The following is a 144,179-nucleotide window of genomic DNA, read 5'->3' as shown; positions in this document are numbered from 1 at the left end:
GATGACATTAAACAAGGTAGCAAGAACAGCTAGGAAGAAGGGGGGGGCATTACTAGAGGTGGTGGTAGGTGGCACCATCATGACCAGGGGCAGTTTGTTTTTGGAGCAGCCTGTGAGTTTGATGTCATGGGTGGTAATGGGAGTGTCTATATGTCACTGGGGTAACTGATCCATGTAGTGGAAACTGAGGGTGAGTGGTGAGACAGATGTATTGGAGAATTCAAGGAATGTAGGGAAGAGGGAGTAATCAAATTGAGGACCATTGGGAATGGAGAGAGGTGAGAAGCAAAATGGTTAGCCTTGCTGAGGTTCTCAGGGAAGGGCAGTCATTATGGAGAAGGGATAAAGTGGGACAGGATGGCTACCAGTAAGGTGGCAGAAAGCAGACTAGTAATTGGAGGAGTTGACCGGGAGGGCAGAGTTGAATCATATACGTGTCTGGCACCAGTCCTCTCTTTTCTTTGCTATTTCAGATGTAGCGTTTTATTTGCTAGTGGTGGAGGAGTGTATCCTGGTCATGGGTCCAGAGGAAGGACCAGTAGAGCCTGCAGGATTCATAGAAAAGAAAGACAACCTGTGGAGAAAGAGTAGGGTGGTGCAGGTGGATAAGTTAGGTAGGAATACAGGCCTCCATGGCGTCAGTGATGGTCTTCTGGAGGAAGGACAAGGCATGGGTGATGTCAGCAGGATGGCGAAAGGTAAGTTGGTGGTTTTCGGTCTGTGACACAATGGACGCCTGGTAGGCATCCCAGTCAGTGCAGCAGTAGTCTTGGATGGACTTCAGAGGGGCAGCAGTGTGCGGTGCAGGAAGGGGTGAGGGGCTGAGGAGATGGTGAGAAGGGCTGGGAGATGGTCACTACCATTGAGGGCAGTTTGAGGGCAGTCTGCAGAAATACGACCAAGGAGGTTGGAGGAAGCTAGGATGACATCTGGGGTGGTGCTACTTTCAGGACAGATGTGCTGTGGGCGGGGAACAAGGTCACTGTTGAGAGTATCAAGGAACTTATGGCACTGCTGAAGGGTGGCAGGGTCGTGGCTGTGGGTGTTGAGGTCTGCAGCAATCACCTAGGTGGAAAAAGTATGGTTAACGAGGAAGATGAATTCATATGGGAGAGGAGCTGTGGAAGTGACATAGATAGTGGTACCGGTGACAGTGAGTGAGGGAAAAAGACACTGAGGATGAGGTGTTTGGTCAGGTCATTGAGCAGGGGTTGTGGCCAGACAGGGATATGCTTGAGGTGGCCAGTAGTGACCCCATCTCAAATGAGGGGAAGGGGACTTTCAGTGTGGTGACAGAAGTAGGGAGAGGAGTGGACAACATGGTGAGGTTGGAGGAAGTTCTGGTTAAGTATGAAGGAGTCGACCTGGTTCTGGGACAGGGTGTGCAAGAAGAGGTATTATTTGGCGGGGAAGGATCAAATGTTTAGGTGTAGGAGACAATACCGTTGGCTTGCCTGGGGGAGGGGGGAATGGAGTGGAGGGAGGAGGAGAGAAGCTTAAATGAGGGTGCCTACGTGGGTGAAGGTGAAGGGGCCTGGTTGTGGGAGTCTGTGCCGTAGTTGTTCAAAGGTGAGACTGATCAGGTGGCAAGGTAGGTCTCTTGGAGGGTGTGGGGGTGTTGGTGAATATTCTGGAGGACGATGGTCACAAACGTGACGTGTTTGGGCATAGGGAGAGACGGAGGGAATTGTTGGGGTGGATGGCTGATTGATGGGGCCATCAGGAATGGTTAGCTTGGGTTTTATGGGAGGTGATTTGGCCTTGACTTTGGAGGACTAGGTGGTTCAAAAATAGTTCAAATGGCTATGAGCACTCTGGGACTTAACATCTATGGTCGTCAGTCCCCTAGAACTTAGAACTACTTAAACCTAACTAACCTAAGGACATCACACAACACCCAGTCATCACGAGGCAGAGAAAATCCCTGTCCCCACTGGGAATCGAACCTGGGAACCCAGGCATGGGAAGCGGGAATGCTACCACACGACCAAGAGTAGGTGGTTAGGGGTTTACTGCAGATGTTGCAAGAAGGAGTAGTGGTGAGCTTAGGACCCTCTTTGAGGAAGTGGGAGGCTTTACAGTGAGGGCAGGTGTGTGAGTTGCAGTTTTGGGTGAGGTTGTCATTGCACATGAGACAGCATTGGCAGCAGTAGGATTAAGGAGGGGAACAGGAGGTGTCAATGGTGTGTCAACATTTGAAAATCATTTTTTTTTTTGTGGGGTTTAAGGGCACTCAACTGCTGAGGTCATTAGCGCCCAGTCACTGTTGTTAGAGCACATGGAATCTAGTAAAACTCAAGGGGAAGGGGGGGACACCAGAAGGACCTGACAAGGATGCAGATAAAATAAGTAAAAGGGTTAAATGTCTTTGGACAAGCCAGTTAAAGTTATAAAACGCAGAATACGAGCAGCTGCTCGAGCGTCATTAGCTAAAACATCTGGTAAAGTAGATGGCAGGGACAGGACAACACGAAATAGACTAAAACGGGGACACGACAATAAAACATGGCACACTGTTAATGCCTGACCACAAGGGCACTGCGGGGCTGGGTCACCGGAGAGCAGGTAGCGGTGGCTAAACCGGCAATGCCCAATCCGCAACCTGGTCAGAAGGACCTCCTCTCGCCGAGATGGTCGGGAGGAGGTTGTCCAAGCAGTTGGGAGCGGTTTGACTGCCCGGAGCTTGTTTCCTTGGAGGGATGACCAAGCATCCCACCACAACGACACAAGCCTCTGACACACATCCCCACGAACGTCAGATGATGGGACACAATGGGAGGCTGGCCGAGGCAGGAGGACTGCAGCCTTGGCTGCGGCATCCGCAGCCTCATTCCCAGGCACTCCTACATGTCCGGGAACCCACAGAAAGCTGACAGGAGAACCATTAGCAGCGAAAGAATGGAGGGACTGCTGTATCCGTTGAATCAAGGGATGGACCGGATAGGGAGCTCCAAGGCTCTGAAGAGCACTGAGTGAGTCAGAGCAGAGTACGTACGATGAATGGCGGTGGCGGCAGGCATACTGAACGGCCTGATGGAGAGCAAAAAGCTCGGCTGTAAAGCTCGAACATTCGTCGAGGAGCCGGTATTTAAAGGTGGCGGCCCCGACGACAAAGGCACAGCCGACACCATCGTCAGTTTTGGAACCATCGGTGTAAATAAAGGTGTGACCGGCAAGTCGAGCACGAAGTTCGACAAACCGTGAGCAATACACTGCAGCCGGAGTACCCTCCTTCGGGAGTGAGCTGAGGTCAAGATAAATATGAACCGGAGCCTGGAGCCAAGGTGGTGTCGGGCTCTCACCCTCTCTGAAGGTGGTAGGGAGGGCAAAATCCAATTGTCGAAGCAGGCGACGGAAGCGGACTCCGGGGGGCAGCAGGGCAGAGACATACAACCTGTACTGACGGTCGAGAGAATCGGCGAAGAAGGAATGGTAAGCGGGGTGGTCGGGCATAGAGAACAACCGGCAGGCATACAGACACAGCAGTACGTCGCGCCGGTAGGTCAATGGTAACTCGGCAGCTTCAGCATAAAGACTCTCGACAGGACTAGTGTAGAAGGCTCCAGTCGCAAGACGTATCCCCCGATGGTGGATGGAGTTGAGCCGGCGTAAGAGGGATGGCCGAGCGGACGAGTAGACGAAACTCCCATAATCCAGCTTCGATCGGACTATGGACCGATACAAGCAAAGCAGGACAGTGCAATCCGCTCCCCAAGATGAACCGCTAAGAACTCTGAGGACATTAAGGGAACGTGTACAACGGGCCGCCAAATAAGAGACATGTGGAGACCAACACAGTTTCCTGTCCAACGTGAACCCTAGAAACTTAGTTGTTTCCACGAATGGGAGAACAATGGGACCGAGATGTAAGGATGGCGGAAGGAACGCTTTATATCGCCAAAAGTTGATACAAACCGTCTTCTCTTCAGAGAACCGGAAGCCATTTGCCACGCTCCATGAGTAGAGGCTGTCTAGACAACGCTGAAGGCAGCGCTCCAGGAGGCATGTTCTCTGGGCACTGCAGTAGATCGCGAAGTCATCGACAAAGAGAGAGCCTGAGACATTAGGTGGAATGCAATCCATAATTGGATTGATCGCGATGGCAAAAAGGGCTACGCTCAAGACGGAGCCCTGAGGCACTCCGTTCTCCTGGAGGAAGACGTCGGACAATACGGAACACACACGTACCCTAAACTTTCGATCCGTTAAAAAGGAATCAATAAAAAGGGGCAGGCGACCGCGTAGGCCCCACCCGTGCAGAGCGCGGAGGATACCTCCTCTCCAACAGGTATCATAAGCCTTCTCCAAGTCGAAGAACACGGCCACCGTTTGGCGCCTTCGCAAAAAGTTGTTCATGATGAATGTCGACAAGGTCACAAGGTGGTCAACAGCGGAGCGGCGGCGACGAAAGCCGCATTGGACATTAGTAAGTAGCCGTCGAGATTCAAGAATCCATACTAACCGAGCATTAACCATGCACTCCATCACCTTACAGACACAGCTTGTAAGAGAAATGGGAGGGTAACTAGAAGGAAGGTTTGGGTATAGGAACAACGACGGGATCACGCCAACACATGGGGACCTGACCTTCGGTCCAGACGCGATTGTAGGTACGAAGAAGGAAGCTTTTGCCCGCCGGAGAAAGGTGTGCCAGCATCTGAACGTAAATGGCATCTGGCCCCGGAGCAGAGGACCGGGACAGTGCAAGCGCACGTTCGAGTTCCCGCATAGTAAAGGGGGCATTATAAGTTTCCAGATTCAGCGAGTGGAAGGAAGGTCGCCGAGCCTCTTCTGCCTCTTTCCTGGGAAGGAAGGCAGGGAGGTAATGGGCGGAGCTTGAAACCTCCACGAAAAAGCGGCCAAAGGCGTTGGAGACAGCCACAGAATCAACAAGGACCTCATTACCTGAGGTCAGGCCAGGTACCGAGGAGTGGGCCTTAATGCCCGACAGCCGGCGCAGGCCACCCCAAACGACGGAAGAGGGAGTAAAACTGCTAAAGGAGCTGGTAAAAGAGGCCCAACAAGCATTTTTGCGTTCTTTGATGACTCTACGGCATTGCGCTCGGAGTCTTTTGTATTCAATACAATTCGCCAATGTAGGATGGCGGCGAAAGGTGCGTAAAGCACATCGTCGAGCACGGATAGCGTCCCTACAAGCCTCGTTCCACCAGGGGACGGAAACGCGACGTGAAGAAGAGGTAGTACGAGGAATGGAACGTTCGGCAGCATTGATGATAACAGCCGTGCGGTATTCGACCTGACTGTCACAACTGGGAAAATCGTGGTCCAGAAAGGTCGCCAGGGAGGAGTAAAGTCCCCAGTCAGCTTTCGGTATGTTCCAGCTCGAAGGACGTGGGGATGGGGTGTGATGCAGGAGATGAACGACACAGGGGAAGTGGTCGCTCGAATAGGTGTCAGAAAGGACATACCACTCGAACCGATGGGCAAGAGTGGTAGAACAGGTCGAGAGGTCCAAGTGGGAGTAGGTATGAGTAGAGTCCGAGAGGAAAGTCGGGGCGCCGGTATTGAGGCAGACAAGATGGAGATGGTTGAAGACATCCGCCAAGAGTGAGCCTCTTTGACAGGATGCAGGAGAGCCCCAAAGGGGATGATGGGCATTGAAGTCGCCAAACAATAAAAACGGCGGGGGAAGCTGAACGATCAGGTGCATCATGTCAGCCCGACTAACAGCAGATGACGGTGGAGTGTAGATGGTACAAACTGAAAAAGTAAAAGCAGAAAGAGTAATACGGACAGCTATTGCTTGGAGTGGGGTGGTCAATGGGATGGGATGGTAATAGACATCGTCCCGAACGAGCAACATGACCCCACCATGAGCTGGGATACCATCCACAGTGGTGAGGTCATACTGCTCCGAGGTATAGTGGGTAAAGGCAATACCGTCAGTCGGGCGCAACTTGGTTTCCTGGAGACCAAGGACGAGCGGACAGTGCAGGCGGAGGAGCAGTTGTAATTCCTCCCGATTAGATCAAATACCTCTTATGTTCCAATGAAACAACGCCATCGCTAGTCAAAAAGTTGGGGGAACGAGACGGGGAAGAGCTGGTCACCTCGACGGCCGCGGAGGGCCAGGTTGCGAGGGAACAATGCTACAACCGACGGGAGGCGGATCCGGTTCCATCGACTCGTCGCCAGCTGCGGCCGCTGTCCCTGGTTGTGTAGGAGGGGCAGCATCATTTGCCGACGAGAGGCCAGCTGAGCGCCTGGCAGCAGAGCGTCCCGGCGAAACTGAGGATGGCCGGGAGCAGCGACTCACGGATGGAGCGTCAGACGAAACGCGCCGGGGTGCAGAGGGGGATAGAGACTTCTTCTTTGAGGCCTTCTTGGAAGGCCGAGGAGGCACAGGGGTGGTGGGCTGGACCCGAAGAAGGTCCTCACACGCGGGGTCCGTTTTGGAACGCCGGACCTCGGAAGCTGGGGTCCGGAACGTTTCCCGGATGGACGCCTGAGAAGAGGATCGCTTCTCAGGTGGCGGGGGGAGAGGAGGAGGAGGAAGGGTGGCCCCTGGGCAGGGGGGGCGGGGGCCACGGGGGAGTAGGATTTGGAAGGGAGGGATTTGGGAGGCGGAGGCAGAGCCCCCTGATAGGCGGAGGAGGTGGAGGGGGGACAGGATAGGGGTGAGGATACTGCGGAAGGAGTGGACACAACTGAGGCAAATGAAGTGGTCAACGGCATGGGATGGAGGCGGTCATACTTCTTCCTGGCCTCAGAATAAGAGAGCCGATCCAAAGTTTTGAGTTCCTGTATCTTCTTCTCCTTCTGATATGCTCGGCAGTCTGAGGATCTAGGCAAGTGGAGGCCAGGGCAATTAATGCACTGAGGTGGTGGGGTGCATGTATGTTCCTCACGAAGAGGACATCCACAATTGCCACAAAGGGGCTCAGCCTCACACCGTGACGACATGTGCCCAAAGCGCAAACACCGAAAGCAGCGCATAGGAGGCGCGACATAAGGTCGCACGTCGCACCAGTAGCACATCACCTTTACCTTCTCTGGGAGAATGTCCCCCTCAAAGGCGAGGATAAAGGCCCCGGTGTCGATGCAACGGTCTTTGGGGCCGCGCTGGACTCACCGGACGAAATGCACGCCTCGGCGCTCCAGGTTGGCCCTGAGCTCCTCATCAGATTGTAGCAGGAGGTCACGATGAAAAATAACCCCCTGCGTCCGATTTAGTGCCAGATGCGGGACAATGGACACTGGGATGTCCCCTAGGCGGTCGCACGCCTGGAGCGCTGCCGACTGTGTGGCGGAGGTGGTCTTGATAAGAACGGACCCTGAACGCATCTTGCTGAGAGCCTCAATTTCCCCGAAGATGTCCTCAATGTGCTGAACAAAGAACATGGGCTTGGAGGTGGCGAACGTCTCCCCATCGGTTCGAGAACAGACCAAATAGCGGGGGAAGTACTTCGCCCCAAGCCAGCGGGCCTGTCCCTCCTTCCAGGGAGTGGCCAAGGGGGAAAGGGCAGGAGAACCAGAACTAGAAACGGTACCTTTTCTTTTGAAAGACTCGGCCGCAGAGCGACCTGATACGTGTTGACGTTTCATCTGCGAAACGTCTGCCCCGATACCACCCACTCCGACCAAGGGCTCTCCCCACGGGCGCCACCCAGCCTCATCAAGGGCCACCTGGCAGGATGACTGTTGCCGGGAGTCCTGATGCCCCAAGGAGACGGGCATCCACTCCTTGGCCGACGTGGGGAGGGTGCAGCTCAGGTATCGGCAGTACGATCCCTGTGTTGTCAGGGGGCTACAACCTAGAGGGTACATGACGACCCCACCACAACGAGCTGGCTACCGTGCTGGATTTCTGGTGCCATGGAAAGTCCATCATGATCGCTGGTGCAGATGGGGACGCACTGTGGGCGTAACTTGTACAACCCATCAGGCGTTTAGGCTCAATTTGAGGAATAGCGGGCATGGTTACAACGCCGGTACAACGCTGAGTGCCAAGGTCTTAGTGCACTTAGGACCAGTGGTACACCACGTAAGGTGTCCTTCCCCAAAGGCTCGTACTTCTGTAGAATTTTGAAAAATGGAGGTCAAACCCCAAGGGAAGGCCGAAACGGTTGAAACTCCTTTTAGTCGCCTCTTACGACAGGCAGGAATACACTCGGGCCTATTCTTACCCCGGACCTGCAGGGGGTATTTGAAAATCAGGCTCCCTGAGTGAGAAGGTAGGACCAGAGTTGTTATAGATACATCAGGCTGAGATGATTTCCTGGGTTGGGTGGGCATTCAGTTCCGCCAACACCTCCAACTCTGAGATCAAAGGCCTGAGTTTTGTTATCACAGCAGTAAGGGTTGGCAGACCACAAGCTTGTTTGTTGAAGGGGAGAGGGGGAGATAAAGAAAGGTGTGAGCGACACATGTGGACCAAAGGTGATGTAGGGAAGTTTCCAGCAGACGTCAATATGGAAAAAGAGAGAGGGGGACTTGATAAGAATAAAGTCTGTATGGGAAATGAGTTGAGAAATAAGGACACTGGGGATATACTTGCAGATTTCGAGCGTGAGGGTGCAGACATCGAGGAATTTAGGATTGGGGTTAGAAAAGATGAATGTATGCAGGGTGAGGGCTTCGGAAGCAGGAGGAGAGGTGGTGTCCATGGGGATTTCAGAAAGGAGAGGGGCAGGCAGTGGTTTCTTGGAGGAGAGGGTGAAGAGCAGGTTGGCACACAGGCATTACAGGTTTTTTTGGCGGGGGTGGCCTGGGATGAGGGAGGTGGGGGGCGGCGCAGTCCCCTTGTGTGAGACAGAGGCACTTCGAAAGGAGTGCAGGTGCTTTGTAGCGGCGATTGAGGCGCGGTGAGCAGTGACATGGGCAGGGGAAGCAGGAACAGTCGTAGCTGGGTGAGTAGGGAGTGGGGAAAGTGATCCCGATAGGTGGTAGTGGTGGGAGAGGGGCTAGGAGCATGAGCGAGAGAAGGAGGAGCAGGAGCAGGAACAGGAACAGTATACAGGTGGGGATCAGGGGCAGGGACAAGATGGAAGGGGAGGATACTGTGAGGAGGGGAGGTGGAGCAGGTGGAGGAAGCCCAGAGGAGTCACTCCAGGAGGTAGCAGTGGGGGCAGGAGAAGGGGAGGTGTATATGATTCTAATGGTGAGGGTATCCATGGTGAACTGTTCAGTCTACTGTGTTATGGGGACAGGTCAGCGGCGGCAGTGAGCGATGGGCGGCGGCGGCGGTGGCTTCGAGCACCACCCGTGGATGAATGGCAGTAGAGGGCGACGGTCGACAGCAGACGGTGATGGACGGTGACAGGGAGGGAGGGGGGAGGCATCCAAAGCTTCGATTTCGCCCTTGAGGGTAGCCCTGGTAGCAGAAATCTTCCGATTTCTAAGTTGTGGGACTCCAGCCCACAGGATCTACAGAGACTGGTAGAGATAAACTCAATGTGGTCTTTTCTTATTCAACTTTCTGTTATGCTAGATTTGCGTATCTTTTGGTTAAGTCATAACAACAAAATGTACTCGTTGTGTAGCTTTTCCTCTCTTTGTTACGTTAGTGCACTACAGTAATTCCATATTTTATAATTCCACTACATCCTTGTAAGATCTGCTTCCTTTGACTCCTTCTCGGAATATCTACAGCTGCTGCTACAAGAAATTATCGGAGTCTCATAGATGGCAACGCAATGAGACTTTTTCTCACATAATTTTCATTTACATTAATTTTGCGTTTGTTTGGTTAATTTACACGAAAGTAAATGTACTATTGGTGTAGCTTTGCATCTTCTTGTTTCTTTATATATGCTCAGTATACTTATTGCACTGTTTTATTGTATAACGCCAGTATGTATTCGTAAATCTCAAATACTTGTGTTCCGGTTTCCCAAAGTCCATGTTTCACTACCATACAAAGCTATCCTACTGACATACATTAACAGAAAACTCTTTCTCAAATTAAGGACGATATTTGATACTAGTAGACTTCTCTTGGCCAGGAAAACTCTTTTTCCCATTGCCAGTCTGCTTTTGATGTTCTCCTTGTCCCGTCCATCATTGATTATTTTACTGCCAGAATTCCTTAACTTCATCTACATCGTGACCATCAATCCTGGTGTTAAGTTTCACGTGGTTCTCATTTCTACTACTTCTCATTACCTTCGTCTTTCTTTGATTTACTCTCAATCCATACTTCGTATTCATTAGACCGTTCATTCCGTTCAGCAGATCAAGTAATTCTTCTTCACTTTCTCTCAGGATAGCAATGTCATTAGTGAATCGTATCATAGATATCCTTTCACCTTGAATTTTAATTTCATTCCTGAACCTTTCTTTTATTTCCATTATTGCTTCCTCGATGTACAGATTGAACAGTAAGGGTGAAAGGCAACATCCCTGTCATACACCCTTTTTAATCTGAGCTCTTCGTTCTTGGTCATCAACTCTTATTATTCCCTTTTGGCTGTTGTACCTATTGTATATTACCCGTCTCTCCCTATAGCTTACCACCACTTTTTTCACAATTTCGAACATCTTGCACCATGTTACATTGACGAACGCTTTTTCCAGGTCGACAAATCCTATGAACGTTGCATGATTTTTCTTTAGTCTTGCTTCAATTACCAAGCGCAATGTGAGAATTGCCTGTCTCGTGCCTTAACTTTTCCTAAAGCCCCTGATCGTCATCTAGCGCATCCTCAATTTTCTTTTCCATTCCTCTGTGTATTATTCTTGTAACCAACTTGGATGCATGAGCTGTTAAGCTGAATGTGTGATAATTCTTGCACTTATCAGCTCTTGCCGTCTTCGGAATTTTGTGGATCATGCTTTTCCGACAGTCAGATGATACGTCGCCAGCCTCATACAATCTACACACTAACGAGAATAGTCGTTTTGTTGCCACTACTCCCAATGATTTTAGAAATTCTACTGGAATGTTATCTATCCTTTCCGCCTTATTTGATCTTAAGTCCTCCAAAGCTTTTTAAAATTCTGATTCTAATACTGGATCTCCTATCTCTTCTAAATTGACTCCTGCTTCTTCTTCTACCACATCAGACCCTTGATTTTAATGTTACCGAAGATTGTTTTGACTTTCCTGTATGCTGAGTCTGTCCTTCCGACAGTCATTTCTTCTTCGATGTCTTCACATTTTACCTGCAGCCATTTCGTCTTAGCTTCCCTGCAGTTCCTACTTATTTAATTCCTCGGCGACTTGTCTTTTTGTGTTGCTGAGTTTCCCAGAACATTTTAGTGCTTCTTCCTTTCACTGATCAACTGAAATATTTCTTCTGTTACCGATGGTTTCTTCGCAGTTACCTTCTTCATACCTATGCTTTCCTTCCAAACTTCCTATGCTTTCCCTTTTAGAGATGTCCATTCCTCTTCAACTGTACTGCCTACTGAGCTATTCCTTATTGCTGTATCTATAGCCTTAGAGAACTTCAACCTTATCTCGTCATTCCTTAGTACTTCCGTATCCTACTTCTTTACGTACTGATTTTTCCTGACTAATACCTTAAACTTCAGCCTGCTCTTCATCACTACTACGTTGTGATCTGAGTCTATATCTGCTCCTGGGTACGCCTTACAAACCAGTATCTGATTTCGGAATCTCTAATCTCTATCTGACCATGATGTAATCTAACTGAAATCTTCCCGTGTCACCCGGCCTTTTCCAAGTATATCTCCTCCTCTTGTCATTCCTGAACACAGTATTCGCTATTACTAACTGAAACTTGTTACATAATTCAGTTAGTCTTTCTCCTCTCTCATTCCTTGTCCTAAGCCCATATTCTCCTCTAACCTTTTCTTCTACTCCTTCCCCTACAACTGAGTTCCAGTCCCCCATGACTATTAGATTGCCATCTCCCTTTACGTATCTTATTACCCTTTCAATATCTTCATATACTTCCTCTATATCTTCATCTTCAGCTTGCGACATCGGCATGTATGCCTGAAATATCGTTGTCGGTATTGGTTTGCTGTCGATTCTGATAAGAACAGAACAACCCCATCACTGAACTGTTCACAGTAACATACTCTGTTCCCTACCTTCCTATTCATAACGAATCCTACTCCTGTTATAACGGAACAGAAATACTTGTCTTCTTTCCACTTCTGACCCCTACGATGTCTAGTTTGAGCTTTTTATTTCCCTTTTCGGATTTTCTAGTTTCCTACCACTTTCAAGCTTCGGACATTACACGCCCCGACTCGTAGGACGTTATCCTTTCGTTGATTATTCAATCTTTTTCTCATGGTAACCTCCCCCTTCACAGTCGCTTCCCGTAGATCCGAATGAGGGACTATTCTGGAATCTTTTTCCAATGGGGAGATCATCATGACATTTCTTCAATTACAGGCCACATGTCCTCTTGATACACGTTACGTGTCTTTAATGCAGCGGTTTCCACTGCCTTCTGCATCCTCATGCCGTTGATCATTGCTGGTTCTTCCGCATTTAGGGGTAGTTTCCCACCCCTAGGACAAGAGAGTGCCCTGAACCTCTATCCGCTCCTCCGCCCTCTTTGATAAGGCCGTTGTCAGAATGATAGGTGACTCCTTATGCCGGAAGTCTTCGGTCGCCAGTGCTGATCATTAATCAAAATTTAAGCAGCGGCGGGATTCGAACCCGGGACCAAAGACATTTTGATTATGAATGAACGACGATACCCCCCCTTCTCTCTCTCTCTCTCTCTCTCTCTCTCTCTCTCTCTCTGTGTGTGTTACCTTCCAGACAAGTATGTCATCAGCACATTGTCGCTATATCGCTTGCCTTTATCATTTGCCTTGGTTTCATGTACTGTTACCTCAGTTTTTATGTATTGCTGTTTCTATCACAAGCGGAATTTTGTCACACAAGACCGCTTGATATTTGTGGTGCGCTTACAGTTACTATAGCTCACAGTCTCTGAATAGGCTGCACTTTGCGTATAATAACAATTATTGCCGGATTCTAACTAATTATCTTTCAAAAATGGCTCTGAGCACTATGCGACTTAACTTCTGAGGTCATCAGTCGCCTAGAACTTAGAAGTAATTAAAACTAACTAACCTAAGGACATCACACACATCCATGCCCGAGGCAGGATTCGAACCTGCGACCGTAGCGGTCGCTCGGCTCCAGACTGTAGCGCCTAGAACCACACGGCCACCCCGGCCGGCTAATTATCTTTAAGTAAGTATACAGTCACCTGGTGTTTTCCTCAGAACTGTTCCATGCCAAGTATGCTTCCAGTCATTTTGTGAATAACTTTGTAAATTTCGTTTTATTGTATGAATCGAATACCAGATTACCGATGTTAACGTTTTTATGTCTGCTTAATTGATAGGAAATTACGCATTTCTTGTAATATATTATTTTAAAGAACAGCTAGATGTTCACTTATTTTTATTGCATTTGTTTACATTGACGCCATCTTGCAGTGATAATTTTCGCCAGTCCCCTTACACCAGATGGATATTTTTAGATAAGAAACTGGATGATGTAATAGGTACAACAGAATGATATTTATCATTTTAAACTATATTGTATCTATCAACTGTCTCAGTACTTCTGTGTTTCAAAACATTAATTTTCATTAACCCCATATAGTACTGCTATTTGGTGGCTTCTTCACCTAATACTTCGATGTGTACAGTGAGTTAGTTTGGCTTCAGAAGTCTTCAAGCAACATAGACCAGATACTTCGTACCCATGTTTGATAAATTCAGTTTCATTACACCTCAGTATGTGTTACAGATATTTTAGTGAGTCCCACCTCTCTTCTTTTCATGCGATGAGCATGTGTCTTGAAAGGAGGATATAAGATGGACATCAACAAAAGCAAAACGAGGATAATGGAATGGAGTCGAATTAAGTCTGGAGATGCTCAGGGTATTAGATTAGGAAATGAGACACTTAAGTAGTAAAGGAGTTTTTCTATTTGGGGAGCAAAATAACTGATGATGGTCGAAGTAGAGAGGATATAAAATGTAGACTGGCAATGGCAAGGAAAACGTTTCTGAAGAAGAGAAATTTGTTAACATCGAGTATTGATTTAAGTGTCAGGAAGTCATTTCTGAAAGTATTTGTATGGAGTGTAGCCATGTATGGAAGTGAAACGTGGACGATAAGTAGTTTGGACAAGAAGAGAATAGAAGCTTTTGAAATGTGGTGCTACAGAAGAATGCTGAAGATTAGATGGGTAGATCACATAACTAATGAGGAGGTATTGAATAGGATTGGGGAGAAGAGAAGTTTGTGGCACAACTTGACTAGAAGAAGGGATCGATTGGTAGGACATGTTCTAAGGCATCAAGGGATCACCAATTTAGCATTGGAGGGCAGCGTGGAGGGTAAAAATCGTAGAGGGAGGCCAAGAGATGAATACACTAAGCAGATTCAGAAGGATGTAGGTTGCAGTAGGTACTGGGAGATGAAGAAGCTTGCACAGGATAGAGTAGCATGGAGAGCTGCATCAAACCAGTCTCAGGACTGAAGACCACAACAACAACGAGCATTCCATGTCTTTTTCCAATGTTTTTGAGTACTTACTTCTTCCTTTTGTACAAAATAAGTTTTTTGTAGTTATACTAGTGTATGCTTCCTGTCATTTTGTGAATAACTCTGTAAATTTCGTTTTATTGTATGAATTGTACTCTTTCATACATTTCTCTTGCTCAGGCTTAATGACGTAAGGCTGAAAGACGTAAGGCAGCATAAAAGTCAGACAGTGGTCAAGACAAATATCAAATTTGAGTGGAGTTCTTCTTCGGATATTCTTTATTTCCTCTGTCAATCTGATCTGATACGGATCCCAGAAGGCCGATGAAAATTCAGTACTGATGGAACGAGTGTTTCGCAAGCTATTCTCTTTGTTGATGGACTACATTCCTAAGGATTCTTCAATGAATCTGCCTGGCATTTGCCTTACTCGCGATTAAGTTTATGTTGTTATTCCATTTAAACTCCCAGGTATTTCGTGCAAGTAACTGCTTCCAGCGATTGTTCTGCAATTATATAATTATATATCAAGGGGTATTTCTGTCTACGTATTCGCAATACCTTACATTTATTTATGTTGAGGGCAAATTGCCATTCCTTTCACAAAGCGTCGATTTTTTGCAGGTCTTCCTGAATTTCGCTACAGATTTCCAGCGTTGCGACTTCTCTGTATAGGACATCATCATCAGCGAGAAGCCTCACGGAAGTTCCGACTTTACTAACTGGGTAATTTATGTATATAGTGTGAGAAGTAATGATTCCGTAACACTCATCGGGGGCACGGTCGAGATTACTTTTACGTCTGAAGACTTTCCTCCTGTCAGAATGACGTGCCATGTTCCGTTTGCTATGTTAATTAGGCAGTAGTCCGGAACTGAAGCCGGCCGCGGTGGTCTAGCGGTTCAGGCGCTCAGTCCGGAACTGCGGGACTGCTACGGTCGCAGCTTCGAATCCTGCCTCGGGCTTGGATGTGTGTGATGTCCTTAGGTTAGTTAGGTTTAAGTAGTTCTAAGTTCTAGGGGACTGATGACCACAGATGTTAAGTCCCATAGTGCTCAGAGCCATTTGAACCATTTTTTGAACCGGAACTGTATCGAACGTCTTATGTGAGGCAAGGATCGCGGCACGAACCCCTTTGGCGTCTGTACCTACTGATTTCTGGGTCTCGTGAACGGACAGAGCGAACTGGGTTTCACACGATCGTCGTTTTCGGAATAGATATTGGTTCCTACAGAGTAGATTTTCGGCCTCCAGAAACTTCATATACGCGAGCATAAAACATGTTTCGAAAGAACTAACCGACGGCAGAAGTGTAAGTGTAGTTTTGTGCGTCTGTTCGACGGCCGTTCTCGAAAAGCCTTCAGTTCTTTGACAGAAAAATAAAGAGAAGCTTTCCTAGACGTTACTCGCCATCTCATAAATCATTACTTTTCACCACTATTATGTTGAAGGAACCAAAAAAGCCTCGTCGAACTGATATATCCATTAACGTATTTGTGCAGCTCACATTACATTTCAAATGACATTTTTGCCAACAGTGTACATAATCGAAAGTATCCGAGAATAGTAACAAGAGTATTCATGACACGTGCGTTATTTGATTCCGTAATGAATCGAGGTGCGCAGCGACCGTACACCCTCACTTATTTGCATTTGACTGTATCGATTGAAATGACATTTCCATTGTCAGTTGTATATTTGTGGATATAATTTTCCAGTTATCATTTGACGTTCGACCATGTGTACATTTACATATGATTAAGCATTTCGGACGTGCTGAATTAATTGTCAATCAATGTTGCGCGAGTGTTAATGTGTTGGTGTGGGCCCGATTCTGCACAGTTCGGTCGCCACTGCTTCCTCAACCGGACACGCAGTGCGTGTGCATCCTGAGGCACGCATGCATAGAAGAGTACCCGTGTACCATGATTCCGGCTGTCCCCTTAGCTTCCATAGAACCTGGCCAAAATCTATGAAGGAATTCTGTTATGAAACGCTTGTTGAATTTTCCTTTTACAGTGATGTTGAGTACGGGGTGAAAGACAGAAATATAGGAAACACCAAGAAGACAGCACGTTACCGTGACTAATATGGTGCAGGAGAACCGTTGGGATTTAGAACTGCTCCCAGTCGCTTTGGAATGGATAAAGGTCCTGTACGATTGTAACACCCCTACCTCTCCGGCTAATTAGGCTTTCCTATATGCCCGTGTACCTAAATTTCCTAATCTGTGGGAAAAAGGCATCTACTCCGAAGAATAATACAAAACCGAAAGAAGTAGACGAAGTTATAACCGAATCGCCTCTGCTCAGTAATTTAGCAATGACGATTAGAAACCAAGTTCGGTTAATTTCATGTATTTTTAGTTATGTAAACTAGACTTTAATTAACAGTAGTTAGTGGAAAATTTGGAAGAAAGGTTTTCGAAGTATGTCATTAATGAAATAACCAACGGTCGCCAGTTCCTTACCGGAACAAGGATGATAAAATTGAAACTGAACTTTATATTCGTAAGCAATCTTACATAAGAACAGTTATTGGCGTCATGACGTAGGAACAGTATCTAAGGTACACTTTAAAGTAATTCACACCACACATGTCACAGCAGTCAGATAATAATCAAGTAGCAAAGAGATACAATGTATCATATTAATTTTCAAATATCAATTAAAGTAAGATTGTTTACTGCCTGTGGACAGAAACATTGTGTTACGTTACTCACCGTAATACTGACTGTCGTAATTGTAGCAAGCAGAAAGATTGTTTGAATTTAGCAATTACTTTAATATTTCTTTGTAATAAAAGTTACAAATTATGCTACAGGCTGTTCATTAGAACTTTACTTTGACTGTGAAATTTAGTGTCCAAGATACGTAGGGTTTACTACCAATTTTTTATTATGAAAGTTACTCTATTTTTAGGAAATGAATTATACTGGCTTTTGCATCATCCTATTTCTGACATCATTCATACTACAACCAAAGATTTCATTATTACGTAATTGTCCAAAAGTTGGAATAATTCTGTTTTGATAATCTAATAAATTAATGTTCACTTCATTTTCAGATCATTTTCTGATTACCTCGGTTCATACAAAGGGATGTGATGGATACTACTTGGATAATGGCTTACGAAAATTATTTATGTGGCAATATGCACGAAAACGATATTCAAGAAATAAAATTCCAACTACGCTGGTCAGTCTATTACACTTCTAGTTATAAAAAATCTAGATCTTACTTCACTTCATGATGCTGTTGGTTTGTCGAGTGGCTTCATTTTGCGGTAAATAGGGCACAAAAAATGGTTCAAATGGCTCTGAGCACTATGGGACTTAACTTCTGATGTCATCAGTCCCCTAGAAATTAGAACAACTTAAACCTAACTAACCTAAGAACATCACACAAATCCATACCAGAGGCAGGATTCGAACCTGCGACCGTAGAGGTCACGCGGTTTCAGACTGTAGCGCCTAGAACCGCTAGGTCACTCCGGCCGGCAAATAGGGCACAGGTTGATCTTCTTACCATACCATAGCCAATAACAAGGGCCCACAGAACTCCTGATGTTACGTGAATTACTCTCGCTGCATTTGTACTGTGCCCAATAAATGCCATAGCCGGCCGGACGGAGTGGCCGTGCGGTTCTAGGCGCTACGGTCGCAGGTTCGAATCCTGCGTCGGGCATGGATGTGTGTGATGTCCTTAGGTTAGTTAGGTTTAATTAGTTCTAAGTTCTAGGCGACTGATGACCTCAGACGTTAAGTCGCTTAGTGCTCAGAGCCATTTGAACCATTTTGCCATAGCTTGCCCATATTAAACATCCGCGAAAACAACCAATTCAGTTTTCACTGCTCCGGATTTCGGAAACAGTCTTTTTGTCTCCGCACTTTGGCATAGCCACACCGGTGAATACACACAACCAACTTCGTAACTCCCAACTGCTACTTTTTTGGCAACTCACACGCCCAGCGATAATGCTTTTACAATTTATTGCACTTTTTGACAACAGCTTTTCCCTGACTAGGCCAGCGTGTCTATTTACAAAATGTTAACATTCCATGCGTATTCTCTTTCTTAAATAACAAATAGCATTTGTAACTTGACAACATATTTACAAGAATAATATTCAGCACATCTATTTAAGCAAACTTCGCAAAACACGTAGAAAATAAATGATCATCCACAGAGTTGTGGTGTTACATGGTTTTCAAGGGAATATTACGTCGTTCTTCCTGAAAAATAATGGAAGTGGAGGTAACGGTGACGAAGGCGCATAGCTATCGTGCACACTTCTTTCCAACGCAGACCACAATGGCTTGATAATATTGAGATATAGTGAGTATGTTGGCCAGGGGAGATACGACGATTCATCGTCGTTCGCACAAAACTAATCCTATACGATGCGAGCCGTGTCAAAGTGGGTCTGACGGCATGGAACACAGCATCATCATTGGCGAACAAATATTGCACCACGGGACGGACTTGATCAACCAAAATGGTCCCGTAAGTCTTGGCAGTAACCAGGGCGCCCATGGAATACCACCGATCACCTGCCCAAATCGTCACCGAACCCCACCACGTTTCACTCATGGGACATAAACGACCTTACTGTATTGCTCCACAGTACAGGCTTTATGACTTCGGCATAACGTTTTTCTATTACGGCTATTTGCATCACTGATAAGTGTTCTTGGAATTCTGGCTCGTACTACTATTCCGTCCGCGCTGTTTTTTGGTGCTGACAGTTCAGTTCTACAGTGACTTTCGCAACTGCCTCCCTCTTAAATTTCGTTACAGCCTTCTTCAACGACGGTCCGTCACAACTACTCAACACAACTTTTCGGCAGCGGATGAACATCTTTGCTTTTCCTGTATGCGAAGCTTCGATATGGCGGCTCTCGAAACATTAAAAACTTCGGCTACCTTGGTGACAGAAACACCCTACATACCCGCATGCCGCGCGTTGTAGCCGCGCGGTCTTGGGCACATTGCCACGGTTCGCGCGGCTCCCCGCGTCGGAGATTCGGGTGCTCCCTCGGGCATAGATGTGTGTTGTCCTTAGCGTAAGTTAGTTTAAGTTAGATTAAGTAGTGTGTAGGCCTAGGAACCGATGACCTCAGCAGTTTGGTCCCGTAGGAACTTACGACAAATTTCCATACCCGCACCAACAATTTGCCTGCGATGGAATTCTCCTATCTCTGATATAAATAATGCTCTCACAATCATACAGAACACTGTTCAGATTTCCACCGACACTTGCAACGTGTTTAGGACACTGGTGTCTGTCCTTAAGAACATGTCCAAAAGAACAGACACCATTGATGATCTGCAGCCGTCTAGAACGAAATTAGAATTATATATTAATGCTTCCGGAGTGGCCGTGCGGTTCTAGGCGTTAGTCTGGAGCCGAGCGACTGCTACGGTCGCAGGTTCGAATCCTGCCTCGGGCATGGATGTGTGGGATGTCTTTAGGTTTTTTTTTTGTTTTTGGTCATCAGTCTACTGACAGGTTTGATGCGGCCCGCCACGAATTCCTTTCCTGTGCTAACCTCTTCTTCTCAGAGTAGCACTTGCAACCTACGTCCTCAATTATTTGCTTGACGTATTCCAATCTCTGTCTTCCTCTACAGTTTTTGCCCTCTACAGCTCCCTCTAGTAACATGGAAGTCATTCCCTCATGTCTTAGCAGATGTCCTATCATCCTGTCCCTTCTCTTTATCAGTGTTTTCCACATATTCCTTTCCTCTCCGTTTCTGCGTAGAACCTCCTCATTCCTTACCTTATCAGTCCACCTAATTTTCAACATTCGTCTATAGCACCACCTCTCAAATGCTTCGATTCTCTTCTGTTCCGGTTTTCCCACAGTCCATGTTTCACCACCATACAATGCTGTACTCCAGACGAACATCCTCAGAAATTTCTTCCTCAAATTAAGGCCGGTATTTGATATTAGTAGACTTCTCTTGGCCACAAATGCCTTTTTTGCCATAGCGAGTCTGCTTTCGATGTCCTCCTTGCTCCGTCCGTCATTGGTTATTTTACTGCCTAGGTACCAGAATTCCTTAACTTCATTGACCGTGACCATCAATCCTTAGGTTAGTTAGGTTTAATTAGTTCTAAGTTCTAGGTGACTGATGACCTCAGAAGTTAAGTCGCATAGTGCTCAGAGCCATGTTTTAAATATATTAATACCTTCAGCTGCTGACGGGCGTTGATATATATCGACGGGGACAGATGAAAGTGTGTGTCCCGATCTGGACTCCATATAAGTATATAGTCCTGGCAATACCGTCCATGACCTTCTTCTTCTGTGCAGACGCACGCATATTACCTTACCCGAGCTCCTACGGACTTGGTAAGAATGTTTTCCACGAGTAATGGGTGTGTTGTGTAGGGACACTACGAATGTAGTGTGTGGACACATAAGGTGAGAATGTGGGTGTCGCGGGAGGTGTGCGCGAGGTAGTCCCTGCAGTCGCACTATCCTTTGTGCCCTCGGTGGCTCGGGTGGATAGAACGCCTGCCATGTAAGCGGGAGATCCCGGGTTCGAGTCCCGATCGGGACATACATTTTCATCTGTCCCCGTTAGTATATATCAACGCCCGTCAGCAGCTGAAGGTATTAATATATACCTCTTACTACTTCAGTTATCGTTAATTCAGTTCTTTAGTAGCGTGCAGAAATAACTTAAATATCTCTCGAAATACAAAGAGCGCCTGAGAGATGTAATAATATGTTAGGAGGAGGAGGAGATAGTGTTTAACGTCCCGTCGACAACGAGGTCTTTAGAGACGGAGCACAAGCTCGGGTGAGGGAAGGATGGGGAAACAAATCGGCCGTGCCCTGTCAAAGGAACCATCCCGGCATTTGCCTGAAGCGATTTAGGGAAATCACGGAAAACCTAAATCAGGATGGCTGGAGACGGGATTGAACCGTCGTCCTCCCGAATGCGAGTCCGTTGTGCTAACCACTGCGCCATCTCACTCGGTGTAATAATATGTTAGTAGATCATATTTGCGTACTAGTTGGATTTACTTTACGCTATGAATCTTGCACTGTGCAGTGAGTGTGCGCTGTCTTGAAATTTCCTGGCAGTTTAAAACTGTGTGTCGGACCGGGACTCGAACCAGGAACCTCCACTTTCGCGACTGAGTTATTCACGCATGACCTGCGACCCACTTGGCCAGTGCTTTCCTCCTACCTTATATATTTCACTGTAGTTTTCCTGCATACCTTGTGGGTTTGGTTACAGGTTCGAATGCTAATCAGGCACCCATTTCCAATCTCTGAGGTAATTCTTTGTTCTCTCAACAACTGTCACCTAACGACGAAATGCTAGAATTGTTGTGCTTCTGATAAAACAATAGATTGAATAGAAGGGAGACATAAAATAGAACCTAGACTAGGAGCGTCACAATATTGTAAAACAACCTTATATTTTTCCCTGAGGCCGTCACTGTCCCTACTACCACGTGAACTCAAGACTCGGAATACAAGACGCGAGTGCAACGCAGCGGATTTATGTTTCGCTAATTAGATTTCATGCAACGTGCGTTTGTGTAATGTTTCCCCGACTTTTTCTTCCTTTGAAATTTTCTATCGTCTTTTACAGTAATATATTTGGACGTAAATGTCCATGATGTACCTGCAAACGAGTTTCGGAAATAAGACGTTTTTGTGAAAGTCTTTTAGTGTACCGATAACTTAGTTCCTAAAGTGCTTTGAAAAAGAAAAAGAAATAAGATGTAACTGAGGAAACGTTAGACTTGGAACGGTAGTACACACTACGATAATTGCATTGGCTTCACTGTATCTCCACAGTGGATGTAGGTCTTCCAGTGACTGTCATTATTCATAGTGAAATCATTCTTCATGCTTATCATATACCTTCTGAGGATACAAATATCCTCACCAGATGAAGAAAATAAATTGTGACGGGGACAATATGTACTTATGTCACGAACTGGCAGGGTTCCCTTAGGAACGACCTAACTGAAGTTTTTAATCTAGCCCAGCACATTTGTTGTCTTAATTCCCAGATTTGATAGTCCAGATTAATAGTTCTGAAGGAATGCGACGTAAAATTGCGATTCAAGCTATATAGCAGACTTTACGATGGCGCCGGCTGATGTGGCCGTGCGGTTCTAGGCGCTTCAGTCTCGAACCGCTTGACCGCTACCGTCGCAGGTTCGAATCCTGCCTTGGGCATGGATGTGTGTGATGTCCTTAGGTTAGTTAGGTTTAAGTAGTTCTACGTTCTAGGGGACTGATGACCACAGCAGTTAAGTCCCATAGTGCTCAGAGCCATTTGAACCATTTGAACTTTAGGATGGTATCGACGGTTCCTGTTAATCCGGAAACTTGTAATAGCTAACAGGCATGTGACATTCTGTGCCAGCAAAGTCTTTGCCCTGAACTACACTCACATAGCAATAAACACCAATACATTTTACTTAATAAGCTCCCTGTCATTGTTGCTACATTCCATTACTGAGTTGAGATTTAGAATGAAGGACGTGTAACTTGGTGAAACGTGCTTTAAAGAAAAGATTTGCTTTCTGAGAAAGCGGTCTATCGCACCTGCTTAGTAGTTAGAACACATAAAGTGTTGTTAATTGAAACTTCTTCTCTGTAGCAGTTCAGAGTAAAGCTGATACATGAAATGCGGAGACGAGAGACGAAGTTTTTCGTTGCTGAAGCGGAATTAATAGAGGGAAACAAATGGCCAAAAATGTGATATTTATGAGGAATACAATGTTAATGCAGTTTTCGTTTTTAGTTTTATTTTCTTCTTTGTCAGATTCACAGAACAATCCATCAAAGAACATTTTATGATACTACATTGAAATGAAAGCCTTTCGACAAAACAGGCTGCTGGTTTTCACTCTGTAGCATTTTTCTAATACACGTGATTTCCACAATTACAGATGTTTCGAAATGCATTACCCATAGAAGAAAACCGACTTGAGCCGGAACAATGACTGAGCGAGAAGCCGCTGTCGACATCCTTGGTTCTAAGTTACGACTGTGAAGTTTTGTAGCACTTACGCACTCCACAGACAAGAACTGAAAATAATGGCGGAAAGAGTGTATCTGAAAAAATGGTTCAAATGGCTCTGAGCACTATGGGACTTAACGTCTGAGGTCATCAGTCCCCTAGAACTTAGAACTACTTAAACCTAACTAACCTAAGGACATCACACACATCCATGCCCGACGCAGGATTCGAACCTGCGACCGATGCGGTCGCGCGGTTCCAGACTGTAGCGCCTAGAACAGCTCGGCCACCCCGGCCGGTAGTATATCTGAAGCTTAGAACCTTTTCTTTCCACAGTGTTTCGACAAGAAAAGGGAAATCTGTAGAGCTACTAGTGTTGCCTGAAAAAGGAAATTTGTGTACGGAGTACAATCGTATTGGTGAATGAAATAATTTGACAACAGTCTTAGCGCATTAGAGAATCATTGCTCTGTTCTTAGAGAACGAATAGTTGTTTCCTGAGGTTGAAGAATCACTACAAAAATCCACATTCGTGGGATATATACTCATGCTCATGGACTTCGAATACGACTTCGAATACTTTGGCCATTCGTGTTGAAATTGTGAAGTCACGTCATGCAAACTGCTGCTATCTCGAAACTGTGAAGATGATGTCTACGCGTGAACCAAACATACAAGCCTCTTCCTTACTAACTTTTTTATAGTCGATTCATTACGGTTCAATAGTTTTTGTGTGATTCAGTAACAGAAAACATGGTTCAATTAAGAGCATGTAAATAATATGCGACATATTTATCATACCATCCAATGATGTAGCATGTAAGATCAATTAATAATAATTTCTGTGTGAATGGTTACAGATAACATGCTTGAACTACACATATGTAATTAATATGCGACATAGTTAACACAACATACAATGATGTAGTGTGTAAGAGCAATTAAAAATCTGTAAAGATAAAAAGAGTGTAATAGTTCTAACAAATATCAACGTTAACTATATCATCATTGTACGTACAAATAACTGAAGTTAAAAGGCTTACGGTTTCTCAACAGTGTCGAAAAGTATTTACTGTTTGGGTGCAGATAAAATTATGATTTGTATATAGACACAATTCGCCAAGTATTGGCAACACAAATACGAGAATTCTGTATTATGTTGCCGTTTGTTATTTTTATGAGAAAATTTGACAGAGTATTTGTTGAAACTAACCACAAAATGTAGAGCCCTAGCCGGCCGATGTGGCCGAGTGGTTCTAGGCGCTTCAGCCCAGAAACGCGCTGCTGCTACGACCGCAGGTTCGAATCCTGCTTCGGACATGGATGTGTGTTATGTCCTTAGGTTAGTTAGGTTTAACAAGTTCTAAGTCTAGGGGGATGATGACCTCCATGTCAAGTCCCATAGTGCTTAGAGCCATTTGAACCACTTGGAAAAAAGTTATAGAAGCATTCCTGGATGTTGCAGAGGACGTACTAGGAAGGAAATAAGAATACGACGTTTCCAATTCACTGTTATCTGTGCACAAATGGTATTCATTTAGGCACATTAACTGACGTCATATGAAGGCACTATAAAGGCACATTTGCATGCCGAGCGTGAGTTTCCGCGGAAACGCGAAATATTAATTAAATAAATAATCAGTGACAAATAAATAAAGCCTATGGCACACAACTGCAGCGCTGTGTCGCTGATAAAACAAAAGCACAATTACGTTACTCTTATGTTTGATTAAGAAAGTGAGAGCTCTGGTAGAAGTGGTGCGAGAAGCACGTATTTTATTTTATTGTCTGGCACACCGCCATATTTCATGTTATAGAAGAATACTGCGAGTTGCAACCACACTAGGCACTCGATTCTGTAGAGAATTTATATTTATAAAAGTAAGTAGGATTATGAACTGTAGGTTTATTCATTGAATATATCTGATTTAACTAACTGTGTAACTTTTTTATGTTTAGTAGACAATCACCTCTGTACGACGTATTGGCATGGCTGGCAAATTATTGTAATATTGAGATTTAGATCATGAGTCCGCACCTACCGCAGCAGTCTTTGGAAACGATTTAATTACGAAGTCCGATTATTTCAGTTTTATTTCACGGTCAACTATGAGTAACATTGCCTTTACGAAAAAGCCATTGTCAAGCGTCTGATACCGAATAATTAAACGTCCACGTTCCAGATAAGCAAATACAATTGCAATCACAATCACCATCATACAGATAGAATAATTAACATATTTAAAATAATAACAATATTTTTTTTTATTTATTTATTTTATTTATTTTATATTGGCGATTGCGTGTCGGACTTGTTATTTTGTCATTTGTTACATTGTTCTCTTTGTTTCATGTAAAAAATCAACTTTCTGGACCTGGACGTCAATGTATGAGAGATAACAAAATCTGAAGATATTTTCCAATTCTGAAATTTTGCGGGAAGACGCAATGAAACTTCCAGCAAAATAAGGTAAGACGCAGCATCTTTGCATTGGTAGGCTTGACCAGACGTATAATTCAGTGTATTAGCTTTTCAGTAAATTCTGTAGTGTTTCTTTTCTGCATAACAGTTTCAGTGATAAATTTCATTCTCAGTACTTTTCCCTAAACAATAACGTATGCAACAATACCAATACACGAGTGTACAATATGGCCGACTTCTGTACGATATCATGTAGCATGGCCAGCAGCCATTACCAATAATCTCAAATTCAGTTTATATTTTTAAATTAACAGACAGCCATTGTTGCTACGAGCGATTCATGCTCAACTACATTTTATTTTAAAATCAGTGTCAAAAATTTTCTTGAAACATATATCACGTGTGGCATGGTAATAACTAGAAAACAATACGCAAAAATGGAACAGCAAGGACGTACTATTCAGACGCAATCCGACTCGGACGTGAGACAAGTGTTAGAAAATGACTTTACGACAGCAACCGGTAGTGACGATTCATCAAACATTGACGCAAGTGTTGACGAAAATTTTGACGATAGGCCGTCCACTACAAAAATTTCAAAATCTCAATCAGAGCCCATGTTAATGCATGACGTCACGTCTAATGACGCGGCGGGGGCAGAGACCTTGCAAACGGTAAACATTGCCGACATGTTACAAATGCTAATGAAACAAAACGCAGAAAATATGGCAACCATAAGGAAACAGAACGCCGAAAACATGGCAACCTTAAAGGCACAATTAGAGACACAAAATGAACAGTTAAAAACACAAAATGACGAAATCAAATCTGATCTCATAGCAATCAAGATAGGTAATGACACTTTATGTAAGCGTGTGGAACTTATAGACGCCACACTGACCAAACAGATGACCGAACTCAGTACTAAATTTTCCCAGCTCAATACGAGACAAGAAAAGACTACAACTGACGTAGCACTTTTACAGACACAAGTAAAAAACCTTAATGTCACGTGTGAAGTTCTTACTGAACAAATTCAAACATATCCTTCAGTACATGACAACCTTGAAAAACGAATTACTGACGTACAGAACAAATTTGACAATGTCGAACAACACCTGACTGACATCTTACAATCAGATGCCACAGCTCATTTTCAAAATATTAATAAAGAATTTCATGATTGGGTTGAGAACAAAGACAAACATTTTGATAGATGCTTACGTGAAAATTTACCAACAATTGTGCACGACTCCGTAGCGCAATACATTACTAATAACAAACAGCTGATCAGTGACGCAGTACAATCCGTCACTGCACCCATGAGACAATTCACCGATCAACTACAGTCTGAATGTAACGAAAATATCAGTCAAAATGTACAGTTCAGAAACCAATATACATTCGAGTATGATACACACATTCCGCACACGACAAATACACAAGAACAAAACACACCACGACTACAACACATACCACGATGTGGAAACACAAACACAAGCTATTATCATGGTAAACCACAGCAACATTATCGTAATTACTCGCCAGCTGAACATACCAGTAATTACAGTGGAATAAATCCATATCACAATGCGAAGGAAGATGAAAGCTTAATGAAACACAGGCAATTTCAGATTTTTATCCCAGAAAAACGAACCATTCATCCGGTGATTTTTCTTAAATCTTTTAGTAACGCATTTCCACGCACTTGGAGTGACCGGAAAAAGATTTCATATATTGTCGGTTACATCCAAGGCGATGCAGCTGTCTGGGAATACAGTCAAGCTGACGTATGTACCACGTACAGTGAGTTTGAGCGTGCTTTTCTGAACAAATTCTGGTCGCAATCCGTCCAGGAGCGACTCAGAAGACAAATTTTAGAACCTGAAACTTTTAACAATAAAAATGGTAACTTACGCAGATATTTTGAAAAATACTTGAACATGGGACATTTTTTAGACGAACCAGTCGCAACGCGTGATATACTCCGTGCGTTGAAGGCCAAATTGCCTTTCAACATTAAGGAAAAACTTCTACATATCCCGGATGACGATTCAGATTATTTTTTAACAGCCTTAGATTTGGTTGACATGTTACTTGAAGATCAGCGCTTCGCGCGGCAAAACAGCAGCCACAATGTTTACACTAGTGGTATGCAAAACATGCAGGCTTGCCAACACAATTCTGGCGCGCCCACAGTTGGATACGCGGTACAACAAAAACAGCAAACTCACATGCCGTCTCAGTACGGAAATCAAAATCAACACGCGTATTCCAATACAAACAATAGTTACAACAGTAATAACATTTCATGCGGCAATCCATACAAAAGGCACCGCGGTAATGACTACAACGGTAACAACGGATACAAAGGTAATAACAAAAACACAAACAGAAATAGAAATAATAATAACTACGAGCCAAGACAGCATCAAGGTTGGACTCGTGACGATCAGTACTTTCATTCAAACTCTGCTTTACCACAGCAGCCACCAGGACAAAATTGGAGCATACCTTACGACCGACAGGTAAGTTATAATGCGCAACAGCAACAACAACCGCAAAAGTTTGGAGATCATAATAGGCAATATCCGAATGTGAATGTAATAGAAATGACACCTGATGCACAACCTCAATCTGTGTCAGTACCTAGTACAAATGCTAATCCAACAAACTAGAAACAGTCACTACTTTGCCCCAGGTCGTGGCTGAAGAATTCTTGGGGGGCGACTTCAATGTTAATCAGTTATTCGACACCACACTTGAACAACAGAATAATGATATGCCGAGTAATTCTAAACAAAAACTACCTGTTTTATTTATAAGATACAACCACAATAACAATATATCAGATGAACTTTTACAAGACAATACACAATGTCGTTTAAACACAAATGAAATTGTTTTAGCATCTACTACTGGTGTAGTAGGTGGGATTCCAACTACTATTATCCTAGATACAGGTGCAGCTGTGAGCGTTTTGTCTTTTAATTTCTATAAAAAGATGTGTGAATTGGAACCTGTGCCTGAGTTTCCTGCCCAAAACTGTAAAATAACTACTGCACTAGGTAATAAGTCATGTAGGGTTACGAAGCAAGTTTTTGTAAACGTTAAAATAGGTAATGGAACCGTACAATGGCCATTCCTGGTTGTACAAAACCTTGTGACAAATTGCATATTAGGAATAGATATTATGAGCGAGAAGGACTGCATTATAGACTTCTCCAAAGGTAAATGTATTTTAAATGATAAAAGCAGTGTAATTATTATTGATTTGGACAGGAGAACTCTAAAGCATGACAAACACTGTACAGGGTACAAGGTTCTGTTAGTACTTGACAATGACATTCAAGACATGCAAACACACTCATCTGACACAGAGCTAACGGACTTGAAAACATTGCTTGATCATAAGATAAGTGAAGCTACAGCTCTCAGTGTACATGAACGTATAAAACTACAGGAAGTGTTATCCAAATATTTACAAGTTTTTACCAAACGATTAGGTGTTATCAACACGTATGTGTACAAGATTGAAGTTAAGCCTCACGAGATCTTCTACCATAAGACATATAACGTACCGTTATCTCAACGACCTGCTGTGTGGCAAGAATTAAAACAAATGTTAGACTGGAAGGTCATTGAACCATCCACGTCACCTTATTGTAGTCCTCTACTTGTTGTCAAAAAATCAAATGGAAGCATTAGGTTAGTGTTAGACGCACGAGCTATTAATGAAATAATTTTACCGGTTCACACAAAACCTGAAAATTTAGAAGAGCAATTACAGAAATTTCTAGATGCAAAATATTTTTCCACAATAGATCTCGCTAATTCGTTTTGGCAGGTGGGTATCACTCCTGATTCTCGGAAATATACTGCATTTATGTTCGGGGGGCGAACCTATCAGTTTTGTGTTCTACCCTTCGGACTGAATGTCAGCTCGGGGGTATTCATTACAGCCCTGGATACCGTGCTTGGCGACGATTTAGTTGAGACAGTCACACACTATGTAGATGATATACTGATAGCTACACAATCTTGGAATGAACACGTTGACACACTTCAAAGAATTTTAGAAAAATTTGCACAAGCTGGAGTCACAGCCAACCTAAGAAAATCAAAATTTGGTTGCAGTGAGATAAAGTATTTAGGACATATCATTAATTCACAGGGCATACGTCCGGATCCCAGTAAATTAGATGCTATCAGAAACTTTCCTAGCCCTCGAACTAAAAAGCAGTTAAAATCATTCCTTGGGCTATGTACATTTTTCAGACGTTTTTTGCCACAACCACTTTTGAACAGTAAACATCTGCTAAATCTACTCAGAAAGAATCAAGTTTGGATCTGGTCGGAACAGTGCCAGAATGACTTTAATACAATTAAACATGCTTTAGTGAATGCTAACATATTGAGCCATCCAGATTTCAATTTAGATTTTTGTATGACTTGTGACGCTTCACGTACTGGCTTGGGCTGTTGCTTATTTCAAGTTGTAAAGAATAAAGAGGAGGAACAGGTAAGAATTATTTGGTTTGCGAGTCGCACTCTAACTGAATGTGAGCGTACATACTCCACTACTGAGTTAGAAACACTTTCCATAGTATGGGCATTCAAGAAATTCAATTATTATTTATTTGGAAAACATACAGTAATTTACACCGATCACCAGGCCCTGACATTTTTGTTAACTTGTAAACTTGTACATCCTAGCCTATCACGATGGGCAGTTGCACTTCAGAACTACTCTTTTGAAATGAAGTACATAAGAGGTAAGGACAACACCATTGCAGACACTTTGTCTAGACTTCCACAAGGTATGAATGATACCAACAGTGACTTAGAAAATATAAATGACTACAGGATTCTCTTAATGCAAGACAAGCAGTATCACCAATATTATATTGATATGTGCAGAAACATGGCTGAATTACAAAAATCAGATCCTCACTGGTATAAGATAATAACATTACTGGTAGAAAAACACAATCATCCTTTGACTAAGTATTACAAGTTACACAATGATGTGTTATTTTACCGCCGACATCCAAATGCTACTAACTGGTGTGTATGCATTCCCAAAGAGTCTGAACGTAATCTAATTTGGCACACACACTTAGTTTGGGGTCATTATGGGACGAAAAAGTGTTTGGCAAAGCTCAGTACATACTGTTATTTTAGCAATATGAGAAGAAAAATTTACAGGGAACTAAAAACATGTGTCATATGTCAAAAATCAAAACCTCAGAATTTATCCACAAAAACAGATTTACATTCTATTTTACCTAGTAAACCCCTGGAAATTCTGTGTACTGACATCAGTGGACCGCATCCAGCAAGCTCTGGAGGCGTCAAATATATCTTAGCTTTTTACAATATATTTTCTAAACATGTCAAACTTTATGCTTTAAAATCCGCCACTGCAAATGCTATAATACGAAGATTCTCAAGTGATTACCTGACGCACGTGGGAAAACCTAAAGCAATTCTATCAGATAATGCAGCATACTACTCTGGGTACAAATGGAGAAATTTCTTGAAGGACAATAACATCAAAAGTATATTTATTTCGAGGTTTAGTCCACAATGTAACGCGACTGAGAGACTTTTCCGAGAATTAAATCGATTCATGAGGACCTATATTTCATCAAAACGTACTAATTGGGTGTCCTACCTAGGTCTTTTCGAAGACGTACACAATAACTTAAATATTTACGATACGAATTACACACCTAACGAGATCATGTTCAATTGAAAACAGAACGATCAGTGGATAGAACCATTACCTAAGTTGTCAGACAAGGAAATCATACCTGAACAGAAAATAAAAGAAGTATTGACTACATTGACACATCACGCACAAATACGAAACAAACATCACAGAAACATAATAAAAAGAAAACAAAAATTCGAGGTAGGAATGCTTGTACTACTTCGTACTCATCATAAATCTGTAGCACTCAAACGACGCAACGCTAAGTGGCGTTTGCTATATGAAGGACCTTATATAATTGTTAACATACCGCATCCTGGTGCGTATCTGTTACAACATCCTAGAACTAACAAAATTATTGGGCTATACGCACACCGAGATCTTAGAGCATTTCATGCTGAATAATGTCAAAGTCATACCCATCAAAATATTGCTAAGCAACTCGAAAAACTCTGTTGTTACAACACAGATAATAAGTAGTATAGAAATTTTCATTTCAGCGGTTCCAGTGACGCAGTTGAAGACAGAAGAACTCTTCTTTCAGCGCGCGCCTCCACCTGAAAGACGGAATATTAAAGTAAAATTTATGATTACGTAGCAGTGGATGACATATTAATTTTTCACGGAACATTTGTTACTGAAGGTACCACTGACTTGGTGTGACACCTGACGAACTGACAGACGTCATCTGTGAAGCGATCTTTTACTTTGAGAAATAGATTAGACGCACATCTCTCAACACGAAAAGCATCTATCAGTAGTCAAGGCCACACAGACACTCTACACACACGCACAAAACGCGAGGAATCGAACATTTTCTCTCTCTTACTATTTTGAATATTTATTGAGTAGTGAAAACGCCTGGTCTTGCCTACTGATGTAATGAATGTTGTGTCTAACCTATCTTAATTTCAGATGACATCACAAAAAACATCGATAATACCCCAGCAAAACCGCTAAAGAGGATGTAAATATCTGCAATTCATGTAATCAAATGTGACACAATGTAATAACCTATAGCGATGTAATGATGATGTAAACATGTTTATGTGCAACTATATTATGTTTATGCTAAGAAAATATGTGACGTGTGTATGTATAATTACTTTTTTTTTTTAACTGATGTATAGTGCAACTGTTACTATGTAAAAATTTGAACAAAACGAGTGCCAAAAAGACATTGCATAGTGAACCACTGTTCACGGACATTAACGAACATTACTAACTCTGCAACTACGCGGAAACCTATGTGAAAGAAACTGTTAATGCCATTCATTATGCAGCGTATCTATGTAAACGCGATGAACGATTTCCTTGATTAACAACTACGAACATTTAGGTGAGCTATATTCAGCAAAAAACTGAAAATGTGAAGTGCATAATTTGTGCATCGTCTAGTGATATTACTACAGTACCCAACTTCAAGATGTTAACTGGATTAAATGGACACAAAGTGCCTGTCCAGAAAACAACACGACGGGTGGAAGAATTTTGGTTGGAACTTCAGGGAATGAAATGTTCTCGGAATGTGATGGACACTCTTACCTGGACTGTCCAAGGATCGACGCCAGCTATGTGCCGTCCGAGGTTCTGCAGCCAAGCTTCCACGGAATAAAAAAAAAAAAAAAAACGAACTGCACGTGGACCAATTACTCGACGGGTCACGTCTGATCTGTAATAAGCAATGCTTTTAGTCACAACGAACTGCATCACTACGACTATAATGGAAATGAGAAATGGACACGCTTATGTATTAATCACGTTGTTATACAACGATGTTACTGTGATCAAAAAACTTTACCACGACGATACTAACCTGTAAAAAATTATTGTGCAGCGGATGAATATGAACTGTAATAACGACACGATGTGTATAGGTCAACGCACCTGAAACATACGGACATTATTCTTTGAAGTATTTCAAAACAATACTATGTAACTAAGAACATTCAACAATCTAAGTTGTATTGTGTTATAACAAATATTGTAAATTTAAAACTAAGTTACCTGTCATAGAATGTAGTCTTCATATGTAATCTTGGTTGAATATTTTCTTTGTGCAACGACTGAAAAACGCGCGCACACGAACAATATGATCTGCAATACTGTGCCGCGTGATCTAACTGTACGATATAACGGCAGTGCCGCTGTTACACAGACGCTTCTGCGCATGCGCGCACTCTATCTGCCAACATTAGAACTTTTACAGCGCACCCGCGTCATTCAAATTTTGTATATAATTTGTATAATGTGTAATGTAAATCATGTAAATAGTTGTAGATAACTTAGATTTTCTTGTGCCTTTAGGTGAATTGCTCGCCTGCAGGTGTGTCCTTTCGCCTCGCAATTCAGGGGGCAATATAAAGGCACATTTGCATGCCGAGCGTGAGTTTCCGCGGAAACGCGAAATATTAATTAAATAAATAATCAGTGACAAATAAATAAAGCCTATGGCACACAACTGCAGCGCTGTGTCGCTGATAAAACAAAAGCACAATTACGTTACTCTTATGTTTGATTAAGAAAATGAGAGCTCTGGTAGAAGTGGTGCGAGAAGCACGTATTTTATTTTATTGTCTGGCACACCGCCATATTTCATGTTATAGAAGAATACTGCGAGTTGCAACCACACTAGGCACTCGATTCTGTAAAGAATTTATATTTATAAAAGTAAGTAGGATTATGAACTGTAGGTTTATTCATTGAATATATCTGATTTAACTAACTGTGTAACTTTTTTATGTTTAGTAGACAATCACCTCTGTACGACGTATTGGCATGGCTGGCAAATTATTGTAATATTGAGATTTAGATTATGAGTCCGCACCTACCGCAGCAGTCTTTGGAAACGATTTAATTACGAAGTCCGATTATTTCAGTTTTATTTCACGGTCAACTATGAGTAACATTGCCTTTACGAAAAAGCCACTGTCAAGCGTCTGATACCGAATAATTAAACGTCCACGTTCCAGATAAGCAAATACAATTGCAATCACAATCACCATCATACAGATAGAATAATTAACATATTTAAAATAATAACAATATTTTTTTTATTTATTTATTTTATTTATTTTATAGCACCCAACTTGTTTGTTTGACATGCATGATTAAAATGCTGAGCTGCATGCTCAGCATACATTCTGATGAAGGATGCATGCTTTATTTCGATTTTTTTCATACGCCCACTTAAATGACACAGCTGATAAATACTGTCAAAAACAATTTATGTACACACATACACCCACAAAAACATGTTCAAATACATTGAATACTAACAATGAGGTTATTGCAGTTTGATAACTGATGAATGGATTTCTTCATGTGTTTCTCGTGACTTGAGACGATGCAAGGTAGAAAATAGCGGCCACTCCTGGAACTTCAGGTCGTTGTTCTTGTCTTCGACGTCTTCGGCCAATGTACGAAATCGACTGCAAAAATAAAGGAAACGGGGCAGCACAAAACTGTGGTAAACATTGGAAAATACAGATCATGCATCTTAAAGCTACATCTACATCTACATCTTTACTCCGTAAGTCATTCTATGGTGGATGAGAGCTACTGTTAGCATATCAGTGTCAGTTTGTCCACTTCTTACTCAATTCGCGGGATTCACGACCCTCACCTGTCTCCATATACGCCCATAGGTCTCTGAATTTACAAATATGGTCTTTATGCGGGGTATAAATGTAAAGAAATGACAATTTTGTTCAATCGCATTCGCGGATATTGTCTCTGTATTTTAAAAATAAGCGTTTTTGTGATGCACAATCTCTTACGTCTAATGTCTCTAACTGCAGTTTGTTCACACCCTCATACTGTCGAGAACAACGGTCATCTTTGAATTTCCTCTGTCAGCTTAGTTCAACCACCTTGCTTTTCAGGCAAGTAAATTTTTGTAGTTCCATGCGTGACAGTTATGCCTAACAAAATAACTGCTTGGCTGTTGTGTATGGCAACATATTAGGCTTTAGCATCTGTTCACGAGTATGCCAAATACTTTAAAGAGTCAGTTGCAAGTAGTTTAAGCCAACTGTTGAGCCACTGCTAATTTTCCCGATATTTGAAACTTTTGCAACGAATTGTTTTAGATCTAGAAGGGTAACCAAAATTGTAAATACACTATGTGATCAAAGTATCCGGACACCTGGCTGAAAACGACTTACAAGTTCGTGGCGCCCTCCATAGGTAATGCTGGAATTCAGTATGGTGTTGCCCCACCTTAAGCCTTGGTGACAGCTTCCACTCTCGCAGGCATACTTTTAGTCCGGTGCTGGAGGGTTTCTTGGGGAATGGCAGCCCTTTCTTTACGGAGTGCTGCACTAAGGAGAGGTATCGATGTCGGTCGGTGAGGCCTGGCACGAAGTCGGCGTTCCAAAACATAACATCGCAAAGGTGTTCTGTAGGATTCAGGTCAGCATTCTGTGCAGACCAGACTATTACAGGGATGTTATTGTCGTGTAACCACTCTGCCACAGGCCGTGAATAATGAACAGGTGGTCGATAGTGTTGAAAGATGCAGTCGCCATCCCCGATTTGCTCTCCAACGGTGGGAAGCAAGAAGGGGCTTAAAACATCAATGGCCACGCGGGGTAGCTGTGCGGTCTTGGGCGTCTCGTCACGGTTCGTGCGGCTTCCCCCGTCGGAGGTTCGAGTACTCCCTCGGGCATGTGTGTGTGTAAGTGTGTGTGTGTGTGTGTGTGTGTGTGTGTGTGTGTGTGTGTGTGTGCGTTGTCCTTAGCGTACGTTAGTTGAAGTTAGATTAAGTAGTGCGTAAGCCTAGGGACCGATGACCTCAGCAGTTTGGTGTGTGTGAAATCCTATGGGACTTAACTGCTAGGGTCATCAGTCCCTAAGCTTACACACTACTTAACCTGAACTATCCTAAGGACAAACACACACACCCATGCCCGAAGGAGGACTCGAACTTCCACCGGGACCAGCCACACGATCCATGACTGCAGCGCCGTAGACCGCTCGGCTAATCCCGCGCGGCTCAGCAGTTTGGTCCCATAGTCCTTACCACAAATTTCTAAAACATCAATTCTGGCCTGTGTTGTGATAGTGTAATGTGAAACAACAAGGGGAGCAAGCCCCCTCCATGAAAAACACCACTACACCATAACACCACCGCCTCCGAATTTTACCGTAGGCACTACACACGCTGGCAGATGACGTTCACCGGGTATTCGCCATACCCAAACCCTGCAATCTGATCGCCACCTTGTGTGCTGTGATTCGTCACTCCACACAACGTTTTTCCACTGTTCAGCCGTCCATTGTTTACGCTTCTTACACCAACATTTACCAGCGTGATGTGTGGCTTATGAGCATGACCATGAAATCCAAGTTTCTCACCTCCCGCTTTAACTGTCATATTACTTGCAGTGGATCCTGATGCAGTTTGGAATTCCTGTGTGATGATCGGGATAGATGTCCACCTATTACACATTACGACCCTCTTCAACTGTCGGCGGTCTCTTGTCAGTCAACAGACGAGGTCGGCCTGTACGCTTTTGTGCTGTACGTGTCCCTTCAGGTTTCCACTTTGCTATCACATCGGAAACAATGGACTTAGGGATGTTTAGGAGTATGGACATCACGCGGATAGACGTATGACATAAGTGACACCCAATCACCTGACCAGGCTCGAAGTTCGTGAGTTCCGCGGAGCGCCCCATTCCGCTCTCTCACGAAGTCTAATGACTACAGAGGTCGCTAATATGGAGTACCTGGCAGTAGGTGGCAGCACAATTCACCTAATATGAAAAACCTGTGTTTTTGGGAAGTCCGGATACTTGTGATCAGATAGTGTATTTTTCACTCCAGACTACGGACTATATTTTAAATCAATAAAACGGAAAGCTTATGACGACACAAAGACATATATCTTAGTAGGTGAAATGGCAACCAAAGTTCCGCGTTTTGGCTCCAATGGGCTAATCACGACCTCCCGACCGCCGTGTCTGTGCGTTGTTGAGGGGGGTGGTGTCAGCAAGCGGTGCTCCCGGCTGCTGTCGACTTTCTTGACCTTGGGCTACTACTTTGCACTCAAGTAGCTCGTCAGGTGGCAATGCAAGGTGGTGTGCACCCCTTCCCTGTCCTCCTGACCAAGGAAAATCCGTAGCACTACCGGGAATCGAACGTGGTTTTCCGGACAGCAGACATACACGCTGACCACATAGTTACGAAGGCGGAAAGTAGATCCACAGATGGAATTTAAATCCCTTTAGTAACTTCAGAGCAATTAAGGACACTAAATACACCCAATTGAAGGCGTTTATTGATGTTTCCCATACAAAGCGATAGGAAAAATGGGCAATTTGAGCCTCCCTCTCTGTATCCTCAAACAAGTCCCCCCTCTTGGCTTATCTCTATCCTCCCACCATATCACGGCAAACTCTTCTGTGGAAGCAGAAAATATTGTTAAGAGAATATAAATTTACGAATTGTCAACATTAGGACAAAGAACTAAATTTACACACCCTTAAATAACCATACACACAGTTCCACAACACAGTTAATGAATTTCTTTGAAATTTGCCAGAGTTTCTTTGGAAGGCCGCAATAAATTGCAAATGAAATGATACAGCTCGTATTCAGCTGTCTCTACCTATAAGTTTTATGCCACCTGCAGCGCCTTCAAATACCATGTGCAATACTTCAATACTCTCACACTCGCTGTGTATAAATAAGTACTCTTACAGAGAAGTTGAACGGGACCTTTTTGTATGATATTTGATGAAGTTAAAGTTTTGCTGGGATTCATTTTAGATGGAAGCTGTAGTTTTCGAATTGTTCAAGAATAACGAACAAAAGTGATCATCAAACGAGGTTTTCTTGAACAACATCAAACCCACGGCCTCCAGCGGAAATGAATCCTAATACGAAATTTCACTACTTAAATTTCCTACAAAAGAAATTGTTCATTTCGTACTGTAGGGCTAATATACTTGAAGCTCCAAAGAAACTGATATAGGCATGCTTATTCAAATACCGAGACACGTGCGTGGTGTTATTTATAGTCGGCGCGCGAGCGATAGGACACAGCATTACCGAGGTAAGGATAAAGTGGGGATTTTCCCTTTCTACAATTTCATGAGTGTACCGAGAATATCAGGAATCCGCTAAAATATCAAATCTCCGACATCGTTGCAGCCGGAGAAAGATCCTGCAAAAACAGGACCAACGACGACTGCAGAGAATCGTTCAACGAGACAGAAGCCCAACCCTTTCACAAAATTTCTGCAGATTTCAATGCTGTACCATCAACAAGTGTCAGCGTGCGAACCATTCAACGAAACATCATCGATATGGGCTTTCGAAGCCGGAGGCCCACTTACGTACACTCGATGACTGCACGACACAAAGCTTTACGCCGCGCCTGGGCCCGTCAACACTGACATTGGACTGTTGATGACTGGAACATGTTGCCAGGTCGGACAAGCCTCGTTTCAAATTATATCGAGCGGATGAACGCGTATGGGTATGGAGACAACCTAATGAATCCATGGACCCCGCATGTCACCAGGGGATTGTTCAAGCTGGTGGACGCTCTGTAATTGTGTGGGGTGTGTGCAGTTGGAGCGATATGGGACCCCTGATGCGTCTAGACACGACTCTGACAGGTGATTCGCACGTAAGCCTCCTGTCCGATCATCTGCATTCATTCATGTCCATAGTACAATGCGACGGACTTGGGCAATCCCAGCAGGACAATTCGACACTCCAAACTTCCAGAATTGCTACAGAGTGGCTCCAGGAACAATCTTCTGAGTATAACTTCCACTGTCCACTAAACTCCCAAGACATGAACATTATTGTGCATATTTGCTATGCCACACAACGTACTCTTACGGATTCGTGGACAGACCTGCAGGAGTCATGGTGTCAGTCGACTCCAGCATTATCTTAGACATCAGTCAGTTCCATGCCACGTCGTGTTGAGGCACTTCTACGTGTTCGCTGGTGCCTTATACGATATTAGGGAAATGTACCAGTTTGTTTGGCGATTCAGCGTAGTTTGCGTGTAGTGAGCGAAAGAGTACGGAAGTCTTGTGTGTGATATTTGATGGAATTGCGGGTTGCATGAAACACATTGGTACTGACAGCTGAATCAGCCTGTGTGAATACTGAGAGGTGACTAATATAGGCCACCTCAAAAATATCCGTACTGAATAAATATGTCGAGGTGGAATTTTTCCACAATATGGCAAATTTTCTGACTTTGTAAAGTAACTTTTATTGCTTATTGTCCGGGAATTACGAATCGACTTTTTTCCCTAATGAAACTAATACTCTCTTCTTTGAAATCTGTAATGAACTTCAGAGAACATCAACGACATAACATGTGTGGGACTTTATCAAATACTATCAGGGTAACAGCAGTGCAGTTTACTGTCCTTCCGTCAGTAAAAGAGTTTCCAGAAACGTCTGCCCTATTATTCCAGCCGGCCGAAGTGGCCGTGCGGTTAAAGGCGCTGCAGTCTGGAACCGCAAGACCGCTACGGCCGCAGGTTCGAATCCTGCCTCGGGCATGGATGTTTGTGATGTCCTTAGGTTAGTTAGGTTTAACTAGTTCTAAGTTCTAGGGGACTAATGACCTCAGCAGTTGAGTCCCATAGTGCTCAGAGCCATTTGAACCTATTATTCCAAATGTAAGGAAACATGTAACTCTGGTGTGGTTCGTGTGTTTATTATCACGGCTATCACACCAAGTGCTCAAAATATTGACGCTGAGTATTGATACATGCTATAAAGTGATTCTGAAGAAGCATCACTGCACACTGAGTTCCATCTGGAGTTCGTGGCAGCACAGGCCCAAATTATAAGGCACTTCATGCCTCAGGAGTTGCCGGTGTTTCCTAATAGACTTCTTGGTTTACTTTTCGCCACAAAACAGGTGAGTTAAGTTCCGTGAGTGTGTAGATCATTTTCTGTTTTCAGAATGACCGTTCCAATGCTCTCCAAATGTTTCTTGAGAGGACGTCACTAAGCATGCGAAATGGGAGGGACATCCGTCATATTGCTACCACACTGCTTATTATCGAGTGGAGTGTTCTCCAGTAACTGCGACAGCAACATATCTTAGGAACTCGAAGTACTTGTGTATACTTATGATTCCTATCAATAAAACCGGGACCAATGATGCGGGTCTCAAAAAACACTCACCAAATGTTGGTACACCAAGATCTTAGTTTCTATCCACTTCTTTAAGTAAGCGCGAATTTTCATCTACCGATTAGTGCATATTGCAATATTGTGAGGACTGACTTGCCTTTGATTTGTGAACAATGCTTCTTCCCATACAAAAATTATGTATAGATATGGAACATCAATTTGCTATTTTCGTAGATAACATTCGGAGAGCTGTATCCAATTTTGGAAGTCATTTCCATGAAGCTGTAGATGCACTGAAATTTTAAGATGAAATCTGATGGAATGTGGAGTTTGCAGGACGCCAGTTTAGTTGATCCCTCTCGCACTCCCGGGATGCCTATTGGTGATATTTACTTGGTATGTTCCTGTTGCGAGTAAGTTAGTTTCATTTCCTTCATCAGTTGTTGTTCTTTTCGCAAGACGTATTTTATTCTCCACATTTACAGTCTCTAGAGCTTTTTTATTTTTGTTATTTTTCTTAATATGTATAGTGTTTGCGAAGACAGATCGTGAGTGCTTGGCACGATCTGGATATCCCTTCAGCATACGTGTGCACCGATGCTATAATAGTTTGGCGACATTCGTCATAAATGATACTCACTTTTTCGACTGTCGTGTACACTGTGAACGTCTCAGTAGCTTTAAGAGCATGTTATCTGATTGCTACAACAGCAGAACATAGACTGATGGGCTTCAAGCCCACAGGTAAATACCTTATTGAGTCCCGTACATTCTATGTTGTTCAAATTCTCTTAGAAACTTCTTTAAAATGCCATAGAAAAAGTGTATAGTTCGATTAAAGGAAGAAAAACATAGTCGTTGTCGTAATTCAGCAACTATAAACGATAAAAATTACTTGCTAACATTAGGAAAATCACAATATTGTCCGCTGTAGCTTGGTGAAAACCACAAACTCAATATATCTATTCATTCTGAATACATTTGAAGTGCCCTGTTACCAGGATGTACAGAATGTGTTTACTAAATCACAAACAAGATAAGGAAGCAACATCGCTTCAAGTTACATGGATTACAAGACGCGTCTAAAGAATGCCAGTAGCCAGAAAGGCGAACCTAGAAACTGAATAGAGAGGTCCGTGTAACATACCGACTGTAGAGCTCGTCTCACACAGAGGAACTGCTGATATACTGCGTCACATGTTGCATTGGTTCCTTTAACATAAAAAGCAAGTATTTCTCAGCATGACTACTAGCTACAGAAAGTTCGTATTCTCTGCTATGTAAAAAAAAAAAAAAAAAATTGCTCTTTAGAGATCGACTATTCCAGCACGAACCTAGAGTGAAACAGTTTTGTCGCAGGGCATTGAAGGTGGTGCCGTCAACGATGACGCCCATCTGCCTCATAAGCGCCGTCTGGCGGTCGAAGTAGGCTATAGTGGCGCTCATCGAGAGGTTGCCGTTCGATACCTGAAATGAAGGGCGACATATGCACGTGGCGGCAGGTAACTTATGCTCGCTGACGGGACGTTGACCCAATTGGGGAACTCACCAGACCTTCACTCTGTGCGATGCAGTTGATGAAGCACTGAAAAATAACAATAAAAACGTTGAAAATACGCATTGAAAGTTATTATCACGAAACAAACGAAGAAAATTCTTTCAAAATAATTCATTTTGCATTGCAAACAGAAGCAAAAACACAAGACCAACAGGAAACAATCTATGCAGACGCTGCTTTAGTCATTACTCAGGGAATACCTTAAAACAAGCAATGGGAACTACATGTAGGCTTTCATGGAGAAACAAAAAGTGTGAAGCGATACGTATTGTGCGTGAGCTTTTAATATTTTTTACAAGATCGAATAGTATGGTGGACGGAAGCCCGCCCGGCTAGCCGCGCGGTCTAACGCGATGCTTCCCTAGCGGGAAGGCGTGCCAGTCTCTGGCACGAATCCGCCTGGCAGATTAGTTCAAAAATGGCTCTGAGCACTATGGGACTTAAAATCCCCCCACAGGGGGGATTTTGCGTTGATGTCAGCAGTTGTGACTACCTTCCGTCCCTGCAACGCCGCGGTAACTCTTGCCAGATGTTCTAGATGTTGTTCAATGTCATCTCCATATTGGAAATACATGTTTATAAGAATGATTACTCCCACTGGAGATTGAAGCTCCACGACGTTGCAGTGACTAGTCGTGAACTGCGAGAGTGTAGTGACCCTCAGAAGTTTATTTGTGATAACTATCGCCGCTCTTGGTTCATCTCCTCTGCTGACGATTTGCCATGTTGCGGCAGCAAAAGCTATTTTCCCAACTTGGGAGTACGGCTCCTGTAGGCAGAGCACATCCAGTCTCCTCTCTTCCACCTCCCTACGGAGCTCCTGCATCACAAGTCGGCTATTGTGAGCGTTTAACTGTCCAATAGTTATTTCAGTCATCAGGGAAAGAATGTGTGCATATGATCGTCTGGCCAGGTCTTGCTCCAGTCGAATGCAATTCGTCCATTTGCCGGTACAGCCTGTTCCTAGATGTCCTTGAGGTCAAACTTCTCACCTTGTCTCTCAAAGACTTTCTTTAGCAGGTCCCGCAGGGCTCCGAAGTCAGTGGGGAGATCACTGACTATAGCTGTGTTCTGTCCACAGCCTCCATTACCGAGAAGGTGACGCTCCTACCCTCTTCGTGTCCTACTCGGACCACATGTCGTAAGGCAGTGGCCAGGGTAATCGGCTCTTCCAGCCCAGCCAGTTGCATCATGTACTCAATATTGGGGTACTCCCTCACCGGGTCAACAGGTGGCAATCTGTCTACTGGAGTGCTCTGTGTGGTGGAATTTGGACTTGTGCTGGTATTTCTCGTCGCGATTGATTAATGGATTGCTTCTGGGTGTTCTACCCAGTTGTTTCCATTTTGTCCACACTATTTCAGTGATCGACCTATCTATCGTCTTTAGGTGCTGCTAGTTTTGCTGTTACACGCGCTCGCTGCCTCGACTCCAACCAGAATGAACTATTGTTGGTGTGGCGCTGCAATTTGCAGCCAAGTTCGACTCCCGACGCCCACTACGTCTTTTGATGCTCTTTTGGGTTTCAGAGCTCGCATTAATATCAGTGAAACGCAAATTTTCTCAATGTTTCCTAGCTCTTCTGGATGTGAAGGCCGGCGAGATCTTAATAAACTAAGTGCCCGAACCCAAGTCTCGTTTAAATTGAAAAGTATGTCCTTATGAGTTGGGTTTTACATCTTTTTTTCGATAGACTCCATAATTTTGCAGTTATCAATATCAATGAAATTCTCCAATATCACTGTAACTAAATGTTATTTTATTTTATTTCGACAACCAATTTCGGCATCCCACTATGCCACCAAATCCGGCATACCACTATGACATCTTCACGTCCTATGGCGTAGAGGAATGCCGAAACTGGTTGTCGTCAAAATGAAATTAAAAAACATCTTAGTTACACGGTTGTTGGAAAAATTCATTGATATTGACAGTTACTTAACCAGATGATGTCCTCTGTCCGCTGTCCGTGATGGACCAACAGAAGCCTTAATTAAGCTGTCCCAGAAACTTTGCGTTCGCTTCACGATAGTGATTTCATCACGTTTCATTTCATGATTATATTGGAGGCAGTGTCTGACCGACAGCTGATTTGATTGGTTGTTTTAGTCGGATTGTCACTGATGTTCCTTGCATCTTTCGTCGACTGTTTTCATAGTCTTTCCCATGTAAGACACGACACATGCCATCTGTTTCTACATTGATAACTGTTCTGATGTGTCTAGAACACCTTTTGGTATGGTCTGCAAACTAATACTATGTACTGTCCAATCGTAACTTAAAAAAGACAAGAATACGTTGTCGTACACCACAGATAATTTGACTTTGTAGAATCTGGTTCCACTACATTTTAGTTTTCGTCTTTTTCTATTTCAAGGAGTTGGTGTCAGTACATTAAAAAACTAAAAACCCGCGTCGATTGCGAAAAAAAGCACCTAGTGTTAAGTGTTAACCCAGGTTTCGGCGTAGATAACTACACCTTCTTCAGAACGACAATAAAACCCTATGAAGACCTTTGTCAATGATTAAAAGAACACCACAGCTATACATTTATAAACGAAAAACAAAAGAAAAATGCAAACAGTACGTATGTACAAAGTCAAAACCACTACTTAACTTAATGGCGTACGCTCCACCTCACACCGGCCTATGTTCGATGGGCCATGACCCGCCATAAACTGCAGCTACAAACGGTCGCTCACTTACAATATTGCTATGTATGCACAAGCGCAAGACAAGGGAAGTTACTCGAATGCGCATGCGCATACGAATACGAGAAAGTTTATACATGGGTCGAGGCTAAATAGCCCATGTATTCCCAACCGTGGATCAACGTATATCAAAAAATGAAATGGATAGAACAAGAGACCTCCTCCCCCCCATGAACCATGGACCTTGCCGTTGGTGGGGAGGCTTGCGTGCCTCAACGATACAGATAGCCGTACCGTAGGTACAACCACAACGGAGGGGTATCTGTTGAGAGTCCAGACAAACGTGTGGTTCCTGAAGAGGGGCAGCAGCCTTCTCAGTAGTTGCAGGGGCAACAGTCTGGATGATTGACTGATCTGGCCTTGTAACACTAACCAAAACGGCCTTGCTGTTGTGGTACTGCGAACGGCTGAAAGCAAGGGGATACTACAGCCGTAATTTTTCCCGAGGGCATGCAGCTTTACTGTATGGTTAAATGGTGATGGCGTCCTCTTGGGTAAAATATTCCGGAGGTAAAATAGTCCCCCATTCGGATCTCCGGGCGGGGACTACTCAGGAGGATGTCGTTATCAGGAGAAAGAAAACTGGCATTCTACGGATCGGAGCGTGCAATGTCAGATTCCTTAATCGGGCAGGCAGGTTAGAAAGTTTAAAAAGGGAAATGGATAGGTTAAAGTTAGATATAGTGGGAATTAGTGAAGTTCGGTGGCAGGAGGAACGAGACTTCTGGTCAGGTGAATACAGGGTTATAAATACAAAATCAAATAGGGGTAATGCAGGAGTAGGTTTAATAATGAATAAAAAATAGGAGTGCGGGTAAGCTACTACAAACAGCATAGTGAACGTATTATAATGGCCAAGATAGACACGACGCCCATGCCTACTACAGTAGTACAAGTTTATATGCCAACTAGCTCTGCAGATGACGAAGAAAGTGAAGAAATGTATGATGAGATAAAAGAAATTACTCAGGTAGTGAAGGGAGACGAAAATTTAATAGTCATGGGTGACTGGAATTCGACAGTAGGAAAAGGGAGAGAAGGAAACATAGTAGGTGAATATGGATTGGGGCTAAGAAATGAAAGAGGAAGCCGTCTGGTAGAATTTTGCACAGAGCATAACTTAATCATAGCTAACACTTGGTTCAAGAATCATAAAAGAAGGTTGTATACATGGAAGAATCCTGGAGATACTAAAAGGTATCAGATAGATTATATAATGGTAAGACAGAGATTTAAGAACCCGATTTTAAATTGTAGGACATTTCCAGGGGCAGATGTGGACTCTGACCACAATCTATTGGTTATGAACTGTAGATTAAAACTGAAGAAACTGCAAAAAGGTGGGAATTTAAGGAGATGGGACCTGGATAAACTGAAAGAGCCAGAGGTTGTACAGAGTTTCAGGGAGAGCATAAGGGAACAATTGACAGGAATGGGGGAAAGAAATACAGTAGAAGACGAATGGGTAACTAAGGGATGAAGTAGTGAAGGCAGCACACCTGAATTAATTTTGTACATTGGTATCTCTGTCCCGCGATGATTTAACAAATTTACTTCACCTATTATCTTATTATCTATTACTACTTTTTCTCTTCTTATGTGTTAACTTTCCATTGCCATTACTTTTGTTTCATTTACATACATGAACATTCAACATGTTTGTAAAATGTTATTCAATTTAAAGACATTTTCTTGTATAACGATTTCACTGCCTGCTCGGAGAAACTGGTCGTCTGCAAATAATGCCAATAAATTTGTTCCTATCCAAGTCCATCTTCTTCTAAAACTTTATTTGGTGAGTGACCACACCCTTGTTTTAGCCACTGGTTTACAGTCAATAACTTTTCATTTATTTTAACTGTGTTACTATCATATAGTGGTTTAGAGACACTGAAACTTCGGGTAAGACCTCAGCGATCGCTTCTCGGCCCTACCAACAAATACTACTCCCACGTGCACGAACGTGGAAATTGTGTAGCCCCTGGGTACTGAACACTCTCATTAGGACAAGACGGAGGAGTGGGAAGGGATGAAAGGCGAGCTCCCGGCTTATTAACTGGGACGTTCTGGCTAACGTTTTATCGAAATAAGGAGGGTCAGGAGATCTTAAAGTGGTAGCTCCAACTCCTGACTACTCTAGCAAGAGACGGGTGTCCCTTTAAGTGGAAAAACCAACTTATCCAGAAAACCAAAGGAAAAAGCCGCACGCACATATCTGGTGACTGCATGGTAATGGACAGTGGACGAGCCAACTACATTTTAATCCTAAGAGTAATGCACAACTGAGCAATACAAATCAAGCATTGCTATCACCTGTATCAGCAGCTGTCTGTAGCATTTTTATCTATCATTAAAATAATGAAGAAGTTGGCTTTGGTCAAAATTTCCCTAATTGAGTCAGTGTAGGCAGGAAACTGTTTACAGGATGGGAACCCATTTTTATAGGAATAAGGCTCAGACTGTGCGCTGCAGGATTTCCGTCGTTAGTAGTGTCTGTGTCATGACTTGGCGTAAGGCGCCGGTACTGGTGTGGCGACGTTGGGCTGAAACACAAGCGAGTCTGCATTACAGTTTCAGATACCCAACATGGGCCTGGAGAAGTTGAGCCCCGTTTTTTTCGTAAATCTGTTTTATCAAAACAACAGCGATAGTGCTGATGCTCTTCGAGGGAATCGATGCATTAAAAGAACATGGAGAGGTCGTCTTTACTCACCGGCCTTGAAGAATTTGATTTGGAATTTCGAATTAACTAGCGATTTGGGAATTGATCCTGGGAGAGGCCGACGGCCAATTGCGCCGTAAATTGTTGAGGAACTTATTGTTGCTAAGACTGAGAATGCTGGACGCAGTCTGCGTTCCTCAACCAGTACACAAGCTGCGTCACGACATCTGACTACTCCATCATTTACCCGTATTTATGGCGGCAGTAGAGCAATATCTAGTGCCTTTCCAGGCTGCCGTTTGTGTAAACTGTCGTCACATTGAATAACGTTTGTAATCTCTGACGCAAACGAGATAAGCAATTAGCAAATATTACCCTCTCAAGCGGAAATTAGCATGTGTTTCCTTAATAGTTTATTCGTTTTTCGCTTCCGCCTGTCCTTACAAACGTTTCCACAAAGTTTCATTGACCTATGATCAATCGTTTCTCATGGGGGCCCTCTTAAGCAGCGAACGGTTCATTAGAACTATCCTGTAATTCCTGTTGTCTATTTTACGTTCTACATCCTGTACATGATTCCGCTAGTGAGTGATGCAAATATTAAGTTACATTAAGGAAGCGGAGTTGTTCTATTGGAAAAATGATTGTTATTAACGCAGATGATCCACATATGAATTTTGAACAGCTGTTTTAACTTGTTGCTTATACGGGATGTTCAAAAAAGTGTCGGATAAGTTGAGAGATCTATTACTCATCGAAAGAAGAAAATTAAGCCCAATAAACACAGGTCCGGAAACACATACTTTCCCCCCCTGCAGGTCCGGGGTAAGAATAGGCCCATGGTATTCCTGCCTGTCGTAAGAGGCGACTAAAAGGAGTTTCAACCGTTTCGGCCATCCATGTGATGGTCCCCCTTGGGGTTTGACCTCCATTTTTCAAAATTCCACAGAAGTACGAGCCTTTTGGGGAAGGACACCTTACGTGGTGTACCACTGGACCTAAGTGCACTAAGACCTTGGCACTCAGCATTGTACTGGCGTTGTAACCATACCCACTATTCCTCAAATTGGGCCTAAACGCCTGATGGGTTGTCCAAGTTACGCCCATAGTACGTCTCCATCTGCACCAGCGATCATGATGGACTTTCCATGGCACCAGAAATTCAGCACGGTAGCCAGCCCGTTGTGGTGGGGTCGTCATGTACCCTCTAGGTTGTAGCCCCCTGACAACACAGGGACCGTACTGCCAATACCTGAGCTGCATCCTCCCCACGTTGGCCGAGGATTAGATGCCCGTCTCCTTGGGGCATAAGGACTCCCGGCAATGGTCATCCTGCCAGGTGGCCCTTGCTGCGGCTGGGTGGCGCCCGTGGGGAGAGCCCCTGGTTGGAGTAGGTGGTATCGGGGCGGACGTTTCGCAGATGAAACGTCAACACGTATCAGGTCGCTCTGCGGCCGAGTCTTTCAAAAGAAAAGGTACCGTTTCTAGTTCTGGTTCTCCTGCCCTTTCTCCCTTGGCCACTCCCTGGGAGGAGGGGCAGGCCCGCCGGCTTGGGGCGAAGTACTTCCCCCGCTATTTGGTCTGTTCTCGAACCGATGGGGGGACGTTCGCCGCCTCCAAGCCCATGTTCTTTGTTCAGCACATTGAGGACATCTTCGGGGAAATCGAGGCTCTCAGCAAGATGCGTTCAGGGTCCGTTCTTATCAAGACCACCTCCGCCACACAGTCGGCGGCGCTCCAGGCGTGCGACCGCCTAGGGGACATCCCTGTATCCATTGTCCCACATCTGGCACTAAATAGGACCGGGGGTAATTTTTCATCGTGACCTCCTGCTACAATCTGATGAGGAGTTCAGGGCCAACCTGGAGCGCCGAGGCGCGCATTTCGTCCGGCGAGTCCAGCGCGGCCCCAAAGACCGTCGCATCGACACCGGGGCCTTTATCCTCGCCTTCGAGGGGGACGTTCTCCCAGTGAAGGTAAAGGTGATGTGCTACCGGTGCGACGTGCGACCTTACGTCCCGCCTCCTATGCGCTGTTTTCGGTGTTTGCGCTTTGGGCACATGTCGTCACACTGTGAGGCTGAGCCCCTTTGTGGCGATTGTGGACGTCCTCTTCATGAGGAACATACATGCACCCCACCACCTCGGTGCATTAATTGTCCTGGTGTCCACTCGCCTAGATCCTCAGACTGCCGAGCATATCAGAAGGAGAAGAAGATACTAGAACTCAAAACTTTGGATCGGCTCTCTTATTCTGAGGTCAGGAAGAAGTATGACCGCCTCCATCCCGTGCCGTTGACCACTTCGTTTGCCTCAGTTGTGTCCACTCCTTCCGCGGTATCCTCACCCCTATCCTGTCCCCCCTCCGCCTCCTCCGCCCATCAGGGGGCTCTGCCTCCACCTCCCAAATCCCTCCCTTCCAAATCCTCCTCCCCCGTGGCCACTGTCCCCTCTGCCCCAGGGGCCACCCTTCCTCCTCCTCCTCTCCCCCAGCCACCTGAGAAGCGATCCTCTTCTCGGGTGTCCATCGGGGAAACGTTCCGGACCCCAGCTTCTGAGGTCCGGCGTTCCAAAACGCACCCCGCGCGTGAGGACCTTCTTCGGGTCCAGCCCACCATCCCTGTGCCTCCTCGGCCTTCCAAGAAGGCCTCAGAGAAGAAGTCTCTATCCCCCTCTCCACCCCGGCGCGTTTTGTCTGACGCTCCATCTGTGAGTCGCTGCTCCCGGCCGTCCTCAGTTTCGCTGGGACGCTCTGCTGCCAGGCACTCAGCTGCCCTCTCGTCAGCAAATGATGCTGCCCCTCCTACACAACCAGTGACAGCGGCCGCAGCTGGCGACGACTCGATGGAACCGGATCCGCCTCCCGCCGGTTGTAGCGTTGTTCCCTCGCAACCTGGCCGTCCGCGGCCTTCGAGGTGACCAGCTCTTCCCCCATCTCGTTCCCCTAACTTTTTGACTAGCGATGGCCTTGTTACATTGGAACATAAGAGGTATTCGATCTAATCGGGAGGAATTACAACTGCTCCTCCGCCTGCACTGTCCGCTCGTCCTTGGTCTCCAGGAAACCAAGTTCGCCTGACTGACCGTATTGCCTTTAGCCACAATACCTCAGAGTGGTATGACTTCACCCCTGTGGACGGTATCCCAGCTCATGGTGGGGTCATGTTGCTCGTTCGGGACGATGTCTATTACCATCCCATCCCATTGACCACCCCACTCCAAGCAATTTCTGTCCGTATTACTCTTTCTGCTTTTACTTTTTCAGTTTGTACCATCTACACTCCACCGTAATCTGCTGTTAGTCGGGCTGACATGATGCACCTGATCGTTCAGCTTCCCCCACCGTTTTTATTGTTTGGCGACTTCAATGCCCATCACCCCCTTTGGGGCTCTCCTGCATTCTGTCAAAGAGGCTCACTCTTGGAGGATGTCTTCAACCATCTCAATCTTGTCTGCCTCAATACCGGCGCCCCGACATTCCTCTCGGACTCTACTCATACCTATTCCCACTTGGACCTCTCGATCTGTTCTACCACTCTTGGCCGTTGGTTCGAGTGGTATGTCCTTTCTGACACCTATTCGAGCGACCATTTCCCCTGTGTCGTTCGTCTCCTGCACCACACCCCATCCCCACGTCCTTCGCGCTGGAACATACTGAAAGCTGACTGGGGACTTTACTCCTCCCTGGCGGCCTTTCCGGACCACGATTTTCTCAGTTGTGACAGTCAGGTCGAATACCTCACGGCTGTTATCATCAATGCTGCCGAACGTTCCATTCCTTGTACTACCTCTTCTTCACGTCGCGTTTCCGTCCCCTGGTGGAACGAGGCTTGTAGGGACGCTATCCGTGCTCGACGACGTGCTTTACGCACCTTTCGCCGCCATCCTACGTTGGCGAATTGTATTGCATACAAACGACTCCGAGCGCAATGCCGTAGAGTCATCAAAGACAGCAAAAGAGCTTGTTGGGCCTCTTTCACCAGCTCCTTTAACAGTTTTACTCCCTCTTCCGTCGTTTGGGGTGGCCTGCGCCGGTTGTCGGGCATTAAGGCCCACTCCTCGGTACCTGGCCTGACCTCAGATAATGAGGTCCTTGTTGATCCTGTGGCTGTCTCCAACGCCTTTGGCCGCTTTTTCGCGGAGGTTTCAAGCTCGGCCCATTACCACCCTGCCTTCCTTCCCAGGAAAGAGGCAGAAGAGGCTCAGCGGCCTTCCTTCCACTCGCTGAATCTGGAAACTTATAATGCCCCCTTTACTCTGCGGGAACTCGAACGTGCGCTTGCACTGTCCCGATCCTCTGCTCCGGGGCCAGATGCCATTCACGTTCAGATGCTGGCACACCATTCTCCGGCGGGCAAAAGCTTCCTTCTTCGTACCTACAATCGCGTCTGGACCGAAGGTCAGGTCCCCATGCGTTGGCGTGACGCTGTCGCTGTTCCTATATCCAAACCCAGGAAGGATAGACACCTTCCTTCTAGTTACCGCCCCATTTCTCTTACAAGCTGTGTCTGTAAGGTGATGGAGCGCATGGTTAATGCTCGGTTAGTCTGGATTCTTGAATCTCGACGACTACTTACTAATGTCCAATGCGGCTTTCGTCGCCGCCGCTCCGCTGTTGACCACCTTGTGACCTTGTTGACATTCATCATGAACAACTTTTTGCGAAGGCGCCAAACGGCAGCCGTGTTCTTCGACTTGGAGAAGGCTTATGATACCTGTTGGAGAGGAGGTATCCTCCGCACTATGCGCAGGTGGGGCCTACGCGGTCGCCTGCCCCTTTTTATTGATTCCTTTTTAACGGATCGAAAGTTTAGGGTACGTGTGGGTTCCGTATTGTCCAACGTCTTCCTCCAGGAGAACAGAGTGCCTCAGGGCTCCGTCTTGAGCGTAGCCCTTTTTGCCATCGCGATCAATCGAATTATGGATTGTATTCCACCTAATGTCTCAGGCTCTCTCTTTGTCGATGACTTCGCGATCTACTGCAGTGCCCAGAGAACACGCCTCCTGGAGCGCTGCCTTCAGCGTTGTCTAGACAGTCTCTACTCATGGAGCATGGCAAATGGCTTCCGGTTCTCTGAAGAGAAGACGGTTTGTATCAACTTTTGGCGATATAAAGCGTTCCTTCCGCCATCCTTACCTCTCGGTCTCGTTGTTCTCCCATTCGTGGAAACAACAAAGTTTCTAGGGCTCACGTTGGACAGGAAACTGTGTTGGTCTCCACATGTCTCTTATTTGGCGGCCCGTTGTACTCGTTTCCTTAATGTCCTCAGTGTTCTTAGCGGTTCATCTTGGGGAGGGGATCGCACTGTCCTGCTTCGCTTGTATCGGTCCATTGTCCGATCAAAGCTGGATTATGGGAGCTTCGTCTACTCGTCCGCTCGGCCATCCCTATTACGCCGGCTCAACTCCATCCACCATCGGGGGATACGTCTTGCGACCGGAGCATTCTACACTAGTCCTGTCGAGAGTCTTTATGCTGAAGCTGCCGAATTACCATTGACCTACCGGCGCGATGTACTGCTGTGTCGGTATGCCTGCCGGCTGTTGTCTATGCCCGACCACCCCTCTCACCAGTCCTTCTTCGCCGATTCTCTCGACCGTCAGTACGGGTTGTATGTGTCTGCCCTGCTGTCCCCCGGAGTCCGCTTCCGTCGCCTGCTTCGACAATTGGATTTTGCCCTCCCTACCACCATCAGAGAGAGTGAGAGCCCGACACCACCTTGGCTCCAGGCACCGGTTCATATTTATCTCGACCTCAGCTCACTCCCGAAGGAGGGTACTCCGGCTGCAGTGTATTGCTCACGGTTTGTCGAACTTCGTGCTCGACTTGCCGGTCACACCTTTATTTACACCGATGGCTCCAAAACTGACGATGGTGTTGGCTGTGCCTTTGTCGTCGGGGCCGCCACCTTTAAATACCGACTCCTCGACCAATGTTCGAGCTTTACAGCCGATCTTCTTGCTCTCCATCAGGCCGTTCAGTATGCCCGCCGCCACCGCCATTCATCGTATGTACTTTGCTCTGACTCACTCAGTGCTCTTCAGAGCGTTGGAGCTCCCTATCCGGTCCATCCCTTGATTCAACGGATACAGCAGTCTCTCCATTCTTTCGCTGATATTGGTGGTTCTGTCAGCTTTGTGTGGGTTCCCGGACATGTAGGAGTGCCTGGGAATGAGGCTGCGGATGCTGCAGCCAAGGCTGCAGTCCTCCTGCCTCGGCCAGCCTCCCATTGTGTCCCGTCATCTGACGTTCGTGGGGATGTATGTAAGAGGCTTGTGTCGTTGTGGTGGGATGCTTGGTCGTCCCTCCAAGGAAACAAGCTCCGGGCAGTAAAACCGCTCCCAACTGCTTGGACAACCTCCTCCCGACCATCTCGGCGAGAGGAGGTCCTTCTGACCAGGTTGCGGATTGGGCATTGCCGGTTTAGCCACCGCTACCTGCTCTCCGGTGACCCAGCCCCGCAGTGCCCTTGTGGTCAGGCATTAACAGTGCGCCATGTTTTATTGTCGTGTCCCCGTTTTAGTCAATTTCGTGTTGTCCTGTCCCTGCCATCTACTTTACCAGATGTTTTAGCTGATGACGCTCGAGCAGCTGCTCGTATTCTGCGTTTTATAACTTTAACTGGTTTGTCCAAAGACATCTAACCTTTTTACTTATTTTATCTGCATCTTTGTCAGGTTCTTCTGTGTCCCCCCCCCCCCCCCCCCCATCCCCTAGAGTTTTACTAGATTCCATGTGCTCTAACAACAGTGACTGGGAGCTAATGACCTCAGCAGTTGAGCGCCCTTAAACCCCATCAAAAAAAAAAAAAAAAAAAAAAGCATGCGTTCCAAGATAAACCCGTGTTTATAAGAAGGGTTGCGCGACGGTTGGTTGCGGATGTTAGCACAGTCGTTGCATTGACGCTCCGTCAAATGTCTCGGCAGGGTGTTAACGTTGTCTTACTCACAGTACTTTACCAACCATTAGGTGGTCTACAGTCAGTTGTGTGGTTCGAGTCTTGTTGTAGGCTACGTTAGTTTCCACAGTGTTTGAATGCCTTATTGTTCAGTGCTGTCAAGCTTGGGTACGTCTCATGGTGTTTTACCTTCTTCCAGACACGGATTGACTTGTGTGTTAACTGTTATTGCTCTGTTTGTACGTAAAAATGGTGTAGTACATGTACGTCTTCTCTCTTCCACCGGTTGTTAGTAACGTAAGCCTACCACTACACAAGTGAAATGGCAGATATGATATTCTGCTATGTTTTACCGATTCGACGCAGCCTGCAAGCCCCAGCCCACTACGCTGAAAAATATCCACAGCGCAGACTGCCCTCTGATCAGCTGCTCGGCTGACTTTTCCAGCGGCTGAGGGACACATGTAGCCTAGCATGTCGGAAGACTGACAGTAGAAGGTTACGCACACTCCACGTGCGATTTCACTTGTGTGTTAACTGTTATTGCGCTGTTTGTCTGTAAAAATGGTGTAGTATATTTACATTTTCTCTCTTCCACCGCTTGTTAGGAACGTAGGTCTACTACTGGACAAGTGAAATGGCAGACATAATATTCTGTCAAAGGCTGTTGCAGAAGTGTGCCGCAGATCCACTGCTCACTTCCAAGATTTTATTTTCCTATGAGACAGGATTCACAAGTGATAGTGTTTTTAATTTCCATAACTAGAATGTACGAGCAGATGTAAATCTGCAAGCAGTTCAGGAGGGCATCAGCACCGAATCTCAATGAACGTATCGGCAGGTGTACTTGGCGATAGATTGATAGGGCCATACGTGCTACCACAAAGGTCAACTGGGGCACATTATCTGGACTTCTCATCAATGTACTGCCTACCTTGCTGGAGGCTGTGCCATTGCAACAAATGTGGTTCACGCATGATGGCGTCCCATCACACTTTCGTCACAGTGTGCGCGAACGTCTGATGCCGATATTTCAGGACTTCTGGATTGGTAGGGAGAGGGGGCACACCTTGGCCTTCTCGTTCACCAGACCGCATTTCCTTAGGCATTTGTGGACTCTTGAAAGAAATGGTCTACGCCACGCCAATCAACGATGTGCGGATACAACAGGGTCGCATCTTCATTGCGTGCCAGCTAGTACAACAACAAGTTTGCGTTATTCCTTACGCTGGAGGGCAGAGGGAATCATTGTCGTGAAAGGACGCCACATTGTTTACTACTGGACTTATGTGTCTGGTTTCGATGAGTACTACCACCTCACAAAATATTCGATACTTTTCTTTTTACCACCTAGTATATTAGTTGCATTGTTTGAAAACCTAGTACATAGGATTATTCATTGTTTCCAGATCATACTGAAAACTGCAACTAAACCACGGACGTTTGTGAGCTATGTGGAGTCCCGCAGTTATCTTATCAGACACTCTTGTGTACGAATGGACAGTGCGACGCAAACGGACTTGCAGTGTTCTCTATTAGATGTCGCTGAATAATCGAAACATATAACTGACGTCATTAAGCCAAGCAACATTAATAAAAATTTGTCATAACTATTTTCTTTAGTTGTAATTTTGTATTAGACAGCCAATAAGAGACATAGTACATCTTTGTACATCAAATACGTCTTTGGACTTGTTTACAGCGACAGCCAACTTTGCCGGCCGGAGTGGCCGTGCAGTTCTAGGCGCTACAGTCTGGAATCGAGCGACCGCTACGGTCGCAGGTTCGAATCCTGCCTCGGGCATGGATGTGTGTGATGTCCTTAGGTTAGTTAGGTTTAATTAGTTCTAAGTTCTAGGCGACTGATGACCTCAGAAGTTAAGTCGCGTAGTGCTCAGGGCCATTTGAACCATTTGAACAGCCAACTTTATTCCGTGTGCTCGGAATTAATCTTGCCAACTCTTTTTCGTCCTACCTCTCTATGTCGTCGTCACTCCCTTCCCTTCTCATCTCTCTACGTGTGTGGATGTATTTCCGAAAGATGTAAACTACTGTCTGTAGCCTCTGCCTCTTGCGCGACGAATAAAAAAACTGTTTCAGACTGTCTATAAGGTGTGCATGGTTGAATTTTCAGTTTCAAAACACTGTATAAAGAGAGCCAATGCTCAAAATGACCTCAAATTTAAACAGCAAATTATTGATGCAAGGGGAAATCGTCATGGGAAAATAGTAAATAAAATCGACCAATAGATGACGCTGTAAATATTAGAATATGCACACCAATAGGCGCGAAGCACGCGGCTGTTCTTCAGTTTGAACCCGAGACGCTCAACATGACTTTCTCGATGAAGGATCGTGCGTTGCTGGTGACGTTCTTTCACAAGAACTTCCGGGCACACAAGGATGTGTGTCCGATGTCTGCCTAGGGTCTAGAGAAAATGATTGCAAAATTCGAAGAGACAGATTCTTTTGAAAAGTAGCCTGACAGGGGAGGACGTCTGTCGAAGATGTGGCCGTAGCATTGCAGGAGCCGAGCGGTGGCGTGAAAGCGTGCAGTGCACGGGTAATTGCCCGAACGTTGGACATGCCTCCGAGCACGATGCCGAAATCCTACGAAACATTCTGTATTGCTACATAACAAAATCACCCACGTTCCGGATTTAGAGCGAACGTTCGCTACGGAATTTCTTGCTCACATTGAAGTGGACAACAAATCACGATCTGTGTACAGACGAAGCCAATTTCCCTCTGCAAGGACACGTCAATATACCGGACTGCGTATTATGGGCAACGGAGAATCCGCATGCAGAGCAACCGGCACCACTTCATTCTGGAAAGGTGACTTTGTGGCGCGGATTGATGGCACAGTTTATCGTAGGACCCTATTTTTTCGAGGAGATGAGTCCTACGGGTCATGTTACCTGCACCGGCATTAGTATGTTCTATGAGAGTCTCTTGCATACCAGTGTCTTTCCTGCCCTTCAAGAGCGTGGATGTGTAGGTCAAAGCAAGATGGCGCTCCTCTGCAAAAAAAAAAAAAAAAAAAAAAAAAATGGCTCTGAGCACTATGGGACTTAACTTCTGAGTTCATCAGTCCCCTAGAACTTAGAACTACTTAAACCTAACTAACCTAAGGATATCACACACATCCATGCCCGAGGCAGGATTCGAACCTGCGACCGTAGCGGTCGCGCAGTTCCACACTGTAGCGCGTAGAACCGCTCGGCCACTCCGGCCGGCCGCTCCTCTGCAGGTCACACGCCAATGAAGCGGTTGCTTCAGAGGCATTTCAAAAATGTAAGAACTGGCAACCGTCGTTTCCCTACGGCCTGGCCGTCCAGAACAACTGATCTTAATCTGTTTGATTTCTGGCTGTGAGGCTGACTGAAAAATGTGGTGTTCAGTGCTCAAATTACGAACGTAACATAATTTAAGGCACACATTGCACAACACATTCTGCACGTGACCCGCGATACATTCCGATCTATTGTGGCTGTCCTGTTTCTCGATTTTGATGTGTGGCAGAAAAAAGTGGACAGCATATTGAACATGTCTTACGGTAGTCTCAGGACAATTACAAATCGATATAATTTTGCTTTTTAGGCGATTTTTGGCCCCCGGAAAATTAAAAACCCATGTATTTATACTTTTTACGCGGATACTGGCATCGACACAATTAAAAAAACAGATTTTTCCGATTCAAAGTGGTACGACCTTGCCGCAGTGGATGGGCTTACTTAACTAACAGTGCCAAAATTGTTGACTGCCAAAGAGTGCAGTTATGCACATTGAACAGTATGGATGGTGTAACGTGCCACTCATATCACAGGGGTCGTATTGCGATTCATCAGCCATCTGCCGGCCCCGTTTACCTTAAGACGCTTACAGCGTCAATAATGTGCTGTTCAAATCTGACGTCATTGTGAGTAGTGGTTCTCTTTTTACAGTATTTTGAAACTGGAACTTTAATTATGGGTATCCTTTACCTGCCAGGTGTCAGGCATGAAAAATGTGAAGAATATGGCAACTTAAAGTTGCGTCGACGTTGAGATCATTAGAGCTCACTCGATTTACCAAGAACGAGAGCCGAAAGCGGCCGTGGTACTATCGAAAAAAGGTAGGTGGCGTTCGACCGAAGGGATTCGAGTGAGCTACAGGGAATCTAAATTTGAATGGGTGGGTGAGAGTTAGGAACCTGCTACTTTTGACTCTCACTCCCTTGTTGCACAATCAGTGTAGCAGTAGAAGATGCTTATATGGAGAATGGTTTGATTGAGCTTCCAGTAAGTTGTATACATCTAGTAAAAAGGAAGAATGTTTTCAGGGCTTCCAGAGTTTGTCATGTATGTACTACAGGAGACGGTTACAGCCTCCTCCAGTTTTACATGTGTGTGCTGAAGGAGGGTGTCACAAAACTCTCTAGGAAATGCTTGTTGTACTACACTTAAAAGCGTTGACTCTTCGTTAGCCTTCACAGATTGTTTATTTATTTTATTTTCCGTGTCCATAACACCATATATTAAAATCTGATATACGTCAATTGTAACAAAATGTAAAGTCTTACTATGTTCTTCCCAGCAGTCAGGTACTCAAATGGTCTTATCATTACCTAGCTGAAAACTAAGCGGTGTACAGCTTGTGCTGAGGTTTGACACATCAGTAGGAGGTTGTCAGCTTGGGCATTCCACCAATCACACTTACATATGTGACACCACGAGAAACATAAGAAACTGTGTCTTAAGCTGTACTAAACAATAATGGTAATAAAGTGACAGCAAATAAATGCCTCTGTACCAGATAAGATGCTGTTGTGCTTCAGCAAATTAGAATTTGTCAGACAACTAAAAACGTTTAACTGGTTATGACATCGACGTGAAACGTAAGAGCAATCGACGGAGATATGTTTCAGAAGTAGGATTTAACGTTACATAACAATGTACGAGGTGTCACGGCGTCGATTTAATTTTCGAAGTGTTCCAGAAAAAGACAAAACAAGATTCCTGACAAGTGCGTTGTTCGATATACAGCAAGCCGTTCTCCGAAATGCGCACTCTGGAATCCAATTTCACGTCATGATTGACATAAAATGGATATAAAAAGATTATATTTGTTTCTGGAACCGTTGGAATAACAATTTTTGGTAGTCTGCGTCTGTTTTAAGAACTTGCTATAAATAAATACAGTTTGCTGCATGAACCCGGTAGTCATAATTGTTTCTTTTACAACACAATTTAACCAAAAAATTCGTGTGGATATTGATTTTGTAAGGTTGGAAACAGTATTTATGGACTGAATCGTGTTAATATAACTTGTGGGCAGCTGACAGAATCTTCAAACTGCCAGTTTCTCCTAGGAAGCAGTGAAATCGTTTTACAAGAAATTTTCTTTAAATTGGAAGACATTTTACATAAGGATTTTATTGTGCTGAAGCCATTTAAAGCTATAAGATTATTTCCTAAGTTGATTGTTTTTGATGTCTGATGATGGGCAGTTAAACCGAAGATCACTTAGCTTATTAAACCAATACTGTAGAAATCCACATTTTGTGGTTTTCTTTTACAGGTAATTTCTCCATTTGGAAATTTATGTTTTTTATATTAGTGCTAGACTCCAGGCGGTGCGAGACACACTTCAGACTATTTGAAATAGACGGTAAGTCAATTCCCAATGCCTGCACTTGTGCCAACTGTTGAATACAACATCTTGCTCAAGAAACATGAATTAGCCTTTAGCATCGCACTTAATGTTGGTACTTGTTCGTTACTACATAAAACTGCTAGAAAAACATTAGGGACGAAGCTAATGATTCTAATCACTAGAAAGAAATATTGCGAGCCTCATGAACTTCGTCATTCTAAGAATCAGTCCTGTCGAGTATTCAGGATACCAAAATGTGCCGCGGAATTATTTAAAGCTTTCGTGTGATGAGTTTATGTTCCATTTTGGCCATTGGATATCATAAATACAGCGTACAGTTCTTTCTAGAGACAACTGAAAGCTCAAAGTTGAAACCGATTTCAGAGACGGAGATAGTATACAATGTATAAAGCGCAATCATTGTGTATAACCTTCAACGTATCTTACGTTTCTATAAATGGCAGGAGCCGAAACTATTTATCCTACGTAGACAGATGTTGGTATTTACAAAAGGAAGAGCGTAGCTTTGATAAAGCTATAATTTAAAAATTATTGCTCCAAGAATCTGACGTTTTAGGGGAAGCTCATGTCAGACGCATCCATCAGATTTCGGCTTACTATACGGAAATACAATCCTTGAGTTCGCTGTTATAGATGTTCGTTACAATTTTTTTTAAAATCTTATAGGACTTAACTGCCAAGGTCATCAGTCCCTAGGCTTACACACTACTTAACCTAAATTGTCCTAAGGACAAACAAACACACCCATGCCCGAGGGAAGACTCGAACATCCGCCGGGACCAGCCGCACAGTCCATGACTGCAGCGCTCCCCAGACCGCTCGGCTAATCCCGCGCGGCTGTTACAAATATTAACCTGGAAACATGCTTCTTGTGAAAGAAAAAGTCTGTGTTTTAAAATTTAAAACCGGAAGTAGGGAGCACATGTTAAACGTACGTAGGAGAACCGAAAATGTATTGTCTAGTGGTTGCGGTCAGCAGCATTTTTTGTAGTCATGTCAGTGAAATAGAGCAGGAGAGAATCAGATTCCTTCACAAAGAAATCTCAATTGAAAAATCTCACATTACCGTCTTGAGCTGCTAGTAAAATACTTTACTTACGCAACCTCTATCCGTCCTTTGACCATCATCAAGTTCATAAAAGTATTCACAGCATCACATTAGGCGAAATATAACAATCATTGTCGTCAGGCGATAAAACTATGAATTATACCCTGTTATCACACAGTAATAGGGATATAATCCGACGTAATGATTTTAATATGTCGCCCAACATAATGTTGTGAATACTTTTAAGAACCTGATGATGGTCAGACGACGGAAATTGGTTGTAGAAATAAACACTATACCACTTGCTCAGCGAGATAATATGACTTTTTCAAATATTTAAGAGTTGTGCGGAACCACCTCCTGAAAATATACTGAAATTCCAATTGATTTTCTTCTTTCACAAAGTCTCCTAGTAGTTTCGTAATAACAATTGTTTTTACACTGGTACAGATACGTGCAAATGACAACTTTCGTTGAATAGTAGCCTTTGAAAATGTCTTTTCCGCTATAGTACGAAACACATTCGTATTTTTAATATGTAGAACCTACTTTTCTCCTACAAAATTAGGGGAGCGTGTTGTACCTGGAGGATAGTGTGCCTAAGATTACGTGACAGATTGGTGTTTCAATCTAATGAGTGATTTTAGAATCACATGAACGGATGTCGACTTTTACAGAATTCGTCAAAAACAACCACTTATATTTTCTGCTGTTTTTGTTCTTGTGAGACATGCGGTTGCGTTTGTGCAGCGTTCGTAAATATTAGGATTTCAACGTATTTAAGTGAATTGCAATATATTACTAGCCCCCACCTCCCTGCCCACGAACCAATGCTTTGCCGACGGTGGGGTGACTTGCATGCCTCAGCGATATACGAGAGTTGGAACTTTAATAGTGTCAAATATTTATTTACAGCTCGTACAAAATAGAAACTGCTTCCAAAGTTTTACTGACCTTCAAATTAGTCACCAACATTGTGTATAAACTTACCAGCGATGTGGAAGCCGTTGGACAATCTCATCAGTGCCAGTTGTGTTGACAGTTCGAGCAGCGCGGTCTACTGCCCTACGAATTTGTAGCAGTTCTGAAGCGAATACCGTGAAGTGTTTCCTTCAGTTTATAAATCGAGTTGAACTTACGAGAGCTTAAATCAGGGGAGTGCAATAGGTGGTACAGCATTTAGCACAGTAGGTGGTACAGCACTTAGCAGCCCCACCAAACAAATTAGTAACACTGTACGTGCTTGAACATTGTCCTGCAATATGACGGTCAGGTCCTGAAGAAAGTGTCATCAGTTCCGTCTCTATGGTGTTCGTTTTTGGAACACAACCTACGACCAGCTTAGAGGCAGAAGTGATGAGACTTTCCGCAGGACCTGAGCATCATTTTGCAGGGCACTGCTCAAGCGCGTACAGTGCAAGCTGTTACTGATTTGTTTCACTGATGGGGCTGCTAAGTGCTATACCATCTACTGCACTGCCCTCACTTAAGCCCACGTGAGTTCAACTCGATTCCTAAACTGAGGGAAGCACTTCACCGTATTCGCTTCAGAACTGCTACAAATTCGTGAAGCAATAGACCGCGACGTTCGACTGTCAACACAACTGGCACTGCTAAGAGTATCCTACGATATCCACATCGCTGGCAACGGGTTATACACAATCCTGGTGATTACTGTGAAGGTCAGTAAAACATAGAAAGCTGTATCTATTTTATAGGAGCTGTAAATAAATAGTTGCCGCTATTGAAGTTCCAGCCCTCGTAGATGGTCATACCTTAGGTGAGATCACAGTGGAGGGTATATGTTGAATGGCAGAGAAACGAGTGGTTTCTGAAGAGAGGCAGCAGGGTCAACAATCTGGATGACTGACTCATCTGGCCTTGTGATATTAACCAAAACGGTCTTGGTGTGCTGGTATTGCTAACGGCTGAAAGCAAGGGGAAACTTCAGTCCTAATTTTTCCCGAGAGCATGAGACACTATTTTATTGTTAAATGATGATCGCGTCCTCTTCGTTAAAACATTCCCAAGGTAAAATAGTCCCCTATTCGGATATTCGGGCGGGGACTGCTCAACAGGATGTCGTCGTCAGGAGAAATAAAACGGGCGTTCTACGGATAAGAGCGTGGAATGTTAGATCCCTTAACCGCGCAGGTGGGAAAATTTAAAAATGGAAATGGATACGCTGAAGTTAAATGTAGTGGGAATTAGTAAGTTCGGTGGCAGGAGGAATTTAATGGTGTGTAAGACAACAGAGATACGGGTGAGCTGTAATGAACAGCAACATGAACGCATTAGTGTAACCAAAATACACTCATGCTAATAAATTAAGGATAATTGTAGAATGTGGTGCCACACAACATGGCACTCCACAAAACTGGCGCTAATAGCATAGGCACGTAGGGAACACATACGACACAGATCTGTAAACCCACGGTATTGGTGATAAGTTGAGAAAACTGTCCTGAAACACACGTGCTATAAAATGTCATCGTTTCCTGCGCATGTACCCCGACATCAATATGGAATATGATCACCATGCACACGTACACAGGTCGCACAATGGGTTGGTATACTCTGGATCAGGTGGTCGAGCAGCTGCTGGGATATAGCCTGCCATTCTTGCACCTGTGCCTGTCGGAGCTCCTGAAACATCGTAGGGGTTTGAAGACGTGCAGCGATATGTCGACCGAGAGCATCCCATACGTGCTCGATGGGGTTTAGGTCTGGTGAACAGGCAAGACACTCCATTCGCCTCATATCTTCTGTTTCAAGGTACTCCTCCACGATGGCACCTCGGTGGGGCCGTGCGTTATCATCCATCAGGAGGACGATGGGACCCACTGCAGCCCTGAAAAGAGGGACATACTAGTGCAAAATGACGTCCCGATACACCTGACCTGTTACAATTCCTCTGTCAAAGACATGCAGGGGTGTACGTGCACCAATCATAATCCCACCCCACACCATCAAACCACCACCTCAATACAGGTGCCTTTCAAGGACATTAAGGGGTTGGTAACTGGTTCCTGGTTCACGCCAGATGAAAACCCGGCGAGAATCACTGTTCAGACTATATCTGGACTCGTCCGTGAACATAACCTGGGACCACTTGTCCAATGACCATGTACTATGTTCTTGACAGTAGGCTTTACGGGCTCTCCGGTGACCGGGGGTCACTGAAATGCACCTTGCGGGTCTCCAGGCGAATAAACCATGTCTGTTCAGTCGTCTGTAGACTGTGTGTCTGGAGACAACAGTTCCAGTGGCTGCGGTAAGGTCCAGAGCAAGGCTACCTGCAGTACTCCGTGTCCGTCTGCGGGCACTGATGGTGAGATATCGATCTTCTTGTGGTATTGTGCACTGTAGACGTCCCGTATTGCAGCATCTGGACTCGTTACCTGTCTGCTGGAATCGTTGCCATAATCGTGAGATCACACTTTGTGGCACACGGAGGGCCCCTGCTACGACCTTCTGTGTTTGACCAGCTTTCAGTCGCTCTAGTATTTACCCCTCATATCGTCATCTTTGAGCCATTTTCAACACACAGTCACCACTAGCACGTCTGAAAATGTCTGGACACTTACTCGCTGCACCGTACTCTGACATACACATAAAACACCTCTGCGTATGTGGATTGCTGCCAGCGCCACCGTGCAACGACCGCAGTTCAAATGCGCCGCATGGTCATACCCCGAGGTGATTTAAACCCGCAAACCACCCACCAGAGCGTTGTTTCACTATGTATCAGCATTATCCTTATTTTATGAGCATGAGTGTAGATACGAAGCCTACGCTTACCACAGTAGTGCAACTTTATGTGCCAATAGCTCCCTAGATGATGAGGAGGTTGAAGAAATAAATAAAGAAATAAAATAAGATCTTCAGATAGTTAAGGGAAACGAAAGATTAGTAGTGATGAGAGACTAGAATTGTATAGCAGGAAGAGGAAGAGAAGGAAAAATAGTAGGTGCATGTGATCTGGCGGAAAGGAATGAAAGCGGAAGCCGCCTGGTAGAACTTTGCACAGAGTACAATTTAATCATCGCAAACAGTTTAAGAGCAATTAAAGAGGGTTGTATATGTGGAACGGACCTGGAGAAATCTAGAGATTTCAGATTGATCATAAAATGGTAAAACAGAAAATTCGGAATCAGATTTTAGTTGTAAGACAATTCCAGGGGAAGAGATAGTCAATGTATTTGTTATGAGCTATAGATTAAAGCTGAAGAAATTACAAAAAGGAAGGAAATTAAGAACACCGCCGCAAGCCGGTCCCAAGCCCGGGCCCATCTAAAAACAAGAGGATGGGGAAGTGTGGAGGGGGAGGAGTAACAGCCTCGTAAAAAAACCAGGGTCCGTCCGGCTCCAGATGGTAGCACCCTGTCATAGGGCCCCTGCCTAGGGTTACTAGGTGAAACCCAGCCAATGGTCTCAATGACGGAAGAGGAACAATTTCCCAACGGCAGAGAGAGCGGAAGAGCTAACTCCAGGGCTTACTACCTTGGTTTTAATTTCGGATTCGGGGCAACCCGATCCCCCAATTTATTATCCAACAATTACTGCAAAGCATGATGGGAACGTCGTCAAAGATAGACACTACTCCAAGAGGTAGACCGAATGGCAAATCCTCCGTTGTTCGTAGAAACAATGCAAAGGGGTCAAAGGATTTTGGAGGACCCCAACCAACATGTATGCAGCCCTCAACACTGAAATTTAAGAAAGCAACTATGTTTGCAACCCTAAATGTAAACTCTCTAATTAAAGTAGGAAAATTGAAATTATTGATTGAAAAGCTGAACCAGAAAGAAATTTTAATATGTGCATTACAAGAAACAAGGTTTTTAGATGAAACTGCTTTAGATTTTGAAAACTATCGTTTATTTAAAGGAAAACCAGGTAAAATCTTAATGAAACAAATGCCATACCTGGGAACAGCATTTCTGGTACATCACTCAATTTTAGATTCAGTTACTAACTTCTACTCGAGTTCTGAGAGACTATCCATTCTTGAGATTAAACGTAAAAACAAAGGATACTCTATAATCAACTGCCATGCACCCATAAACCAGGACAACAAAAATAACCCGGAGAAAGTTGAAGAATTTTGGGAGATACTTGAAATGGAACTGGATAGATGCTCAAAGAAGAACATAAAAATGTTAGTAGGCGATTTTAACGCACAAGTAGGAAGGGAGAAAAAATACCATGGAACAGTAGGCGTCTTCCCAGGTCACAAAAGAACTTCAAAAAATGGAGAAAGGCTTATAGAGGTATGTAGGCATTTCAACTTGAAAATAATGACAACACATTTCAAAAAGCTGAGCCGAAAAACTAAAACATGGAGATCACCAAATCCACTTCTCGGAGAATTCCAAATTGACCATGTGGCTATCTCACTTCATTGTCAAGAAGAAATTCAAAACACTAAAGTGCTGAAAAGCCTTGATGTTGATTCAGACCACTATTTGACTACGATTAAATTCAGACCACTCCCATTTCGAAAAGAGAAGAAAACCTTTTACAAAATTCCAAAATATAACACAGAAACGTTAAAAAATGAAGAAATTAAACAACGGTTTCAAAGAGCATTGCACAAAGATAGCGATGGCATATCCACAATAAATAAGGAAGCGGGATGGGAGGAGATCAAAAACGAAATAGTTGAAATAGCAAAAGAAAATTGTCTCGTGAAAAGAGTAAGAAGACATCCATGGTGGGACAATGAATGTGATGAGAACCTGGAGAAGAGACAGAAATTGTGGCAGAAATGGAACTCCACAAAAGATCCTCAAGATCTTGACAATTTTAAAATCCAGAGAAGAGAAACAGCTAAGCTTTTCCGTAATAAAAAAAGAAGACAATTTCAGGATATCCTAGAACAGATTGAGGAAGACTTTAAAAGAAATAATTCTAGAGATTTCTACAAAACTTTTAGAAAACAGCTAACCAAATACCAATCCCCAAATTTATGTTTTAAAGATGAAGAGAACAAGCTAGGTTTGACAAACAAGACTAATTGTGAAATATTAGCAAAATATTTCGAGAATCTACTAAATTGTGAACCACCCAAAGATAAAATGAGTTTTGAAAACCACCGAAATACTAATACCGAGTCAAAACCTCCAGACGCTGAAGAAATAAAACACATAATACACAGTCTAAAAAACAATAAAGCCCCAGGTGAAGACTCCATAGTACCAGAAATCCTAAAAATAATGGATACCAACCTCCCACAAGTTTTGGAACATATGTTTAAGAAGATCTGGGACGAAGAAAGAATTCCTGAAGACTGGCAGTGTGCCCTGATACACCCACTACACAAAAAGGGGGATAAGATGAATGTTAATAATTATAGTGGGATCTCGCTACTACCAGTAGGATACAAAATTTTGTCAAGGAAATTACTTCAAATCGTGGAGCCAGTTCTGGATAAAAAAATAGGTGAATATCAAGCAGGTTTTAGACAAGGTAGATCCTGTGTTGAACAAATATTTAACCTGAAAACACTAATTCGTTACAGAATCTCAAGAGGCCAGAGATTTGCAATAGTATTTGTAGATTTCAAAAAAGCATACGACTCGGTAGATAGAGAAACATTACTGAAAGTATTGGAAGAATTTGGGGTCGATACGAAAACAATTCAAATTATCAAACAGACGCTAACAAACAGTAAGGCCAAAGTTAAATTTATGGGTGAAATTTCAAGGAAGTTCGAAATTAAAACAGGTGTTAGACAAGGTGATGGTTTATCCCCAATCCTCTTCAACTGCGTACTGGAAAAGATATTGAGAATATGGAAAGAAGAACTCAAAGGCACCAAGAATGACATCAGAATTGGAACAAAAAAAGAAAAAATAGAAGTGGACTGTTTAGCTTTTGCAGACGATCTGGCAATAATTACAGAAAACGAAGAAATAGCTCAGAACTACCTGGAGAAACTACAAGAAGTTTCGGCCAGAGCTGGACTGCAGATTTCATTTGAAAAAACCGTGTATATGTCTAATCATAGAAATAACAAGAAAAATGTTATTACTAAATACGGCAATATTAAGAGAGTAGAAAAATTTAAGTATTTAGGTGAAATAATTCAAGTGAATGGTTTAGACAAGAGTGCAAACCAGGCGAGAGCAAGGAAAATGGAATTTGCTTTTCAAAAAACCAAAGACATATATAACAAAAAAAACATTTCGATTCAAGCTAAATTAAGACATTATAAAACTGTCATTAGACCAGAATGCCTGTATGCATCGGAGTGCCTAACTCTTAACAAAAAGGGGGAAATAGAAAACATGGAAAAGAAAGAAAGGAAAATTTTGAGAAAAATATTAGGACCGAGAAAGATTGGAGAAGAGTACAAGCTAAAGAGTAATAAGGAAATATACAAAACTATTGAGAAAGTGAGTGAGGCAATGCGTAAACGCAGACTAACGTTTTATGGTCACCTGTCGAGGATGGATGGAAACAGACTAACAAGAAAAGTGTTTGAACATAGTAACAGGAACGAAAAAACCAACAATAAATGGATACAGATGGTGAAAAAGGATTTGGCCTATTTTAATGTCACCCGTGAGTCAATCAGGGACAGGGAAAAGTTTAGACAAATAGTGAACGAAATTAAGTGTTTTCCAGAAGAAACGAAACTAAAGAATAATAACAGGAAATGGTCGGAAGAGCGGAGGAGGAACCACTCGAAAATGATGAGGAAATATTGGGAAGAGAGAAAAAAAGATCAAAAAGCCGGGCAAGTGAATTGTTGAACGTGGTCCAAAGATGGCCGAAATCGAAAGAAGAAGAAGAAGGAAATTAAGAAAATCGGAACTCGATAAGTTGATAGAAACCGAGGTTGTTGAGAGTTTCAGAGAGAATTAGGCAACCGATGATTAGGTCACGGGGAAAGGAACACAGCAGTAGACGACTCGGTAGTTTTGTGAAATGAAATAATCAAGGCAGCAGAAAATCAAAGGGGGTAAAAGATAAGGCCTAACAGAAATCATTGGATGACACAGGAGATACTGAATTTAATTGATGAAAGGAGAAAATTTAAATGAAGCAAAAGAAGCACGTGAACCGGAATACAAACGTCTAAAAAACAGATTGACAGGAAATGCAAAATGGCTAAGCAGGGATGGCTAGAGGACAAGTGTAAGGATTTAGAAGTATATTTCACTAGGGGGAAGATAGATACGACCTAAAGGAAAATTAGAGTGGTGGAAGATAGATAAACCTACAGGAATATTAAATAGGCCCTTGGAGAAAAGAGAAGCACCAGTGAGAATATCAATAACTCATATGGAAAACCAGTCCTAACCGAAGAAGGGAAAGCCGGGAGGTGAAAGAGTATATAGAGGGCCTTTACACGGGAGATGAGCTTCAAAGTAATATTATAGAAAAGGAAGAGGACGTAGATGAGGATGAGATGAAAGATATGATACTGGGAAAAGATTTTGACAGAGCACTGAAAGGCATAAGTCGAAATAAGGCCCCGGTAGTCAGAATTACTGATAGCCTTTGGAGAGCCAGCCATGTTCTGAGTTTTAGGGGACTGATGAAATGGTCCAAATGGCTCCAAGCACTATGGGACGTAACATCTGAGGTCATCAGTCCCCTAGACTTAGAACTATTTAAACATAACTAACCTAAGGATCACACACATCCATGCCCGAGGCCGGATTCGAACCTGCGACCGTAGCAGCACCGCAGTTCCGGACTGAAGTGCCTAGAACCGCTCGGCCACAGCGGCCGGCCATGACAAAATTATTCAGTCTGGTGTGTAAGATATATGAGCCAGGCGAAATACGCCCTGACTACAAGAAAAATGTGACAATTGCAATTCCAAAGAAAACAGGTCCTGACAGATGTGAAAATTACCGAACTATTAGTTTAATAAATCGCGGTTCCAAAATACTAACACGAATTCTTTACAGACGGATGGAAAAACTGGTAGACGTCGACCTCGGGGAAGATCAGTTTGGATTTCGAAGAAATGCAGGAACTACGATTTACTTATAGGATTGGTTAAGAAAAGGCAAACCTAAGTTCATAGCATTTGTAGACTTAAAGAAAGCTTTTGAGAATGTGAACTGGAATACTCTCCTGGAAATTGTGAAGGCAGCAGATGTAAAATACAGGGAGTGAAAGGCTATTTACAACTTGTACAGAAACCAGATGGGATTTACGAGAAAGCAGTGATTGAGAAGTGAGACAGGATGATATTTAATCTGCAAATTGACCGTCAATGAAGGGAACGAAAGAGAAATTTGGAGTAGGAATTAAAAGTCAGAGAGGAGAAATACAAACGTAAAGGTTTTTCAAAGACATTGTAAGTCTCTCAGAGACAGCAAACCACTTGCAAGACCAATTAAACGGAATGGAGAGTATCTTGGAAGGATGATACAGCATGAACATCAACAAAAGCAAGATAAGGATAATGGAATGTAGTTGAATTAAAATCAGTTGATGCTGAAGGAATTAGATTAGGAAACGAGGCACAAAGTGTAGACGAGTTTTCGTATTTGAGGAGCAAAATAAGTAATGATGGACGAAGTAGAGAGGATATAAAACGTAGAATGACAATGGCGAAAGAAACGTTTCTAACGAACAGAAATTTGTTAACATCGAATATGGATTTGTTAGGAAGTGTTTTCTGAAGGTGTTTGTGTGGAGTGTTGCTATGTATGGATATGAAAGGTGGACGACGAACGGTTTAGACAAGAAGAGAATAGAAGCTTCTGAAATGTGTTGCTACTAAAGAATGCTGAAGAGTAGTTGGGTAGATCACGCAGCTATAAGGATGACCTAAATAGAACTGATGAGAAAAGAAATTTGTGGCACCACCTGGCTAGATGAAAGGATAGTTTGATAGAACACATTCTGAGACAAATATTTACTATCAAAAACAGTCTTGACCACACTTTATGTATTCTGGAATAAATAAAGTGTGATCAAGACTGTTTTGACAGTAAATATTTGTAACACCATTGATCACTGTTCGCTCCCACAATGTATTCAAAAGTAACATTCTGAGACATCAAAGATCACGAAGTGGGGGGCGGAGGAGGGTAGCTCGTAGATGGAGTCCAAGAGACAGATATGGTAAGCAAATTCAGAATGATGTAGGTTGCAGTAGTTATTTGGAGATGAAGTGACTTGGACAGGATGGAGTACCTTTGGGAGCTGCACCAAACCAGTCTTCAGGCTGAAGACCACAACAACACGCAACAACAGCAACATAAAACATTACAGTTTATTGGTGGCTATTTTTAGAATAAGTTACATAATTTGTGGACCGTTAAGCCATACTTGGTTGCAAATCGTGATGACAAGGCAGGTTGTTTGGTGAGAAAGTAGATACGTATAGCCAGATGGACAACTATCAGAGTCATAAAAGCAATTCAAAACTGTAGTTTAAATAACAGGCTGTAGTTTAAGTATCAGGCGTACGGCATAGCAGTCGAAAAGTTGTCTTCCTGCGGTTAGCACCCAGTGACGAAGGCTAGCCTTGGACGATGATGTGTGCTTAGCTCAACATACGGCTTCATGAGAAGGCCTGTGCGCGGAGTCACCTTTCAACGCAGGCCACAGGAGTGACCTGAGTTGCGTGGCTAGCACCTTTGCCCCTGTAGCGTCGATCAGACCTTGGCAGGAGACCAGCATGCAGCAATGACAGATTCCGTATCGGGCATGGGTGTGTGTGTCGTCCTTAGCGTAAGTTAGTTTCAGTTAGATTAAGTAGTGTTTAAGCTTAGGGACCGATGACCTCAGCAATTTGGTCGTATAAGACCTTACCACAACTTTCCAACTTTCCCAACAGATTCCAAAAGGTGCTGATGCGTGTCTCAGGGTGGTAGTGACGCAATAACGACCCCCAGCACAGGGTGCAAAGGCAGTGGCCTTTGGTAGCAGAATGCGCTTGCACAGGTCAATCCAAGGACCCCTGGTGTCAGCCAGCAGATGACCCCTAGTCGGAAGGCACTAGTTTAGCAGTATGGGGTACCTGTAGGCTAGCAGGTGGCAGTGACAGCATTTAGTACCTGTAGGTTAGTGTCACACAACAGGTTGACGACTGTCACAGAGACCTCACCGAGTTGCGGAGGCTGCATAGTGCATAGCTGCGGCGAGCTGTACTTATGATTGCTTCGCCACACCCTTTTGTGGCAAGACATCATTCTTCCTCAAGTAGGTCAAGGAAGTGGAGCTGTACTAGGTCGGACGCGTAGTAATCAATGTCACCACTGCAACAGTCTCGCCGGCACTCTTTGCTGTGTCGACTCTATTCCAGGCTCCGAAAGTTACAGTCTGGTGTGGCAATAGGACTCGCGTAAGTGCCGCTAGGCAGATTTCTGTCATGCCTGCGCGGTCTCTTTTCAGCTTCTTGTGGCAGAATCTGTGACAGATTTCTGTTCTCTTGGTGACAGGTGACGGATGCTAACGCAGTGGTGCAACAGTAGTTCGCCAAAATCATTTCAATCAAGTACCATGATGATTTCTTTGAACAGCCAAAGCAGATTTCTTCCGATATGAGTTTAAACATTAACTGATCTTAAACTACAATATACCTTCCTTTAACTTTCTTTTGACCTGTACAAATTGAAAGAATTTTCACATTTTTGTGCGAAATGGCAACAAAAATGTCATGTTGTAGGACAAAGCTTTTTTTATTATTGTTGTTGTGGTCTTCAGTCCAGAGATTCATTTGATGCAGCTCTACATACTACTGTATCCTGCGCAATCCTCTTCACCTCCGAATAACTACTGCAACCTACATCCTTCTGATTCTGCTTAGGGTATCATTCTCTTGGTCCCCTCTATGACTTTTACCCTTCACACTCCCCTCCAATAGAAAATTGGTGAGCACTTGATGCCTCAGAACTTGTCCTATCAAGCAATCCCTTCATCTAATCCATTTCTCCAGAATTCTATTCAGTACATCCTCGTCAGATACGTGATCTATCCATCTTATCTTCAGCATTCTTCTGCGGCACCACATTTCCAAAGCTCCTATTCTCTTCTTGTCTAAACGATTTATCGTCCATGTTTCATTTCCATACATGGATACATTCCATACTTTCAGAAAAGACTCCCTCACACTAAAATTTACACTCGACGTTAGCAAATTTCTCTTCTTCAGAAACACTTTCTTAGCCATTGTCGCCGGCCGGTGTGGCCGTGCGGTTCTAGGCCCTTCAGTCTGGAACCGCGTGACCGCTACGGTCGCAGGTTCGAATCCTGCCTCGGGCATGGATGTGTGTGATGTCCTTAGGTTAGTTTGGTTTAAGTAGTTCTAGGGGACTGAAGACCACAGATGTTAAGTCCCATAGTGCTCAGAGCCATTTGAACCATTTTTTTAGCCATTGTCAGTCGACATTTTATATCATCTCTGCTTCGACTTCCATCAGTTATTTTGCTCCCCAAATAGTAAAACTGATTTACCACTTTAAGTGTCTCATTTCCTAATCTAATTCCCTCAGCATCAGCTGATTTAATTCGACTACATTCCATTCGTTTTGCTTTTGTTGATATTGATCTTTTATCCTCTTTTAAAGACACAGTCCATTCCGTTCATCTGCTCTTCCAGGCCATTTGCTTCCTCTGACAGAATTACAATTTTGTCGGCAAACCTCACAGTGTTTATTTCTTCTCCATGGCTTTTAATTCCTACTCCAAATTTTTCTTTTGTTTCCTTTACTGCTTGCTCAATATACAGATTGAATAACATCGGGGATAGGCTACAACCCTGTCTCACTCCCTTCCCAACCACTGCTTCCCTTCCATACCCCTCGACTCTTATAACTGCCATCTGGTTTCTGTACAAATTGTAAATAGCCTATCGATCCCAGTATTTTTCCTCTGCCACCTTCAGAATTTGAAAGAGAGGATTGCAGTCAACACTGTCAAAAGCTTTCTCTAAGTCTAGAAATGCTAGAAACGTAGGTTCGCCTTTCCTTAACCAATCCGTCTCTAATGACCTCGTTGTCGATGGGACGTTAAACACTAATCTCCTCCTCCTCCTTAACCAATCTTCTAAGATAAGTCATAGGGTCTTTATTGCCTCACGTGTTCCAACATTTCAGCGGAATCCAAATTGATATTCCCCGAGGTCGGCTTCTACCAGTTTTTCCATTCGTCTGTAAAGAATTTGTGTTAGTATCTTGCAGCCGTGACTTATTAAACTGATAGTTCGGTGATTTTCACACCTGTCAGCACCTGCTTTCTTTGGGATTTGAATTATTATATTCTTCTTGAAGTCTGAGGGTGTTTCGCCTTTTCGCCTGTCCCATACATCTTGCTCACCAGATAGAAGAGTTTTACTATGGAAGGCTCTGTCAAGCTATTTTTATGTACCAAATATTATATCGAGCTGTTCCACGCTCTGTAGGAAATAGACTTTAACCATTACAAAAATATAGAGAAGCGTATTCTTGTCTATTATCACTTGTGCCACGATCGCACCTGCCCTAGTGGATGGCTCTTGCGGAAAACTCAGCAAAACAACGTCATATGGAGAGCACGCCAGGCTGCCTCAATATCGGTGCTCTGGCGCAAAAAGAAATATTCAGGGAGCTAGAGGTTGTGAGGAGAAGGAGTTGCTACACATTACAGCACCAACATTGCTCGGTGAGGCGCTGACGTGAAGAGACAGCTGGGGCAAATGATGTCGTTATTCACCTGCAGCCTGTTGCGCCTTAGTGGTCAGGAGTACTGGTCGTTCAAAGACACTGGGCAATAGGCTTATCACAGGGTGTCCCAGGGGGAATGGTCAGTATTCAGGGATATGACAGGGACGCTTGTCTGAAGAATAAAGTCTCATATGGACATATGTCCTATTCCGAACTGCTTCCGAGACAGAACCAATTAAATACGCATTTGGTTTTTGCCTAGTACAATAATGCTTAGCGATGAAACTGTTAAAAAATCCGCATTTTTCAATTAATACTTTGAATACTTTGTGAAACGCATGTTGCAATGTTAACTGTTGTGTTCATGTACAAACCTGATAGTGAACTGAATAATATAGAAAATGAATAACAACATACATTAAATATGTGTGCATGTACAAACCTGACAGTGTACTGAATAATACAGAAAATGAATAACAACATACATTAAATATGTGCTACATCGAGAACCACTCGTAATGGGTCATATGTTCACATGAAGTTTTTTCCTTAAAATGGTTGATCCTGTTATATCACTGCATACGGACTGAGCCGTGCACGGCTCGTGTTCAGGCCATTTATTGTTTGTCATTTTCAATTACGGTACTGCCGCCTCGTTTTATTATTCCATTTACTGGCGTCACTAACTTCCTGCCTTATCTTCCCATGAGCGGCAGCAGCAGCTTGTATCGATAATTGCACTGTCGTACCATCTCTGGAGCGACCGACAGTATTTTCGGGCGGTCGTGTGTCTGGCAGTCAGTTGGAGCGCCGGTGAGGCGCCGACAGCCAATGCCCGCTGACCTCTGACGACACACATGAACTGTCCGGCTGGGGAGATTGGAGCGGGACGAGCGTTGGTTGGTTGTTCGGTTGGTCGTCTCATCGGTCGATGTATATTTGGTCCTTTCACCGTTTCCGGGCCTGGGCAGTTGCTCGGTTGGCGTGGAGCTGCGACGAAGTCTCTGTGGCTCGTGTCTCGCCAGGGCCATTGGCGGCGTTCACGCGCTGTCGGAGTGTGAGGGGCTGTTCCCATTGCTACGAGGTCCGAGGCTCACCGATCCCGGACACGAGGGTTGAGTCTTTACTTAATCTACCAGCCGGCCCCAACTGTGCACATTGTGTCGTTTGAATTTCGTTGTGGGCTGTTGGGACATTCCCGCAAGCAACAACGTGTGTTTTCAAGCTGGCGAAGTTCTAGCCGCCCTCCTGTGGAGTTTAAATTGACTTGATTATTTTGGAATTGAAGTGCACCAGGGGAATCTTCTGCCTTGTGGCCGTTAACGTTCCGGTTACCTGCCCTGGCCGTTGACGTAAAACAGTGTATTTTCCTCGCCGTGTTGTGGCTGTCCAGCACGGCGTGTAGTTTGAAAGCTGAATGTGTAATTCGTTGTGGGCGGCGATACCTTCTGTGTTGTTCCATTGAACCCCCTGCTGTGTGCTGGTCGGGTGGAGCGGAATTTATCCTGTCGCTTGGTCCGTTGACTGTCTGTTGGGTTGCCGTCGGATTGAGAATTGTTGGGCCAACTGCTTGTCTCACCTAAGCGACCGTTAGTGTTTTGAATTCCAGGTCGACCCTTAGAAACTTCTGAGCGCCGTTTGATGTGCTGCCTTTTCTTATTTATCATTGTTGTTTGTTTAATTTTAAATTAAAGTTGTTCTGCCCTTAAAGCGTGAGATTGTTTGGGCCTTCAGCTCACTTTAGAGAAATGTTTTAAGATGAGACCTTCTGCCTTTTTAAATTCAAATTCTTGTTTTTGAGACTTAAGTGAATGGCCTTCAGCCGGTTTTAAATTAAAGTTGTTTTGCCCTTAAGACGTGAGATTGAATGGCGCATGTAGCCGCGAATTAAGTTCTAAGTTAATGTTTAGCTGGCTCTGTTTTTAATGTTTTCTTTACTCTTGAAATGTTTGTCAAATGAATAAGGTAGTATGTTCGAGCGCAACCGACAGGCACTCATTTTGGCCCCTTTCCACAAATTAAACTATCTGTCCTGTCATGCGGGTATAGCAGGGGATCTCACGGACCATTCCTCCTGAGACACCCTACGTGTTGTGCAGACACGTATTCGGCAATCATCGCCAGCCGCTGGTCGAGGGGTGGTCAGTGCCAGTCGTCAAGCCGAGATGAAGCAAGCTGCCGCTGATTTTTTTTGTTTTTTGTTATGGTTTTAGGGCGCAAAACTGCTACAGTCATTAGCTCCCGGTCTGTGACTTAGGAAAAGGTAAAAAACGAAACTGGAAACCAGCAGAAATGGGAACGAAACTCAAAAAATTGGAGAAACTAAAAATAGAAGGAAAGCTTAAAAAACGACTATAGAAGGGGGTTCGCTGTCCCCAAAAAGAGCTTCAAACGACTGACGTCGTCTCACTGGCACTAATAAACTCGAGAACGCGATCGGTTGAGCGCGTGTCATCTGCTAAAATGGAAGATATATCAGGCGACAGCTGTAGACGGGCGCGTAACGGAGTAAAATAGGGGCACTCAAGTAAAAAGTGTCTTACCGTCCACAGCTGAGAGCAGTGGGGACAGAGTGGGGGAGAATCACCACTTAAGAGATGTCGATGGCTAAAAAGACAGTGCCCTATCCGGAGTGTAGTTAAAATTACCTCCTCCCGACGACGCATTCGGGAGGAAGAGGTCCAAGCACAGGGAAGAGCTTTCACGTCCCGCAATTTATTATTGGGAAGTGTCGACCAATGTGCGTGCCATAAAAGTGTAACACGATGACATAAAACACTCCGTAGATCGGCGAAGGGAATCGTGCGAATAGCTGGCTGAAGAAGAGAGACTGCAGCCTTGGCCGCTGTATCGGCCGCCTCATTTCCACAGATACCAACGTGTCCTGCGATCCAGAGGAATGCCACAGAGACGCCCCCCAAGTGGAGCAACTGGAGGCAGTCCTGAATCCGCTGGACCAGAGAGTGGATGGGGTACAGAGCTTGGAGACTGAGGAGAGAGCTGAGAGAATCTGAACAGATAACATACTGTATCCACTGATGGCGACGGATGTATTGGACAGCCTGGAGAACAGCGTAAAGCTCTGCAGTATAAACCGAACACTGGTCGGGAAGCCGAAATCGATTTGGGGTGTCGCCAACAATATAGGCACTCCCTACACCTAACGATGTTTTAGAGCCATCAGTGTAAATAATTGTGGCTTTCTTCATTTGTGCACATAGAACAGCAAATGCCCGACGATAAACAAGTGAAGGGGTACCATCCTTGGGAAATTGACAAAGGTCACGGAGCAGGCAGGTCCGGGAAAGTGGAAGGAAAGAGAATGGAGCAGTTGACGGAAGCAGACTCCCGGTGGTAGTAGGGAGGAAGGGCGGCCTGCATACCCTAAATCCAAGGAGGCGTCGAAAAAAATGTCATGGGCCGGATTAGCAGGCATGGAAGACAGATGGCTAGCATAACACCTCAGAAGGACAGCTCGCCGATTGGACAGCGGAAGTTCAGCAGCCTCAGCATAAAGGCTTTCCACAGGGCTGGTGTAAAATGCTCCAGACACTAAACGTAATCCACGGTGGTGGATAGAGTCGAGACGCCGAAGAATAGACGGCCGAGCAGAGGCGTAAACTATGCTCCATAGTTCTATTTCGAGCGCACTAAGGCGCGATAGAGGCGGAGAAGGACCACTCGGTCCGCTCCCCAGGAGGTACCATTCAGGACACGGAGGGTGTTGAGGGATCGCAGACAGCGAACCGAAAGATAGGAAACGTGGGAGGACCAGCACAGTTTTCTGTCAAACATAAGACCCAAGAATTTAGCGACGTCCGAAAACGGACGGTTGACAGGTCCTAGATGTAAGGAAGGTAGAAGAAACTCCGTACGACGCCAAAAATTAACACAAACGGTCTTACTGGGAGAAAAGCGGAAGCCTGCTGCGATGCTCCAAGAGTGGAGGCGATCGAGACAGCTTGGAGACGTCGTTCAAGAAGGCTGGTCCGTTGAGAGCTGTAGTAGATCGCAAAATCGTCCACAAAGAGGGAGCCCGAGACATCGGAAAAGAGACAGTCCATAATTGGATTTATGGCAATGGAAAACAGTACAAAACTTAGCACGGAGCCCTGGGGTACCCCGTTTTCTTGGGAGAAAGTACGGGAGAGTAGTGTTCACCCGCACTCTAAATGTGCGCTCTGCCATAAATTCGCGAAGAGAAAGGGGCAGCCGACCTCGAAAGCTCCAAGAGAACAGTGTGCGGTGGATGCCTGTCCCCCAACAGGTATCGTATGCTCTCTCCAGATCAAAAAATATTGCTACTGTTTGGCGTTTCCGGAGAAAATTGTTCATGATATAAGAGGAGAGAGCAACAAGATGGTCAACTGCAGAACAATGCTTTCGGAAACCGCATTGGACAGGTGTTAAAAGACTGTGGGACTCTAGCCACCAAGCTAAACGGCAATTCACCATATGCTCCAAAAGCTTACATACACAACTCGTGAGAGAAATTGGGCGATAGCTAGAGGGGAGATGTTTGTCCTTTCCAGGTTTCGGAACAGGAACGACGATAGCTTCCCGCCATCGTCTGGGAAAAGTACTGTCTGTCCAAATTCGATTATAAATGCGAAGGAGGTAACGCAGACAATGGTATGACAAATGCAGCAACATTTGGATGTGGATACCATCCGGTCCTGAGGCGGAGGAGCGAGAAGAAGAGAGTGCATGTTGGAGTTCCCGCATGGAGAAAACAGTATTATAGCTTTCGCGATTTTGAGAGGAGAAAGCAAGAGGTTGCAATTCCGCTGCACGTTTCTTCGGGAGAAACGCTGGTTGGCAATTTGAAAAGCTCGAAATCTCAGCAAAGTGTTGACCCAATGAGTTATAAATTGCGACGGAGTCCACTAACGTATCATGCGCGACAGTGAGCCCAGAGACCGGAGAGAAACTAGGCGCGCCAGATAACCGTCGAATCCGACTCCAAACTTCCGAGGAGGGAGTGAAGGTGTTAAATGAGCTAGTAAAGAAGTCCCAGCTTGCCTTCTTGCTATCGCAGATGACGTGACGGCATCGCGCACGGAACTGCTCATAGCGGATACAGTTGGCCAAAGACGGATGGTGGCGGAAAACGCGAAGAGCACGTCGCCGCTCACGTATTGCGTCACGGCATGCCTCGTTCCACCAAGGAACTGGGGGGCGCTGGGGCAATTCGGAGGTGTGTGGTATTGAAAGTTCCGCAGCTGTAAGAATAACGTCTGTAATATGTGTGACCTCATCGTCGACGCTAGGAAAGTGACGGTCGTCGAATGTCGCTAGAGACGAAAAAGGTGTCCAATCGGCTTGGGCAAACTTCCAGCGTCGCAGGCGCATATATGGCAGTTGAGGCTGCAGTCTAAGGACACATGGAAAGTGGTCACTCGAGTGTGTATCATCAAGGGCGAACCATTCGAAGCGCCGAGCTAGCGGAACAGTACCGACGGAAAGGTCCAAATGAGAGAAATTTGTCGTGGAGGCAGACAAAAATTTAGGGTCCCCAGTGTTGAGGCAAACAAGATCCGCTTGGTGGAAGACGTCTATCAATAGTGAGCCACGCGGACAAGGATGCGGAGATACCCAAAGCGGGTGGTGGGCATTGAAGTCCCCAACCAGCAAATAGGGGGGTGGAAGCTGACCAAGAAGATGAAGGAGATCAGCTCGTGCCATTATGTGGACAATGGAATGTATACAGTACAAAGAGAGAAGGTGTATCCAGAAAGGGAGAGATGGACAGCGACAGCCCTGGTCAGACAGGTAGTGTTGAATTTCCTCGTCGGTCAATCCGTCGAGGGAGCGTTTATAAACGACCCCACGTAAGGAATTTAAAGTGCGGTGCGCTTCCACCCGGACAGGGAAGGTGTGTAGGAGTGAAGTGCACAGAAATTTTTGTGCCTGGAGGGCTCTGATTGTTTCTAACAACAAGGTGCCATTTCGTAATCTGGAACAAGACTTTACAGGACCTGCAATTGCGTCGAGACCTTTCTGAATAATGAAAGGGTTGACCATGGAGAAGTCATGACCTTCGTCCGACCAAGAAACAACAAGGAACTGTGGCAACGATGGAAGGACTGTCTGTGGCTGAGACTCATTGAACTTACGCTTGTGAGCAGACACAGTAGAAGATGAGGAAACCATTGCGCAGGTATCCCCCATGATTACCGGCGTCTCCGATGGCATGCTCCTTCCTTGTGGGGGCCCTCTCTGAGGGCACTCCCGCCTTAGGTGATTGTTCACACCTCAGGTCACACCTCCCTAGAACGGATGGAGGGACCAATCGGCACTTTCGGAAGGTATCAGCTCGGGTAATCACCCCTCCCTGGGCCTGGCCGTTACCAGGGGGAACGTATGTGTCCTACCTGTCTATCCAGGGCGGGGAATTACGCGTTTCCCCGTCACCGGCTACGCATGGAAATGCGTGGGTCAGCCTTCAGACATGCACAGGGAGGAAAGAAGAGAAATGGAAAAACAAAGGGAAAGGAAAGAAGAGAGGTCTCAAACGCCGCAGCGGAGAAAAGGGCAAAGGAAGGATGAAGACTTGCAAGCAGAGAAAGCAAAGAATGTGTTACATTTTCGAGCTTCTGTCTCCGGATGTAGGCACAAAACATACTCCCAGAAGGGGAGAAAGGGAAGGAAAGAGGCGGAGGTGAAGGGGGGGGGGGAGCGAAGATGGGGGATGGGGAAGGATGCAGAAAGGGAAGGTATGCAGCCTGGAAAGGAAGGAACGCCACATTAGCTCGGGGTCCCGTGCTCGCTACGCACGTATCCACAAAAGAGTTGTGGACCCCCTGTGGGGGCTGCCGCTGCTGAACTCTGCCTTCAGTAACTACAGGCCGCTGTTTGTACTTGGTCTCGCTGTACACTTGGAACCTTTCCACTGCGGGGTTGGATGCAGCGTGACTGTTGTCTGCTTCTTGTCGTCCTCCTGGTGGACTGGGGTTCGAGCCTCGGCCAATTAACTGCACAACCATCACCGCCCGAGAGGGCAAGCAGTTTCTCTGTTCACGCACACGCTGTTGGTGTCTCGCATCGTCCTGTACGGCCACGAGCCACCGTCGTCATCCATGCTAGGAGCCGTAGTTTGATCCCGCTTGCCATGGGCTGAGTAATGGGTTCTGGCCAGCTGCCGCGGCCACACGCATTCCGTCCGTTACGCGCTACGTGGCTCTACTCCTGATTCAGCGCTGCTGGCTCTGTGCTAGTCGACGATTGCCATCATCGCCTGAAGGAAGCTGTAGCACGCCGTCCTCCAGACGCTCCGCTGCTCACACCAGCGTGCCCCACTGGCCGAGGGCACCTACATCACAGAGGGCATCGACTGCTTTACCAGAACTGCCTTCGCTGCTGTGGTTGTTGTGAAATAAATAGATTATGCAATCTGTACTGTTTCCATCGCGGGTCACTGTACGACACCTGCTACCACGCTGTGTCACACGAGAGATGACTTTCAAGATTATTTTGATACTTATGAGGAATTTGAATTGGAGACATGCCTGTTATTGCGTACAGGTGACCATTCATTGGAGTATCCTAATACGTACAATGAATAGTTCAATTTTTTTCCCCATGCTTAGAGCATGCATTGGTGGTTTGTCTCTATACATGTTAATGTCCCATAATGAGAATGTGGGTCTGCACGGTATGAAAATGATACAAATAAGGTCTTTGGAAAAGTCATTAATTGGTTTTCTGCAAATGGGCTTGCTCTAAACTTTTAAAAAACACAGTGCATCCAATTTTCTGCTGCAAAAAGTACAGTTCTTTTAATAAATATAACACATCGAAAGAAGTCAGTAGGCAGGGTAGAGCATACTAAGTTTTTGGGTGTACATATAGCTGGGAATCTTAATTGAAAAATTCATATTTTGGATCTTCTAAACCGACTAGGTTCAGAAACTTTTGCAATCTGAATAATTGCCAATTTTGAGGCAATAGAAACTAGTAAGCTAACATACTTGGCATGATTTCACTCTCTGATGTCATACGGAATAATATTTTGAGGTAACTCAACATTTCGACAAAAAGTATTCACTGCTCAAAAGAAAGTGGTTAGAATAATGTGTGGGGTTCACAGCCGCACATCTTGTAGGCATCTTTTTAAAAGATTGGGAATTCTTACAACAGCCTCACAAATGAAATTTGTTCCCAACAACATGGACCAGTTTAAAAACAGTGACATTCATGATTATAATACCAGAAAAAAGGAAGACTTACACTATCCTTTTCTCAACCTATCTTTGGCACAGAAAGGGGTAAAATATGCTGCTATAAAAATTTTCGACAAATTACCAGATGAAATAAAATGTCTGACAGACAGCAGTAATAGCTTCAAAAATAAAATGAAGTCGTATCTCCTTGACAACTCCTCCTACACCATAGATGAATTCTTGAATAGGAATGAATAAATCTATAAATATAGTATATGCCTTTGTGAAATTTAAGGGAATGGGGTAAATAATAGAAATATTATTCTTTAACTCTTTATTGTAATATATATATATATATATATATATATATATATATATATATTAAAAAAATATTGTTTCATGTGTGCATTTCTTGTGCACTTGACACGTTCCACATCATAACGGCTACCGTACCGTGCGATTGATCAATGGAACATGCAACTAACTAACTGTCTGCACACCAGTTTAGCGGGTAATTTGCTGTTTACCCACCTGATGATACGGTAGGCAGTACTCAACGGCCACTCCAGTTTTCAGCACGTTGTTGCCAACGGCATGTCGCTGCCAGCAGTAGTTTCCCTGGATTTGAGGGATTCGAGGTATGTACGATACACTATTGTCACGATGATAACTGGATATCCGAGAGCCTGCACGATCTTGGAAATGGAATGCCTCATGCGTTCGCTGCACCATAGCCTGTGTGGTGAGCTGGAATCCATCCTGACCGCAATGGCTACCAGCCCTACCTATCACCGTAGTGGTCGTACGCCTCAACGGCTACACGTGGTAACAGAAGTAATCACTGCTACCTCAACGTCGCAGTCGCAGCTAGTAGCGTAAATATGCAATAGGATGAGTGCAATAACATTTTTGTGTCATGGCAAGTCGGTGAATTGTAAAAGATGTGTGTTAGGTTGCACTATTTGTAACGGGCAATGTATTTCGTATTGCGCAAGAACTATCGCTCATTGTTATGTCGTGTGTAGAGTAGTAACTATGACCAAGCACGCAGGAGAAGGAATGAAGTTGCAGTGGGAAGTGTTACGTTAATACTACATTTAAGGGTCCCAGTCACCATTCCGTTTCGATCTCTTGACGTTTGGTGATTTTTATTTGACTGGCAAAGGGTCAACCGTGTTTAAGTTGATACCACCCTTGAGGATGCGTTGCACATTTTAGAAGTTCAGTTAGCTGAGTTGAGAGTAAGTGTTGCAGCTATGTCTAAGGAATTTAAGACTATGGTAGGGAACAGCCCTATGTTCAATGTATCTATGCTCACAATGCGTGCAAATACTGTTGCCTTAGATAATCCCATATACATGTAATGGACTGGAGGCAGAAATACACGATGAGAGGATGGATAGAGGCAGGGAACTGACTATTGATCATTTGAGAAACAATTCTAGGCTTAAGGAGACTTTTGAGAAGTTAAAAAACGGTAGTACCTGCGTGGAAGGGCAAAGAAGAGAAAAGATTCTAGTGTGAGTTTAAGTGATGCGGAAACTGGTAACGTTCTAGAAGTTAACGGAGGCTACGTGGGATCAGCAGCTCTACAATCTTCTGAAAATTCGGAGTCTGCATTAGGCGTGGTGCCACGCGAAATAAATGTGTAATATACTGAAAGAAATAGCAACATGTGTGATATTGATTTAGGTGCAGTATTATCTACTCCAATGAGAGCTAATGGGTGATGCCTACAGTCCGTCGAGCCTGGACCAAGTGTATGTATGAATGGGCACTGGAAGTGCGTCTGCCAATGATTTTTGTGTCGTCCAGAGTGTAGCTACAGACGGTAACTTTGTTGTAGATCTTATTGACGACGCTCGGGAGCCCATATATGACGTTAATTATGTTGCAGATGTTTTGGTTAATGAAGTGGAACTGAAGATTTTTCTTTTTTTTTGTGAAGGATGCGGCTTCGTCCCCGCCTGGCGCTTCCTCGGAGCGGAGGAATGGGTTAGGAGAAGAAGGATACTTTGAAACGAGTGATCAGTCTGACAAACTAAGTCCTTTCAGCAAAGTTTGCTTGAAGATTAGGATGATACTTGCAATATAACATGTTTTGAAGGTAAGAGAAAATTTAATGCGAAAACTGTTCTTTCTCAGCGCTGAATGGAACTCAGTGATGGAGGGGACTAATGTGAATGACGCACTGTCGCTGGGTTCTCCTTTCATTAAGAATGAACCATCTGAGTTGCGTGCCGTGTCATTTAGCTTCAACAAGGAAACATAGCATTGCAAGGAGGATTCAGTCTGTGTTACCTCTTGAGTAAAGCGAGTAGGTAAAGCTACCGGTCAACGTATTATGTGTGGCAGTACCGTATTTGGTTTCTATGTGAGTATAGTTTTAGGGGTGTATTTTCTGGGATAACGTAAGCTGAGCTTTGGCTACAAAGACAAAATTCCGAATGATGTAGCAGAGTACTCGTAGAAGCCACCCGATAAGAAGTGCTGAGTATAAGAAATCAATTGAGTGGAGCCATTTATTGTTTAAAGACGATTTGCCGGCTGGAGTGGCCGAGCGGTTCTAAGCGCTACAGTCTGGAACCGCGCGACCGCTACGGTCGCAGGTTCGAATCCTGCCTCGGGCATGGGTGTGTGTGATGTTCTTTGGTTAGTTAGGTTTAGGTTGTTCTAAGTTCTAGGGGACAGATGACCTCAGAACTTAAGTCCCATAGTGCTCAGAGCCATTTTACATAAGATTTGTTAAGGGGCTGTAATAAGAACACAGAGTTTTTAATCATTATTTTGTTATGAAACTTCCTGGCAGATTAAAACTGTGTGCCGGTCCGAGACTCGAACTCGGGACATTTGCCTTTCTCGGGCAAGTGCTCTACCAACTGAGCTACCCAAGCACGACTCACGACCCGTCCTCACAGCTTTAATTCCACCAGTATCTCGTCTCCTTCTGGATTATTTTGTTACTTTGTTACGTGATGATTCGACGTAGTAATGTGTACAGGAAGATCGAGGGAAATCCCGTGGGAAAATAGCAATGCATTGAACAAGAAGATCACATTACCACGGAGTGGATACTCCAGCACGTACAGGTATACCGTGTCGTATGACACACTTAACTCAGTGTCTCGATTTCGGTTGTGGTTCTGACTCTGCACTGAGCAATCTGTATCTACTGTAGGCGGTAAAACGCCTAGCCACTTGAGTTCACATTGAACCAGTTGCCCGTAGACTGGGTTAGAGAACAGTAATTAATGTAATAAGCAGACAATCAACATTGCGGTTTATGCTGGCTTTCAATAAAGAGAATCGGAATATATTGTACATGTATGTCAAAGCATGAAATGTACTGTTAAGAACTTGTTTCAGAATTGTAAACATGACGATAGTATCGTGGACTGGATCGCCATAAGGAAAGAGGGGTGTTGTGCCACGGTTCCGGATGGCTCTTGTGACTAACTCAGCGAAAGATCGTCATAGGGAGGGTATGGCAAGATGCCTCAGTGACTAGGCGTCGAGGTGCTAGAACAAGTATTCATTAAGCTAGCATTGCAGAGGACGACGTTCATAGCTACAGGAAAGGAGGAGTTGCTTCGCATCACAGTACCGACATGTCTCTTGGAGGGGCTGACGTGATGATAAAGTATCGTGTGAAAAGGTGCAGCAAACGCATGAGGCGTTCCGGTCTCCAAGTTCGTTCAATGATAGCCAGTTATAGTGTGCCATATCTACCTCGAATCCCTGATATCCAGAGACAGTGCTGCTGGCAGGGACACAGAAACACCTCCCATCACAATGACCTCTGTCTGTCACAGGTCACAGGGAACAATGATTGGCATGTGTACAGGTAGACCACCAATGGATGCTCTGAACATGGCGAAAAGGTTAAACTAAAGCAGTCATTGTAGACGTCAAGATACTCCAGCGAAAGGTTACGAGTAAGCTATAATAGGCATGTCTCCAATTCAAATTGTTAATGAGTGTCAAAATAATATTGAAAGTTATCTCCTGTCCGACACTTTTAATTAACGCGCACCGGTAGGCACTTGTCTGTCACAAAAAAGCTTTAGCCTTCTAGCTGTTCGCTGGGGTAATTTATAGCTGAATGGAAACTGTAAGATATGTCTTAGCAAGTCGTCTAAACTCTGAAGTCACCCAGCAAATAGAAAGGCTTGGCGGGCAGAATCAGCGAGCGAGGGCCGCGCAGATAAAAGGGCATCCGCGGCTTGACACACCGTTCTTCTCCTGGCTGTTTTGGGGACATGCTCATCTTTCCGTCTTGTGAAATGGCCACGTCGGAACAATTTCTTTCTGGATTAGTTGTGATATAGTTGCTTGCTTGCTGCATTTGCGTAATTGCACATAATATGATTTTCAGATTATATAAGATTAGAGTTGTTTCTGCAAGATACTTTGCAGTCGTATGTAATGTGCGGAGTGTTAGGTCTTTGTTCGAATTCGCAACATCGCCAGAACATTTGGGAATCAACATCCTATTTTTATTCATTCTCCCGAACTTTCAAATGTTTATCTCATTGCTCGTCCAGTCGTAGGAGGTTAACGCCAATAAATGATGATTTTCTTTGCCTCTTATATGTAGATGGTCATGTCAAGATACGTGGACCGGTGAATGCGATTAGTGTGTGATAGATGAGATCTTGCATTCAGTTCCTGTAAAACGTATTGATTCGGGATTCTTACAAACTAATTTTTTGCTTCCCTGACCTTGTTTCATGATAACTTTTCAAGTGTTCCATATCTCTAAATGTTTTGACTTAGTAACTTCATTTGCGAAAGCACTACGTTCGCTTTATATACATTTAAAGCCGATAGGAAGTAAACCTTCTTCTTATTTTAAATGGAATTTTCAGCTATGTCGGTACGTTATGTTCGTCCTAATGAGGAACTTCAAGATACATGCTTGAGGAGACAGAGACTTCGAGATAAAATTCTACTATCACGCCAGTTCAGGTCTTTTCGATTTGCTAGTTGTTTTGGAATACAGAGAACAAACAGATTTTCTTGGGGTGAATTATGTCTATAAGGTGCAGTTTCGTATACACATACAGTGAGTAGCTGCATATCTGTTGTCAGGATTATGGCTTCAGTCTTATCTTAGTTTAACCCTTATTTAATTATTTCCCTGTACTTCGAGAAGTATTCGTCATTAACAAATTTAAAAACAATGTCAGACTACGGTTATTTACGCATGGGTCAGATTCTATACACAGGGATATTGTGTCTTGGCATTAAAAACCGGGTTCGTAGGATATTCTGAATTCACGGATTAAATTACAAAGCAGTTCAAGATTAAAGCCTTACTAGAAGAAACGTGCCCACTACACTAAGAAATTAGACTGAAGAGTCTGAAAAACCGTCACACTGCGACTTTCATATGGTTGTTTCTATCTTTCCTTTAGAAAACGTCAGAAAAGCTATCTCGCTTTGTGACAGTAACCACCAGCAATCACGTAGGAAAAACTGAGAGATGAAACAAGCAGTTCTATCTTTTACGGATCAACATACAACACAAATGCAAATGCTCTATCTGTGAATCTCACCGAGTACAATTTCATCTCCGCAACTACCTCATCGGAGCGGATAGAAACGTTTGTTACTCTAAACTATTGGTTAGTGTTGGTCACGTCGATGTTCCCAGTGTCGCAGTGATATTAGGCCTGGTGTTAAACATGTGGTTTCGAGTTTCCGCTCCTGCAAATTCTTAACCTAGCAGTCATCTAGGCTTCGGAACCTTGAGCAAACTCATTCAAGCACGCAGCCTCCACTCCGGCAAAGAAGAAGCAGCAACAGTCAGATCTGGCCCCACTAACAACCAAACAAGCTACTGTTATTGACATTTACACCAGTAGGCAACGAGTCATCTCTCAGGGTGACATCAAAAGGAATATGAGTACAGTTTTCAGAGTTCCGTGATGCTCTCGCAATTGACCGGCTGTGCCCATCCTAGCGGAAGATGGAAATGAAAGACCCTAGCCTACAAAAGCCCATTTTTAACGGTCCTTACCGGGTCAGTCGTTGGTACACACAACCTGTGGGCTACTATTTACTCTTCAACTTCGCATTTTCACGTCTTGCCTCGCCGCGCTCAACATTGGCAGCACTATACTCTCGCGGGACTTGAATTCCTTTATGTATTACTTTTCTACCATCTACGTACTACTTGTACGGACACTTACAGCCAAAGAAAGGAATACATAATTACTGAATATCAGTGTTGCTTCCTTGGGGTTTGCCTTTTTACGAAGGTTTCCTCAGTTGGCCTAGTCCAGTACGGGTGGTCTTACCACAGAACACATAGCTCCCTCAGTTTTCAACTTTAACCTTACAGCAGTTGGCGCTGAGCGCTCGGTACGCCTAAAGTTGTTCCGAGGACATTCCGGTCACAGCAAAACACCTCACACACAGAATTAAGTCGGAATCCTTACCTTCGTGTCTTGAGACGCGTTCTCGTTCAGTGTCGTCAGATCACCTGCAACAAACGGACTCAGTTGTTTACTTATTTTTTGTGCTTTTAACTAGGTACAAAAAGAATACCGTATGATGCACATAAAGTTGTACGGTTTGAAGAACATTTATACTTGATATTTTAGCGGCAATGTGTTACATTAAATGACAGTGGCCACGTAATCTAGATTCAGGCGGTACTCATGAAAGTCATGATCCAAATCTCAAGAAACTCAATTATGAATGTGTGTACTTAGCAAGCGATTACAATAGTCAAGCGTCTAAATGACAGAGACGATGTCAAAGCCTACTGAGTTCGCGTTTAGAGAGTAACTTCACATGCATAAGTTACCGACAGTAAGAGGTCGTGCGGGGTAGCCGCGCTGTCTGGGGCGCCTTGCCACGGTGCGCGCGGCTTCCCCCGTCGGATTTTCGAGTCCTCCCTCGGGCATGGGCGTGTATGTTGTCGTTAGCGTAAGATACTTTAAGTTAGAAAATAAACAATTTTTTTCAGCCTTCAGTTGCAAGGTAATTTTTACTCGTTTATCTAGGTTTCGATTCCAGTAATGGAATCTTCTTCAGAACCTATGAATTAAACCACATACGGACATATGTTACTCACTGGAATGCATCATCAGTCTAACGATTGAATAATAAAGAAATCGTGATACTGCCGCGAAACTGCTCGCGACGCCTAGTTTTCCGCGCCGCTCACATGTGGTCCTTATTTCTGGCCGGCGTAGCTCCGTTTACGTTCGCCTTGATGGTTTTAAACTTGACAAACATAATCTTATGATTATGCGTCTTTATTGTTTTAATTTTTAATCTGTGACATGGCCAGTGTTTGGCTCTCAAAATAATTTAATTTTTTGTCAGTATCAGGACGATTTCTTTATTATTCAATCGTTAGACTGATGATGCATTTCAGTGAGTAATATATGTCCGTAAGTGATTTAATTCGTAAGTTCTGAAGAAGATTCCATTACTGGAATCGAAACCTAGGTAAACGAGTAAAAATTACCTTGCAACTGAAGGCTGAAAAAAATTGTTTATTTTCTATACATATACGGTTGCTGACGCGCTGCATGATGTTAAAGATTTGTACTTTAAGTTAGATTAAGTAATGTGTAAGTCTAGCGACCGATGAACTCACCAGTTTGTCCCTTAGGAACTTACCGCCAACAGTAAAATATCTATAAAATGACGTGATTTTTTCGTTCTTCCTAGCTGAATATTATCTGGTCATATACAAACGGACTTCCGTGCCCCATGGATATTCCACGCGGATTCTTGAATAGTTCCCTGCCTCGGCGTTAGCAGAGCCGCGGCCTTCAGACCGTTACCTGCACTTTTCGGAACTGGCGATCCTGCCTCTCAGCCAAGTCAGTGAGTTTTCGGCGAGCCGGTGGGTGCCCTGCTACTCCGGCAGAACGGCGCGCTCGCGTCGGCTACACTACAATCTTTCTCAAACGAATTTAAAGAAATTGCTGGGTAAAAAAAAAATTGTTTGTTACGTCAGTTATAGCTTCTTATGTCAGCTTTATGCCTATCAGTTCGCTTATAGTTGTGATATTTCGCGTATAAGTAACACTGGACGACATCATAAAAAATAGGGGTCGCTATGAATTTGAGTTTGGTGCATATTAGACAATATATTGCTGCATATGAAATTCAGTTAACATATAGAATAGACTTAGAACTATCACCGATCTCGAGAAAAATGGTGTTACGTATCACATTCATTTGCGATCGCTCGCGCCAGCTATAAAGCTAGAATGAAATCCTCATAATACCCCTCGCATCTCAGAAACGAGATTTTTGGCGAATGACAGCACACAAAGAGAAGAGTATTTTACCATATGCTAAACGAGCAGAACTTTCTTATCTAAGAGTAACTGCCGGTTTTTGCAATGGAACGTTGTAATTTTTTAAGGCTCATCGGTAAGTTATGAAATGAGAATTAGCATGACTTTACAACAAGAAAAGTGAAGAAACTGCACTTTTATATTTATATTGGGAGCGTGCTTTCTCACAAGCTTTTACCCTCATTTGTCCTCAGTACCTTGTTTAATAAACTACTGTCTCTGGAATCTGTCGCATTTACACTTTATTAGGACATTAGTGAGAAGACAGCGTGTAAACTCCGCTTTGTTCTGACAAAAGAAGCAAATTTTAACACGGCGACAAGAGAAATGTAGGTGATACGTGACATTTGTCACTGACGAATGAATTGTTTTCAGTTTACAGTAAGTACCAGTAAGTGCAATAAGTACTAGTATAGAAAAGGGGGTGGACCAACGACCAAATCGAAAAACTTATACGACTTTATCGTGAAATACCTTGTTTTTGAAAACTGATACTTGGACGTTACACAAGAATGTAAAGAATATTAAGTGCAAAGAGATGATTGAAACATTTTCAGACAGTATTCCAACTGTGGACGAAAGTGCTATAAAAATGAACAAAATTCCAAAACGAGGGAATATCCAAAAACATGGAAGGAGACAGCATTTCGTGGTGTGAGCGAAACTCGGACGTAATATATCTTAAGTAACGTCAACATCTTTTTTAAAAACCGTTTCTAGATGCACGAAGCAAGCGTTATTGTAAATATGTTTGCTTTATTTCAACAAACTGAAACGCATTTGGTGACAAAAATAATCATTTTCTTGAAGTAGCAAAGATATATTTAAATTACATTCAGTAAATTATGAAATAATCTCAGAACGGTGCAGGTCTTCAAAAGGGAAAGGGGATGAGATGTATAAAGCAACACTATAGTGAGCGTCAACAAAATGTTGTTTGCAGTATGTTCATTATTACAGGCTATTCCTCGTAATGTATTATGCACATTATTTGAGAGGTATTAGGAATTACTGTACTTTACAAAGGCTCAAACAGCTATCGGATCCCACAGTTTTCTTCCTTGCATCGCCCATACTGTCTTTCAAAGATGAAAAGCAAAGTCTCTAAATATACAGCAATAAATAAAACGTCGCACTGTACAATGTGCTTGCGGTGGGACTCAGTCGCAACTCCTGAAATCCGTCTGCCGAGGCCACTGTTCTGTCGTGAATAGACGGCCGTCCTGGGTCCGCGGATAAATAACGAAAACCCACCGATTTGTCCCCACATACGAACGGACCAGACGTGAGCAGATCGAGGAACTAAGTCCGATGGGCAGGGACTGCACATTAGTGGAAAACAATCGACTTCGGATCGTGGGCCAGATCCACCAGTGCTGCCCGAAGAACTAGCTTGCGATTCTGGTCCATCGCGAAAACCGGCTCATGTATGACCAGCTATTCCATGGCAGTGGCAGTTACACTTCTAGTCCGTATAATACGTTGTAAGAGGTCCATGACTAAGGAATTTGTTTCTAGCGCACTCGTGCAGATGTAACTTCGATGGACTGCTCACGCGTTGCCCGCGATATACACTCCTGGAAATGGAAAAAAGAACACATTGACACCGGTGTGTCAGACCCACCATACTTGCTCCGGACACTTCGAGAGGGCTGTACAAGCAATGATCACACGCACGGCACAGCGGACACACCAGGAACCGCGGTGTTGGCCGTCGAATGGCGCTAGCTGCGCAGCATTTGTGCACCGCCGCGTCAGTGTCAGCCAGTTTGCCGTGGCATACGGAGCTCCATCGCAGTCTTTAACACTGGTAGCATGCCGCGACAGCGTGGACGTGAACCGTATGTGCAGTTGACGGACTTTCAGCGAGGGTGTATAGTGGGCATGCGGGAGGCCGGGTGGACGTACCGCCGAATTGCTCAACACGTGGGGCGTGAGGTCTCCACAGTACATCGATGTTGTCGCCAGTGGTCGGCGGAAGGTGCACGTGCCCGTCGACCTGCGACCGGACCGCAGCGACGCACGGATGCACGCCAAGACCGTAGGATCCTACGCAGTGCCGTAGGGGACCGCACCGCCACTTCCCAGCAAATTAGGGACACTGTTACTCCTGGGGTATCGGCGAGGACCATTCGCTACCGTCTCCATGAAGCTGGGCTACGGTCCCGCACACCGTTAGGCCGTCTTCCGCTCACGCCCCAGCATCGTGCAGCCCGCCTCCAGTGGTGTCGCGACAGGCGTGAATGGAGGGACGAATGGAGACGTGTCGTCTTCAGCGATGAGAGTCGCTTCTGCCTTGGTGCCAATGATGGTCGTATGCGTGTTTCGCGCCGTGCAGGTGAGCGCCACAATCAGGGCTGCATACGACCGAGGCACACAGGGCCATCACCCGGCATCATGGTGTGGGGAGCGATCTCCTACACTGGCCGTACACCACTGGTGATCGTCGAGGGGACACTGAATAGTGCACGGTACATCCAAACCGTCATCGAACCCATCGTTCTACCATTCCTAGACCGGCAAGGGAACTTGCTGTTCCAACAGGACAATGCACGTACGCATGTATCCCGTGCCACCCAACGTGCTCTAGAAGGTGTAAGTCAACTACCCTGGCCAGCAAGATCTCCGGATCTGTCCCCCATTGAGCATGTTTGGGACTGGATGAAGCGTCGTCTCACGCGGTCTGCACGTCCAGCACGAACGCTGGTCCAACTGAGGCGCCAGGTGGAAATGGCATGGCAAGCCGTTCCACAGGACTACATCCAGCATCTCTACGATCGTCTCCATGGGAGAATAGCAGCCTGCATTGCTGCGAAAGGTGGATATACACTGTACTAGTGCCGACATTGTGCATGCTCTGTTGCCTGTGTCTATGTGCCTGTGGTTCTGTCAGTGTGATCATGTGATGTATCTGACCCCAGGAATGTGTCAATAAAGTTTCCCCTTCCTGGGACAATGAATTCACGGTGTTCTTATTTCAATTTCCATGATTGTATAAGCTACAATAGAATCGCAGACCAGAGAGCAGTGTCGGCAGCAGTAGTGGTAGTAGCTCGCAGTCGGGCTGTGGTGTCAGGTCGCTGTTAGAGAGCAGTTGTCGAGTTGTATAGCTCACAGAGAGCACTTGTGTCCTGTATGGAATTACGAAGGCCGATCGTGGAGAACGATGACGGTGCCTGAGCGATGTAGTATAAGGTAAAAGCAAAAATTATTATTATTTATTGCCGCGCACATATGTAATTTGCAACAACTCATTTAGTTCTATTGTTATATCAAAGTCACTTATAAATATTTTTCAATAATAATCTTTCTTATAAAGATAACTTTTGACAGTCACCCATCTAAATTTAAAGTTTCTACTAATTTCTCCTATCCATAGTCATGCCAATTATCGTAAATAAAATCAGTTGTTTTTCAGACATTACGAACTGTAGTGGTCAGGATTGCACTGGGCTGTGCCAGAAAACTTTCTTATAGGAGCAGATAAATACGCGTTATCCGGCGACTTCATTGAAGTAAGAATCTTCAGTTATTCAGAATGACTTTTCAGGACCAAGACGCAGCATTGCTGACGTCTAGATTTACCAGTTTGGATTCAGTCAGTCAGTTAATTATTGAAAGGTTATACATGAGTCACATTTTTATTGAGACGTTAGACACATTTTTATTCCGATGTTACGGAAATAATCTGTTGGGAGGTTATAACATGTCTCTGTTTTGGTATTATGGCAGTTGGAATATCGCATTTTCAGTTTTATGAACTTACAACTTAATACAAATTATCATCAAAGACATACTCATTGAGGGTGCTTCACAGTTCCTATGACAGGGCTCTTGCGGTTCCAGAAGAGGCTTCATGGATAAAGGTTCGATTAGGAAACCTTGTCCGTAAATATACCGCTGGGATATAAAATAAGTTTAAAGATTTCGATTAGGAAACCTTGTCCGTAAATATACCGCTGGGATATAAAATAAGTTTAAAGATCTTAAGAATCTCCCGCTTCACAGTACACACACTGAGAAGGGGCCGCCAGCGTCAGTGCCTGTTGTAATTATGACATTACATGACATTTACGTCCCACTACATCAACACCTACGAGCAACTGGCGCTTTCGCAACTGTGAGGGTTGACTGTGGCACTTCACAAACACGCGACACCCTCGTCCTTCATCACGTACAAGAGAACCGGATGATGAGTTCTCGGAACAGTGCCTATGTTATGGGCTCCTGTAGACCACATACGTCAGAGCTGATTGTCTCCGCTGTACGCGTACCGAAATGTGTGAGACCGAAAGTGTTCCAACATTTAAACTTATTTTACATCGAAAAGGTACATTTCCGAACTACTAAGTGCTCTCCACAACTCCTAATGACCTGTAATAGGGATTGTGAACCACCCTCTGTAGTGATACCATCTGCTGCTGGAAAACAATTTATCAAATTGCTACTAGTCTTGGTCATATATTTTGGTCATATACTCGTACACGGACCGTCATCTGCAACCTGGTAACTAACAACAGAAAAAAATGAGATATAGTGCAGCTGTGGAACAGCCCTTAAATTTAACACAATCATTAAAACAAAAGAAAGATTTAAAAAAGTTACAGTAAATTACGACATTTACTTCAGTTCTCAGCAGTCCTAACATATCAATCCTAACCATAACTGTCCGCAGCCTGACGCATAAAGACTCCAGCTTTGGCACTTGGTTTTGGATCTCTAGCATACTTCTTTTTTCTTCTACCTGGTGCCCAATAATTTTTGGGACTTTAGCAGAATTAGAATCGCCACGTCCTCTTTGGGCTACCATCTGTTAGTTTTCTGGTAGACAGTATTTCTAAGCCTAAGATCACACATCAGTATTTCTATTACCGAATGATTTTACACTCTGCAGCGGAGTGTACGCTGGTTTAAAACTTCTCTCAGATTGAAAGTGTGTACCAAACAGGTACTCCAACGAAGGGCCGTTGGCATTCGCAGAAAAGCGTCCTACCGGCTCTAAGCTACCCAAACACGATCCACGGTCTGCCCTCGGAGGTAGAAGAGGAGATACTGGCAGAAGTGAAATTGTGAGTGCACATTGGGAGTCATGTTTTGATAGCTTAAACGGTGGGGCGCTTTTCTGCGAAAGGCAAAGGTCCTAAGTCCGAGGCCTGGTTTGGCACAAGGTTCTGATCTGCCAGCAAGTTTCAGTATTTCAGTTCGGCAGTACTCGCATACTATGTTAATAATTGTGCATAAATAAAATTACTATAACACATAAATTTTGTTGCTGTTAATGTAAATCACGAACTACAGAGAAGCTAATACAAAATGAGTACAGCGATTACAAATGGCTCTAACTATTTGACGCATAGTTATAAATCAATAAAAAGTTTTTAATAAAATGTAAAAAAAGTTACAAAACATTTTACACACTTTATAGGTGCTCTACATAACTCCCCTTGCCCACAAGGATAACAGCTTTCCGAGAATCCATTTCATTCCAAGCGAATGTGGCGTCACCGATTTGAGCGCATTAGATATGCTGAGTTTCAGTTCTGGAATTATTTTCGTACATTAGTGTCAGAGCCAGAGATCTTGTTGGGAAAGGGAAAAACACATCGTCCGAATGTCGAGTGCGACAGATCCAACGGTTGAGAAGAGTTAAATACGCCGACTTTCGATTACATGCTCTTGCGAAACGATGGAAGTTTTTAAACGTTCTTTTAAAATCTCTGTAATTCTTACCGAAGTATCGCGCTATACGTTAAATACACTAATGGAAAAAGTCTGAACACCATAAAATAATCTACAGTAATAAATTCCGGGAACACTTTTATCTAAGTAATGTATTTAAGTTATTAGCATTCGAAGATCATAGGTTAATGTGAGCGTGAGATACGCCATTTAAATGTGAAATGCTGGTATAGTAATAACCTGTGTAGCTACCACAATGCTGAATCAAAGCATGCAAACTTTCATGCATTGTGTTGTACAGGTGCCGGATGTCAATTTGTGGGCTGGTGTTCCATGCCTGTTGCACTTGGTCGAACAGTACACAGATGGTTAATTGTGTTTGTATATGACGCTGGTGTTTTCGTCCGATTATGTCCCGTATGTACTCTATTGAAGAGAGATCTGGTGACCGAAGCATGTTAATGCAACTTGTTGACCCTCTGTGGACCATGTTGAGCTATAACAACTGGATGTGGGCGAGAGTTGTCTTGCTGGAAAATACCCCCTGCAATGCTGCTCAAGAATGGCATCACATCAGGCCGCAACAACAGATTGGTGTATGCATTTGCATACGAGGGATAAGCACGAGACAGCTCCTGCTGTCATGTGAAATCTTGCCCTAGAGCATAACTCCAGGCATAGGTATAAGTTGTTTAGTAGGCATATGGGGCAGATGGATTGGTTCCAGCCCCTCAACTAGCCTCCTCCTAACCAACAGACGACCATTACTGGCACCAAGGTATAACCGTCTTTCATCAGAAAAACAACTGACCTCCAGCGTATCCTTCAATAAGCTCTCGCTTGACATCACTGAATTCGTTCACGGTGGTGGTTTGTGGCCAGTGGACTGCACGCTACAGGGAGTCTGGTTCGGAGCTGTCCTTGAAGTAACCTGAAAGCAAATCCCTCTAAAACACAAGTGTGTGCTTTCCATTTACGGAACAGAGAGGCTAGAAGGAACCTAAACATAACCTGGATAGGGCAACAACTGACCAACTGCAATACTCCAAAATATCTGGGAGTAAAGCTTGACCGTTTCCTCACATTCCAAGTCCACTGCAATGACACAAAAATGAAAGTATCTGCTAGGAACATCGTCATTCGGAAACTGACAGGTAACAATTGGGGAGCACAACCAGATGCTCTTCGCAGATCTGCATTGTCCTTACGCTTCTCTGCTGCTGAATATGCTGCACCCGTGTGACAGAACTCCAACCATGCCAGACAAGTGGACATTGCCCTTAATGAAACAGTACACATTGTCAGTGGCTGCTTGCGGGCAACTCCTATTAATAAAATTTATCATCTCATGGGTATAGCACCTCCACATATCAGAAGAAGACCAGCAGAAAAAGAGAAGTGGAAACAGGAGACAGAGCCAAGACACACCTTTTTCAGATGTGAATACCAACATCCAAGATTAAGATCAATAAAGAGTTTCCTCCTTTGAACGGAACCACTTTTAACGTCACCTGCAAATCGTCGAATACAGGTTTGGCGTAACTTGCCATCAGAGAGGTACTGGAACAACCCTAAAGAAGAGCTTGCTAAAGGACGGAACCTCCCATATAAAACATGGAACGTCTTCAATAGGCTGAGAACTGGTGTATCCTGATGCAAGGTCAATTTGAAGAAATGGGGTTTCTCTCTAGGAGATGAACTATGCGAATGTGGCAAACAGCAAGATCATCAACATCTGCTCAACTGTAGAAACCTCCGAGCCCCATGCCCGATGAACGATCTGGTTATCGTCAATGACACAGCAGTTCAAACGGCGGAATTTTGGATGTTATATGGAATATAATCATGTACTTATACTGTTTGTAAATTGATGTCATATGGAATTTAGTCTTGTACTTATATTGGTTGTAAATTGCTGTCTATCTGCTATATATGTATGTTATGTTCTGGACACTAGTAAAAAAAAAAAAAAAACTTCATAGTGTCTGTGTGGCTCCAAATGCTGCTGTCAAATTGCTGCTGCAGATGTAGAACGATGTGCCAGAACCATTCGCCGAACACGATGGTCTTTCATCTCGGTAGTGCCAACAGGCCGTCCCGTATACGGTTTTCTTGCGACCGCAGATTCTCGTCATCACCGCCGCCAGCAATCATGAACAGTGACTGCATTTCTGCCAAGTTTTTCTGGAACATTTAAGAAGGAACATGCTGATTTCGTAGCTCTTTTCACGATCTCGTACAAAGTCAGTGAGTGTCGCCTTCCACGTCGACTGTCAAAGTCCACGACCGTAACAGCATGTATTTGAAGCAAACCTGATTTGCATCCTCACAGTAACTCTACTAGTGCCACTCTTACGTGACTTGCGCGAAATTTTAATATACATCATCTTTTAGATGTAGAAACACTCCTAACAACTTTCCTTCTCTGTGTTGTGATTTTTTTCAGTCATTGTAGTTATAACAGTTAGTAATCGCTGTATTCCTTCGGAATCCCCCTGTATTACCTGGAAATCTCTATTCCAGTTCCTGTCTATGTCGCACTCTTCAATTATTTAATTTCAATTATGTAACATGTTTGGTCATACAACCATCGTCCTATAACGGAACAAAAAGAAAAAGCCCAAATTCAGTAACAACAAACAAAATGAAATGATCCACACCAAATTGAAGTCACTATTTAGCAAACGGTATGAAATGAAAATAGTAAACAAACAAGCTATAACTTAAACATTAAATATTTCAGAGTATTAATATACAAAAATTGCTGTTTGTAAATGCTAAGCTGACAGCCGTATATCCACTCTATATGCTTAGCTCCATAGCAAAAATAGTGTATGTTAAACCTAAAACTGTAGCACATATAAAAATGTAACAGAAAATCTAAATTCCAAAGGCATTGAAACAATTTGTTTACATCCTTCCACAATCGATGATTATATATCAATAAATACTGATGAGTGAAAAAAAGAAAAAGTTACAGGGTAAAGCCGAGTCTGCCACATTTGGTTTGTGCAGGTTGCATACATTCAGAAGCAAGTTTACATTCAGGGGCAAACCTATTTTTTTGCTGCCTGATTTTTGACTCAATGAGTGTTGATTTGACTCCCAGAGATAGCTGGTCCTACTGAAAAACCCAGACCGCCCACCACCCTCCATCCACCATCTCTATGAGAAATTCCCGAAACTCCTCCACCCCCTCACCGATACAAGCACACTTTTGACATCAGATTATTGACTAATTAATTAAATCGATCAATTAATAACACCTCCCCCCCCTGGGAAATACCTCAGCCCTCCCTTCCCCCACTTTCCCCTTTATACACAGAAAAAAGCTGACAAGTAAACCGCTCAGTCACTGCAGAGCTGTCGCTGTGGAAGGTGCAAGTATTACCATGTCCAGCTACTAAATGTGCTAACTGTGCAATTACCCTGCTGCAGATTGGAGATGTTGTCTTATTGGGGAACTTTCGCATGTGACCTCATCTTGACATGCAGGAATCAACTGAACTTATGCACAATACCGCTACCAGAAGTCGTCCATCCCCACCCAACGACCCATCCCCTCCATCCCTACCAAGAAAAAAATGTCAGGAAAAAATAGCTCAGTCTGTGTTGGACTGTTTGATTTCGAAGACCTCAGGAGAGTAGCTTAATATATCGTCAATCACAATGCATGAATCAATTTTAGGCATTGGAATAATGTATAACAATTTGTTGGGACATTGTTTATTTAACAAATTTGCTAGAGCCGAGGCAATATGAGTTATTGGTTACGTATATAATTTGCAGGGATGGCTTTCACGCAGATTATTTATTTTTCAAATCGCTATACAGCTCAAAATTGATGATATCACATAACTGATGCTGTACTGCTGGGAAAAAAATTCCATTTCGGCTTGAAACCTGTAGCAAGCGGACTCAAAATAAATAGTGACTCTACATAGGTGCACTCACTTAGAAGTCCAAATAAAAGTACCGGAGAGTGGGCTTAGTTTATATTTACTGTTCGAGGCAGGGGTTTATTTTTTATTTTCTTCAGTTTTCGAAGGACAGTTATGCAATGGGAAACTCATAAAGGTATCTAAGTACAGACAGGAAAACCAAACAATTACATGTCTAAAAATTCATGACATATTTCGAAACCTACAACAGAATGTGAAGAACAAAATACAGACACACAGCAGATCATATTTCTAAATGATTCTCCTAGAACTCGAAGCACTGTTCTACAGACGAGAAAAGTGTCTGTAATTTTTGGTGTATTTTCGATGTCCTACAACCGCTGGTTTGGAGATGCATGAGAGCCACAATAGTGGGTCGAGGACAGCATCCCATGTGTCCAAACCACATGTAACTGGTGTGCCTGGACTTGTCTCTGCACACTCGAACAAAGAAGACATCATGTGACACTCTGACATCACAGAATTTTCCTTATATGCCTTGTCTGTCTTTGTCTTGTTCTGACAACTCTATAGAGACTACTATGCCATCCACCAAATAGGATGCCTTGTACCCTCTGACATCATGGAGCTTCCAGTGAATAGAGCAGTCCAACTGGTTCTTGCTGTATTTACCTGCCAAAACGCGACTGCTGTTGTGGGAGCTTTGTCCACCACTTTATACAGATGGGCAAATTACGAGAATTTCAAAATAAAACTGTTATTGTACAAATCGAAAAAGGAAACATACAAGAGTCACATTGCACTGACAGCTAAACCCTAAAAAAGTGGTCTATAGATAATAAAATATGGAAACTATTGAAAAAGACACGTAGTCAATTTCACTGCTCTGTTACAGTTGAGAAAAGCGTGAAACTGACCTCCAACCACGCCACATCACCACAAACAATTGTATCACCATGCTATATCGCTATATCACTGTAGTAAACGCAATCCATATTGAGTACCACACAAATCAACACTTCTGATCCTGCATCTGGCTATCGACCGCCAGGCACTCCTACATATACTGCGAAAAGACACAGATCCCAAAAACATAACCACATGCACTGTGCATAGTCTCAGTACTAGATATCCCCCTTGAGGCTGGTCGGACATTCACCATGGCCAACGGTCATGAGGCATGCACACATGCTAGCCTGATGCGTGATCCAGGTGACCTCTGCAGACAGTGGCCATACTCTGAACAGAAGTACAAAGGCTGCACTGGTTCTTCTGGCACAAAGGCGTCCAGCAACAGGACAGTTTATCACTGGGCCTGCTTGCTACCATGGTTTATGAAACGAGTCGCGACCATCTTCAGCGTGCGGGATTACAAGAATAAATACTTTCTGAGCTCTGTCGAAAGAAATGCTTCAACAATTGCGGTTAATTTGCCGGTTTCAGCTGTAATATCCAATTTTATACGCAAAAAACGATATTTGCTGAAATCATCGAGTAGCACATGAAAATTACCTGAATTTCATGTATTTTCACATGGTTTACCAGAATACCATATCGTTTACGTGGCTGTTCTCGATATCATCCGCAGAGCAGTACACTACGGAGCACTAGCACAGTACAGTTCCGAAGAGAAAGAGCGGAAATTATATCTTTAGTGAGCCAAAACAGTAACGAGGTCATATTGTGGGGTTTGCTGTAAGCCACTGAGTAACTCGAAATTTACCTCATCTGCAAACATTTTCACAGGAAATCTCGAAAATAGAGGAACTGGTAGATACACTCGTATTTTTCAACGAATACTGATGTTAATGCTATAACACATTCCAGATCGTTCTTGAACTTAACAAAGTCAACGAAGACTTTAATACCCATAATCGTATGTGCTTGTAAAAGTCTAGAAAACCATAAAATCTCTCTTCCACCTCTGTTTCGCCATGCCGATGCAATCAACACATCACATTCGATGTTATCGCAACAAAATAAAGACGGAAATACACTACTGGCCATTAAAATTGCAGCACTACGAAGATGCCGTGCTACAGACGAGCACTTTAACCGGCAGGAAGAAGATGCTGTGCTATGCAAATGATTAGCCTTTCAGAGGATTCACACAAGACTGGCGCCGGTGACGACACCTACAACGTGCTGACATGAGGAAAGTTTCCAATCGATTTCTCATACACAAACAGCAGTTGACCGGCGTTGCCTGGTGGAACGTTGTTGTGATGCCTCGTGTAAGGAGGAGAAATGCGTACCATCACGTTTCCGACTTTGATAAAGGTCGGATTGTAGCCTGTCGCGATTGCGGTTTATCGTATCGCGACATTGCTGCTCGCTTTGGTCGAGATCCAATGACAGTTAGCAGAATATGGAATCGGTGGGTTCAGGAGGGTAATACGGAACGCCGTACTGGATCCCAACGGCCTCGTATCACAAGCAGTCGAGATGACAGGCATCTTATCGGCATGGCTGTAACGGATCGTGCAGCCACGTCACGGTCCCTGAGTCAACAGATGGGGACGATTACAAGACAACAACCATCTGCACGAACAGTTCGATGACGTTTGCAGCAGCATGGACTATCAGCTCGGAGACCATGGTTGCGGTTACCGTTGACGCTGCATCACAGACGGGAGCGCCTGCGATGGTGTACTCAACGACGAACCTGTGTGCACGAATGGCAGAACGTAATTTTTTCGGATGAATCTAGGTTCTGTTTAGAGCATCATGATGGTCGCATCCGTGTTTGGCGACATCGCGGTGAACGCACATTGGAAGCGTGTATTGGACATCGCCATACTGGCGTATCACTTGGCGTGTTGGTATGGGGTGCTATTGGTTACACGTCTCGGTCACCTCTTGTTCACATTGACGGCACTTTGAACAGTGGGCGTTACATCTCAGATGTGTTACGACCCGTGGCTCTACCCTTCATTCGATCCCTGTGAAACCCTACATTTTCAGCAGGATAATGCACGACCGCGTATTGCAGGTCCTGTACGGGCATTTCTGGGTACAGAAAATGTTCGACTGATGTCCTGGCCAGCACATTCTCCAGATCTCTCACCAACTGAAAACGTCTGGTGAATGGTGGCCGAGCAACTGGCCCGTCACAATACGCCAGTCACTACTCTTGATGCACTGTGGTATCGTGTTGAAGCTGCGTGGGCAGCTGTACCTGTACACGCCATCCAAGCTCTGTTTGACTTAATGCCCAGGCGTATCAAGGCCGTTATTACGGCCAGAGTTGGTTGTTCTAGGTACTGATTTCTCAGGATCTATGCACCTAAATTGCGTGAAAATGTAATCACATGTCAGTTCTAGTATAATATATTTGTCCAATGAATACCCGTTTATCATCCGCATTTCTTCTTGTTTTAGCAATTTTAATGGCCAGTAGTGTATGTAGAATGGTAGTACTGGCAGTAAACCGGTCAACTTGCATATGAGGGAATAACTGTCCAATACAAACATTTTCCATATTGAATTTTCTCAAACTTCCACGTGAAAATTAGAGAATTTCCACAACACATGTGATTGCGAAGGTTGTCCAACACATATTGATTATTACTTCGCTATTTCCCAGATCAGAGCGTACACCGTTAGGTCGGCTGCACAGCTGTACTCTGCGTGCCCTGAGGGAGTAATTATACGTCTGCCTGGTGTAGGAAAATTCTTGTATATAGGAACGACTGTGTGACAGCAAGAGAAATATGAGGGAAACTTGACACGGATCGCTGCAAATCATGCAAACAGTAATTTTTCGTAGACCATGATAAGACGGCTGGAATAGATTGTTTAATGTGGGTGATCACCAAATGTAGAGTATTAATTTTATATATGCTGAACCACAAGCCTAGGTGCGACCCCAGAATTACCGACAACCGCCTAATACATTTTTATAAAGTATCTGGGCATGTAACTTCGATAAACTTTTCGTCCTCCTTAGATAAAAAGCATTGTAGTACCAGGATGCGGACTTACTATGCAACTACTGAATGGCTCATGTGTTTGACCCTGAGCATGACTGGTCAAGTGTTCTAAATTCTAGCAGACAGTATTTACAATGTGCTTCTCTGTACTCTCTACCAATCATAACCGTGAGGTGGCAGCTAAGAAATATCTTACAGAACAGTCGCTGCGTGGTTTTTAAAAACATGGTGCTGTATGTCTACTGATGTAATAGCAATACATGCAAGTTGACCTCTGTCTTGGATGCTTTCCTAGAAAAGCGAACAACGGGCCTCTAAATTGACGCAGATCTGTGTTGAAGGATGATAGAAAGTGGATGGCACGAACGGTTGAGAGGGGTTGTAATGAGGTAGGATTCAATGGTAGATTCATGATGCATTCTAGAGACAGGGATGTGTTGTGGAAGGTCACTTATCGCTCGTTTGACCATTCTTTCCATTGTTCTCAATGGATGTTTTAGTTGTGTGGTGTAACCTGCGTTTGACTCGTGTCCGACTGGGTGTTCTGTGTGTGACTTTGAGTGCTATCTACCCGCAGTAATTAAAAGGAAACCTCATCATATCACACTCAGCAGATGACTTCCAACGCATGTGTGATGAGCTATACCCACCAAAAGTATGGAAAATCTATTTCGCCCCCTTCCTTTATATGAACAAAGATACACACACAAAAATGACACTACTTCCCTGCCACATCTTGGACATAAATTGTCAGTTTCATAACTGCTTTTGTTCTAAGTCACTGACAGTGTTTTGTGAGGTACTGCAATCCCTGTCTATACACATGCTTGACAGCAGTCCTGTCCTTGGAGTTAGTGCAGCATGGTCTATAATTCCACATGTAATCAACACTGCCATGTGTGTGAAATGTGTGTGGGAAATCTTATTGGACTTAACTGCTAAGGTCATCAGGCCCTGAGCTTACACACTACTTAACCTAAATTCTCTTAAGGACAAACACACACACCCATGCCCGAGGGAGGACTCGAACCTCCACTCTGACCATCCACACAGTCCATGACTGCAGCGCCCCAGACCGCTCGGCTAATCCCGCGCGGCTGCTTCTATGCATTTGTCTATTTCCCCATTAGATGCATTTTCCACTGCCAGCGGTCGTTTTATGAGACTTAATTTTATCTGTAATTCTACATGAACAGTGGGTGCTTTGCACCTCTGGAAATATATATCTTGCATGTATCATAAAGAATCAATGTTTTTCTTAGGTGTAGAAGGAAGTAGTTTTCATTATTTTAATCTTTGTGACCGTAGCGTATGGGATACAACACTTGCAGGGTTAATGTGTCAGGTGCTGGAAATATATTCCCTGCATTGCAATATTAACAGCATGGCATTCCATGCGATTAATATATCAGTACCTTCTGAGTTTTATCAATACAGGAAGTTTAAGTGTAGCGCCATGTGGCCTTAGGACTGTGTATGTTCTACAATCATTTCTCTCTTTCCAGCACCTTGTTGGTAAGGAATCCAAACACTACAACAATACTACAGAACTGATAGGGCGAGTGATTTAGATAAAATGTTTCAAACTACTCCTGTCTGGAGCTCTATCACGCCTAAAATAAACATTTCTTCTTCGTCTTTTTCTTCTTAATCATCACCACAACACTCCAAAAAATATCAGACTCATATCTGCTATACAGAAATGAGGGGTGCTAACCTCCTCAGCATGCATGCATCGAAAGAGATCATATGAAATTGAATGGGTTATGTGTGTAAGACTAGTATGGAACAGATGGTGAGGTCCCCTCAGTCACTGGCGTTATTCCAAGAATGCGAGAATACAGTGTGACTCCCATCGACATAGAGAGGGATCGTCAATCGTTATAAAATGTTACCAAATCTATAAAGTGCTTCGGCTAAGGAACTTAGTTTTTGCGTCTCCTCTCTGCTGCTAACTATTTCCCACGCTACAAAATAGTAATTGCATCATGTTGTGAGGGCTTTGTAGCATGATTTGACGATTTGTCCACATGTTTATTGCACTCGCAAAGAAGTCGAGGTGGTGGTTTAGCAGTGACACAGAAATAGATAACCATGCCAATGGGACTTAAGTAAAATTGAGAAATATATTACAAAAAATGTTTTTTATAGAGCTACAACCTCAGCAGTTTGTTCATCTGTCATTGACAACAGTATCGTAGACAGGGTACACAGTTTTACTAGACTCCAACATACACACAATCCATTCAAACGTGAATCATTTCAAAGATACCATAAGGACAGAGTGTAGGTAGGAATAGTCACTATCTATTACGTCAATGTACGCAGATGCTGCACTCATGGTGAAATCTGAAGACCGATCCATTTATTTGCAACTTGACAAGAGCAGAATGCCTACAGCCTGTTGTAAACTCTGATTGGCTGGAAGACCTATATGTTAAATAATTTCTTAGAAATGACGACTTCGAGACACCTCATGGGTATGAGACGTTTGAGGGCCTGAGGTGACGTTTTCATAGAAGTTAGTTGGAGCCTTCTAGGTTACTTTTTCTACATTAAGTTTGTCAGTTCCTCCTGATTTGGCGTATGCCTACTATCGTGCAAAAAGGTACGTAAGGTAAAAGATGCGACATGTTTTAGTTTGTAATTACACCCTTTTATTCGTTGACAAATACGTGATGTGGCAGGAGGGTTTTCCTACTGGGAAGCTATGACAGGCCGTGCGACACGATGCCCACCTGGTGTGAGTGTGGACATACCATAATTTTTCAGATGCTAGACAGTGATATATCATAATCACACAGCTCGTTTGGAAAGTTACGCTGCTGGAATGTAACGGTAGTGTGGACTGTGTTCTGACACGTCACCAGACTAGTAAACCTGTAAAAAATTATTTGTATCTAACCGGAGGGGGAGAATTGATTCGAAGTGGGTAATTATGATTTCAACGAATTGAGTATTATGTTCGATTCATGGCGGGATAGATTAATTTCGTAAACTCGAATGCAAAGGTTCAACTCGATCTGGTGTAGTGTACAAACAGGACAGGCAACATGGGTTTAACACCATGGATATGCACGAACGTCGTCTCATCGGCTCCTCTAATCAGATCGTCGCTTTTTCTTTGTCGCTATATCGACTGCGATGTTTATTCAGTACACCAACCCCCATCGGTGATGTTTCTCGAACCCTGTCATCCTCCGGAGCGCTGTTGAGTATCGCATAGTGCAGGACGCCTGTGCTTTACAACTCGTGTTTGAGAGAATCTTGGGGGGGATACAGCACCTTCCGGAAGTGCTGACTAAAAATACCTTCAGCCTGTTCTCGAATGTGATTGGCTGGAAGACCTAACTGTTTAAATTTATTAGAAATGAGACAATCGAGACGCCTAGTTGGTGTGAGTCAGGACATACCATAACTTTTTTCGGACGTTGGTTACATATAAATGATAATCGCTCTACTTATCTGAAATGTGTATGTATTGGATTGTATAGTTACTGTGGTCTGTGTTTTGACATCCTCAAAAAAAAAAAAAAAAAAAAAAAAAAAAAAAAAAAATATGTCAGGTTATGAGGGAGTATAGGTTTGACGTAGGAAATGTGATACCAACGCATCGATAGCCTTAAGGGGGTATGAAATAGTTTACGTCGATAATTGTGTTCGGTTCTAAGAAGAATATTGATTAACACGGGAAATTGATATTTACAGAGCTATAGCCGTCAGGAGGAGATGTTTTAGAGACTTCGCTCATTGCCAAATGTCACCAGCTTGGCGCTATGGACGTAATATTTCATTGCAATTACATTTCTAAATATGGGCTAGTTTCCTATGACGATTCTGCCTTGGCGCATGGCGGAGGTAGCCAGCGTAAAGCGCTTTCCGCCCCTGAGCCTCCTGAACTAGACAGGTGGGGTACAGGCATGCAGTAGATATAACGGTGTCACCCTCTGGGCTGGTGAATAGCGAACTAACACTCAGTATGTGTTGGGCAGCCTTCGCGATCGTGCGTGTTAGTATTCTCCAATTTTTATGTGGAATTTTGAGAATATTCAGTATGGCAAGTCTTTGCACTGGAAAATCCCCCAGCCCCCCCATGTACATTGACTGGTTGACCGCTTGTACTCCCATTCTACACATTTCTGTCTTTATTTGGCTGTGAGAACATCGACTGTGATGTGTTGATTGCATCTAAATAATGAAACACAGGTGGAAGATACATTTTATGGTACTTTAGACGTCGAGAAACACATTCGATTACGGGTATTAAAACCTTGGTTGTTTTGTAAAGTACAAGTATAATCTGGAACATGTGCTATCACTGACATCAGTATTCGTCAAAAATACGAGTGTAACTACCAGTTCCCCTGATTTTGAGTTTTTGGGTGAATATATTTGCAGATGAGATAAGTTTCTAGGTAATGGTTTGCAGCATGTCCCACATTATCACCTCACTAGAGTTTCAACTCTCTAGAGATATGATTTCCCCTCTTTCTCTTCAGAATTGTACTGTGCAAGCGCTCCGCAGGATATTGTTATGTGATTGATACCGAGAACAGTAACGTAAATGGTATGATATTCGGGCAAACCATGTGAAAACACATGAAATTCTCGAAATTTTCACATGCTACACGATGATTTCAGTATAAAAGTCTCACCAATATTGTTGTTTTTCGGCGTAAAAAATCGGAAATTGCAGGTAATAATGGTAAATTAATTAGTGACTGATGAACCATTTGTCTCCGACAGACCTCAGAAAGTAAATATTCTTGTATTCTCAGAGTCTGCATATGGTCGCAACTCGTTTCAGAAACCACAGCAGCAAGCAGGCTGGCCGAAAACTCTACAGTTACCGGAGACCGTGCCGGAGGAACCAGCCCAGCCTTTGTACACCAGTTGACAGAGTGGTCTCTATCTGAAATGGCACTCTGTTCGTGTATCAGGATTGGGTGTGCTGGTGCAGTTGCCTCGTAACCGTTGCCCATGGTAGATGACTGACCGACCTCATGGGGGATATCTAGCACTGAGATTTCTTCGGTTGGGATCTGTGTGTTTTCACAGTATATGTAGGAGTCTCTTAGACGACTGCAAGATGCAAAAGCGGAAGTAATGATTTGTATGGTGCACAATATGAGTTGTGTTTTCTATGGCGATATAGCGATATAGGATGGTGGTAAAATAGTTCATGGTGGCATGGATTGGTTGGAAATCGGTTTCATGCCAAAAAATTCAAGCTTTCCTCGACAGCAGGAGAGCAGTGGGGTTTAGCAAAGTATCTTTGGTAACAGTATCCGTATTTAATGACCTGTAGACCATTCTGCAAAGTTTAACTGTCAGTGTAATATGACTGTACAAAAATAGTTTTTCTTCAGAATACTAGTAAATTGTCCATAGTGGAGGACAGTGCTCCCTCATCATCAGTAGCAGTTTGTTGGGTAAAAACAGTAAGACCCAATCCCGATGTTCAATTCACAGGGAGTTCCATGATGTCAGAGGTTCACAAGACTTGTTAGAACAAGACAAGAGCATCTATAGAAAGTTCTGTGGTGGCAGAGAGTCACATGATGTCTTCTTTGTTCGAGTGTTCAGAGACAAGTCCAGGTAAATCTGGATGAGACATGTGGGAAGCTGTCCCCAGCCTACCATTTTGGCTTTAGAGCCTCTCCAGTTGTAGAACATCGAAAATTCACCGAAAATTCCAGCCATTTTTCGCGCCTGTAGGACAGTGCTTCGATTTCTAGGAGAATCATTTAGACATCTGTGTGTCCACGTTTTGTCTTTCAGATTCTGTTGTGGGTTTCGAAATATGTCATGAATTTTTAGACTGTCTGTACTTAGACACCGTTGTGAGTTTTCCATTGTAGAACAGTCCTTCGAAAAGCGAGGAAAATAAAAGAAAAATAAGTGCCTTAACACTCTGACTCCAGTGGCAAATTTAAACTAAGTCCACTCTGCGTTTCATTTATTTTGACTTGTAGATGCAGGGAGCCTCCTATCTAGAGTCACCATTTATTTGTTTCTGGCTTTGAGTGGTATTGGAAGTTTTTGCAGCAAGATAAGATTATGTGATATAATTAATTTCGAGCTGTATTGTGATTTTAGAAATAACTGAACTGTGTGGAAGCCATCACAGCAAATTGTTTAAATAAACAATATCCCTGCAAATTGTTATACAGTATTCCAATGCGTGAAATTGTGTAATGAAGTGTGAGTGATGGTGGGGAGACAGGTTGATGGTTGGGGATGAACATTCTCTGGTGGTGGCGTTGTGCACAAGCTGAGTTGATCGCTGCATGTCAAGATGAGGGCACACATGAAAATTTTCCCAGAAGACAATCTTTCCAATCTACAGCAGTGTAATTATATGATGGGCACCTTTAGTTGTTTGTAATACTTGCACCTTCCACAGCAACAGTTCCATACAGACTGAACAGTTTACCAGCCAGTTTTTTCTATATATAGAGGGGGTAAGTGGGAGATGGGAGGTCTGTGGTGTTTCCCAGGAGGGGTAATTAATTGATCAATTTAATTAATTAGTCAATTGATTTGATATCAGAAGTGTGCTTGTGTTGGCTTTGGGAGGAGTGAGTTTTCATTATTTCCCAGAGGGACTGGAGAGGAGGAGGAGGAGGAGGAGTGGGAGTGGGAAGGGTGAGGGGTTTCTCAGAACACTTATTACCCTGGGGGTTATAAATTAACCCCCATTTGGTCAAAAATCAGTTAGCATAATAATAGGTTTGCATCTAAATATAAGCTTACCCCTGAATATATGCAGCCTGCACAAACAAAACGCATCAGAACCAGCTTTTCCCTACTACTAGCAAAAGCCTAAAAAAAGTTGGAATGATCTACTTACTTTCATTACAAGCAAAATCTAATATCCATGTAACTAGGGGTCATAGCTTGAAGGAATATCTGGACCTATAACACTGATATGTGATGTAACGTGGCAATTGATTAGTTACAGGCTAACCATAACAGAAGATTTTATGTAGGGAAAGAATCACTGTCAACACTTGTAGTCAACCAAAATTCAGTGCTGTCTGTAGGAGAACACCATTATGTTGCTACTATTTGACTTACTAGTTCTGTGTCACATTACGTATTATTCAAGAGTTACCCAAATGTAAAATAACTGATGGCTGTCTCATGCCGAGTTGTTGGTCACCATTCAGTAAAAAAACGCCGTGTATGTTTTCTGTCTATCCCAAGCGCCAGAATCAGTTTACGTAGCTAGACATAGTGAATGGACACTGCATTTCACTTTGTTTATAGAAGACCTTTTTTCATTTCTGGAGTATTCCAAGAAGCTATAGCAGCTTTTAATTAGGAGCACTTTGCAAAAACACCCTTGTACTGGTAAGATTCTGCTGTGATACAGGGCAACAATTATTGAACTATACGAAAAAGTGTAAATTAGTTATGAACTACAGTGTGCACACACTTTATTTAACATGTAAACATCACTACGGATATTCGGATTTAGGTTACAAGATGTCTGATACGCCTGTCACCATTGGCGATAATGTGACGCAGATGAATAGCGAAATTCTGCATGACCCACTGAAGTGTCGGAACGTCAGTGATCTCCTGAATGGCTGTTTTCAGCTCAGCAATCGTTTTGGAAGTATTGCTGTACACCTTGTCTTTAATATATCCCCTCAAAAAGGAGTCCCCTGCTTTCAGATCCGGAGAATGTGGTGCCCATAGAAGCCCATACCTGTGTCCTCTGGATACACCAAATCCAGAACGTGGTCCCCTCAGTATTCCTTCAGGACATCACTCTCCTGCTTCGATGGGGTCGAGCTCCATCTTTTATGAACCACATATTGTCGAAATCAGGATCACTTCGGATAGTAGGGAGGAAATCAACTTCCAAAACATTCACGTACCTTTCGGTAGGCACCATGCCATCAAGAAATATCGTACCGTCTATTCTGTGACTGGACATTGCACACCACACAGTCAACCGTTGAGGGTGTAGGGGCTTCTCGATTGCGAAATGCAGATTCTCAATCTCCTAAACAGGCCAATTTTGATTACTGACGAACCTATCCAAATGAGAGTGAGCTTTGCCGCTAAAACAAGCAATCCAGCGCAAACTAATTCCCATCATACCGCGTGCCCAACCGCACAGTTTGAACGTCCTAACGCAAGCCGTTGAGAAGTTACGACGATTTTATTTCATATAGTACAATAACTGTCACCTTGTATATGCTTGATAATGTGGAGCCAGCTGTTGCTGGAGGGGTCAGTCATAATTAACTCCCATAATGCCTTCGTCATCGCATCTAAGAAATCATTTTCTGACAACTACTCTTCCTAGATATTTGCTGACTCATCCCACAACTTTCAGGAGCCAAAAGCAGTCACAAACACTTGCTACGTTCCTCGTCTTCTTACAAATGACTTAACTGTGTACTGTCATCAGGACATTAGACGCTGTGGGGTTAATTTAAAGATTGACTTTCTTCCTGATTTTGAAGCAGGAGGAAGAAAGAACAGAGTTTAACTTCCCATCGATAGCGCGCTCATAAGAGACGAAATTTGCTCAGTTTCTATAGTTATTCACCGACAGTGTAAATGGGGTTCAGACTAGCACCCATGTGTTTCCACTTTCAGAACTTTGGATTTAAATCATAGTGGGTCTTTTGGTGACTGCTCCTGAGAGTTTTTGATTCTGTGGACTAAACAAAAGAGTTACAGAGCAAATGCCGTATGCAGTCATCCAAATCAATTATATTTCACAATATCTTAAAAACTAATGGTCGTTATTCTCAAAGAGAAGCTCTTAGGTGCCAGAATAAGTCCATTGTCAAATGTATTTGTCATTGACTTTTTGTATGTCCATACTTCCGATTGGAGGCTAAGGGGCTTCGGCTGTTAAGTTATGCAATAAAATGGAATCCCTGCAGCCGTCCATAAGATGCTATTCATGTTATGTCTATCAGTTTCGGTTCTTCAGTGTACCATCTTCAGGCTGTAACTCTCGCTGAGGAGGTTAAATCCAGTCTTATACATGATTCATCAGTAGTCAACGTCTATGAGCTGGTCTTTGGAGATTACCTATAACAGCGATGTTGTGTCTCCAGCCAACAAGCAGCTTGTCTCCAATCGTCAACTAAAAACTTAGGAGTTGATGGCTGGAGACACAACATCGTTGTTACAGGCAGTATGCGAAAACCAGTTCATAAATTACGCCCACTCATGAATCCTGTATACGATGGGAGTTAATCTTGTTTAGCATCAGTCAAGGCCTGAAGCACCGAAACTGGTAACTATATAAAGAATAACATCGTAATGAATGGTGTAAGTGTTCCATTTTATTTAAAGATTGACGATCTTTTCTTTTGTTTCATTACTTATATATAAACTGGTTCTACATTAGAATTTTGGGGCTTTTGTGTAATAGTGCAATAAGACTAAGATACAAGGGGCTTTCAGTAAGTAATGCAACATGCTTTATTCTGAAATCACTTTGGTTTATTTCAGGATATCAGACATAATATTATTCCCCACTTTTTTGCTACAAAACCCAATTTCCAACACAATCTCCTTTCAGTTCTATGGCCTTAACGTCACCTTACTGGGAGGACCTGAATGCACACGTGGTACCAGTCTACTAGTCGTAATTCTCGAATTAGGTTTTACATTTTATAGTGAAGTGAGAATACTGTCCTGTTTGTATCATGAAGATAAATAATTGTATCTGGTGAAATGGTCTCTACCAGAAACTAGTAAAATAAAATTAAAATTGTACTTCATATTCTCTCATGGTAATTCAGGGCGCACATATTTCCAGTGGTATAATAAATAGACCTGTCACATTCCATAAATATGCTTTCTAGGAGACTTCAGCTTAATTTCTATTCCAAAGTAATACCAAATTATACTTTGGTGCTGACATATTATGGTACATGTATTCTATAATGAAGTTAGTAAGTAAACATTACGTCTTGGAAAAGACGGTAATTATGTATATGCGATACTAGAACTTAAATATAATCTAAGCTACTATACACTTAATTTGTCAGTTAATATTAAAATATACAAGGTAAAGCTACATTAAAGTTAGTAGTCAATGAAAAGTATCTAACAAGGATGGAGCAGTAGAAGCATTTCTAAAAGGAAATGCACTTTTTTTCTTCAAGACTGCAATAACTGTTTTGAAACTTCCTGGAAGATTAAAACTGTGCGCCGGACCGAGACTCGAACTCGAGACCTTTGCCTTTCGCGGGAAAGTGCTCTCTGCTAGTACCTCGCCTCCTACCTTCCAAACTTTACAGAAGCTCTCCTGCGAACCTTGCAGAACTAGCACTCCTGAAAGAAAGGATATTGCGGAGACATGGCTTAGCCACAGCCTAGGGGATGTTTCCATCCCATTTCAATGTGTGTGTGTGTGTGTGTGTGTGTGTGTGTGTGTGTGTGTGTGAGTGTGTGCGAGCGAGAGTGAGAGAGAGACATTTGTAAATTTGGTGTGTTCAATGTCAATATCGTTTTATGTAGCTGGTAGGCACTCCAACGGTCCGATCAACCAATAACCAAAATATTATCTGGTTAAAGCCCTAAAACTGTGATGACGTCAAACACGATTGTGCCCATACTTCTCAGCGTGGTAATCTCGCAGAACCGTTGTGAAGAAGTAGAGCGCTGCCAGATAAATATATCAACGTCAAGTATCTGTTCTTGATCAGCTCAGCTGACAATAAATGTATTTCATCTTCATTTTAACAATGTGCTAGTAATATTTGTAAAATTGACACTTTCATCGCAGCATGACATACAGAAGGTTTTGTGTACTAAAGGTCAAAGAGCAAAGCTGTATGCTTGAATGTTGCCTTTTGGTGAGGGGATAGGTAGGTGTTACTCAATACCTGCTCCCACAGCTCTGCTACTGTTTCTGCCTCCTTCCTACATTCCGAACTTCACAAAAGCGCTCTTGAATACCTTACTGACATAGCATTTCTGGTAGGATGGATACTGCGGAGGAATGGCTTAGCCACAATCTGAGGGATTGTTTCCGGACTCAGTTTGTCACTCTGAAGTAGAGTGTGTGCTTCTCCGAATCTTCCAAGAAGATTAAAACTTTGTGCAAGAGCGGGATCCGAAGCCAGAAGCTTACTTTTCGTGAACAATACACCTACAGAATATGCTCTCTAGGCTTCGTGGGAGCCATTCATCCGAAATATCGTCTTTTACTCGAATGGTAGTCCATAAATGTATGTAGAAAAGATTGTGTTAGGCTTGGAAAGTAGGAGGAATTACCGCCAGAAGTGAAGATGTGAGAGCGGATCACAAGGCTTGCCTGGATAGCTCAACTGGGAAGAGCATTTCTCGCCCAAGGTGACGTTTCCATGTTCGATTACCGGTCTAGCACATAGTTGTAATTTTCCTGAATGTTTCCAAAAATTGTACAACCTGGCTGCCACGATAGCGTCTAATACGGCCCCTGCACGGCAACAACGTGGTTCGCGTGCCGATTGCGTACTCTGACGTTTTTATTTCATGGACAGTGGGCATGCGTGCTAGCAATCAAAACCCCAGCAATAGACTATAAACACGTCGCAGTCCACCGGCAGCGAACCAGCGCTTTGCCCTACGTCGTTAAGCGGTCGTCCTAATGCGTGAATCAATAACCATTGCTCGTCGTGTCTACGTTCACCATGCACGCATCACTGACGCATCAACGTGCCCTATACGAGTACAAATGTCACTATATGTCAACCACTTACTGTCAGGTGTCCAGAAAAGCATTATACGAAATCTGGCACTTGCGGATAAATTAGATGAAAATCTGGGACGGTTAATCTGACCAGTCACGCTTGTAAACTACTGACCAGAATAATATTTAGGAGAGTAAGAAGGAAAACTGAAGCAAAATGACTCTGATTTCAGGAAGGGAAAATGCTCCAGAGAAAAGTTTCTGACATCGCGCAAGACAATAGAAGGGAGACTGAAAAATCTGAACTTTCACAGCCGGAAATATCAAACTCATTAAAATATTCCGTTCAGTTATGTTGTGGTTTGGTGAACACCTTGTTGAAACCTAACGTTTCGTCCCTGTCTGCGAAGGACGTTGTCAAGGAGGGGTTCTAGCTTTTTCGAAGGTCCGATGCACACCCTGGCTCTGTGAGTTACGAACTAGGATGTGCATCTGACCGTCTAAAAAGCTGCATCAACAGTTGATGATGTCCTCCTTAGATGGGGACGAAACGTTGGGTTTCAACATGAAATTCATCCGACCAGGGCACAATAGACCGGAATATTTTAATAAATGGGCAAGCAGATTGAGGTAAAATTAGGATATTGTCCTCACATTTATGCATATAGAGAAAGCCTTAGACAATGTAATGATTAAAAAGTCCCCACTATTCAGAATACTGAGGTTAAAGTGCAAATAAAGCGAGTTCCTCAACCGGGACTTGCAGGCGTAAGAGATATCGACCAGCAGCCGCGTCATCCTCTGCCATGCCACTATACTGGCTGCTCTTCCTTGAGTTTCCAGATCGTGGAGCCGCTACTCCTCAACCAAGTAGCTCTTCACTTGATCTCACGAGACAGAATGTATCCCGTACCATTCATTTCACCAAGGAAAAGGACTCGACAGCACAGGGAGTCGACTCCGGGCCCTCCACATAGCAGTCATCTACGCTGATCACTGAGATGTAGGAGCTGAGTAAGGTACAAATTCTGGTCAACAATCTAAAACGATTATAAAAAACGAAGTGGGAATAGTGAAAGTGAAAGGCCAAGAATGACAAATTGGTGATACGAAGGGTTTAAGGCAGGACTGCAGCTTATGCTTCAAAACGACTAAAAAGAAGTGAAACAGGATTTATAAAGATACATAAAATTCAAGGGAGGCAGATGACAACACAAAGGTTCGGAAACGACATTGCCGTTCCCGTTGAATGTGAGGAAGAACTAGGAGACGTACTGAAAGGACCGAACAACATACTTAGCACGGAACATTGTTTAAGGATAAAGAGAGTGAACACAGAGATGATGAATAGTAGCAGAAAGTAGAGAATGTTTTCAAGCAACACAAATTTGTGAAGAACATATTAGTGGCAGAAGTAAAACAATTATCCTATATAAGAATCGAGTTTATAGAGGATGGACGAAGTAAGGAATACAGGGACGTCTGAAAAAAAGAAAAAAAATGGTGTCTCATGTGCTCCTACGATGATATGTCCAGAAACCCACGCCTGTTGAGATACGGGCTACTCTCTTCTCTTATTTTCATATGTCTATTACGTGGAAGCAGAAACTATAAGCAGCGCTGCATGTGGTTACCACGCATCCTGACACATCCTTCAGCCATCCGCAGTGAATCACGCTCACTTTCGAGTATAGTTGTGTCACATGGATCTCTCACACTCTCCTGTGTCATCTGCTCATTTTTTTCGGGTTATACACACATCAAAGCCTTTAAATGTACTCATAGACAGAAATCCCACAGATTCAGGTCCAATGAATGGGAAGCTCACCTTACCGGGCCTCCTCGACCAATCCAACGTCCATGAAACATTGCGGTGTGCTACTGTCTCACGATCTATAGAAAATGGGGTGGTACCCCGCCTTGTATAAATCACAGACGCTAGCTCTCTTCAAGGGCAACGTTCTCTAATAGCCCGGGCAATTTATCGCGTAGATATCGGTTCAAATGGTTCAAATGGTTCTGAGCACTATGGGACTTAACTGCTGTGGTCATCAGTCCCCTAGAACTTAGAACTACTTAAATCTAACTAACCTAAGGACATCACACACATCCATGCCCGAGGCAGGATTCGAACCTGCAACCGTAGCAGTCACGTGGTTCCAGACTGTAGCGCCTAGAAACGCACGGCCACTCCGGCCGGCGTAGATATCGGTGATACACAACGTTAGTCAATCAGTTTGGTAAAGTGTATGGCCCTATGAGTCTGTCACCGACAATTCTTGCCTGTACATCGATACAGTTCCGCACTGTCGCCTGATAAACAAAGTAAGAGCCTACGGAATATCAGACCAGCTGTGTGGCTGGATTGAAGAGTTTTTAGCAAACAGAACACAGCATGTTGTTATCAATGGCGAGACGTCTACAGACGTTAAAGTAACCTCTGGCGTGCCACAGGGGAGTGTTATGGGACCATTGCTTTTCAAAATACACTCCTGGAAATTGAAATAAGAACACCGTGAATTCATTGTTCCAGGAAGGGGAAACTTTATTGACACATTCCTGGGGTCAGATACATCACATGATCAAACTGACAGAACCACAGGCACATAGACACAGGCAACAGAGCATGCACAATGTCGGCGCTAGCACAGTGTATATCCACCTTTCGCAGCAATGCAGGCTGCTATTCTCCCATGGAGACGATCGTAGAGATGCTGGATGTAGTCCTGTGGAACGGCTTGCCATGCCATTTCCACCTGGCGCCTCAGTTGGACCAGCGTTCGTGCTGGACGTGCAGACCGCGTGAGACGACGCTTCATCCAGTCCCAAACATGCTCAATGGGGGACAGATCCGGAGATCTTGCTGGCCAGGGTAGTTGACTTACACCTTCTAGAGCGCGTTGGGTGGCACGGGATACATGCGGACGTGCATTGTCCTGTTGGAACAGCAAGTTCCCTTGCCGGTCTAGGAATGGTAAAACGATGGGTTCGATGACGGTTTGGATGTACCGTGCACTATTCAGTGTCCCCTCGACGATCACCAGTGGTGTACGGCCAGTGTAGGAGATCGCTCCCCACACCATGATGCCGGGTGTTGGCCCTGTGTGCCTCGGTCGTATGCAGTCCTGATTGTGGCGCTCACCTGCACGGCGCCAAACGCGCATACGACCATCATTGGCACCAAGACAGAAGCGACTCTCATCGCTGAAGACGACACGTCTCCACTCGTCCCTCCATTCACGCCTGTCGCGACACCACTGGAGGCGGGCTGCACGATGTTGGGGCCTAACGGAGTGCGGGACCGTAGCCCAGCTTCATGGAGACGGTTGCGAATGGTTCTCGCCAATACCCCAGGAGCAACAGTGTCCCTAATTTGCTGGGAAGTGGCGGTGCGGTCCCCTACGGCACTGCGTGGGATCCTACGGTCTTGGCGTTCATCCGTGCGTCGCTGCGGTCCGGTCCCAGGTCGATGGGCACGTGCACCTTCCGCCGACCACTGGCGACAACATCGATGTACTGTGGAGACCTCACGCCCCACGTGTTGAGCAATTCGGCGGTACGTCCACCCGGCCTCCCGCATGCCCACTATACGCCCTCGCTCAAAGTCCGTCAACTGCACATACGGTTCACGTCGACGCTGTCGCGGCATGCTACCAGTGTTAAAGACTGCGAAGGAAGCTCCGTATGCCACGGCAAACTGGCTGACACTGACGGCGGCGGTGCACAAATGCTGCGCAGCTAGCGCCATTCGACGGCCAACACCGCGGTTCCTGGTGTGTCCGCTGTGCCGTGCGTGTGATCATTGCTTGTACAGCCCTCTCGCAGTGTCCGGAGCAAGTATGGTGGGTCTGACACACCGGTGTCAATGTGTTCTTTTTTCCATTTCCAGGAGTGTATATATAAATGACCTAGTAGAGAGTGTCGGAAGTTCCATGTGGCTTTTCGCGGATGTTGCTGTAGTATACAAAGAAGTTGCAGCATTAGAAAATTGTAGCGAAATGCAGGAAGGTCTGCAGCGGATAGGCACTTAGCGCAGGGAGTGGCAACTGACCCTTAACATAGAAAAATGTAATGTATTGTGAATACATAGAAAGAAGGATCCTTTATTGTGTGATTATATGATAGCGGAACAAACACTGGTAGCAGTTACTTCTGTAAAATATCTTGGAGTATGCGTGCGGAACGATTTGAAGTGGAATGATCATATAAAATTAATTGTTGGTAAGGCGGGTACTAGGTGGATATTCATTGGGAGAGTCCTAAATGTAGTCCATCAACAAAGGAGGTGGCTTACAAAACACTCGTTCGACATATACTTGAGTATTGCTCATCAGTGTGGGATCCGTTCCAGATCGGGTTGACGGAGGAGATAGAGAAGATCCAAAGAAGAGCGGCGCGTTTCGTCACAGGGTTATTTGGTAAGCGTGATAGCGTTACGGAAATGTTTAGCAAACTCAAGTGGCAGACTTTGCAAGAGAGGCGCTCTGCATCGCGGTGTAGCTTGCTGTCCAGGTTTCGAGAGGGTGCGTTTCTGGATGAGGTATCGAATATATTGCTTCCCCCTACTTATACCTCCCGAGGTGATCACGAATGTAAAATTAGAGAGATCAGAGCGCGCACGGAGGCTTTCAGACAGTCGTTCTTCCCGCGAACCATACGCGACTGGAACAGGAAAGAAAGGTAATGACAGTGGCACGTAAAGTGCCCTCCGCCACACACCGTTGGGTGGCTTGCGGAGTATAAATGTAGATGTAGATGTAGATGTACATTGACAGTGAAGCGACCCTGATGCCTCGTTTTCATGATTGGTCGAGGATTTGCATCTGACCACACGTGCGTACTACAGTAATTTACCTCCTGTCTCACCCGTAAATAAAATGTATACTGTGAACTATGGATCTTCAACGGCTCTTACGTCAACAGGTACTGTTTCTGGACATATCGTTAAAGGATCTTTTCTTCTAATTGGTCCAGTACTCTCGCCTCTTGGAGCTACTGAGCGAGTTGTCACAGTGGTTAGCACAGAAGACGCATCATGCCATCCTGATTTACATTTTGCTTGATTTCCCTAAATCTCCTCAGGCAAATGGGAGGATGGTTCCTTTGAAAGGGCACGTTCGATTTTTCCCCTTCCTTGTTTAACGATCAGAGCTTGTGCTCCGTTTCTAACAACTCTTTAAAAGTTAATCTTCGTTCTTTTCTTTCTTTGTAGAAATAAGTTGCACTTAACACACTGTATATCAGAAACAGAATGGCATAGGTGAATAAAAATTACTTCTATAGAAGAGTTCTATTGGTATCAGGTATTCATATGGAACTGAGGGAAAAGCCCTGAAATTTTGTCTGGAGCACAGCATTGTACGGAAGTTATCTGGACTTTTGGAAATCAGGGATAAAGAACCTGCAGACATTTGGGAAGTGGTACTGTCAAAGAATGTCAAGAATTAAGTGGACAGATAAACTCGGAAATGAAGAAGCGCTTAGAAGAAGAGAAGGGGACTGAAGCATACAGAAAATAACTACCAGGAGAAAAACAGATTAGTGGGACATATGCTGCAGCATTCAGAGCTGGAGGGAACAGTACAGGGAAAAGATAATAGAGACAGAGCAAGACTGGAATACACAAAACTGTTTACAGAGACTCTTTGATATGGTAGCTACGTAGAGATTAAAGAATAACGCCAGCCATGGGAAACGGAAGCCAGCCTAAAACCAGTAAAATGAGTGACGACTGAAATACGGGAAAGAAATGTCAACCCGTTTCCAAGAGTCTGCTCATTTTGCCGCGTTAGAACTCGGTTACGTGGTAATACGGTTCCTCTGACGTCGCTGAGGCGTGCAGGACTTTGCTTTCACGCTCCGACTTCCCTTGACAAACTGAGAGCGGTGGCACGTTCGCTGACGTCGGCGTAATTCCTTTGAAGGGGACACAGTCGATAAAATTTTGCATCCATTGTTGAATGTAACCTCGTGCTGTCTACAACGAATTCATTGTTGACTTGTTGTTACAGCCCAAATTACTGTTCTATTTTCTGCCTTCCTTCTTTCCGTCACTTGCTGTGACTTATTTGTCCAATATTTGGGTAACAATAGTTTTCTTTGCCATACTAGAGATCACGTTATCACTAACTTAATCTCCATTTACCTACACAGTCTGCTAGCCACCGCATGCTTCATGGCGGCGGATACCTTGTACCACCAAAAGTCATTTTCGTTCCTGCGCCGCTCACAAACAATGCGAGGAAAAAATGACTATATACACTACTGGCCATTAAAATTGCTACACCATGAAGATGACGTGCTACAGAGACGAAATTTAACCGACAGGAAGAAGATGCTGTGGTATGTAAATGATTAGCTTTTCAGTGCATTGACACAAGTTTGGCGCCGGTGGCGACACCTACAACGTGCTGACTTAAGGAAAGTTTCCAACCGATACCTAATACACAAACAGCAATTGAACGGCGTTGCCTGGTGAAACGTTGTTGTGATGCCTCGTGTAACGAGGACAAATGCGTACCATCACGTTTCTGACTTTGATAGAGGTCGGATTGCAACCTATCGCGATTGCGGTTTATCGTATCGCGACACTGCTGCTGGCATTGCTCGTGATCCAATGTCTGTTAGCAGAATATGGAATCGCTGGGTTCAGGAGGGTAACACGGAACGCCGTGCTGGATCGAAACGCCCTCGTATCACTAGCAGTCGACAAGACAGGCATCTTATTCGCATGGCTGTAACGGATCGTGCAGCCACGTCTCGATCCCTGAGTCAACAGAAGGGGACGTTTGCAAGACAACAACCATCTGCACGAACAGTTCGACGACGTTTGCAGCAGCATGGACTATCAGCTCGGAGACCATGGCTGCATCACAGACAGGAGCGCCTACGATGATGTACTCAACGACGAACCTGGGTGCACGAATGGCAAAACGTAATTTTTTCCGATGAATCCAGGCTCTGTTTAGAGCATCATGATGGTCACATCCGTGTTTGGGGTCATCGCGGTGAACGCACATTGGAAGCGTGTATTCGTCATCCCCATACTGGAGCATCACCCGGCGTGATGGTACGGGGTGCCATTGATTACACGTCTAGGTCACCTCTTCTTCGCACTGACGGCTCTTTGAACAGTCGATGTTACATTTCAGATGTGTTACGACCCGTGGCTCTACCCTTCATTCGATCCCTGCGATACCCTACATTTCAGCAGGATAATGCACGACCGCATTTTGCAGGTCCTGTACGGGTATTTCTGGATACAGAAAATGTTCGACTGCTGCCCTGGCCAGCACATTCTCCAGATCTCTCACCAATCGAAAACCTATGGTCAATGGTGGCCGAGCAACTTGCTCATCACAAAACGCCAGTCACTACTCTTGATGAACTGTGGTATCGTATTGAAGCTGCATGGGCAGCTGTACGTGTACCCGCCATCCATAGACTGTTTGACTCAATGCCCAGGCGTATCAAAGCCGTTATTACGGCCAGAGGTGGTTGTTCTAGGTACTGATTCCTCAGGATCTATGCACCAAAATTGCGTGAAAATGTAATCACATGACAGTTCTAATATAATATATTTGTCCAATGAATACCCAGTTATCGTCTGCATTTCTTCTTGGTGTAGCAATTTTAATGGCCAGTAGTGTATAAGCCTTCATACGAGCCCTAGTTTCTCTTATATTATTTTTTTGATCCTTAAGAGAATTGAATGTTGGCGCCAGTAGCATTGTTATGCAGTCAGCTTCTAATGCCGGTTCTCTAAAGTTCCTCAATCGAATCTACCGGTAACAAATAAAGCACCCGCATCTGAGTTCCCTCGGTGTCTGCCTTTAACCAGGTGGGATGAGGATTCCAAACACTTCGGCAATTCTCAGGAATGAGTCGCACTTGTATTCCATAGGCGATCTCCTTTACGGATGAACTCCCTTTCTCACAATTCACCTAATAAACCGAAGTCAACCATTCACCCTCTCTACTACCGTCCTTAAGTCGCATTCCATTTCATATAGTTTTACAACGCTACACTTGGGCGTTTAATCGACGTGATTGTGTCAATCGGCACACTACTAACGTTTTATTACAACATTACGGGGTTATTTTTCTACTTACCTGCATTAAACTAAATTTTTCTACATTTGCATCACATCAACTACAAATCTTGTCTATGTTATATCCTCCTACAGTCACTCAACGACGACACATTCCCGTCGCACCATTGCGTCATGAGCGAAAGTCAGCAGATTGCTGCTCAACCTTTCCATAAAGTCATTTATGTTTATAGAACATAAGAACGGTACTATCGCACCTCCCTGGGGCAGTGCTGAAGATACTCTTTGTTTCTGATGCACAGTCGCGTTCTAGTACGGCGTACTGAGTCCTACTGCTTAAGAAGTGTTCGACGCACTCACATATCCGAGAACCTACCCCGTTTTCTCGTACCTTCTTTGATAGTCTAGACTGGGGCACCGTGTCAAACAATTTCCGGAACTCTAGAAATATGGAATCAGCCCGGTACCCTTCACCGATGGTTCGCAGTCTATCGTGCTGAATTTGGCGTGAGCGGTGCTTTGTAAATACATGCCAATTTGTGGTAAGAAACTTCTCAGTCTCAAGGAAATTTACTATATTCGAACTGAGAATAATGTTCAAGAGCTCTGCAGCAAACCGATGTTAAGAATAATAGTCAGCAATTTTGCATGTCTGTTGTTTCTTGACATAATGAAGTTGTACATAGGCGATTGTAATTGTTTACTGTTATTAGTTCCAGGAAAAGTCCTTTATTAGTCAAAATCGCAATTTATCATTTTTATTAATTACTAGTTTCGGCTGAAGTTGTTAGCCAACCTCAGGTCATGGGGTGAGAAAGATTATTTTTTTTCTGTGTACAGTCGCCAACCTGTAGGACACATCGTCATAAAATTTGAATAAGTTGCATAGCTCAGTCTTACCGTACAGCTCGATGAAGCAGTAACGTCAAGTGACAAGACAAAGAGATCGTAGCAGGCACTGTGTAATAACAGTATGTCAGATAATATCCACATGTGGTAATGAGATCATAATTAAAACATCATATTACCCTATTTAGAGAGGTAGAGCTAGAAAACAATACATAATTTTTCTTTTACTCTTGCCACATAAGGAGTCACGTGCGCTTTTTTCAAGTCGCCTGGGACTTTCCACTAGACGAGAGATTCGCAGATACATGCAAGGCAAGTTACAGTATCCTCTGTAAAACCGAACTGGAATTCCATCCGGGCTCGGCGTCTAATTAGTTTTCAATTCCTCCAGTTGCTTCTCTGTTACGTCCTCCATACGACGATCAAAAGACGGTATGTTTGTACTGTCCTCTTGACTGAATGATTTATTAAAAGCGAAATTTAAAACTTCAGGTTACCTTTTCCTGTGTTCTACTGCGACTGCAGACTGGTTAACGAGTGACTAGACCGAAATCTTCGGCTCGCTCAGTGGTTTTACGTAAGACCAGAATTTTTCTTAGGTTCTTAGCATGACCTTTTGCTAAGATATGACGGTGGTAGCTGTATGCTTCGCACATCGATCTTTTTTGCAGGCGCACGAATTGCTGATGACTTTCGCGTGCCGTCATTTGAGAGTACTCCTTTTGTAACTGAGTAACCGTCTTATGTGACCCACATATAAATTGATTTTCCTGAGTTCACGGGGGAGTGGAAGACCCATTTTTGCCTGGTGCTGCAATCTAGCGTTAAGGGCGTCACCTGTCTTGTGCCAGCAGGCTCATTGTGTGACACGTAATGGCTAAAATATTTCTTAGTTCTTTCAGTTTCACATTGTGTGCCTTGTGGTTTAGTGGCTTTACATTTTTTTCCTATGTGGTATAGGTAAGTTTGGTAAAGGTATTACCTTTTCTACATCTTTTGTTAGAAACATACAACTGTGCACATATTTCTTGTCAAAACACTTTTAAATTCGTTTAGTGGTTTTGCCCGTTTTGTATCCCGCCTCGTAGGCGGCTCGTGGGTCTGCTCCTGAAAACTGAAATTTTGGCCGAATGAAGGAAGCGAGTATGAGAAGGTGAGGTAAAACACGTCGGTACTACGAGTGAGTAAAAGTGTCCCGGCCGTCTGCTCTTGATCAAATGGGCAGAATCTATAGCGGATCTCGTAGACCTCCACAGCACCGGTTAGAGGGCGCTGTCGTCAGTGACTGTCGTAGTGCCAACTTAAGAACTTGGACCTAGGCCGTGGCATCGTTGCTGTACCACAGCCCGAAGGTCGGTGTACGTAAAAAATTTCTACTTGTGCCTTGTATTAATATTTGTGCCTAAATATTGACATGTTGTTGTTGTGGTCTTCAGTCCTGAGACTGGTTTGATGCAGCTCTCAATGCTACTCTATCCTGTGCAAGCTTCTTCATCTCCCAGTACCTACTGCGCCGGCCGCGGTGGCTGAGTGGTTCTAGGCGCTCAGTCCGGAACCGCGCGACTGCTACGGTCGCAGGTTCGAATCATGCCTCGGGCATGGATGTGTGTAATGTCCTTAGGTTAGTTAGGTTTAAATAGTTCTAAGTTCTAGGGGACTGATGACCACAGATGATAAGTCCCATAGTGCTCAGAGCCATTTGAACCATTTAGTACCTACTGCAACCTACATCCTTCTGAATCTGTTTAGTGTAGTAATCTCTTGATCCCCCTTTACGATTCTTACCCTCCACGCTGCCCTCCAATACTAAATTGTGATCCCTCGATGCCTCAGAATGTGTCCTACCAACCGATCCCTTCTTCTAGTCACGTTGTGTCACAAACTCCTCTTCTCCCCAATCCTATTCAATACCTCCACATTAGTTATGTTATCTACCCATCTAATCTTCAGCATTCTTCTGTAGCACCACATTTCGAAAGCTTCTATTCTCTTCTTGCCCAAACTAATTATTGTCCATGTTTCACTTCCATACATGGCTACACTCCAAACAAATACTTTCAGAAACGACTTCCTGACACTTAAATCCATACTCTATGCTAACAAATTTCTCTTCTTCAGAAACGCTTTCCTTGCCATTGCCAGTCTACATTTTATATCCTCTCTACTTCGACCATCATCAGTTATTTTGCTCCCGAAATAGAAAAACTCCTTTACTACTTTAAGTGTCTCATTTCCTAATCTAATTTCCTCAGCATCACCCGACTTAATTCGACTACATTCCATTATCCTCGTTTTGCTTTTGTTGATGTTCATCTTATATCCTCCTTTCAAGACACTATCCATTCCGTTCAACTGCTCTTCCAAGTCCTTTGCTGTCTCTGACAGAATTACAATGTCATCGGTGAACCTCAGAGTTCTTATCTCTTCTCCATGGATTTTAATACCTACTCGGAATTTTTCTTTTGTTTCCTTCACTGCTTGCTCAATATACAGATTGAATAACTTCGGGGACAGGCTACAACCCTGTGTCACTCCCTTCCCAACCACTGCTTCCCTTCCATACCCCTCGACCCTTATAACTGCCATCTGGTTTCTGTACAAATTCTAAATAGCCTTTCGCTCCATGTATTTTACCCCTGCCACCTTCAGAATTTGAAAGAAAGTATTCCAGTCGACATTGTCAAAAACTTTCTCTAAGTCTACAACTGCTAGAAACGTAGGTCTGTCTTTCCTTAATCTAGCTTCTAAGATATGTCGTAGGGTCAGTATTGCCTCACGTGTTCCAATATTTCTACGGAATCCCAACTGATCTTCCCGAGGAAGGCTTCTACTAGTTTTTCCATTCGTCTGTAAAGAATTCGCGTTAGTATTTTGCAGTGTGACTTATTAAACTGATAGTTCGGTAATTTTCACATATGTCAACACCTGCTTTCTTTGGGATTGGAATTGTTATATTCTTCTTGAAGTCTGAGGGTATTTCGCCTGTCTCATACATCTTGCTCACCAGATAGTAGAGTTTTGTCAGGACTGGCTCTCTTAAGGCTGTCAGTAGTTCTAATGGAATGTTGTCTACTCCAGGGGCCTTGTTTCTACTCAGATATTTCAGTGCTCTGTCAAACTCTTCACGTAGTATCATATCTCCCATTTCATCTTCATCTGCATCCTCTTCCATTTCCATAATATTGTCCTCAAGTACATCGCCCTTGCATAGACCCTCTATATACTCCTTCCATCTTTCTGCTTTCCCTTCTTTGCTTAGAACTGGGTTTCCATCTGAGCTCTTGATATTCATACAAGTGGTTCTCTTTTCTCGAAAGGTCTCTTTAATTTTTCTGTAGGCAATATCTATCTTACCCCTAGTGAGATAAGCCTCTAAATACTTACATTTGTCCTCTATCCATCCCTGCTTAGCCATTTTGCACTTCCTGTCGATCTCATTTTTGAGACTTTTGTATACCTTTTTGCCTGCTACATTTACTGCGTTTTTATATTTTCTCCTTTCATCAATTAAATTAAATATTTCTTCTGTTAAACAAGGATTTATACTAGCCTTCGCCTTTTTACCTACTTGATCCTCCGCTGCCTTCACTACTTCATCCCTCAAAGCTACCCATTCTTCTTCTACTGTATTTCTTTCCCCCATTCCTGTCAATTGTTCCCTTATGCTCTCCCTGAAACTCTGTACAACCTCTGGCTCTTTCAGTTTATCCAGGTCCCATCTCCTTAAATTCCCACCTTTTTGCAGTTTCTTCAGTTTTAATCTACAGGTCATAACCAATAGATTGTGGTCAGAGTCCACATCTGCCCCTGGAAATGTCTTACAATTTAAAACCTGGTTCCTAAATCTCTGTCTTACCATTAAATAATCTATCTGAAACCTGTCAGTATCTTTAGGCTTTTTCCATTTATACAACCTTCTTTTATGATTCTTGAACCAAGTGTTAGCTATGATTAAGTTATGCTCTGTGCAAAATTCTACCAGACGGCTTCCTCTTTCATTTCTTCCCCCCAATCCGCATTCACCTACTACGTTTCCTTCTCTCCCTTTTCCTACTACCGAATTCCAGTCACTCGTTACTATTAAACTTTCGTCTCCCTTCACTATCTGAATAATTTCTTTTATCTCATCATACATTTCTTCAATTTCTTCGTCATCTGCAGAGCTAGTTGACATATAAAATTGTACTACTGTAGTAGGCGTGGGCTTCATTTGTTTTATTTGGTCCCGTAAATTTATTGGATTTATTTTGATTGGATATGAATCGGACAAGTCCACAAACTCACTTTTTTTTTGTAGTAAATGCTTGCCTTCCTCTTCTCTTTATATTTCTCCTAGTTGAAAGATGAAAAGAAACTTTTCACATTTCCCTCCATATTACAGTGGCACATTATGAAACTGTTTACTATTGCTATGTCCAAAAGAAAATGAGAAAGATGATGTACTCATTTGAGTGACCGACTGCCAAAGAAGTATGTGACCCAACGCTGCTCAAACGAGTCTGCAGCTCCCATTACAGCTCAGTAGTCTGCTATGGATGCAGGGTAGGATGTAGCTGAGTTGCACTATCTCTAGTAAATCTTGTGATGAATTTTATATCTTTCGGATGGCGAGCAGTTGACGAAACAGTAAGTGTGTTGTTATCATTCAATATTACTGCAGATACACACTCTTTAGTACGGATGATGACGTGCACTTGCATGCAACTGGAAAATATCTTCCAGCAAGGAGCACAACGAGGCATGCAGACAATGCAGCACACACATGCAAGAGGTAAGGACTAATTTCACTTGTAGCTGTTACAAAGTATCACTACATATTGAGCTATCTTTTGAAAAATTTCATAAAAAATCTTAAGATGTGAATAAATTAATTTGTTTGACACAGTAATGGGTACTTTACTTACTTTCATCTTTTTACAGACGCTAATTCCTCGAGGACGAATAAATTTAGAGTACTAATTATTCCTCTTAGAGCGTAGTGGGACATATACGTACAAAATAAAATAATTACAAAACAATAAACAACAATCCCAATTTATGAACACGGCCTGACTCAGTATCCATTCCAAACCAGCAAAATAATTCTACAATATTATGTGAAATTTTAATTAATTCAGATACCAGACGTTTAAATCGCTTAATCCATTGACTCGCTCCTTGTACTGATACTCTAACTTACATTATCTCTGAATATGGATGGAAAGGCCAGGGTTGGTTTCCTTCTCCGTTCTTCCCCAATCCGATTTTAAGCTCCTCAGCTACGGACCATGTCGTCGACAAGAAGTTAAACGTTGATTTTTCCTTATACTTTTTCGTTAACTCAGTGTACGTAGGCACTCAGGAAGGTGATGAACCTCACTCACGAAAAAAAAGTTTTAGACAGTTTTCGAAACGTGAAGAAAATTTTTTGGCGGATTTATCCAGAACCAATGAGAAGGAATACAGGCCCTTTGAAATTAAGCAGGTGGAGGGGATATTGGTAAACATACGTTTCGCTTCCAGACTCCGTTATTTGAGAGGTGTCCACTGCTTATGACATGCTAACTCCACAGTTAGCAGTTTAGGTTTTACAGAAGGCAGAACAACCGCTCCATTGTAGTAATAAACAATTTAAACAGGTAAACAGCGTAATAATTAACTTTATACACACACGCACACGCACAGAGAGAGAGAGAGAGAGAGAGAGAGAGAGAGAGAGAGAGAGAGAGAGAGAGAGAGACGAAGGGGGCCTGCTACAGTCACAGAAACAAGCAAAACGCAAGCATACTCAGCCAGATCAAAACAAAATACACAAAGTGCACATGGTGAATGTAAATATACGAAAAAATGCAAATGAGAAAATATTTATGTCACTGCAACGCAGAGCGCTAAAAATCGGACACCTGTCTGTAGAAGCACGCATAAAAGTAATGTAGAAACGAAAAACTTAATTAGTAATAGAAGTTTTCACCCCAGAATAGCTAGATAAGCCTGTTAGAGAAGAATTCGCGTTTGACAACCTTCTTTCATTTTCCTGTATTTTACTCAGTCGCATCAAGGAGTGCTACTTCGATCAGTTATGCGACGAAGCCCGTTTCATTCTGCGGTCTGTGTTCAACTAAGCTACTACTTCGAGTCTCACGATCTCACGACCCAGATCTCACGACCCAGAAGGTACTAAACATCACTCTCTCATCCTTTTTTTCGTTCCGCGCACTTCACTGACCAACTCCTTCTTCTTGAAGATTATCTACGGCAGGCGCCGCTTCTCCGCCCTCCGTTGCCATCTTCTTCTGTCTTAACTTTTCTCGATTTCGTATTCCTTGCTTATATTGCCTCCTATACGTCATTTTGCCGGTTGCGCCGTGGGCGACCTCTTTTCTGTCCTAGAATGGTGTCAATCGTAGTAGTGTCCTACATGGTATCTTGCTTCCATTCATCCTACACACATGCGCAAAACACATTAGCTCTTTCTGTTGGATGCCATCACAGACATGCCCATTTATTTCATCCTTTGTGGGATTACGTTGTACCTATTCAGTCCATCTTAGTACAGCTTGAGCTTCATCTTAAGTAACTCATCTGAGTTGTAAGCAGTTTATTACTATTTTGCTAACGTCCCAGGCTTCTGTTCCATACAAAACTACACTCGCTTCTTCGTTCTTCTTCTTATCTTTTTGTTTCACAGAACAGAATTCATTTTCCTTGTTAAAGATTGTCCTTGTTAACCCTACTAGTGTTTTCAGCATTGGTTGTGCCCTGTTTATTAAATAATACCACAAGATATGTTGCTTTGGCCACACCTAGAATTACTTCTCCATCTACCTTCAAATTATTTACTTTTTTCGTCCCAACAGCCAAGTACTGAGACTTCTTAATGTTCATCTTCAGGTCAGCCTTATTGTACTCCTCTTTGAGTTTTCTTATTACGTAACCCAGATCATTTTCATCTTCTGCTAGTAATCTGGTCGTCTGCAAAATACAGGATAAATATCTTGCTGTCCTCAACTCTCACTCGCTTGACCTGGCATTTTCAACCCCGAATCTTCAGGATTGCTCCTGAATACAGCTTAAAGAGAGTCGGTAATGGCCCACATCCCTGCCACAGACCCTTATTCACCTCGAATTCTTCTGTCCAACTATTGCCAATCCTTACTCTCGTTACGTTATTTTGACGTGATTTCGTAACAGCTCTTAGCAGTCTCTCAACTGACTTGATGTCTTTCACCTTTTCCCCGGTTTATTGGTGGATACATTTTAGTATGTTTTCTCTAGGTTCATCAATGCCAGTCCAACCTTTATGCGTTTTTGACATTTTAGTTTCATTGTGAAGTCGTTGTCCATTACCGATCTTCCTGCTCGAAATCCTGCTCACTCATCTTGCTGCTTGTGACTTGTTTCTTTCTCAATCAAGTCTTTCAGTGCTTTCTAGTACAGTCGTCCAGTGAAAGGGATGACTGCCGATTCCCTATAATTATTTGAATCACTACGTGACCCTTTCTTATTCACCAGTCTGACGTAACACGTTTTCCACTACGATGGAGCAACTTACCTATTTAATAATCTTCCAAACAGCCTCTTTAGAATCTCCAACAATGTCGGTATACCAAACTTCACCAGCTCAGGATATATCTATCCATACCTTGGCGCTTTCTTACAGCTCCTCACTGCCCAACACAGATCTAAAATCAACTACGGCGGCTTCTTCCTTTTAAGTTGACGTACTACGGCAGTGACTTATCTGCGTATGGTTCCAATGAGATCCTCATCTGAGGCAGTGACGAAGAATCGAACACGGAGTCTCTCCATGGACAGACGGCACGGAGGTCATACAACAGGAACGATTTTTGCCACGCCTTCGCCCTTCCATCAGGCTCATACTGTGTTTACACTCTCTTTCTGCTGTTCCTCTGTCCCTCCCTCCCACTCCCTGCCTTTGCCATCTTCCTCTCTCATTCCCTCTCATCTCCTCTCTATCTCTCTTTCTCTTTCTCTCCCTCTGTTTCAGAGAGCTAACCGCCCTTCCAGCAGCCAGCACCCACACCTACACCTACGCACACAGACACACACATACACACACACACACACACACACACACACACATACACACACACGTTGGCAAGTGCATGGTGGCTTTCACATTTACGAGCTGTGTCTTCCACGGCCATTGTTTTTGTTCCGTCCCATATAGCACCAAAAAAGTGGAACGGTAGCGGCGGCAGGACGGAAGGAGGGGAAACTCCCGCTGATACAATTTTAACGACGCGGCGGAGCGCTAATCTTGATATAAACATGAGCGCCACATTGCGTGCGGCCCGTGATTTTCCCCCCTCGCAGGCCGGCCGGCGGCGGCGGAATGAAATGCTCGCCTACGCCCACGGCCCTCAGGAGCAGCTCGCGTGGTCGGTCGCGCCTGCATAATATCTCACCGGGCGATATCCTGACGCGCGATACAAAAATAATGAGCCCCGGGACGCGGCGACCCGCCGGTGGAGAAACGTTTAGCACGCCGACAGCTGCGTGCTTCAGGCAGGGTAGGGGAACGAGCGCTTGCGTGTCGCAGACGGGCCTTTTGTTATCCGAACAGCAGTTTCCCAACTGCCGGCAACAGCCGGTGACGAGAATGGATTGCCAATACGTCGAGACAGCGAATTGGCAATACTACGCACGGTACGGTAGTGGGCGACTACAGTTTAAACGCACATTCTTTTCTAGCTGTAGATTGTAAACTATATGTGCACATTTTGAATAAAACCGTTCTGAATATTAACCTGCGTCGTCACTAAAACAACTAAACCATTTACGTTTGTATGGTCTTTATGGCGGTACGTTTCAAGGCGACTGACAAGTCGCCAGTTGGTCGCCCTGAAGAGAATTGCTGCAAAGACAAGCGTAACGCCGGTGGTTTAGTTATTTTAGTACTCGACTGGCCATTAAAATTGCTACACCAAGAAGAAATGCAGATGATAAACGGGTATTCATTGGACAAATGTATTATACTAGAATTCACATGTGATTACATTTTCACGCAATTTGGGTGCATAGACCCTGAGAAATCAGTGCCCAGAACAACCACCTCTGGTCGTAATAACGTCCTTGATAGGCCTGGGCATTGAGTCAAACAGAGGTTGGATGGCGTGTACAGGTACAGCTGTCAATGCAGCATCAACAAGATACCACAGTTTATCAAGAGCAGCGACTGGCGTGTTGTGACGAGCCAGTTGCTCGGCCACCATTGACCAGAAGTTTTCAATTGGTGAGAGATCTGGAGAATGTGCTGGCCAGGGCAGCAGTCAAATATTTTCTGTGTCCAGAAAGGCTGTACAGGACCTGCAACATGCGGTCGTGCATTATCCTTCTAAAATTTAGGATTTCGCAGGGATCGAATGAAGGGTACAGCCACGGGTCTGAAATGTAACGTCCAATGTTCAAACTGCCGTCAATGCGAACAAGAGGTGACCGGACGTGTAACCAATGGCACCTAATAGCATCACGCCGGCTGATACGCCAGTATGGCGATGACGAATACACGCTTCCAATGTGCGTTCACCACGATGTCGCCAAACATGGGTGCGACCACCATGCTGCTGTATAAGAAGCTAGATTCACCCGAAAAAATGACGTTTTACCATTCGTCCACCCAGGTTCGTCGCTGCGTACACTATCGCAGGCGCTCCTGTCTGTGATGCAACGTCAAGGGTAACCGCAGCCATGGTCTCCGAGCTGATAGTCAATGCTGATGCGAACGCCGGCGAACTGTTCGTGCAGATGGTTGTTATCTTGCAAACGTCCCCGTCTGTTGACTCAGGGATCGAGACTTGGCTGCACGATCCGTTACAGCCGTGCGAATAAGATGCCTGTCATCTCGACTGCTAGTGATACAAGGCTGTTAGGATCCAGCACGGCGTTCCGTATTATCCTCCTGAACCCACCGATTCCATATTCTGCTAACAGTCATTCGATCTCGACCAAAGCGAGTAGCAATGTCGCGATACGATAAACCGCAATCGCGATAGGCTACAATCCGACCTTTATCAAAGTCGGAAACGTGATGGTACGCATTTCTCCTCCTTACACGAGGAGATGGGACCTGGATAAACTGAAAGAACCAGAGGTTGTACAGAGTTTCAGGGAGAGCATAAGGGAACAATTGACAGGAATGGGGGAAAGAAATACAGTAGAAGAAGAATGGGTAGCTTTGAGGGATGAAGTAGCGAAGGCAGCAGAGGATCAAGTAGGTAAAAAGACGAGGGCTAGTAGAAATCCTTGGGTAACAGAAGAAATATTGAATTTAATTGATGAAAGGAGAAAATATAAAAATGCAGTAAATGAAGCAGGCAAAATGGAATACAAACGTCTCAAAAATGAGATCGACGGGAAGTGCAAAATGGCTAAGCAGGGATGGCTAGAGGACAAATGTAAGGATGTAGAGGCGTATCTCACTAGGGGTAAGATAGATACTGCCTACAGGAAAAGTAAAGAGACCTTTGGAGATAAGAGAACGACTTGTATGAATATCAAGAGCTCAGATGGAAACCCAGATCTAAGCAAAGAAGGGAAAGCAGAAAGGTGGAAGGAGTATATAGAGGGTCTATGCAAGGGCGATGTACTTGAGGACAATATTATGGAAATGGAAGAGGATGTAAATGAAGATGAAATGGGAGATATGATACTGCGTGAAGAGTTTGACAGAGCACTGAAAGACCTGAGTCGAAACAAGGCCCCCGGAGTAGACAACATTCCATTGGAACTACTGACGGCCTTGGGAGAGCCAGTCCTGACAAAACTCTACCATCTGGTGAGCAAGATGTATGAAACAGGCGAAATACCCTCAGACTTCAAGAAGAATATAATAATTCCAATCCCAAAGGAAGCAGGTGTTGACAGATGTTACAATTACCGAACTATCAGTTTAATAAGTCACAGCTGCAAAATACTAACACGAATTCTTTACAGACGAATGGAAAAACTAGTAGAAGCCAACCTCGGGGAAGATCAGTTTGGATTCCGTAGAAACACTGGAACACGTGAGGCAGTACTGACCTTACGACTTATCTTAGAAGAAAGATTAAGGAAAGGCAAACCTACGTTTCTAGCATTTGTAGACTTAGAGAAAGCTTTTGACAATGTTGACTGGAATACTCTCTTTCAAATTGTAAAGGTGGCAGGGGTAAAAAACAGGGAGCGAATGGCTATTTACAATTTGTACAGAAACCAGATGGCAGTTATAAGAGTCGAGGGACATGAAAGAGAAGCAGTGGTTGGGAAGGGAGTAAGACAGGGTTGTAGCCTCTCCCCGATGTTGTTCAATCTGTATATTGAGCAAGCAGTAAAGGAAACAAAAGAAAAACTCGGAGTAGGTATTAAAATTCATGGAGAAGAAATAAAAACTTGAGGTTCGCCGACGACATTGTAATTCTGTCAGAGACGGCAAAGGACTTGGAAGAGCAGTTGAATGGAATGGACAGTGTCTTGAAAGGAGGATATAAGATGAACATCAGCAAAAGCAAACCAAGGATAATGGTAAGTAGTCTAATTAAGTCGGGTGATGCTGAGGGAATTAGATTAGGAAATGAGACACTTAGAGTAGTAAAGGAGTTTTGCTATTTGAGGAGCAAAATAACATGATGGTCGAAGTACAGAGGATATAAAATGTAGACTGGCAATGGCAAGGAATGCGTATCTGAAGAAGAGAATTTGTTAACATCGAGTATAGATTTAAGTGTCAGGAAGTCATTTCTGAAAGTATTTGTATGGAATGTAGCCATGTATGGAAGTGAAACATGGACGATAAATAGTTTGGACAAGAAGAAAATAGAACCTTTCGAAATGTGGTGCTACAGAAGAATGCTGAAGATTAGATGGGTAGATTACATAACTAATGAGGAAGTATTGAATAGGATTGGGGAGAAGAGGAGTTTGTGGCACAACTTGACCAGAAGAAGGGATCGGTTGGTAGGACATGTTCTGAGGCATCAGGGGATCACCAATTTAGTATTGGAGGGCAGCGTGGAGGGTAAAAATCGTACAGGGAGACCAAGAGATGAATACACTAAGCAGTTTCAGAAGGATGTAGGTTGCAGTAGGTACTGGGAGATGAAAAACCTTGCACAGGATAGAGTAGCATGGAGAGCTGCATCAAACCAGTCTCAGGACTGAAGACCACAACAACAACAACAACAACAACACACTAGGATCACAAGAACGTTTCACCAGTCAACGCCGGTCAACTGCTGTATGTGTATGAGAAATGGGTTGGGAACTTTCCTCATTTCAGCACGTTGTAGGTGTCGCCACCGGCGCCAACCTTGTGTGAATGCTCTGAAAAGCTAACCATTTGCATAGCACAGCATCTTCTTCCTGTCGGTTAAATTTCGCGTCTGTAGCACGTCATCTTCATGGTGTAGCAATTTTAATGGCCAGTAGAGCACGTACCTAACATCATCAGACGTCAACTCCAGTGTTTTCCACAATCAACAATAACTTTCCCTGTATTGACCAACCAAGTTTCACAAGTATGGAACACCATTCCACAAGTTGACGTCCAACACTCGTACGACACAATGCTTGCACGTCTGCATGCTTGCATTCAACATTCTGGTGGTAACACCGGTTATTAACATACCAGCATTTTACATTTGCAATATCTTCTCTCTCGTGCATATTAACCTGTAATCTCCCGCAATTAATCACTTAAATGTTTTACTTAGACAAATCTATTGCAGAAACGTCATCACTTTACCTTAATTATTTCTTGATGTAGGGATTTCTTTTTCCATCAGTGTACATGTGTTTAAGGTTTCACAGCTGTCGTAATTTTGAAAGAATTACAGGTATTGAGAGACCGCCTCAAATATGTAACGAAGTCTCGTCCGCTATTAAAAATAGTTTTCTTTTTTTCTGCTATGGTGCCGCATGTTCACGGGGTCGGTATGATATTTTGGATGTGGTAATGTTACTGATGAGGAATTGCGTCTAGTGTTGTCCTATGTGACAGTATGTGAGCTGAGCCGTAGTAAAAATAGCTGTTTTAAAAAGCGCGCCGCAGCGCGTAGTGTAAAGCAGTCGCTCTCCGTTTCTGGCGGTGGCGTTGCTGTGGCAATCGCAGCGTTGGTGTCTCCCTCTGGTGTGAAAGAGGAAATGTTGCCTGCTCACGTGCATTTAAGGGGCGCTATCAGCTCGTCGGTCAGTCAGTCGGAGGCAGTTGGTCAGCCAAGGCAGTCTGTCAGTCTCGCCGAGTCTAGTCAGTCGGTCAGGCGGAGTGAGGCTAGGTCAGTCTCGCGTCACCAGTTGCTGGTCTGTCTCTCGTTTGCATTTGTGCGGCAGTTAGTGTCTGTCGTCGGAGTGCTAGTATGTCTGTCCTTTGGATCAACTTTAAAGCCAGAAAATGAGTCTTTCCACTCCGCCAGCAACAGAACTCAGCTAGTGGTCGCCCGGTCGGGGCTGAGTTCCTGCATCTGAGTCTGCGCGTTAGGCCACCAGTCTGCTCGAGTTGCTCGGGCAACGGTCATTGGCAGTTGGATCGGTCGGTTGGTCGGTCGCGCACTGTGACACGAGATGACGTGTGCGCCTTGAGCGTCGGCGCATGTGAGGTCTCCACGTGAGTCCAGTGGGCAGCGCCGTATAAAAAGGGGTAGTGGCTTCGCGGTTCACACGAGAGGAGCCGGAGCGAAACCACGACATCGAGCTGGCCGGGGCGAGTTGCGAGGCCGTGAGACGGGAGATCGGCGCTCCTTCCTGCGTCCGTCGAAGCTTCTGGCAGCGGACGGTTCGGGAGAGCGTTGGGGGTGCTGCGCCAGGTCTTCGTCAGAAATCGCAGTTTATTAGCAGTTAAGTGGTTGGAGATATGTTGTTTCATTTACTTGTTTTCTTGGTGAGGTCACCAGCCGCTTTCTTTTGGGGTCGTCCCACCATTCTTCTCCGTTTGCCCACTCGCGGGAAGGTGTTATTTGTGAATTGGGTGGTCCATTTTTCCCTTGTGGAATTGGGGAGGTTTAGAGCAATCTGGGGTTCGGGTTGTTTAGTAACCCCCCCTCGTCAATCTGCCGTACGTTAGTAGCTGCCTCTGTCATGTTTGTCGGATTCGGTGTTAACGAATTTATTGTTAAGGTCGAATTCCTGAAATATGTTTGTATCTTGCCTATCATCTTGAGAGGCAATATATGTGTAATGTTGACCATGTTTTTACATTTTATGTAAGACTGTATTTCATGGGTTTTTATTTAAATAGTTATTTTTATAAAGTTGCCACCCTTCCACCGTAAGAGTCCTTTTAAAAACAATTGCACTTTTGGTGGCAAATAATTTTTAGTGTGAGTGTTTGTACCATTTCCATCCCTCTTACGGGGTGCATAGTTAATGTGTTGTGTGAGTTGTTAAAATTTTTTAGTTTAAAGTAATCTGGTGTATTGCAGATTTGCACCAGTATAGTTTTTCAGAGGTCGTTCTGAGGGGCCGTGACTACAGCCGTGTTGAAAGGGAGCGGAAGCTTCTCAGCCCGAAGGCTCCTGCAGCAAAAAAAAAAAATATTCTGCCTCTGAATAATTGTAACTTGATATTTCGAAGGTGCTTTTCTGCTTATAATTTTAAATCTGTTTGAAAAAGCTTTTATGAATAAAATTCACATTTGTTAAAGGTAATTTTTTTCCATCAGTTACTCCTTGGCAACTACTTCCACGCTGACATAGTGTGTTAATGTTCTTGATGAAACGCTAGTAAATAAAGTAAATTCTTTAAGAAAAGACTTTTGAAAGTAAATTTTTCACGGTTCATGGGCGTTTTCGAAATGTTACGAGACGTGGGTACCTACGCAGTTATATGGGAAGCCGCCTAAAAAGCACATCCAGGCTGACCGCGCACAGACGATCCGAAGGACGGACTCGATCGGGGGCCGAATCCCGGAGGCGGCGTGCTAACACGCGGCTATCCGTGTGGAGGTCGCATTGCTCGTCTCGTCCATGGAAATCGGTAAGCCACATGTGCCCTCTTGGGTCGTATCTAATGGTGAATGCCTCAGGGACTCACCTATTCTAGTTCTATGTAAGCACCCTGGGAAAATATTAGTGACTATCCTTAATGTAGAATACTGGTCACTTAACATCATTGTAGGTGTTGTGTAGTTGAGGAACCAGGTAGCCATGCGACACTCCATGGCTGCGTTAAATCACGGCAGAGAAGTGGTTTGTATGTGTGTAACACGGTTTGATGGAACCATCACAGTAAGATGGGCCGATGTCGAGATGTAATAGAATGACAGAAAGGGTCAGATTTGTTGGTCTATCAACGTGGATTATCCAACGTGTCTACAAGTAATGGCGTACCACATGCAGCCATGTAACACCGTGAACGATCAGTATTTCGTGAACCGATCCTATCCAACAGGGACCAGAAACGAATGTCATTTGTACATTTGGGGTCTGGTGCCTCGCTTAGGGACATTTCTCACAGCGGTTGACAAGACGCAAGACTACATTGGACGAAAATACAGTGACAGCGGGCAATACCTGAATGGAGCGTGCAGAATGGTCCGACGAGTAGCGATTTTACCTCTTTAGAAGTGATACAGAACGTCGCGTGCATCTGCAGTCCAGTGAGATGTTAAACACGGACAGTTCCCATCATGACTATGCTCGCTCACTCGGGTAGCGTGAACATGAACAAGGATATTTATTTCAACAAAAAAAAAATGGTTCAAATGGCTCTGAGCACTATGGGACTTAACATCTGTGGTCATCAGTCCCCTAGAACTTAGAACTACTTAAAGGTAACTAACCTAAGGACATCACACACATCCATGCCCGAGGCAGGATTCGAACCTGCGACCGTAGCAGCCGCGCGGTTCCGGACTGAGCGCCTAGAACCGCTAGACCACCGCGGCTATTTCAACATTCTCGGCCAGCAGCTACTGCCTTATCTTCACTTTTGCATAATGAGTATACTGTGGATACTTTCCTCTTCCAAAATGGCAACAGCCTTGCTCGCAGAGCTGAACGCTTACACTCCTGGTTTAACGATAACTCATGGAACCATAACGCTCCTCGTACTGCCGCTACATCACCAGCTCTTAATCTCATAGAAAGTGTCTGAGAATATTTGAAACAGCTGGTGAAAAGTAACAGCCAGCAACCCCATATTTAAGTAATGACATGAGATCTGATCGTTAAACATTGGCTTCAGCTGTATATGGCGTACGTGAAGGAACTTTTCGATTAACCTCCTAGACTATCAGAAGCCATTATCAAGGATAGCAGTAGTATTGCGAGGTATCAGCGTGGTGTCTCCAGGGGCTCAATTTTTTTTTTGTCCGATGTGCTTATTTGATGAACCTAGGTTTCCTGAGCCAGGTTATGGTGGGCGTGGTCAGCCCTCGAATAAAATTACCCCCTACATGCCAACCAGCACGGATTTCGGAAGCATGAATCATATGACGCCCAACTTGAACTTTTGTCGCATGACATACTGAAGGCTATGGACCAAGGCAGTCACGTAGTGGCAATATTTCTGGATTTCCGAAAAGCATTTGACTCTGTACCGCAACTACGCTTATTATCAAAAGTACGAACCTATGGGGTGTCAAGGGAAATTTGTGACAGGACTGAAGATTTTTTGCTAAGTAGGACGCATCAGGTTGCCTTGAATGGAGAGTCATCGACAGATATAGAAGTAACTTCAGTTGTACCACAGGAAAGAGTGTTGGGTCATTTTATTCGACATACATTATGACGCCTGAGCTCAGAAGATTTTCTGAGTTTTGCAACAAGTGGTTGTCAAGGACAATGGCAGTAGTTTCGTTGCTCGTTCCTGCTATCGTTCTTCGGTGTTGCATATGCTTTCTTCGAACTACGAGTACAGTTTTTTGTTCAAGGGTTCTAGAATAGATTATAGTTAACAGAGGGTCTAACTAAGGTTACGAAGAGCTTACGGTTGCAGACGGCTGGCCACACTCACCACGCACTAGCTCAGGATATCTAGGTTCGCCAAATAAGCACATCGGATCTGTATGTAACACTTTGTAGGGACATGAAACACAACGTTCACATAGATTTGTTATTGGGAAAATCAGGTAGCGGACTGTTTTGTTGATAGAATACTGGGGAAACGTAATTACTCAACAAAGAAAATTGTTTACAAGTCACTTATGTGTTCCACCCTAGAGTATTACTCAGTTGTTTCGGACCAGCAAAGACAGGACTGACAGCATTGCTAGAAGAAGGCTTTCTCTTAGTGCTTACAGAACAGAGCAGCATGAACGGTCACGGGTTTGTTTGACACAGCGATTTTCAAAGAACTGAACGGTCAGGCTCTTGAAGAGTGACACATACTATCACGAGAAAAACTGCTACGAAGTTTCAGGAACCGATTTTGAACGATGGCTCTAAAAATATACTACAACGCTACGCATGACGCTCCTACAGGGATCGTGAGAAGAAGATCAGATTGATTACAGCACGTAAAACCAAACTACGTCCGAACAAGCTCCGTATGCCCGGCACGACTGGCCAACCACCGTGACATCCTCACTCCATAGGCGTCACTGGATGCGGGCGTGGAGAGGCATGTGACAGCACAACCCACTGCCGGCCGAAGTGGCCGTGCGGTTAAAGGCGCTGCAGTCTGGAACCGCAAGACCGCTACGGTCGCAGGTTCGAATCCTGCCTCGGGCATGGATGTTTGTGATGTCCTTAGGTTAGTTAGGTTTAACTAGTTCTAAGTTCTAGGGGACTAATGACCTCAGCAGTTGAGTCCCATAGTGCTCAGAGCCATTTGAACCATTTTTTGAAGCACAACCCACTCCCGGCCGTTGTCATTTTACGAGACCGGAGTCGCTCCGTCTCAGTCAGGTAGCTCCTCAACTGACCCCACAAGGGCTGAGTGCACCCCGCTTGGCAACAACTCTCAGCAGACTCGACGGTCACCCATCCAGTTGTTAGCCAAACGAGGCAGCGCTTAACTTCGGTGATCTGACATGAACCGGTGTTACTACAGCGGCAAGACAAAATCACAACACGGTCAGAGGCCTTTAAACAGTTATTCTTCCCACGATTTATACGTGGCTAGAATGGGAAAAAGTCCTAATTGGTATAATTTGACGAATCCACTGTCATGCACTTCACAGTGGTTAGCAGAGAATCGCTGTAGATGGAGATGTAGGACGATCATCGTGCGGGAGGGGAGGGGGGGAGGGAGAGGGAGGAGGGGTAGCGGAGTAAAGTTTTTGTCACATGTATCGATGTGTTAGTCACCGGCATCGAAAGGATAGCACAAATCCGTGTAAAAACGTCATAAGTCTCAATATGTGCAACTGGTCAGTGGGTGGATTGTTTGTGAGACATAACAGTCGCTAATTGGCAGCGTCTGGGTCACTAATTCCACATAAGTGGTGTATGTTTTGTCACCATAATGCTGGGCTTTGTCTCTGTCGATCTTTATTTCCACAGCTACTTGTGAGGATTGCCTAGAGTTCACAGTTTTAATCATAAACATAGGTAGTGGTCTATGTTATCCACTGTGGACTATTCACGTCCGCATACCTGAAAGAGAGACCGAGAGAGACGACGCAGTGGTTAGCACATTGGACTCACATTCGGGAGGACCACGGTTCAATCCCGCGTCCGGCCATCCTGATTTAGGTTTTCCGTTATTTCCCTAAATCGCTTCCGGCAAATGCTTGGGTGGTTCGTTTGAAAGGGCACGGCCGACTTCCTACCCGATCCGTCCGCAATCCGATGTGACCGATGACCTCTCAGTTTGATCTCCTCCCCCAAATCAACC

General features: G+C 44.0%; 1 protein-coding gene across 1 annotated transcript; it reads right to left on the bottom strand.

The window, feature by feature from the left end:
* Positions 1–34,814: 34,814 nt before the first annotated feature.
* Positions 34,815–131,758, bottom strand: LOC124616516. Its single transcript, XM_047144830.1, has 6 exons — positions 131,635–131,758; positions 89,474–89,517; positions 42,264–42,299; positions 42,049–42,181; positions 41,862–41,926; positions 34,815–35,025 (listed from the first exon to the last, which is right to left on the bottom strand). Exons 1-6 carry the CDS (start codon positions 131,756–131,758, stop codon positions 34,915–34,917), a joined length of 513 nt encoding a protein of 170 aa, XP_047000786.1. The 3' UTR covers positions 34,815–34,914.
* Between the last annotated feature and the right edge of the window lie 12,421 nt (positions 131,759–144,179).

This window comes from Schistocerca americana, chromosome 5, assembly GCF_021461395.2.
Source record: "Schistocerca americana isolate TAMUIC-IGC-003095 chromosome 5, iqSchAmer2.1, whole genome shotgun sequence".
NCBI classification, from domain to species: domain Eukaryota; kingdom Metazoa; phylum Arthropoda; class Insecta; order Orthoptera; family Acrididae; genus Schistocerca; species Schistocerca americana.
Note: the sequence above shows the minus strand (reverse complement) of the source record. Positions and strands in the feature narration are given on the sequence as shown.

Bases quoted from the DNA above. Each gene is read 5' to 3' on its own strand.
- LOC124616516 (XM_047144830.1), bottom strand. From the start codon at position 131,758: ATGACGTATAGGAGGCAATATAAGCAAGGAATACGAAATCGAGAAAAG. The intron at 42,300-89,473 runs GTAAGGATTCCG...GTTATTTTTCAG, and splicing joins ACGCGTCTCAAGACACGAAG to TGCTTCATCAACTGCATCGC. The intron at 41,927-42,048 runs GTTCGTGCTGGA...TTTATGTTAAAG, and splicing joins ACAAAACTGTTTCACTCTAG to GAACCAATGCAACATGTGAC.